The sequence below is a fragment of the Oenanthe melanoleuca genome, chromosome 10 (genome assembly GCF_029582105.1).
Source record: "Oenanthe melanoleuca isolate GR-GAL-2019-014 chromosome 10, OMel1.0, whole genome shotgun sequence".
Taxonomy (NCBI): domain Eukaryota; kingdom Metazoa; phylum Chordata; class Aves; order Passeriformes; family Muscicapidae; genus Oenanthe; species Oenanthe melanoleuca.
Window position 1 is genome coordinate 7,648,854 of NC_079344.1, and position 121,255 is coordinate 7,770,108.

Consider the following 121,255-nt stretch of genomic DNA (forward strand, 5'->3'; position numbering starts at 1 on the left):
AAATACACCTCATGATCTCTAATGGCTACAGCACACTCTTCTCCACAGTATGTAACAGATCCACGTTTCACATATCCGTCAGAGAGGCACTAAGCAGACTACGAATCCACCAAACTGCAGAAGAGATTTGAAAGCACAGAGATAAGCATGTGAGTACAAAAGAGAGGAGGAATTTTTTAAGGACAGAAAAATACTGACCCAAACCAGAGCACAGAAACACTAACTAGCATGTGAAGCAATTCTATCCCTGCAGCACAAAATATACGTTTTTAGAAAGAAGATTCTTGGAGATTTAAAGCATAAACCATGTACATAGCTCCCTCTGATGACCATTGGACACGATACAATGCAAGTCTCCTTTTACTTTTGTTCGTGCATTCAACTGACAGCTGACTGGTTAAATTCTAATTGCTTCCAAGTGAGGTCAGCAAAGGTATTTATCGAAAAGGACTGAACAGGCTCAACACACACATGCACGCGCACGCATAAGCACATACACACCATCTCTCCAGCCTGTTGATTTATGGAAACAATTATAATTCTGGTGGAGTCTTTCTGAGCTGAGAAAGTTTGCAGCTACAGTAGAGTGTCTCATGTTGCAAAAAGGAGACAAGAGAAATGGAGTACTTGGGTATCCAGCTCTTATCAACAGGAACAAGTAAGTTATCTGTCCTTTACATGATCATTCAACAGTTTCTAACAGCTAATAACTTATCGTTATTTCTGTATGCTAGATGCTAATAAAAAGAATTAAGAAAACTATTTCTACTAATAATCTGAAAAGGATAGGAATAAAAGCACAGGGCTAAAACCATGAGGTCTGTTTTGAAACCTGAATTAGAGAAAAGTTATATGATAGATTGTGCTAATAGTAAATATATAGGCATGAAGTAATCAGGAGAATTTTATCATGCATGAGAGTTGAAATAAATCAATAGGAGGTTTTAGAAAGGAATTAAAACTGAAGAGAGAACTGTGTTTACAATCAATGTAAATGTCTGGTTATGTAAAAACTTGTATGAGATATATCTATCATATATGCATTAGTATATTTTTAAAAATGAGCTCAGCATGTCATGCATTTCTGTGTAGTACTTTTCATTAGCATAATGTATCCTTGCACATTTGTAACAATTGAGTATAACGACTTACACATGCACCTTTTCTCACAGATCTTTTACTTTCAGTGCAAGCAGCAAATTCAAGTAGTAAAGAAGGTCACAACAACAAAGGTTTTTATAACTTGTGTCTTTAAAGGATATTCTGACTGAAGAGATATTTTAAGAAGCTCTTCTATTTCGCCATTAACTATTAAGGAATAACGATCAGAATTCTAGAAGAGGGAGCAATCTCACTTAAATGAATCTGTAACTCGTAAAGACAGAAGGCAGGTCGGTGACCTAAGAGCAACAGTCTACTTGAGATTTAATTTTCATTATGTTGTTCATGAACACCCAGAACACTGCACTATAATGCACAAATGGATACTGACATGGATCCTGCCAATTTTGCTCTACAGATCATACTTTTACATTATCTTTCTAATGGGCACTATATCTTTAGCTTGCAATGACATGACTCCAGAGCAAATGGCTACAAATGTGAACTGTTCCAGCCCTGAGAGACACACCAGAAGCTATGATTATATGGAAGGGGGGGATGTAAGAGTGAGAAGACTTTTCTGTCGAACTCAGTGGTATATGAGGATTGATAAGCGAGGCAAAGTGAAAGGGACAAGAGAAGCAAACAACAACTACAGTAAGTAATATTTTTGCTTTTCCTAAGTTTTTAGAAATTTACAGATCATTTTTTCCTATTCCTCGATTTACCATAATTCCAAAAGAGTTTTGTGCTGTGTACTGACCATTGTGTAAAACAAGTTTTCCAATTAATCGTACGGCAGGACATTTGCTATTGATTTTGAAATGCGTCATTTTAAATACTACATTGTAGATCTGCTAATGTATTAGTTACAGCTGGGAACTATTATCAAACAGAGAGCCTATTCTAACAAGTGAACTAAGCTTGTATGTACGAAAATATACAACCACCAACTCTCCTCATAAAATAGTCCTGAAATATTAAACCACCTTTATATAGTGCACAAACTACCTAAAAGTTTAGTGTGTTTGAGTTAACAATTAAAACACAGCAATACTAGAAAGTTCAATGGAAAGAATTATGTAAACTCTCTTGCAAAATCTTTTAGATAGTTTGCCAAGCCAGGGACAAAATCCATTATAGTTTCTGCAGTTCATTATTACAATGATCATGATACTGAAAAATTATTCTCCCCCCCCTTTCTTCCAAAACCATGACTCATCTAGAGAGAATGGACATACAATATTTTATGAAGTTCTGTATCAAATACAAATTCTGAACTGGAAAAAGAATTGTTGTACTAACATGTATTTTCCACACAAATACCCATATAATCTTTGATTTATATTTGAAGACATCAATTTTTACAGTCACTATTTTTGCCACTTTGTCTTTTGTGTTGTTACAAATGTATTGCTTATTTAGAGAAACATGACATCTCCTTGAAAAGACTACTTTATTAAGATGCAACAGGAAAATACATAGGAGTATACTGCACATTTCAAAACAAAATTACAATGAAAAGGGGCCAGGGACATGCTGGTCTAGTGTTTAGAGACAAATAAAAGAACAAATATATTTCCAAGAATACTGTGTAAAAAAAGTTTTAATTTGTTGTATTATAATAGCGTGCTTTTTATAACAGCAGCAGCCAAAGAATCCATAAATCAAACTTCAAGAACTGTTAGTGTGTTTGAGGCTTCAGCTGAAGCTGAGTGCTTGTTTTCTATCAGAGCAGCACTTTGGCATTGTGGGCTTCATCATTTATTTCTTTATTTCATGACTACATTAAGTGCTTGGCAACTTGTGTGGCTAAAACTGCATTGACTAATGTTACTGTTTCTTTTAAAATTTGTTTCCATATGTCTCCTTTCTTCCTACACTATTACATAGTGAATAACCATATTCCTCTGAAAGACAACACATGGCCAGCAGCCAACTAAATTATTTGGTCCATATTCAAGAAGACTCCCTTTGAGTTTCAGGAGGGCATTGCTACAATAGAGGTCCACAGGACTAGTTTTGAAGTGAAAAAATGTTACTGACTGTTGAAACTAATTCTTCTGAATTAATGCAGATAAGTGAATATTCACAGCACCCAATTTTTTTTTGTTGTTATTACTTACAAACATATTATTACAGCATCTAGAGCTGAGTAATTAATTATACAGAGTTGCTTTCTTAGTTCCATGATGCTCAAGTAAAACTTTGTTAGCAATTTAGCATTATTTCAAATCCAAGCAGAGGCTCTCAGTTCTCTGAAGGATCCCATTTGCTTAAGCACATTAATGACACCTTTAAACATTCTGTAGTGAGCCCATTAGAGAACACCACATGGTGCTCTTATGCCAATGATGTAGTCTCTTGCAGTTGTCTGAACACTTCATGATAATTTAGTGATGATAACTATCACAAATTACAGAAAGGCAAACTTGAGTCACCAAACCCTTACATTTATATTGCAGAGGGGGAAAAAAAAACAACAACCCCAATCTTTTTTCTGGTAAATGCAATGAGTATGAGGAGAAAAACAAAATGAATTTGTAATGGTTATCTGGTAACTGATGTGAACTGTGATGAACCATCTTTAAATTGGCTGAAGTATGTAGGAAGTTTCTACCATCTTAAGTCTAATACTCTAATTTATCTATTGTATCCTAAGGAATAACTCCCAAATATTTTTGTTGGACCAGCAGAATAGGCAAATATAGACAAAGAGGACTAGAAAAATGCAAGCACTGATAATCTAGATTTTCTGAGAAACTAAAGAAATTAGTATTGTAGCACTATTATAGGAACACTTTTTGTCACACCCTTTGTTCACCAAAAGGTGTAAATAGCCTTTCTGAAGATGTCCTTATGGCTCTCTACTAAAAATCAATAACCATAAAGAAAATAATATTATATGAGGGGACAAAAAGCAAAACAAACAAAAAACCCAGAAAAAATAATGCCCACCTGGACTAGTACACCTTCCCTAAGGAAAAAAAAAAACAAACCCAAAAACCAAAAAACCATTAGAAGTTTAAACAGGCTATTTTTATCCAGGTTCTCTGAAAAGCATATTTTTAAAACCATACAGATGAAAAGGATGTATTTATGTGTGTGTTCAAACATTCCTGTTCCATGATTTCCAGTCCTGAAAGATAGTAAAAGGTAAATCAAATCTGTTTCTTAGGATGGAATGCCAGAACTGCTGCAGTCAAACTAATCAATGGACATGAAAAGTGTTGCTCCAAGAGGTTTCTTCTCATTTTATCCTAATTTTCCACTTACATAATAAATAAAATAAATTCTTTTCCCTCTTGAATTCACTAACCTGCGTTACTGAAATAAAATAAGAAAAAAACCCATATTTTTACCTAAAATAACTTAGCTTCATAAAGGAAGCTGCCCTGACAGTTTTGTCGATAAAATCAACTATTTCTTTTCAGCCCATGAGGTGTGAAGCATGAATATTGTGAAGAACAATCTTCACATTGAGAAATGTCTGTAGAAAGATAACTTCATCACAGCTTGGGCAAGTGCCAAAATTCATAGAGGTTCTCTTAACAACTGGGACTATAAGAATGCCAAGATGTTGAAGAATTAGGGTCTTTGTATCTCAAACTTCTCAATTATAAAAAAAAAATATATATACATGCACATACTATGAAAGTAACAGCACAAATAGTGAAAGTTTCAAAATTTCTCAGGTTTTTAGTTAACAGTCGCTGTATTAAATGTGTGTGGATTCAAATTTCATGACATAACTTAATGCTGAACCAAATCCTCACTAACCAATCGTAAATAATCTGTATTTATCATTCAATTGCTTCAAAAAACATTAGAATTTAATTGCTTAGTTAAAGAAAAATGTGTGGGCTGTCCTAGTGCAAGCAAATTGCCAAATCCTGTTTACAACACTGCTGACCTTGTTAGGTACCCAAAGAATATGGTTCTGTGCACATTTCAGTAAGCAGTAGAGCCTTCTGGTGGATATAAAGGTGATAACTCAAGAGTGAACTAATCAAATCAGAGGACAGTGATCTCCTCTAAGCAGGGGAAATCACTTTGCACCTGACAGCCTTGCTTTCAATCTGAAAACTAAATGACAGAGTGAGAACTGAGAGTCACCCACTGAAAAACTAAAGCAAGAATTAGGCAGCATCCAAGAGGTTAGGTCACCCAGAAAAATCTGTCATTATTCATAAAAAAATTTCTCTTTGACAAAAACTTACCATAACTTGCCAAATCCTGAACCTTTTTAGCAAAAAAATAAATTCTGCATCTTGTTCAAGGAAAAGAATCTAAGTGGGCACACAAAACACACTTTTTGAATTCATGATGGTAAAACGTGGGACTGACTGAACAAATCTTGGAGATAACAAGGTGATTTGCTAGCTCCTAATCTTTGATAGAAAAAAAAAAAATCACTCCTTATCACTGTTTACTCCTTCCTTCATTTCAGTTTGTGTTTCAGAATTTTGCCTGATTTACTTAATTTTGTTCAGAAAAAAGGCAGCAAAAATCAGAGGTTGTTTTGACTCTATCCAAGAGGATTTTTAACTATGACTGGATGATGCTTTAGGACTTTCCATGCTCTGTTGCCTTTGGAATCTCATTTTAAAGACTTCAAAGGGTCTCTTAGTTACCAGAAAAGCCTTCCCGGAACCTGAATCCTAAGATGTCTGATCCTATCATATTCCATGTGCGCTCTAAATCCAGAAAGTGCCTATTTCCTCTTTTTTTCAGTGAGTAAAGCCAAAAAAAAAAAAAAAAAAAAAAAAAAAAAAAAAAAAAAAATTAGAGAAAGTAGTTTAGTGAGATCTTGACATAAAATGGTTGAAATCTTGATTACCATTTTATCTTGGAAAACTACTTATATTTTGACCAAAATCTAACACGTTTTCAGCAATATTAAATGAATTTCAACTCAGTTTTGCTCAAATACAAAAATACACTTTATACACATCTTAGTGTTTAAATATTCCAACTTGTTTAGAAATCAGAATTACTTCCACTAGCATTTTATATATGCTTCTTAGCATAAAACAAACATCTATATGCTGTATAAAGTATAATATATGTATAATTTTATTTCTGTTGCTTAAATACATATTACATAGAGAGTCAAGAAGATTCAGCTTCTGAAAAATCAGGTATTTCAAGGCAGGTATTGATGGACTAGATTAAGTTAAGGATTATGTGTGTTCTAGACAGACAAAGTCTGTCTCTGCAACTGTATTCTTGGTTTTTCAAGAGGTTGTTGGTTCAACCAACACTTTGGTGCCAGAAGAGGACAAACCCTCACTAATACGAAAGTAGTTTTGCTTCTCATTAGTACTCTGCTAATCTTTTCAATTATAACAGAAAGATCTAATTCAAATGGAAATATATGCATATCCTCTCAAAACCTAGCCCACAGCAGCAAGGATGGCATTCTCTCCCACAATTAATCAATTAATCTCTCCCAGTAATTAATCAAACCTAATATATCAGATTCCCCTGATGCCTCTGCAGTTCTTTATGGTGCACTGGGGGTACCCTCAAGTGTCAGCCGGCAGAGAGATCTATTCCTGTCCCTCAGCCTACACCTTACCACAAATCTCAGGTTTTCACCCTCAACTGCTGATGAAGACAGGTTTTAGCAAAGCTGCAGATAACAGAAGCAGCTGAGTTGTACCTGTCTTACAGCTTCTATTGACTTTTTCGGTGAGTGTAGCCTTTGGGGAGGTGAGAAGAAAGCAGGGTGTGAAGCCCTGAACAACTGCAGCAAGATTCTTCAGTCTCACATATCAACATCCAGATCACTGCTCAACTGATGCGGTATAAGAGGGGTGCCACAAACACAATTAAAACTGTTTACAACTTCTCAATTCACCTCCTGAATCTTCATCACCTTGTCTATTCTAAGGCATTTGCCAGCTGAAAAATATGTGTAAAGCCAGACAGTAGCAGTTTACACTCACTTTCTTCTCATTCTCATGAACAAAAATGATTGCTTAAGCTCTGTGGGGGAAAACTCAAACCTCTGGGCTCAGGCCCAGGCAGCAGCTCCACAAGTTAACATACACCAGCAGGGCTACGCCTGCATGGGGGAGCTTCAAAACTGAGCTAACATCAGTCTGAGCAGTGAAAAAATCTGAGTCTACACACATGGTACTGATTCCTTCAACCTTGATACACTCTCGTAGTTCAGCTGTGACTTGGCAGTTTTTCTGAATCTCTCAATACTGAAATTTATCAGAAATGAGAAATAATGCATTTTTTTAGAATGATCAATCAAATTTAGCAGCCAATTGCAGAAGTAGTTACAGGATATATATAAAGATAAATTGCAGCTCCTTTTCCCCCACAGCTTTCCCCCCCACATTGTTTACAATTTCTGAATCTTCAAAAAATTCAGTGTTGTATCATTAAGTATATTATTGCTCCATCATGAAGAAAATGTGGCCCTGACCTGAGACTCAAGAGACCTGAGGCTAATCCAAACTTCTAAGCAATTTGCTTACAGATTTTGGGAAAATTCTTCAACCTCTTTGTGCCTCTATGAAAAAGAATTACTCACCTCTCTTTAAAGAGCTTTAAAAAGTATTAGTGAAAAAACTTCCAAACCACAAAAGAATTGTGTGTTAATATTACAAATACTAAATAATCTGGTAATAGAACATTAATTGACTAATAGAAAATTAACTAGAAGTCCTGAAGTCAGTAGCTAGACAGAAAAACACAGAGCTCAAATGAATCTTAAAGAAGCAATTTCCATACAGGCAAATAGAATTTGGTATCAAATTCAATTCCTTATACAGTCAGTCTTGTAAAACAAAGCCTAAACCCAGATATTCCCCTTCACAGCTTCCAACTTTCTGTACTGTTTGAGTATCTGAAAGTGATTGTTTCAGATTTCTAGGATCCTGGAATACAAAACAGTTGGCTTTCCTCTCTATCTTCCTTAAAGCCTAGGAAGACCAAGACATCCTAAACCATATAATTACACTGTTCCACACTACAAGACCTATCAACTAGCAGTATATTTTGGAACACATTTCTCATCAAAACAGATTAAGTCTATGCAAATGTAGGCTGTTACCCTTCATGGGTGGCACACTGCTTTCATTGCATAATTGACTGCCTATGACTATATTTGGCAACTGCATTTCAATTGTCTTGTTTGACCTTTGACATTATTTTTAATTCTGGATATGAAAGAAGAATCAAGTTAGCCTTCTGGTGTATGCAATTTAGAAACATTATTAAAAAAAAGTTAATAGTGAAAATTTTTATGGCAGTAACATAATAGAGGTCAACAATCATAGCACTGAATTGTCACACTTTAAAACTTTCATAACACATGACATCATTTACACAAATGAAAAAAAGTCTTTGTAACAATTGGCGTTGAAAAGTTAGAAGTGCATATTCAAGATGTGGCCCATAATTTCATGAAAACACACCAAAGAAGCAATAAAAATACCAATGAAATCAATAGGCTCTATTATTTTGCTTTTAAAACAAAGAAAAAAACCAGGATGAAGTTATGAAAGATACTCTGTTCAAAACACTGAAATCTTCCTTCTGCATCCTGTTTTTCAAAATTAAGCCCAGTCAGAGTACAGACAGATCAACTCAAAACTATAAATGAAAACAGCAAACATGACCATTCTATGGCATTAATAACCACAGCGACTTCAACAGGAATCAACACACAACATCATCTCCATTTCTTCAATAATGACACTTTTTGAATACCCCCATAACTTGGGGAATTTTATTTTTTTTAAGGCGGTTCCTAGCACTCGTACTTCCATTTTTGGTAAGCTTGCTTCCTTTTAAATGTGTCAACAGACACTGGGAGGTGCTATAGACTATAAAAAGAAGGTGATCAGACTTGTCCTTGGCTATTTTGATACTTTGGAATGTTAACATTTGTCTAACTAGAATATGACGTATTCAAAAATTTTTGTATCTTTTCAAAGAAAAAATAGCCCAAACAAAATAGCCCCAACTGTTAAAAAGAAGCAAATTTTCCTTAATAACCTGTGCTAATTTTATATGTTTTATTATGACCTTTAAATGTCACATGGGATTTGATATTTCAATCAAAAGCAAATGTTTATAGAAAAAAATAACCAACCCAAAAAACTTTATGACTGTTAAACACAGAAATCTTTTTAGATGAACATGCATATTATCTAGAGGTGAAAAATATTAGAGGGAAAAAATAACCATAACCAACATCAGATTTGGAAGAGGTTCTATGTGAATCTGTGCTGCAGTCCCTGAGCTGCTCAGGTGAACTGATGCTATTGTTCAGTGGCTGTTTGTGTGCACAGCTGGAATGCAGTGGCAGGTGTGGAGTTTTACATGCCAGGTGTGTGGAAATGCTCACTGCAAGAGCTGCTGGCTTCTTGTATAACATATTCACAACATTATATGGTGATGATAGACTTGCCCTTTGAGTGGTCTACATGATCTCTAAGGGTGGTAATGTTCAGGAACTCTAGTTAGTCACTAAGCAGATGGATTTGGGAGAAAATGCTGATCTAGTCAAGGGAAGAAGGCAGCAAATAGTGTTTGTGTATCTCTTGTGAAAACAAGAGTTGTACTCCTTGATAGAAACTCTGAAGTAAACCAGAAAGGATAACTGAATCCTGGAGAGTGCAGTCAGTACTAACACAATAGGAAACTGCAACTTTCACCATCTTTCAAAGCAAGTTCAACTCCACTATGCTAATTTATTTCCTTTGGAATAGCCCAGGCAGCTTGGGGACTGCACATAATGTGCAAGATGATACGCAGAAATCCAAGTAGTTTTTGAATGCTTATTGGTGACACTTTACAAGGATTTAGGGAACTAACTATATAAATCCAGCACAGAGTGATTCAAATAATGCAACTTGCTTGAGAGAGCTGCCTTACAACAACAGCTGTAGGAAAGGCCAGCACAAGATCTCCCTCAGCAGCAGCCATTTAAATTTGCTTTTGGGAAAATGCACCTGAGAAGTCCTGAAGTCATCACAGCCATGTTGCTTCCCAATGCTACAGTAAAAAAACTGTCATACTACCTTTACATAAGGACAGGGACAAATATCTGGACTCAGAGGGAGATTCATCACAACTGAATTCCACACACAGCAGTAATGCCTCCATCAGTTCAGCACCATCTTAGCAATACCATACTTGAACATTGCACAAAAAGAATTCTCTGCTATGTACTAAGCACATCTCTGACCACATCTGAACCACAAGTGTGACAGAACTCACACAGCGCTCTGCCTACAAACATTGCTGCTAATCAAAAGTGAAATTGTATACAAGTACTTTCAAACTAATGGTGACAAAAAGCTATTCTTCCCATTTAAGTAAGTTCCACTCTTCTTCCAAGTTCCAAACTTCTTACATTATTTACTGAACATGGAGATTCTGTTCAGTATTTTCAGCAAAGACTAAAAACCAAAACCAAAACAAAATAAAAAGGTACGTAATTCCCAGGGCAAGCAAGTTCTTTAGAGCTCTAAAACACTGCATGCCCGTCAGGGAAAAAAAAAAGAAACTTCTCCATGCTCCTATTATGATCCCAAAAAGACAATCCATCCACTCAGGAAACAAAATACTACCTACCATACCAGGTAAGGGCCAACATAAGAGCTGTGGAGAAAACCCCAGCAGAAAACAGATGGAGAGCCTCCTCCCAGTAAGGAATCCTCCTCTCCTAACTGCTGGCCAACTACAAGGGCCTAGCTCTGCCCTCCTTCCTCCCATGAGTATGTAATCAGATACACAGGTGCTTTGAGCCTCTTGCTCTATTTTGCATCATGCCATCCCACCAGTGCTGCCACTGTTTCACAGAGATGAGCCATTCTCTCTAAGCATCTCTTCAGCAGCCAGGAAAGTTTTCTTATTGAGGCTGTGACAGCCAGTCTGGCATGTTCTTCTGTTGTAAGGTGTTCTTCACCTTACAACAATGCAACACCACATATTTGGGTGAATTTGTGTTGGACTTGTAGTGGATATTTATTAGTTCAAAGGAAATAAAATGTTACATCAATTTTGAGAGTAGTCTTAGAAGAGTCTGCTCAAATTATAAAGTAAATAGCAAGACTCCTAGGCCACTTATACTTGTCCCTTTAAATGCCTTTTAAGTTGAGCAATATAAATAACACAGTTACTAATAAAACCAAGTTTTTAGATTATTATACACCAATTTCAATAAGAATGTTTATATTAGCAAACTGTCGCTCAGCCTCCTTTACCAAATATCAAACAAATTACTTAGCATGCCTTCATTTCTGATTGCACCCTTATGTGACTTGGGAAATTCAGCCTATGTTACTGAAGAGAATCATCATGCAACCAAACTAAAGGAGAAAAAATTACCACATCTTTCTAGGAAACTATTACCACATATTTCACAGAAATCATGTGACGCAATTACACTGTGTCTTTTTCCTAATTACTAAAGATCAGACAAAGTATCGCATCACGGATGGAGAAGGATACAAAGAGGCTCTTTCAATCTCAGTTTATTTCAGGGCGATGGCGTGGCTAGAAAGAGGGCGAGTTTCTCCCCGCACCAGGTATTCAGGAGAAGGGAATGGGAGTGGCTTTGGCTAGCTGCCAATGGGATGAGGACACAGAGGGACTAGGATCAGCATGCCCGACCCCCGGTGGGTACAAGGACACAGGGGAAGGTCACAGGACCGGAAAGGAAGACATGAACTGGGGTTTGCAGGAAGGAAGTTACAGGGTATCCTGATACAATTTCCTATACCTCAAATACTGAATTACAACAATCATGTTCTGTGGATTTTTTAGCTAAGTAATCCAATGTTTTGAATTTGAATTCCTCTAATTAAGTCACATTATTCTAGGACACATTCTAATGAAAACTTCTGAAATGGCACTTTTATCCAGAGGGAATATTGGAAGCAAAACCAGTCTATACCAAAACCATAAAATTATCATTAGACCAAATGCAGAATTTTCAAATTATTCATAACATATAAGGCAAACCCTCCAATTCAGTTTGGTGATCAACACCCTAACTCTGATCCAGGCAGTTTTTAATAGAAATTGATGAGTAACAATGGCTATATCATTTAAACAGAAAATTATCTAGTAAAAAAAGATATATTATTATAATTATAGTGAGAAATTACTGGAGAATTATTCAGAACTGTTCAACATTTGAAATGGAATACACTTCTATGTTTGTCAAAAAAAGACCTTTTCTTCTTAGTTAGAAAAATATTCCATAAACACAAGTAGGTATCTGTTCACTGTCCTTTTCACATAGGATCTGAAGACAACCCAGAGACAGTTCTCTAAAAAGGCTGACAGCTACTCAGAGGACACTCCAAACTACCTTTAAAAAGGGCAATACTTAAGCCTAAATCCCACAGCATATATATGGTGCTTATATTTCTACATGACTTTAAGTAGTATCTGCAAAAATGTGCGAGTTGCCACTGTTATGCAACTGTGTGAGACAAAAATTACAGAATCCATGTTTTTTGACTTTGTCCTAGTCACTTGCAAGTGATAATCTTGCATACATATGATAAAGACACTTTTCTCCTGCTAGGGCTCAATTAAAATCACAATTGCCATTTTTTCCCTTTCTTCCTCTTCACATCACTGTTCACTGTTTTCTGAATGTGATATAACTTTTTTTAGGGCACCCTGATTAATCTATAAGAAAATTGAATAAATATTATAAAAATAATAAATACAATAAATACTAGTTTTGTACAAATTATTTCCCCAATAGACTACCCAGATTCCACAATTAGAATATAGGTGATCACCGCTTTTAAGGTGATGTAGCAAAACAAAGAATATTTCTGCCTGTATACAGCACTGTAAACATTGAAGATTTTGGATCTCAATTTATTGTATTGTCTTATTCATACTTCAACAATGCATTTCTGGGTGTTTTCAGCTGAATTAAGCTTAGCAGGGAGAATTGTTTGTTATAGTGCTCGTTTCCAGTTACTCTCTGACACCAGACCCATCACAGCAAGATGGTTCCTTTCTGTGTTTGCCTCTTAAGAGCTATCTGGCAGCTGCACCCAAACTAACCTGTCAGTGCATTCCTAAGAAGTCTATATCATCTCTTGTAATCATGCGTGCTGCAATCTACATCACAGGTGGTATTGTACAAAAAAGTCAGATTTGACGTCAGACCATGCCATATTTGTTTCATTAACATCAATTTCTATGTGAAAAAAAACAATTCCCTCTCTGTGTGCATGGTATTTGATTGAAATAAATTCTCAACAACCAACACAGAGATGTAATCAACATGAGAAAGTAATTGCCAAGAAGTACAGCATTAGCTCTTTTCCAACAAAAAGTCAAAATATGACTTTTCTATTCATACTGACTTAGGGATGAACTATGGAAAACTATCACTGATGGTCTAAATAGCTGCTGTTGAAAGTAAAGAATATTGCACAGCTGTGGAGGAGTTAAGTTACTGACTAGTGGAAAAGCTATCTAACCCTGTGATTCATTAGGAAAAGTTTGCTCAAGAGCTGAAAGACCCATATTAGGAAAGAGACAAATACATGCCATTTGTAAAAGTCTGGCTCTACTGAAATCAGTAAAAGTTTTGTTACTGATGCCTATCCACGGCTGAGGAGTTTATTTTAAAATACAGCAAATAATAACTATTGCTTCTGCAAATCCATGTGGTTTTACTTTAAGATACCATTTCATAACATTGATAATAAATACTGGGCATAAGGAAAAATGAAATTCCTGTTCCACTATTAATCTCTTCCTGACTTTCAAGTCAGAATGACTTCTCTGTCTTAACAATATCTATGTAAGAGTAATGATGCTATCGCTGTTTATTCTACTTAAAATATGGTCTGAAAACTACAGTACATCAGAATGTACTCAATTTAGGACATTCAACGTGTAAATAGTTAGCTATCACTTTTCAAATATATGTACATATTTATATTTATATATGAAAGATATTACTGGAAGTTTATTCTAGGTTTTTCTGACCTATATTAAAACCAAAGATTCACATTTCTATACTGACTAAAAACTGATAGCATTATTCATAGTGAATACATATTCAACAGTAGAAGTATAATTTTGTTTTGTAAGATTTTTTCCTACCGTAGAACATTTACATATGAATCAAGAACATATTGATACTCATGGGGGAATTAAAGTGGCACAAAAAGATGAAGTTAAGAGCGGCAGAATTACTTTGCTTCATTTTGTGCGGAAAAAAACAATCACATCTCAGTAAACTTGGGTAGTGTTTCCCCAGCTCTTTGCTGCAATACAGCTGAGATCACAAATATTTTATGCAAAGAAAAAAAAGGTTTCTTCACCACTTTAAGTGCTTGGAATAGCTGTAATTGTTTCAGTCAGAGCAAAAAGCATAGCAAATCCTTTACTAAGAACAGGTTTTCTTCATACATTTTAGAACATACCATTACAGGCACAGCCAAGCCCTCTTCTCTTTTAACTGTACACTCTTCAAGGCAGTTCAAAAATTTCCTCCTATGTTTCATGTTATGGAGTCACTATTCTTTTATGTTGCAAACACTAGGAGAGAATAGTACCATAAGGAGTAGAAATTATCATAAATACAATGCAGACTCAAAAAATACTGTCGAACTGAGTCTGCCAATCACAGAATTATACAAGCTTAATGCAAATCCACCACAAAATAAAAATATAAGAGCTGCAAACCCTTTATTTGCAAATGCAGCGTCTATTAACCAGTCCAGATTCTTATATTAAAACCCACTAACCATTACTTGAGTCGTCTAACTTTATAAACCTATGGAGGAAATCTCATTTTACTGTTTCCTTAAAATGAACATTTTATTCTTCCCTGCTCGAACAAGGTCCTTGTTCAAGTCCATTATTGAAATGCAAGTTTTCAAATACCTACTGCTCACAGAGAGCTGTTTCCCAGATTTTAAAGAGGTCCATACATTCTGCTACAGGTTGCTTATGTAGTACTTCTATGGAGTTCATCAAAATTTCATGACACCACTACATATAAGAACAAACTGTAGCAAAAGAAATTGAAAAGTGGAACATTCTCAAAGGCCCCTGACTGAAACTGTTCTCTAATGCTTGAGTGGTATGAAATCTGCCATTTGTTTCAAGGTCAAGAGAAAATATGTCTTTACACTTATGCCAATGCACTGCACTGTTGTCTATCAAACAGGTTGGTTGATTATTGTCAGAGATGGAAATTTGGAATTCTACCAATATAGCAATATGGATGCCAGAATGGATCTGAATTTAAGTTATTAAATCCTTTACCAGACTGGTCACAGATATCTTTATTACAAACAGTCACTGTATAGTGAGAGAGCAGTATCCATGTGCTTCAAGAGCTGAGAAAATGAAAATTAGGTACAAAAGAGCTCACATCCTTCCTTAGACAGCTCAGGGCCACAAGAAACTTTCCACAGTTAAATGGAAAGGTAAAGGTAAGGTAAAGGTAAAGAAAGTGAAGTGGGTTCTACTATATTTTACATACTCTCCTTTGGTTAATTGAGAAAATACTTTTTGTGAGGTTCTTGGTAAGAACGCAAAGGAGCAATGGGCAAGAAAACAAGGCAGCTTTCTAACTTCATAGTTGTCATTTTTATGTTCCCTCAATATATCTTTAGCTAATGTAAACTGATAATTTAATCAAAATAAATATAACTGCGCTGATTCACACATGTGGATATAAAAATTAGAAAAAAAGCAATAGGAAACTGGATTACGCACAACCAACAATATATTAAAAATGTGTTAAAGTTAATTAAAACATAAAGAAATATCACATAATTTGGCTAATCCTATGCTCCATTAATTGTTCAATACTTATTGCTTATTCCATTCCTTTTTTACAGTAGCTATGACTGATAACTACTTTTCATAATATAACATCATACTATTTTGTCACAACACACTGGAATGCAAGTTTTAGAGCTCTGGTTTCTACTTTCAGGGTACAACTGCCACTGAAAAGCGAGACCACTACTCCTATTTAATGCAAAAATAGCAAAGCACAGAAAGGCTTCTATTTCTAAAAAATAGAAAATGTTTACATTATTCTAGTTGAAATAATTTTCTCACTGACTTCCTGATATTATGCACATGGACAAAAGTAAGAGTGTGCATGGATACTTTTTCTCACCAGATTCAAGATGGTTAACACCTGATTTCTTCTACATCCTGGCATTTGCAGTCAAAACTGAAAAGAAGTCCAGATTTTCCAACTGCTCAATTGAGCTGAATTTTAAAAGGCAGATTAAAAATCACACAAATAAATACAGAACAAAAGAGAAGTTTGCCTGCAGCCCCCACAGTTTATTTGCTCTGGTAATGGCAACTAGTCCTGTAGCACAGGAACAATTTTCCCTGCTGATGCTGTTGTTCTCAGTTTTGCTATAGAATTGTACACTGAGATAACAACTAAAGATAACACCGGATGACAGTGACATTTACAGATATCTGGTCATGTAAACAGAGAGGTTCCAAAGTGCTGCCTGTGTGCAATGGCAAACTTTCTACTGACTTCCCTAAAATCAGGCTTCCAGTCAGGTTTAAATTTTAGACTGGTAAAAACAGTGTGTCATTAGAAGGAAATTAATTACTTTTGGCAAAACTAACACCAGGAATGACCTAAGCTATTTGAAAAAACAATGGGAGGATAAGCGATACACATTTTGATCCATATACTGAGCGAGACAGGAGAAACATCTGCTACAAAATCCTAATTTATTTATCAGAATTGAGTTAGATTATTAGATTGGTTTTGATTTTGAGGGGGTTTTAATTTTCTCATTCTATTAGTTTATAATATAGTCTCTGGTCTTATATAGATTTTGAAAGTTCAATTAAATCTTAATTATTTGTCAGCAGCAAACGAGAACAATTTGAGAGGCCTCTCAAATGGCCTCTCAAATATATGTCCAGTAGTGTTTTGAAGGCAGGAGTGAGCCAGCTGGTTTCTATCAATTCCCACTCTGAGAGGCAGCAAGGGGTTAGTAAGATTTTCTCAGCAGCTTCTTGCATTTTTACCTTGGAATTAATTACGTAGTGCCTGCTCATGCTCTTCTAAACACTGTAATTGATAAATTTAGATACCCAGCTTCAGCTGTTCCTGCACAAAATAACAGATATGATCTAGAAATGGAACTAAAATCTATTCACAGTTGGGTAGTACTTGCCCTACATTTTACATAACTACTGAGAGTGGGAGATGTCTCTCTTCAATATGGATTGCAGTGTTTATGACTGAAACCGGCTCTTAACTATGTGAAACCAAATTTTAGTGTCTAAAATTTCAAACCATTTAAAACTATTTGCTTCTATGCCATTGGCCCCTCAGCACATCCTCAAGCTCTGGAATGCTGCAGCCACCTTCTTTCGTATGCAACCACTTTCTGAATTTTACTTATTTTAAATTATTTTGGTTATTAGCTATTTCTGGACCATTTTCACCATTAAAACGTTTTGTACTATATATTTTAACTGATAACACATTGCAGAATGTTATTACCATCAATCTACAGGCATTTAATATTTGCTTTTAGTGATTTGTCTCAAGGATGTATAATTTTAAGTTACCCTCAAAGAACACATGAAGGCAGTTGTTAGATTCAGTTTGTTTCCAGAACATGGCCCTGCTCTTCCTCTTGTCAAGCCTGTTTCAGGAACCAGAAAAGCTGCCACAGGAACAGCTGGAGAGAGGACAATACACAGAACAAAACAGCAAGGTCTTGAACTCAGGGAATATTTCATATAACAAGAATAGATTCTACGCTGGATTTACTTTGTCCCATTTAGCTGAATAAATCCAGCACCCCTTGCCACGTTATATTTAGGCTGATTTTGTGACTGCCTGCAGCCAGTTTCATACAGGTGATATACAGGACATGCACCTGGATTTAATGTTCCTCAGAACACAATTCAGAGAATGAAATACTTGTATGTGGAAAAGGCACATTAACATGCACTCCTTTTCTCCTCAGAAAAACAGAAGAAAAAATGTTCCATAGAAATGACATGACTAATGCTGTGTCAACTGTGATCATAATTAAGGAAAGGGGAAAGAGCAAACACAGCTAATTACCAGATGAAAACACAAACTAGCATAGTAACAAACCTCTTTTAAAAAGACAAAGTAATCTATTTAAAGTCTTTTGCATTATGGAAGAATTTGAAAATCAGGAGGCTGTGGTCTTAGAGGGAATTTTCCAAGTTCAGGTAATCAAAATAGCTCTAGACACTGGGAAGTTTTGCACCTCTAGTTGGATATATCTTACTTTACTGTGAAAAGGTTAATAAGCAACATTTTACATTTACTTTTGGTATTTTTAGGCTACATTCTGAAAGTCTGCAGAGCCTGAAAACATAATTTATTCTAGTAAAATTGGCACAAAATATTTAAATACTAGAAATATCCTTCATCTGAGCTGTAGGGAAAGCATTTGTTGTACAAGTTCAGCTCTAAACTATTAAATCATTAATTTTATTACTGCTTGGAAACAATTACATTTTGTAAACAGTCATTCCACTCTTTTTTTTCCATTTTTCATATCAGTAAATTATTAACGCTGTAATAAGAGAGCACTTTTTCAGACTGAGGATTAAGACTTGGATTTTACATGACAGTATTAATTCTAAAAAATAATATTATTCTTCATTATAACCATATGTTTAGCTTCAGGGCAATTTTTATTGGAGGGAAATGTAGTTTCCTGCAAAAATGAGAAATGACTACATGCTGTCTAAGAGGCTGATCAAGAAAATATTTATATAAAGCAGTGGAGATCAGTGAAGTAAAGGCTTCTAATAAGTTTTATGAGACATTCCCAAGAGAAGGACTGCCTGGGGCAGCATGTTATTCAGTTGTTACTATGTACTGCTATTCACAAGTCACACCTCTAGATTGAAAAGCTCCATAATTCTGCAATCTACTTCAGTGAAAAATGTCACACCCTTTGGTTCTCAAATCAAGAGAAATATTGGAAATAGAGTTCTCTGAATAGTTAATGTTCAAAAGAGACATGCACAGTAGGGAGCAATTTAGAGTCAGAACATTCTACACCAATTCTTACTATGCCACTATTTTCAATGAAAAATGAAGCATTTGATTTATAAAACTAACTCCTACTCACCAAAATTAACAGAGAGTTAATACAAAACTGAGGCAAAACAGGTTGTACAATACGGAAAACTACTTGAAAATTTTAAGGTATTTCTCTTTAGCAATTATTAATTGCAATAGAGTTAGTGAAATTCTCACTACAGTAATTAGGGGAGGTAAACTTTATGAAGTGTTGTAAATTGATGAGCACTGCATTACATTTATTCATTTTGAAAAATTACTAAAAATAGGTATTATGGCTTTTAATATTTCCCACTGCAGAACAAATGTGTAAAGTTTAAAGTAAAAAGGAAGGTGTATTTCCAAATATCCGTCTGAAAGCTCAAACAACACTCTTCACACTGTAGTATCAGCCATACACGGTTGGAAAGTCAGATTATACATTTGATGATGCATAAGAAACTTTGTAAATACTTTGAACAATGCAGACTTAAGAGTGGAACTTGGCTTACCCCTCCCTTTTTTGTCATAAAGGTAAACACCCACAAGTGCAAGTACACATGCAAAGAACAGATCTTGTAAGTAAAATAACAGCATTTCTAAACAATGATTTTAGTTCCCTGTTGTATCTTCCCTCTTATGTTTGGTTTTTACCTTGCTTTTTTAATACTGTTTTCACAGAGTTATCAAGTTAGCAGTTTCTTTTAAACCTTGACATGGCTCATACTCCTTAACCAACCTATCTGTCAGCTGTTGAGTATCACAACAATGATATAATGGACAATAGTTTATCATAAAGTTGTTGCATCTAGCAATGCATGTATCAATTATTTTGTATGACTGGAAAACAGTGGAGGAATTTATGGATAAGGTAATGTCAGATAAAGAAAATTTTAAATTAAAATCTAATGGAGTACCAAAAATACTTTGATAGATTTTTTTAGCAATTAGGTGATTTTAATACAGTATGCCTCCTGTTTTTGTGCCCAATGAATTGCAAAAGGGTAATTAAACATCAGCTACTTATGCTTAATCAAATGTTCTCTACACAGACTAAATCTTGTAAGCTAATTCTGCTGTTCAAGCAATGTGAGCAATGTGCTGCATCCAGTCCTCAAGGAATACCTCTCCATGGTTAATCATGTTTCCTCAGACAACTACAATTTTTCTTGCTTGAAAATTGCACACAGGACAAACAAGGAGTTTTGAGTGCTTTGGGTATTTCTCCATGATATCCAGATGTCTGGCACCTCACTGAAGCAGTAGCTTCAACTGTTCTCTTGAAAATCCTTGACAGATCAATTATTTCTGAGCAGATCATTTTTACAGCCATATTCATATTTAAAGCACTTCAGAGAGTCTACACATGCTCAGCAATGCACACACAGATATGGCAAAAAGTCCCTCCCCTGAAGAACTTTTTGTTAGCCTTCTATGCTGTAAATAACAACATATATGTGTTTATGACATAAATCAGAATTCTGAGTATCACAAGAAGAAGACAGAAGAATGTGATAGTGAATGTATGTACCAACTTGTTTTCTGTTAATTAATTGTTCATTAAAATCATACACACAGACAGAATATTCCTGGGGTGGAGAAACCTGCTTTGAAAGGTGCTACAATATACACCTGTACACTTATTTCTACTTAAAAAGCTTTTGAACAGAAGTTCTATGAGGTACCATCTAGGACATTCCTTCATTCTCTTTCTAAGGAAAGTACTCAATACAAATGCAAATTCTACTTTCTATCAATTTTGATTTAATAATAGGGAAAGGTAAAAATTAAGTCATATTACAAAATATCTTAAATCAATACCTTTATTTGCAGCAATATTTTTGTACTGTTAGTTTTTATATTTGAGAGAGAATGAGCACACAAATTGTTTTACCTAAAAATGACTTCAAGATCCATTTTAAAAAATTAAGATTCAAAATTACTTAAACTGCACAAATACTTTACAATATTTACTATATTAAAAAAAAAAAAGAAAAGATGGAAAAATATTTCCTGAAAAAAATTACTTTAAAAACTATCCAATAAAAGTACTCATTTCACTGATAAGACTCTTCTGGAAAAACATTTAAGTGTAATACACCATCTAACAAAGGTATTTACTATGTTGGTTTACCAAATGCACACACGTACCTATAACCAGTAACATCATGGAAGTTTTCCAAGACTGACCATCATGGATCGTATTTTCTGGCTTTAACAGGCACAAACATTAACTTATTAAATGCCAGAACAAAAGAACAATTTACATTACATATCATTAAACAGTGTCTTCTAAGCAAAGAGATCATTTTTCCTCGGCCTTGAATCATTTGCAAAGGTCATTTGAATTCATAAATATGTGCTCCAAATTCAATTAATGAGAAACATAAGTCAGTGAAATTTAGAAGTTACATTTTGTTTTGACTCATTTTCCATCCAAGTATTTTCTGCCCCTCTGTCCCTATTTAAGATTTCACATACTTTATTTTTAAAGACAATTCTGCTGAGGAAAGAGTGTTTCACAAACACATTCCTCACAAGTGCTGAACTATCAGTGCCAGCCTCCCTACCCCTAAAAATCAGCAACAGACTGTTTTTTTTCAACTTCACTGCACAGAGAGCCACAAGAAATAAAGTGCTGTACATATCATAGGTCTCTCACAACAAATGTACCTGGCAGACCAGAAAAGTACTGGGATGAAATTGCTATCAGCTTTCTGAAAAATGTAACAGATGTCAAAATATCTCTTTGAATGAATGTCTACAGACACCATGACTGGCAAACTGAGGAGCAGCAACCAGAAACCTTATGTGATACACAATGAGGAGATACCTGCACCATATAAAATGTCTGGAAATAGAGCCAGCTGATGAGGGACTGAACAATGTGTGCTTCACAGAATCTTCCTGAACAATCCTGCCATACTGGGGCAGTTCCCTAGAACGTGAAAAGAGATCTCCCTCTGTGGTTCTGCTGCCCCTCCTCTTCCAAAAGCCTCCTGCCAGGTTATCCCTGCCCATGGGATCTTCAGGCATGAGCAGCAGTTTCTGGATTCCATACAGATTTCAGGAGCCAGAGTTGCTCTGCTCTTTCAGCTGACAGATGAGTAAAGAGAAATGCCCTGGCTAAATCACAAGGCTCTTGCTACTTTTTATAGACAAGATATTGTTATCGAAGGATATTATGGGCAAACACAAAGAAACTGCCTATTCAACTATGCCTGCATACTGATATAAATTAATTTAATATAGTCTGCAAACAGATTGTGTAGCAATAAAAGCAAAGATTTGTTTTAACAATTACAACACCAGTGTGTTGTAAAAGCAAAAAGAAATCTAACAAATAAAAGGAAGATGAAAATACTGATTTGAAGATATTCATTGAATGAGAAAAAAATCCTAAATATCAGGTGATAAAATCATCAAATACTACTTGCCAGGAAAGAATCATCTCACATGACAATGCTCAATTTTATATCAGTGATATAACTAAATGCCCATTTTTCTGCATAAATTTCCAGCCTGAGGTAATGTCCTGTCATTCAGGCTACAGCCGTGGAATAAGTCTAGACATAAAAGTGTCTGCTTGTAAAGTACTGAGCAACTGTCATCCTAGACCAGAATGCCAGGAAACTCACCTCATTTATGGCATAAATTTTCTCCAAAACCTGATATTTCACCCACTGAAACTGTTGTGCTGGCCTAAAGGCTTGTTTTGTTTATTTTCTTTTTACTTTTTTAATTTTTTTTCTACTGGATATCAACTGCGTGTTATTTAATTGGCACCAAGTGGTTCCAAAGACTGCTGCCACCATCCATAGGCATTTATTCCAAAGACAAACTATAGCCCATCTCTGCTAAGTGCCTTTTACATACACCAAAGGAATTTCAGCTCTGTAGGAAAGTTCATTCACTACAGGAATTTTAAGCTACATTTGATACACTGACCATACAACCATATAAAATTGTTTGGAATTTCATGATGATTTCATGATGATAGAAAGTACAGTTGTTTTCAATTTTGGATGCCCATCTCTAAGTTGTTTTTTTTTTTTCCCTGTTCCTGGCTATAATCTGATTTCTTTCCCAGTTGCTTTGTGGTATATTCAAGTCTTCTCTTAAACCTCTTCCAAAATTTTCTGGGGATGCTTTAGATAAAGCAATTGAAGAGCAGAGTTTACTATTTAAGACCTTATGGAAGCTTCGCCTTCTGAATTTCTTATTAATTTAAGCATGCCTTTAATTTTGGTTACTGGAGTATGAAAAGAGTATTTCAATGAAACAATTTATGTATAAGAATTTTCTCTTTCCCATCCTAGCTTGGTGACGTTTTTCTTTTCATGAATAGATATTGAAAGGATCAAAAAATTTTACTTAGGAAGCGCGTAAGAATAGAGCTTTCATTTAAGACAAGGAAGGACATTGAAAGTAGAAAAACAAAGTACCCCAAACCAAAATAAAGTAACTCCAACAAGTCAGTCACAATCTACTTCAGGTAAAAAAGAAAGAACTAAACAAATAATGTAAAAATTGTAACAATAATAATATTGCTTCGGACAAAACCTTTTGGTATTTCCTTTTTTAAAACAGTAGGATTTCTTACTACTGTAACTTCAGCCAACATCAGCTTACTCAAGGAAATCTCAATTCCTATTAGCATGACCTGTTTTAAAAAATAATTTTAAATCTTTCATTTTTAAAAATTCTGTATAAATAGAAAACTCAGACATAGAATTTTTAAAAAAAAAAACGCTCCCCTCAAGTTAATGGCCAGCAGAGGCAAAAGAACAAATGGATATAAGCTGTCACTGAAGAAATGCAGATTGCAAATTACTAAGAAGTCTCTAGCCATTAAAATAAATCAAACTCTGGAACAGCCTTCGGCAGAAACACTGGGGGCAAAGAAATAACAACTCCAATTTAGTATTGGCAAAGTTTATGAAAAGAGAATTATCTGATGCAATTCCCAGGAGAGCAGAGCACTGGACTTGATGACCCAGAGATCCCTTCCACTGTTATGTTCTTTGTTAGGCTAAATGCAGATGTTCATCTGTTTTTTAGCCTCACTGTGGTTTTTCTAAAGTGAAATTTAAATGATAGTTAATATAATTTTTGTAAGTTTCGGTTACAAATTGCCCTTTGTTAGAACTATTGCTAGGCCTGCAGCAGAGTGGAACTTGTCAAAGAATTCTAAAAGCTTTACTTAAAAAAAGCTGGCTTAGCATTATAGGGAAGTAGACAAGTAAAAATGCTCCAAGCTGAATGCCCAGCAGTGCACGCACCATGGGAAGAGGGAACTGATCTGCTAAAGAAAATAGGAAGAAAAAAATACTCATATATTCTAGGACTGTACATCAGTAATATAAAGGAGAAAAGCGAAATAGAACACAAAGGAAAGCAAAGGATAAGAGGATAGAAAAATGTATAGGGAAGGAGAAATACCGAAGACATTTAATGCTTTTCTTAAAAACTAATTAATGAAAAACTCTTACTGTGTGGCTGTGAAAAGTCAATGCCAACTTGAAAGGGAAAAAAAGGAAATATTTTGTTAAAGAGGAAATTCGGGTGATAATCTAACACATGCCTCTCTCCCACCTCCCTCACTTGTCTCCCCCAAGCTTAGCTCTTGCAATATGCCTCGAGTTGGCTGCCTTTGAAAGACCCCATTTTGGAGAAGGAGTCACAGGGCAGTTGCTATGGCAGAGTTCTGTCAGTGACTCAATATTGAAAGAAATAACTTGAACTCAGATGTATAACTCCAAACTATTGTTGAAGATGACATTAAAAATATTTAAGCTTGAAAACAACCTGGTGTTCCTTAATAACTTGCATAATCCCCCTGCCTTCACTTTTTTTTTTTAAATATTAACAAAATAATATTTTTAATGTTGCAGGTAACTTAAATTTGTCACAGTGATTATAGAAAGTATTGTTAATAAGCATCAGTGTGATGAATATAAAGCAGTTTATAGAAAACAACACAAAATGTTTTCTGGTTTTGAATAAATAAGCTCTCAGGGCAGCCTTTAATGATTTTCAAATACACATATCTTTACAGCTCCGATCAGTCATAAAAGCACACAAAGGTCAAGCAAATACTTTATCTTATTTAAGACACTGTGGTCTGTTTTCTATCACTCGCAAGTTCTAAGGTTTACACTCTTTCAAGGGGATGATACTGCTACACAAGACTTCAAAACAAAGGCTTTACCAAATTCTGTGAACCTTGATGGCTAACTACATATTCCAAATGAAATCCTGATCCTGGTAAATTCTAATCTACACTGAATCTCTGGAAAATAGAGAAATTACTTATACTGACATCACAACTTCAGTATATACTTTAAAATTTCCACCAGACAATTTTAAAGTGCCTCTATGCAGACATGATCACACAGAATTTTTAAAGTCCTGCCCTTTCTTCACATGAATACACATAATTTTTCTGTATTCCAAGAATGATTGTGTCAGATTTTCAATAAACATGGAAATATTGCAGAATATTAGTTCAACTAAACCTGCTAAGTTAACTGGAGAACAACCAACCATTTTACAGCCCTTACCATGTACCTTTGCAGGTATTCTAGAAATCCGAACAGTGGCAGTTGGAATAGTGGCAATCAAAGGAGTGGAAAGTGAATATTTTCTGGCAATGAACAAGTCAGGACGGCTCTATGGAAAGGTATGGATGCAAACTTCTCTTATGTGTACATCCCTACAATCTCAAGAGGTATTTTGAGATGTAGAATTTGTATGATTTTTTTTTTTTAATAAAACAGATTCCTAAGTAAAATGTATTCTGGACTTATACCATGTATCCCATATTAGACTTTTATGTCCATTTAATAAATTCAATTATTAGGTCTTATATACCTCTTCAAAATGTCAAATACTGAGGGGGAATATAGAAAGCTAAAATATTTAATACTCAGATTTCAGAGGTCAAATTTATTTATTAAAATATTCCTAATATGAAGGTTCTATAACAACTATTTTTCTCCCATCTTCCCTAATCTAAGTATTTAAAAAGACACGTGGACTTGCCTTACCATATTTTGTTATTTACTCTCAACAGAAAGTATGCAACGAGGACTGCAACTTCATTGAACTGATTGAAGAAAACCATTACAATACGTATGCTTCTGCAAAATGGACACACAAAGGAAAGGAGATGTTTGTTACACTAAACCACAAAGGGGTCCCCATGAAAGGTAAAAAAACAAAGAAAGAACACAAAGCATCCCACTTTCTTCCTCTGGCAATATCCTAATCACAAATAATCTATAAAGAACTAGTTCCAGCAGGAAGATTAATTTTAAGAAGACTTTTTGACAAGATACCAAGAGAGGCTGGAATACTACTGAGAAACTGAACAAGCTGGACTTGCGCATTTATGTTTATTTTTAAGAGACTACATGAAAAAGATTTGAAAATATACACAAAACCAGATTTACTAACTAAAAGTTGTAAAAAATTCTAAAGAGTTGTACAATCATTATCTTAGTCATTGTAACTGGGTAGTTTCTTAAATTAATTTACCCTGAAGAATAAGTCATTACTTGATTATCTGATAATATTTTATTTAAAAAACTATCTGCTTCTTAAATATGGCTGCTATAATAATAATAAGCAGATGATAATGTTGTGTAAAATATGTCAGACTTTAAGGCTGCTGGAATGAGTTGTCAGATTATCAAGTCAATAGAAAATGTGGAGGCTGAGCAGTATTTTAAATACTTCCCCCAAGAAACTGATATCTTATACATAAACTATATGATCAAAAAAATATAATCTTGTAAATGTTTATTGTTGTATTCAGATAAGAGAGTTAGTTTGGAAAAATTAAGTTTACTCTAACACAAAATGTTCCTATCTATTAATGAAGCAAATACCTAATGCTGCTCTAAAAGATGTTTCAAATAGTGTATGTAAAATAAAAATAGGAATAAATAATGTACTTCATCTCACTTTTCACAAATTAACATTTTATATAACAATGAAGCAAAAATTCAGACATATTAAGGTTTTTTATGTAACATATCCTATCTTTTGTGTAATTCCTGTTAGGGCATACAGCTTTCAATATTGTTTTTCCATTCTTATACATGCTTTTTCTGTTGTTACAGCATTAAACTTTATTTTAAGTTGTATTTGAACTTTATTGTTTTAAGTTATTTAAATGTTATTTATAAAAAAAGATACTTATTAAGCTGCATCTGTTTCATATGCTTTTAATTCTAAAGGAAAAACAAAATGGTTTGGCTGAGATGCATGAATTTTTTTCTGTGACCAGACACAAAGCCTAGTACACAACCCTCCTGCCAACATACATTGGATGGCAGACAAAAATGACAGCCTGCAGCAAATCACACAATGGACATCTCAAAAGAAACAATGCAAAAATTTTAAAAATCTATGCCACATACTCTTGATAATTGAATTACTGGCATGCTTAGTTATGCCAGGTAAAAGAAGGTTACAGCTCCAGCAGGCACTGGAAATAATGCTCAGATAGTAGAACCTTCACTCACAGATTCAGAAATACGTGCAAGCCTGCATGACTAGTTTGAAACTACAGCTAAAATCACTGTGACCTGATGATGAAAATCATAATTTTCCAGCTATGAAAATGCTCAACTAAGCCCTACCTGACTTATGCTTTATATAATTTAATTCAGTTTCCCTAACTTTTTCTTGGGTTTGTGATAATTGCACTTAAATAAAGATCACCAACAACAAGCTAAAGCAGCAGACATGACTGAGATAGAGTCAAGTTAATTAAAATGGTCTTAAATGCTTCAATGTTAAGCATTGAATAACAAGTGTCTAAAATCAACCATTTTCTCCTACGTGAAATACTTGCATTTTAAGAGCACTCACAGCAAATGGCAACAATTTCCTTTGACAAATATTTATTTTTTAAAAAGCTCTTGTTTAACAAGTAGCGCCATTTTAAAATCAATTATGATTTCAACAAGCCAAAAATCAATGAAGACATTAAGAGATCCATGCATAAAAATTTGTCAATACAGCTCTATCAGTAAACATTCACTGTGCTTTTGCTAGTTTATTTATTACTTTTTCACTGAACACAACAGACTGTACTATAAAAGAAGCTTTTTTGCTGGTACCTCTCTGCACTACTTTCTGTGAATATTTAAACAGTGAAACAAAGCTCACACTTACGATCAACATTTAAATACTAGCAGAAGTTCTATATCTAAACTAGGTTAGTGGAAACTTTGAAATAAAAATGAAAATAACAAAACTCCATTAGGATGGTTTGTGCTTAAAAGCTTTACTGAAGTTTTAACTAAAATGTATGTATGAATATGTTAATATATAAATATATATGTAAAAAAAATCTTACAACCAGATGCAGACAGGCTCTTTTAAACAATCTTTTGATAATGTAATTCAGGAATACAGAAATACAGTCGACCAAATCCTGAATCCAAATTGTAATTAGCCCTTACTCCTAAATCCTTTATATAATGAATCACTATGTTACCATTTTCAGGTAAGCCAAGGCTGCTATGTTTTACAGCTGTCAGAACTGAAATGTGTTCTGTGAGGGAATTGTTCCCAGAAAGACACCTGACTGCAAATGCTGCAATTCGTCAGTACCACACTCATATGTCCTTACAACTGAGCAATTTTCAATGTATCTTCATCTTAGAAAATCTATTGTCAAATACTGACTGAAAAAAATCATTTTAGTGCTCAAACCAGAGAATAATAATCAGAAAATTTACAGTTATGATCTCCAGTAGCAAACTATTAAAAGACAAGGATAATAAGAATCTATTAGATTTGAATAGGAATTCAAAAAGATGTCAGAAATCTTCACAAAAGCCTCCTACATCAATTACATCACAACCCAATGCACTCTTAACACCAACATACAAAACCCCATGTAGGAGGAAAATATGTTTATACATAAAGAAACTGATACACCTGTCTGGAAATGGCTCATTACTAACATGTAGAATACTAAAAGTTCAAGAAAACCCAAGCAAAGAGGGTTATAAAAGCCAACCTCAAGTGTAATTTCTTTGCTTTCCCTTCAGAGGCATTTGCTTTCCTGGAGTTTTTTTCATGGTATCCCACACTACACAGTGTGTCCAGACTGGGGTTCAGAAGGGAAATACAACTCTGTGGTCAAAGCAGCCACCTACAACAGCCACTCACATCTCACAGAAACTTCTCCATTACACAGGATCTGTAATTAGAAAGGTTTTACTTATTTATTTTGTATTACTGCTGATAAACACTCTGGGACACAAATGAGCAAATCTCATCTGAGGCATCTCAGAGAAGACTGCAGTCTCCATTCTTGGAGGATTTTAAGACCTGACTGGACAAAGCCCAGTACAAGCAGTGTGGGCCCTAATTTGAGCAGGAGATAGGACAAGAGACCTGCAGTACTCTTCCTACTTTAATGAGTCTAGGATTCCATAAGAAAGTTATTTTCTTGAAACAATACCTTCAAACAACTACACAAAAGACACTTTCCTTTTTAGAATTTTTCGAATAACTTGTGGGTCTTTAGATGTATGCAAAATGGTGTAAATACATTTCATAACAATAAAAATGACAATTGGACAATATCCATGACCATTAAAATATATGATACAGTACAATAGAGTCTCACTTTTAGTTCTGTTGCAGGTACATTAAAACATGGCTCTGCATAGCATCTGTAATAATCACATTACTAAATGGTTGATCAATTAACTATTAAAATACACTTGTCTGTGTTTTAAATTACTTTTTGAAGAAAATATGTATATTCTCTCTTAATAAGCTGAAGCAAGATGTAAGTTGACATTGAATCAATAAAGTAATGAAAACATCAGTATTTCATTGCACTCAGTGACCAGTATCGGAGTAGTCTAAATATTTCATAAGTCTGTGAAATCTATCTCCTCACTACTAATTTTTCAAATACCATGATGATTTCATAACATTTAACATGTAGAAAAGGGATGTGACAAGTTAGATGATTTTCCACAAGTTAGGAAAATTCATCATCAGAGGTGAGATCCATACGTAGAAATATTTTTAACCAACATTTAATAACAAAAAAAAATTAAGTACAATTTTTTACATCACTGGATGAATTTTAAAAGGTAATATTTAAATGACACGTTTAGTTATTACAGTGGAGAAGGGGAATTTACTAACAGAAAAAGATGCTAAATTCTCTTTGCTGATGATTTTGAAGATTAGGACTGTATTCAAAACAGAAACTAGACGGGAAAAATATTCAAAGAGTTGCACAAGGTTTTTAACATGACATTTGTACTAACTTTATATATATTGCCCCAACAAGATTTCTAAAAAAGCTTTTTAACACCATAGATTGAAATTCATAAAACAGCAAAATTTAATTTTAAATAGTTGGGGCGGTGGGGGGCTTTATATATTAAAACTACCAAGTGTTAAGTCTTGAGCTCTGTAAATAACTTCACAATACCTGTCTGAGGAAAGCTAGCTTGTAAATCTAAAGCATTCCAGACACTGAAATTCCATAACTGCTTACATTCCACGCCTAAAAAGGGAGATTTTCTTCAATGCTGCCTGGAAGGCCAATCCTAGCTTACCGAGTTTGGTTGTTTCATTAGGGAAACTCTTTTATTTAGGGGCCTGGCACTTGAAAATATCGACCCAATACAGAAGGAAAAACAAAATTACTCACTTCAGATGAAATTACTTTCTCATGAAAATAATTCTTCTACTTCAGTGCCAACCAGAAAAGCAGAGGAGTTAGAATGAAGATGTAGAAATTTGTCACCCCTCCCTTCAGGACCTTATACACATTACCACGTTTCCCCCAAGCCTTCTTGTCCCCAGACTAAAGAGACCCAGCTCCCCATCCTTCCTCACGGCAGAGATGCACCAGTGCCTAATCACCTTTATGCCACTTCCCTGGGCTCTCTTCTGTCCAGGTCTCTCCTGTACCAAGAGCCCAGAACCGAACACAGTACTGTGGTATGGTGCCACTAGCACTGAGTAGAACGTAAGATTCACTTCCTATTTCTTCCAGCTAATCCAGTAATATCTTTACTGCCCCTAGAAATGTTTTTTATAATGTTATATCATATAATGAGAATTCAGGACCTATTCCCTTTACAATTACAACTGGCTGTCCAAACATAAACACAATTCACTATTACCTTGGACAGCACCAGTGTCTTGATGGACAAGAATCCAGTCCTCAGTTAGTGACTGCTGAGTTTTCAGGGTTTGTCTACTGGCCTTCAAAACCTGGCTCTCTTACAGATTTCTTACATAACTTTCAGCAAGCCACTTTCAATGTCCTATTGGTAAGTAAGACAAACAAGTCTGGTATACACTGCTAAAACATCAAACATACATGAATTACCTGACTAATCACACCAGGGCAGCAGAGCAGCTGCAGCTGTCTGTACCCACATTCACAGTGACTTCTGTGACATCCCTGTGCCACAGGGGCAGGCAGATCAGTGTCTTTGCTCACCCCAGCAAATACAGTGAGCCTGTTTATCTCTTCTTGAGTTGCTCTGATGTTTCTGCTTGTTAGAGGAAAGAAAACAGTTAAAAATCATGGACACTCAATTTTTGTGTAAGATACATTAATAGTTCAGCTAACTTGCCTATGCACCCTTTTCCTATTGATTTCACCAAAAGCCAGGCACAAAAGTGGATCTGAACAAGTAACTAACTTCTCAGTGGCCATGAAAGAAAGCAAGTGATTATTAAAACTGAAGCCTAGAAAGCCTAAAGCAATAAGCAGATCACTACTGGAAAGACTAAAATAGTAATGTTTCTCCCTTTTATTTTATTGCCATAGGAAAAAAGGTCTTTGTATCTTGGCAAAACACATCAAGATAACAGCTGCAGTGATTTCAAAATTATTGGCATCAAAACAGACTCCCTGAGGTCAGAAGTGTTAATGAACAGCTGAGGTGATTTATTGAACCTACTTAACAAAAAATCACTTTCTACTTGCTTTCATATTCTTGTTTCTATATACTAGTAAAGTACCAAGCTCTAAAAGGAAATATGATTATACTGGAATGAAACCACTGGATTTTATAAAAATCAGGCAAATATTTCCAGTGGGTTTAGATTTTTGGGTTTAAAAAAATACCCAAATGTTCCTGTGTTCAAAAACACAGATACATTTCTGTTTCTAAATACTGTACTGCAAACTGAGCAACACATAAAAAATGGATTCTGTAAACAAGAATTTCCTTTCAAGACTGTAACTTGATGAGAGTAACACAGACTTTCAATTTTAAAGAAACCACATTAATTGTACTTATAAAGAAACACTAAAGTAAAAAAGGAAATTTATTCAGGAAAGCTTACAGGCAATAAATGACAGTAAGGCAGTTCACTTTATTAAGTCACAACCATGCATAGCCAATCTATACAAAGATTCTATAAAGCCATATCCACTTGCAGACACTAAATCCCTCAGCTAAGTCTCAAGAGGAACTCTCCTCTCTTGGATAGCCTCACATAGCTCTTTTACATCCACATTACAAGAGAAAGCTTTGTGGAAATCATGGCACATGACAGAACACTTCTCGATCCTCTGGCATGTCTGCAGTCCCTCATTAATTCAGGATTTCTGAGAACAGCATGTTCTCCTCTCCTTAACGTTAAAAGACACAAGAGACAGTCCTCCACCTTTTCCTAAGCATTTCCCCTAATTGTAGAGAAAACATATCAGAGTGGTGTCATTGAAAACAATAGGGACTGGGGACTGGGAATGAAAACTTACAAGTTTTCGCTCAGATATTTTCCTCTGAATTATTTCGCAACAAAAATAAGGATTTCTTACCTTGATGAATGGGGAATGATCTAAATTCAGAAAAAGCAAATGAGCCCATGAGAACAAAACAAATGAGGGGGAAAAAGACAAGGATAGAAAAAGTTATGGTTATGGTTGGTGAAGACTGACAAAAAGGATTAAGAGAACATTGGTTGCATAATTTTGTGGCTGTAAATGCTCGAAGGAAAACAGTAATTTCAGGAAGAGGAAGAGAGAAGAAACTGGTTACCCTGAAGAAACAAAAATGCTGGAGAACATTCAGAAAGGGAGCAAGTTAGAAGCAACATCAGCACAAGAAGGTTGAAAAAAAGAAGTAAAAATCGTGACCATGAGAAAGAACAAGGCTAGACTGAAAGAATAAAAATCAAGCTCTGATCAATTGGGACACTGAAAACAAGGGGGTAAAAGAGACTACAACGCAAGACATACTGAAAATGGAATGCAGATACCAGACAAAGAAGCAGAAAAAAGACTGGCTGTCATTAGTATAAGAAAAGTGACAAATCAAACCAAGATGGATTATCAGCAGTTTCTTTAAATGCTTTGCAATATTGTTCACAGCTTAATCAAATTGACTTAGCAATATATTGGCAGGATATATGCTTAGAGCTGATCAAAATTCACATTTAATTTTGAATTGCTTTAACATTTTGGTTTTGTGCAAAATAAACTGAAAATATTAGTAACAATTTATGTTGACAATTAAGATTTTGCAGTGTACCATAAGTTTCATTCCAAAGTCTATGGCCACATACATTACATGTTTAAAATATTTACAAGACTGACTGGCTGCTGCAGAACTGGCAGATGCACCAGCTTGCATTTTAACAGTAGCATCTTTAGTAGTATGATTTACTGTGGCAACCTTAAGGCTTTTGAGATTCCATTTCTTCCACATGCATTTCCTTGGTTTTAGACCGAAAATTTAAAAAAATTTAATTTAGAAAAATGTTTATGTGAATTTTGAAAATCATGAATATCCCCAAATGAAATTAAAATTGCTTTATTTCCTGTCTCCAATGTGCAAATTTTTATGGCGCTGTCAACTTTAGGCATGAGATCCAAGCCTGTTAGCTGAAATAATTATATTCACATATTTAAAGTCAACCAGAACATTTTTTGCTATCTCCCTTCTGCTTCTGCTTGGGTTTGCACATGGGTGAATATCCTTACTTTGTGGTTGCTCCAGTCCTGGTAATTTAATACATTTGCATATGTTTTGTTGAAGTTGTGAATTATTCTCGCAGCAATACTTAATTTACTTTATTCTGTGGTTTTCAGTCTTCATTCCGCTAGAATTTTACACAGCTCCCACACCATAAGTTTCATGTAGACACAGAATCTGTGCCATAGCAGTGGTCTCCTAGAGTTCTGGGATTTTTTCTGGTCTGACTAAATTTCACTTAAATCCACTCATTATCTGTTTATAGTGGTTACACATTACAGAAAACGCTGTGGGCTTATCCAGCTCTTCCAAGTTAAAGGCTCTTTAGGAGTTTGGAACATGTATAACTTTGATGTATATAAACCTTCTCTAAATTAAATTTTTCAGGGTGATCTTTTTCTACATACAATTTTCTCTGTCTGTAACTAAAAAGAAAATTCTGCCCAACAAACAGTGACTGACACAGGGAAAGGTTTTGAGAAAATATTTCTATATTTTACATCTACTTCAAAAACATATTTCTATTCCATTTGTCAACCGGTTTCAACATACAAGATAATGAAATCCACATTGTCATGAAATCTAAATAAATGAGCACTAAAGATAGAAATCTGCTCTAAATCTAAATTTTGGAATGGATATCAAATAACATATGCAATCTAAAAATTATAAACTTTTACTGTCAAAACATGCAGATATTTAATGTTAATATAATACTACTTCCTTTAATGCTAATATAATACTACTTCCAACAGAAATTTCTAGGACAGGTATAGTCTGAATTCTGTAAGAATATTTGTAAATAGTGGCTTTTTTTTATAGAGTGATACCTTCAAGGCTACTTACAAACAGCTGCTTTTGCAAAAAATATTTTGAGATGTTTGATCCAGTTTTGTTTTTCTTAAGGAGAAATAATGCTCTGGATATTTAGTTCAGATTCCTTCCCAGGGTACTGTTTTAAAATATTCATTTTTATATACCTAAAACCAGTATTAAGAATCATCATAATCATTAGAAAAAGCCAGCTTTGACACCAGTATTTCTAGTACTGCATTTTCTATGTATGTATACATGTATGGCATTACACACATAAGGCAACAGGCAATAAAAGCAATAGATTCTCACTGAAATGCACAGCTGGTAGTCAGGACAGAATATGCCTCAGGGAAAGGAAAAAAACTACCAGTACCTGATATATACTAAGTTTATACTAAGTTTAATGCTAAGTTTACCAATCCCTCCTTAAAGTCATCATAAAAAATTTTTACAGATTTAGGAAATACTTCCCAGAAAGTGACATAATGACTTGTGACAACCAATCAGGATACACCTGACAAAATAACACCATATCTAAAAAGTCTATGAATGAAAGTCTATTCTTTCAGCTTGCAGAAATACTGAAGGGAAAAACTTGCAGGGGGAATGTTTAGCTTTTACCGAGAGGAACAAAAGCAGCTTCTTTGGGTATCTCAACATTAGGCTGTCAAAATACAGGGACTGATCTGCATTTGCCAGATACCTGCAACTCTCTTAGCCCGTTAATGATTTTTTTTTCAATTTTCAGTAAACCTAAAACTAAAAGGCTAAACGCTAACAGTACAAATGACAAAAATGTTTTTGTTTGATACAAAATTAGTAAGGCATCCGGTCACACCAGCTGTATTAAATTGATAACATAATTTAAAAATATGTAAGAACAGAAATATTTTAAATAACCACAATTAAAAAGTAGATGAAGACACTGGACTAACAGGCAAGCATTGATCCTAAGCTGTGCCAAAACTGCATGAAGAAGTGCTAACATGATTCCCACATTCCTTGCATCTTGCTTATCTGGGTGTATTTGCACATCTTTAAGCACAAATAAACAAAGAATTTTATCAGTCCACCAAAGGAGGCTTCTGTCAGTGTATTACAAATGTCTCTAACAAGAATAGCTGCAGATTATAAACTCATATAAGATTTTTACCCAGTGCAAACAGTAAGATCTATGGCCATTTTTTGGATGCCAAGATATTAGGTTTTATGAGGAGAAAAAAAAAAGACATTTAATATTTTGTAGGACTAGTGATTACTCCTGTACATTGTCAACTTTAACCAGCATACTTCTCTAGGTGTGTTTTTAACACTTTTCATCAAAAATGCTGCATTTGCCCACACATGCTTTGTGGCAATTGCTATCAACAGTTCAGTGTTCAGACACAGAGTTTATCAAGGCTGCTCAACCACCTGAATTTTAAATATACCCTTCACTCTGCACAACTTGTTTTTATCAGCTTGACAGTATTTGGACTTGGATAAATGACAGGAATTAGGTTTTCTTCATTTATAAATGTGAAGCAGTCAAAATTTACTCAGAATATTTACAATATTCTTATCAGATAGTAACTATTTCAACACAGATTGTGAAATTCAATCACAGTAATACTACTTGATGTTAGGTTAATTTGCAAAAAATAATAAAATTATTTAAATTAATAACAGCAACTTAATATGCAACAAAAGGTCAAAAGTCAGAATTTCAGAGAGATTGTTGGTGATAACAACAAGCTGGTGAATATTAGGGATCTGTTCTTCTTTATATAGATTCCTGTACCAAGATAATGCTACTGATCCTACAGCACAAAGGAAATATTTTTGATAGCTAATTAGGAAATTTAAAAATATTTTTATAGTGAGAATTCAAATTTTTTTGTAAAATAAATAAATAAATTATGGTTTAATTTATACTCTAGGTAGGTATACTTACCAAGTCTGTATTTTATACATCAAGCATTTACATGTTAAAGACAAATATTAAAGAAAGAATACACATTTCCAATTCAAGTTGAAATTATAAAGCAATGTAGGCCTTTCACAGAGCCTTGAATTCTGACTCTACCCCAAACTGACCTTCCCAAGGAGAAAGCTCTCCTGACCTATCAGTCACCAACTTGTTCAGGAACAGGGATCACTGCCTGAAGCAGATCACAAAGGCAGCAGAGACATGGCTCAAAATCAGCCCTGGTTCTTTCAACTGTTATTTAAAATCCTGAATTCACAGGAAAAGATTGTGACTTCTCACTTACCTTTTCTATAGTATTTAAAGCCATAATTAAATTCCACTGAAGCTGAGTTAGAAACCCCCAGAACTTAGACTTTTTATGGTGAAGTCAGTCATCATATTTAGAATTTCTATTACCCAATACACCTGAATTCATGCAATCTCAGAAAAATTGTCTTAGTTTACTGTCAGAGGTATTTTTTTGACTTCCAAGTCAAACCATATCCATAGGACAGAACGCTGTGTACTTTTTAAAATGCAAGCTAAAGAAACTCACCTCTACATTTCTACCATTTGACTCCTCAACCATGAATTTGGGAACCTGAAAAATTTATTAAAACTTATTTCATAATTAATTCTATTTCACTCAGTGAAATAAATAGTATTTTCAGCTAAGACAATTCACAGTATGAACTGTGAAAATATTTCAGATAAGGAACAAACTAAAACTGATACTTTAGGTGACTACAAGATACCCTTAGAAATATAAAGAAACCAATGCAGGTTTTTTTTCCCCCTAAAACATGCAGAGATAGGTGTAATTACACTTCCGTATCCAAAGGAAAAACATTTGATCTTTATTGTCTTATCCATAAAAAGAATTAAAAATATTTAATACTCCTTTGCTTTCCACATGTCACTTGTCTGAGTCAGAGCTTCTTCTGCAGCAATTTGATTAGTAACAATGTCTTTAAAAATCAGCTAGGTTTAGCAAAAAACAGGGGGCTGGATTGATGATTTTATTGATTAAAACAGGCAAAGACCTCACATATACCTGGATCTACACCTAAATGTGTCTACACACAAAATTTAACACACTGTACAGGCCCCCTGCATCACTGGAAGGATTGGAAGGTTTAAAATTTATCATTTTAGGCTCATCTTTCCTTTATTAACACCACAATCTGTGGAGAACATGCTTGCATAGACTTTTGCCTGCACTTTGCTTAGGCCTACACAAAGTGCTCCTAAAACCCAGGCAAAACTGGGACTTTGGTTTATTAAGCTTTCTCAAATTAAAAACTTGACACCTCACACTCACAGATACATATCTGGGCCAATGCCTGTCTGGTGTTCTGTTCAAAGGCAGGAAGATGTTCTTTCAGATACACTGGGCCACACTGGCATGAGAACATTTTTGAGCATGTTTCTGTGATTCAGTGACATGTGTTTATTCTCTTCTCCAAGTCTGAGAGTAGTCTGATGTTCATACAGATATTTACATAATACTAAAGGAATAATCTTTTTGCAACTTACCCATCAAAAACTAAAGTCCATCAAGAGAGATATGACTCAGCCACTCTTCTGCAATCAGTACATTGTAAAAACAGATTTTTCTGAAAATTTTACAAATGCAAAGATTAAATTAAGTAATCTGAGAACTTTATCTTGCATAAAGAATTGCAATACAAGTATAAATGCATTTTACATCTAAGAATCTCTAATTCTGGCAACACTGCAATGCAGACTGTGCTTTCCTCCTCTCTCATGTACTGCATTCAGAGAGGATTACATCATCTCAAAGAGCCAGAAAAACAGAAATAGACCAGGGAGGCCCATTACAGCAGACACAGAGTAATTAAAAAGACTATAACTTTTTAGTTAGAGAAGGAGATAACTCAAGAAAAGAGGGTCATTATGTTTCTAAAGAGACAAATAAAATCATGTGCAATTTAAGTTCTCGGAAAGGCCAGTAATGCCTTCCATCTGTTCAGAACAGCCTTGGAAGCACAGGAGGAAACTGTTCCTTGATCTAGCAAAGAATTTAAACTAGCAGCTTAAATGTTTGAGCAAATTGTTGGAACCAAAGGTAGTTTGAACTTGATCATCAAATTGATCACTTTCCTGAAATTACTTAGTAAGCATTAAAACAGAGTAATCAGTGTGTTTTTAAGCACTCTGGTATTGCTCAAGGACACTGACATGCCCTATTTTAATAGCAGAGTAGCAAGACAAATTATCTCTTTAAAAAAGTAAATCAGTGAAATGTTATTGACTCCACTGAAACTATTAATACACACATGCTCATTCAGGGATTTCAGGGTAAAATGGTTACCAAAAATTTAAAAAATTAAAAATTTAAACAATTCAATACTTTGTTTTTATATTATCCTAAATTAAAGTGTTTCCATTTTTATGTCAGGTTTCTCCTCTTAGATATATAGTATTAAAAAAAAATTATAATGAAATGTTCCACATATTTTCAAACCTTTTTTGTTTTTTTTGTTCCAGTGGGGGAAAAAGTTCTGGTTCAAAGCTCAAAAGAGCTGATTTTCTGGTTTAAAAGATTTGAGTGAATCAATACTTCCTAATAAAGTAGGCAGGTCTAAAGGAATGTCCTGCTTCGTCCAAAAAGAATGTCATTCTGACAAATCATTGGTAACCACATTATATGAATTCTTCAACAAACCAAAAAGGCATATATAGTCAAATATTTCCCCAGCAGTCTTACTAGTGCAAGAAAAGAGAAAAAGGTAAAATCAGAAACAACTATTCCCCCTTCATCCTCATCAGAACCTTTTGCCTCATGGTTCAGGACTTTCTCTTATCTTAGTAACGGCATGGCCTGATCAAATCTTTCAAACAAAGCTTGATTCAGTATCATCACTCAAGCACAGTTCCAACCACAGAAAATTGCTGTACAGCAGGCAGGCATTTTCCTCCATGGTATAGTTTTAAGAAAAAAGAAAGTTAACAGCAGAGAAGCTGCTCTCTTAAAAGTTTGCCATTTCTACAAAGCTCTTCTGCAGTGCCCAAGGGTCTTGGAAATACAATCTACACTCAAACTAAATTCCAATATTTACATTCATAGGGTTTTACTCAGGACCTGACTCCTACATGTTCACTTCCCCATGCACACGGGTAGTTAAAACAATAGCCAATTGGACTCACCAAATCTTGAGACTCTAATAATTCTTCAAAAATAAAAGAAGGCTTTTGTATTTTCTGCTGACAGACATTAAGAATTGCTCTCACTCAAATGTATTAAAAAAACTCCCAAAATAACATGCAAATGTTTAAACTATAGACAACTAAAACTGACAGTCAAAGCTATTACTCCAGCATACAGACAGCATGCTCACTCTAGGTTCTTCCAATACACAAAATGCTACTACACATCCTTAGATATTAAGAAACATACTAAATATGTGAAAGATATGTAAAGGCACTTAATCACAAAGACAGAACTTTCATTTCCTTCTCACCACCTCCACAATATTATACTATTACTATTCATGTACTTCTAAAATGCACACTGAAGAAAAAGTGACAAATCTGCCACTATTCCCATGTATTCAGTATTTAGTTTCCGAGCTGGAAGTTCTATGAAGGTTGCAGATTAGCTGAAGTTGATCCTAAAGGCTGAATATTGAGCAAGTGTTACTATGGAGCAGCACTCTCAACCAGGCCAAGGAACCTCACAGAAGAGATCCCATGTTCCCTTCAGAGAGATGCAAAACAAGCAGAGAGGAATGCAGCAGCACAATTCTTCCAGTGAATAAATATGCTCTAGGGATACTACTGGGCATGAGGGAAAATACAGGGTAAAAAAAAAAATCTATATCTTCTGGAATTCTACAGGTCACAGGGCAGGAAACACCTGGGAAGGCCCAGCTAGGAATGGGAGGATTTCCTCCCTGCCCAGGTAGCTGGAACATTGGAATTTTGGAAACACGGAAATTTGAATTTTTTGTGCTGTTAGGCACAGACTTTTAAAAGAGTACCCTTTTTGACTTGAGGTTTTGGAGAAGGTTTCCAAAATTAAATGATAGAACTAGAATCACTGGCGTGTAGTTTGAATAGAAGTGTGTAATGTCATATGGTGAAGGGTTTGGAATTTGGGAGTTTAGAATATAGCAATAGGTAAGGGACAAGATGGAGGTTTTAGGGCAGTGGTTTCTTCTTGCCCCACTTCTTCTTGGGTAGAGGTAGTACTTGTTAATTGGATAAAAAATGCCACACTGCGGGTCACAGGTGTTTGGTCATTGGGTCAAAAGTAAAAATAATGTCGGTGTTAGTTTTTAATTGGACTGTTTGGCTTTAAAAGACCTTGTAACAAGGAACATACATTGCCATTTCTTCATTTTTAGCTTATGAGCTACAAGTGCTCTAGCACTCACTGTACTGTAGATAAGAATCAATAACCAACTAAGTCCGAACACGAAATTCCATCTCTTATGCATTCAATCCCCACTCTGACTGAAAAAAGAAGATAAAATGTAATATAGTGGTGATCCCGTGTGAGGACGGCACCTGCTAGAGTCAGGGTCGGGACCTCCCTGAATAAAGAGAGATAACGAAAGCAGCTGGAAGCTGGAGAAGTCCCCGGGGTGAAAAAAAGAAGAAAAAGGAGCTCGGAAATCCCTAGAAGCTGGTGAAAGGTGACCCAGAAACCCGTGGTGCTGGCCATTCGTGGAAACGGGGGAGCTGAGGAGGAGAAACTGACGGCAAAAAGGTACGCCGCAGGGTTAATCTATTACAATTATGTGAAATGCAATGTCCAGATTGGAGAGAGAATACCTGTAATCCCAAATATAACTTAAAATAATAAGAATAGTAATAATAATAATGATAATGATAATGATAATGATAATGATGATGATGATAATAATAATAATAATAATAATAATAATAATAATAATAATAATAATAATAATAATAATAATAATAATAACAATAGTACTGGAAATGGTTTTTGGCCAGGTTTTTGTGACACAAAACACGGAACAGCCCACGCGAGGCGTGAGGCGCCCTCACCAACACAAACCCCTCAGCCAGGGGCGGCCCGCGGCAGCCGCGCTCAGCCCCGGGGCTGCTTCCGCTCCCGCCTCCCGCGGCGGCCGAGCCCGGCACTTTCGTTCCGGGGCCTGCGAGGGCCGCGCCGGAGCGACGGCGGGCGGCGGGTGAGGAGCGGGCGGTGCGGGGGGCCCGGAGCCGGGCGAGGAGCGGCCGAGGAGCTCCCGCCCCGCCGCGGCGAAGGCGGCGGGACAGAGGAGGCAGCGGGCTCGGAGTGTCCGGGGGCCGCGCTGTGCGCGGGGCGAGCTCCGCGGCCCGCGGTAGGAAGCGGCTCTGCACCCGCAGGGGCCCCGATGGCGCTGCGGCGGCGGGACGGGCCCGTGCGGACACGCCCGAGCCGCAGGACCGCGCTGTTTCTGCCGTGGCCGCGGCCGCGGCTGCGAGCGCCGCTCCGGACCCGGGCTGCGCCCCCTCGCTCGGCTGATCGCAGCGAGCGGCGGCACAGGGAGAGCTTACGGCACCCCATGAGCCTCACACACCCCGACATGCACCTACGTTTTCCTGGAATTGCAGTGTGGAGGCAATGATTTACCAGATGATTTTGGAGATGAGGTGTTGTTATTTAGCCGTAAAAATATGTCTAAAATGAGATTTGGCTCCTAGAATTCTGATCTGTCATTTTCTGAAGTGTACTGTATGTATAGCGCTGCAGCCTGGGCACAGCTATTATTCTGAGGCCACAGCGTGTCCCTTGTCAGTATCGATAACAAAAGTGCTCCAGGGGGTCACCGTGTAAGCATTTACATTACACTGAGAAGAATCAGTTTGCAGCCGGGGAATGCATGTCCAATTCCAGGGCCTCTCGCCCTCGGCTTCTTGGGGAAACTCGATAGTAGCGCAGGTTACTCTGAGATGTAAAGTATACTGGCTTTATCTCAGAGAAACTTGAAAGCGAATTGCACTAGAAAATTCATATGCATATTAGATTTTGTGTTTGAGTGGACATCCCTGACCTTTCAAAAGTTAGACTTTGGCAGAGGGAGAGAGGAAGGCATGCATGAGTATTTAATTTTACCAGAAAATAACAGTTTTTTCTGGGATTGATTTTAATTTTGTGTTGGAAACGTAGCTGAGTTTTTTCGTTTTATTACTTTCCAATTTTATTACACTTGATTTTATTTAAAGGCTTAATTTTGGATTAGATTTCAGGACTTACTGTTAATTTGTTTTTGTTAAACGTGACTTTGCTACATCATTTCATAAGTGTGATCCTTGCATGAAAAAAAGTAAACCTAAATTAGCTGAAAGTAAGTACTGAGAATAACTTCTTTCATTGCAAGTGATGCAGCACAAAGTGCCAAAGGCAGTTTATAACTAGTGCAGGCTCCTGGCTGAGGGCTGCTGTGAGGATGAGAGCACCCAAGTGATCAGTCAGAATCTACAGCAGCACTAATTCTTTCTGCCCTGGGGTGGGCACATGCCTTGCTCACAGTGCATGGTGAAAATTCTCTGCCAGCTGCAGAAGTGAGATGACAGCTGTCCTGAAGAAAGCCTGAAAAAAGTCCAGCAGGGGTACTAAATAAACACAAACTTGCAGAAGTCTAGACTGGGTCAGCACTTACTATCTGGTACATGGGGCACCAAAGCCCTCTTCTAGCTGTTACTTTTCAGCCTCATGCTTTTCTGGAAAATTTCTTCTATTTCACAGAGTTCTATCCAAGGGGGATTTCATTCAGATTATTTGGTTGGCCCACGCTCAGTAAATTTTAGGATGGAGATCTAAGTTTGCACAATTAGCTTTTGTCTTACAAATTTCTGTCCTGTAGGAATATTATTCCTTGTCAGTATTCATGCTGGAGACTAATGGGATTGCTCATCTAGGTAAACACTTCTTACCAGTGTTTTCATAAACTTTTAAGCACAGGTCTTAACAACAGAGAAATAATAGACTTCTGCAGGAGTTAAGTGAGTGGGATAATAAATGTACATCTGTGAATTAAGGATACAGATCTCAGGCTCTCCTGAAATCTCTTGAATGAGATGATCTTATTATTCTTTTGGTTGTAGGAAATACCTTCTATGATGAGATGTTTTTATTAAATGGGATAATTGATAGTAATTGGATTTTTATTTAACAACATTTTGTCTGTTTCAGCTAACCATGTCTTTAAATTCACCTATACTTTTAAATGAAGAAAACACTCAAGGAGCAAAAAGAAATAATGGGTGTTTGGAAAGCGTACTGCAGACTCCATCATCGTTTCAAGATAATCCACTGCAACAATTACAGTTAGCATCCCAGGAAGTACTGAAGAAGGCAAAAAAGAGTGGGAGATCAAAATGCCCCCGATGCAATAGTTCAAGAATGTTTTATTGTTACACATGCTTTGTTCCTGTTGAAACTGTCCCTACCACAGAAATTCCAACTGTGAAGGTTAATATTTTCTAACTATTTTTTATAACATCTTTTAGTTTTTCGTTACTGTGGGCAGAGAATAATTTGTCTGCAGCCATTTCTGTTCTGACTAATTCTTTATAGACATTCATCTTGAACACAGCTATAAGTATGAATAAACTACAGTTAGATAAAATTACTGTTCTTACTTGAGGAATTACATGTACAAACACTGAAAATGTTCCAATCCTCACATAAACATTTGTGTATCTTCTAGATGAGAATATAGGCTGAAGTCACTCAGCTTCTCATGCAACTATGTTTTCACAGTTGTTGAAAGTTTAGTTTCTAATAACTCTGGCCAGAGCACATTATATTGTGAATAAAACGTTTGTGCATAGCCAAAGGTCAGTTTTACATAAAATGTGACCTAAAAGACATTCCTATATGTCATGGTTCTGTAATTCAGATAACTACTCTTCAAATACAAAAAGTGTAATGCCTTTCAGCTAAGATACTTAGGGAAACTGTCAGAGGACTGAGACATTTTGCAAAATCAGTTAGGATCCAAGTTGCATTTTGAAGATGCTGGAGTTTGAAAGCATCATAAAAATACTTTAGAAGTACTTTGGAAATTTTACCTAGGAAACTTAGGTGTATTTTCATTGAAATAGCCATTTTCACATTTGGGTGAATACCTAATAGAGATAAGTATTCATATTTAGAACCATTATATTGCTCAAATTAAGACCACATCCAGCTTACCTTATTGATTCTATTCCTGGAGATTTTGCCACGCTACTGCTGGCAGCATTCCGTCATTGCTTACTTAGGGTTTGCATAAAGTGAAAAAGTACTTCTTCTGATTTGTCTCTAGTTTAGTTGTAAAACTATCAAAAAATATCAGATATGTTTTAATTACACACCCATAGGAATTTCTTCCAAATTTTGAGTAACTTTCTGTGCATGTATGTAAATGTGATTATAAATACTGCTTTTCTCTTCTTTTACTCTAGTTACCTTTGAAGATTGACATTATTAAACACCCAAATGAAACTGATGGCAAAAGTACTGCTGTGCATGCTAAGCTGCTGGCGCCTGATGATGTTACAATTTATAAATACCCATGCATTCCAGAATATGGAGAGAAGAGACATGAAGTAAGAGATTCTCTAGAGACAGCCAGACTTTATGCTGGGGAGGTGCAGCTTCCTCCTGCAGTGGTACTGCCCTGCTGAGAGGAAGCTGCTGTTCCATTAGTGCAGTCCATCCTCAAAGCTTAGCTCTGGAAACACAGAGTTCTGGACTGAGCCCTTTTCTCCAAAGCTGAGAACAACTGCAGCACTGAAGAAAACTGTTCTTTAATATAACAATTCCTGTTGTTTTATTAGATTTTATTGACACTTGGATCTCTTTTGTTTTCGTCTTTCAGATAGGACTTGTATTTCCTGGCCCCAATTCAGTTTCAGTAAAAGATATTGCTTTCCATCTCCGAAAGTACACCAAGAAAGGTGTCTCTGCTAGTGACGATGACTGTTCCAGAGAGCCACTACTTAAACAAGCAAAAATAGAACTTGAAGAAGAAGAAAATCCAAATGAATGCATCTCAAACAGCAGGAGTGAAGGCACTAGACTGAAGAAAATAATATTTATCGACAGTACCTGGAATCAAACTAACAAGATAATAACTGATGAACGACTTCAAGGTAAAAAAAATACAAGTTGATACTGAGATGTTATTGCTGCAGAAATAATTATATCTGTATATATATATCTCTAACAGACCTGAGCACATGTAAGCTTGTATGTACCTCCATATCTGAGTGTATATGAAGGATTCAGCAGCCTGTTCCAGGGCTGTGGAATGCTTCCTGAGCCAAAGACTCCATTACATTTCATGTCATATAATTTATTTTGAAAAAGCAGAATACTAGTACTAAGAGAGCATTCACATTCATTTGTCTCACTTCTCCATTGGAGCAAATTTCCTCACTCTGTCACTCTGTCACGGGAGCTGTCACATTAGACAGTAGAACAGTAGTTGGAATGGCCTCAGAAGGAAGCCAGAAAGATTTCCTTTTCAGGTAGCTGCCTGCTTTCCAGGGACCCACGGGACCAGTTGTGTACATGTACAGGCCTCAGGAAGGAAAATGAGGGATTTTAGGAGGTTCAGCACAGGTTTGTCATGGCTTGGGTTCTCTTTCTCTTGATGTTTATAATGAACATTTCCATGATCTCACTATTTCAGACACAAAGGGAATGGCTGCTTGCCCTCCACACCCTTCCAGCTCTGAAAGCAGAAACTGGTAATTCTGCAAAAAGTTTTTGTCTTAGGTTCTTTACAAGAAGTTTACATTTAAGCATTCTAATTAAAACCACAGAAGACAAAACAATTTAGCAATAGCATTCCATTTCCTTTGAGATGCATAGGAGTTTGAAAATACTTTCATTAGTGCAAGAAGTGCACTTAGCTGGGAGGCAGGTTGTTGTTTATATGCTATATATATATATATATATATACATACATATATATATACATACATACATACATACATGTATACTGCTACTGCTTTGCACTATCCTACAAGGATTGTACAAGGAATTTCACAAACTTTCTTATATAGAAGATAAAAGTTGCCTTGCTGTCTAGTCAGTGTATTAAAGAATCCCACATGTTATTATGATGTATTGGCTAATTAAAATCCTGTTATAAGTACTTAGTTTAACACAAAAGATACTCTATCAGCTACACTGAAGTATTACCGTATAGATTAGAGGAACTGCATGTTGCAAATTAATGTAAAGCATTTGAAACTTACTTTAAGAGGATGAATTAAAGGAAAGTAACAGGCAGACGGGGGAGCTGAAAATTTTCATGGAAGCCTATGCATATATTAGTCAAAAAGCCTTAATTTGTCTTATTTTGGAGCTCTTCAGTGTTTTTCAGTTTCCCCATGACAATGCTGGTTTGGTGGGCTACTCTCTCATTTCTAGAACATCTCAGTTCCAGCTGTTTTGCAGCCCCCTGGGTTCCTGATCACCTTGCAGGATTGCTGTGAGGTTTCATATGTCGTGCATAGTGTCACGTCAGTTTCTAGTGTGGGAGAACTTCACCAATCCACATACTGGATGTAACAGTGCACGCAGCCCATGTGTGCATTGCTTTCCTTAGTACTTGTCATAAAGAACATAAATTGCATTAATACCCCTTTTAGAGATTGCAGTTTTCACTTCCAAGATGAATGGGGCAGTTTCCCTAGGCATAAACTGATGACATTTTTATGTTGTACATATATGAAAAATAGAGAACTGTTTTCATTTTTCAGTTCAATTGCAAATGAAGTCATCATCCAACAAAATATTCATCATATGCTAAAGTTCAAAAAGGAGTGTTCATAATTCCAAATAAAAAGTAATTGCCATACTTACTAAGATTAAGTTACAAGAAATACTGAATGAAAACATTAATGAAGCCAAGAAAATGTAAAGAAAAGCCTTGTGTGTTGTAAGCCTATATTTATATAGACAGTAAGTCTAGTAAATTGTGTTACAACAGAAAGCAAATGAGTACATCAGTCTTAAAATAAGCTGAGAGAACTTGGACAAAAAATAATTATGTATCTTGGAAAATATGCTTAATATATCTTTAGAAAACAAAACTAAATCAGTTAAAGACAAGGAATAGATGAGAGTTGGTAATGTCTAGGATTGATTACTTCATTAAAAGTGATCACTAGATGAGAAAACAAACAGTTGAATCTAATGTTCATGATGACTTTATGAGTGATGGAGCTTATTGGCAATATCACCTTGATTGTTAAAGAAACTGATTGCTTTGGGTTTTCTTCCTGTAAATTTGAACTGCTTTGTATTAGCCAAACATTTTATTAGCTTATACATTAGTATTGCAGGGTTTAATATGAATGGTGCATCTCTGTAAGCAAACATTGCCTTTGGCTGTATGCATACAGTACAGATGAAACATGCTCAGTAAACTTTTATCCTTAACTCCCTCTGGTTCCATTTTTTTTTATGAAAGGCCCTAAAAGATTTTTTTTTTTAACGTGACTGATAACTGCGTTTGTGGTAAGCGTAGTAGTGTCCGTGGTCTTGCTTTCAGTGAATTTTGTTTGTATTCAAACCACAACTGCATGGAAGTTTATGTTGGAGGAATCATCCCTGAGATTTATTTTTATTTTACTGCTTTTGGGTTAAAGCATTGCTGGATTTGATGGAAGTTTTCATTTTGGTTGGGGCTGAGAATTCAAGTGTTGAAAACTCTTCAGGGCAACAAGCTTACAGTTTCCTACTGCTATTTTAAGTTTTACATGTGTAGGATTATTAGAGATAATAATTAGACTATGCTATTTTGAGATTTTGGTTCTGAAATGCCAATAATAAATTTAAATTTAGGGAGCATCTCTCCTGTTCAGGTTTTTTTTTAAATGCTGTAATTGAGATTTCTTCTACAATACAGAATACCATACATTACCAACTGCAAAGCAAACAACTAAATCCCTCTTGCAAATCTGAAAACAATTAAACACCATTTGTAGGTTAAAAATGTAGTAATTCTACATGTAGTGGTAGGCTCTAACATGAATTTGGACCTTACTGAAACTTCCCTTTTCATAACTTCCAAGCAATTCTTAGACCATATTGGTTTTTGTACTGTTATCTGTGTTAAATGTCCTATCAGACAGAGTATCAGATTGTGATAGAAAAAGATAACTTTACAATCTGTTTCTGATTTTGTTGACAAGTGTGTACCCTGTTATTCATGATCCAACTGCCCATCCTGTTTACAAAGTGATAACATATTAAAGTGGTTTCAGTTTTGAATAGTTTGTGTATCCTAGGAAACATAAAAACCAAGATGCATGTTTAAAATTCATCTGAATAATAGAACAGTTATAGAGACTATAAATAGATTAAAGACTTCTTGTGCCATATAGGCACCAAATTCCCTCTTTCATCTTAAGTGGGAATGCTTTTAGTATCTAATAAAGCTAATTATGAGATGCTGTCATACTTACTCCTGAGTAATTTCGGTGAGATTTCAGTTTCAGCATAAATGAAAAGTTCCTGGCTCTTGCAAATAGTTTTCACTTCAGCAACACTAACAGTCTGAGATACTCTGTTTTACACTTGAAAAGCATTAACTTTGCAAAAGATGAAATAATAATTTTATGATCATTGATGAGTCTTGGTAAGTGTGGGTTTCCATCTTGCTGTGTGAAGTGACTCTGCAGTTTACTGAGGGCTGTGTGAAAGCATAGCCTATAATTCACTGCAGGTATGAAGATTGTAACCTAGGACTTACAGCACTTCATCAAATTCCAAAGTGGTCCAAAAAAGAGGATAAAATTATTGCCTTAGTTGTACAGATGAAAAATGGAGGTACAGGAAGATAAATTATTTTCATGCAGGCACTGAGCAGGCTAGCAGCAAAGTCAGATAACAAAACCAAAGTCTTCTTTGACATTCTGGCCACTAATCCACATTGACTAATCTAGTTCCATCTTTTTTCCTTTACAGGGTTACTGCAAATTGAGTTGAAGACAAGGAAAACTTGCTTTTGGCGTCATCAGAAGGGAAAACCAGATACATACCTTTCCACAATAGAAGCAATTTATTATTTCCTTGTGGACTATCATCAGGAGATTTTGAAGGAGAGCTACAAAGGACAATATGATAATCTGCTTTTTTTCTTTTCATTTATGTATTCATTGATTAAAGATGCCAAGTGTTGTGCAGGAAAAGAGTAAACTGTCTGTTGGTGCATGACACTACTTTTTTTTGTAATTATAAACTGCACAAACATAACTGGGATTTATTTTTTAGAAATAGATTGTACTCTATATAACGTCCAAAAGGGAGCTGCAGACTTCATCCTGCACACTTGAGGTTGTAGAAGTGCTCAGATAACCAGTCTGATGAGAGTTACTTATTTGAGAACAGTTACATTTTGCTAAATATTGCTGTAGCTCAACTTGCAGACCTTATGTGCTCACTCTGATGAGCACATTTCCAGAGATGGGAGGGGAGGACTTGACCCCTCTTACCATAAGGAGTGATCTCTTTTGACTGTAAGAAGGAAGTAGCATGCTGGCTTTTCATTGTTACGAATACTTAGGTCAGATGTTTTCTTTGTGGTTTGTACAGCAATACTGATTTCACCTTCATGGTGTAAAGGCTTACTGAAATGAGCAGATGGTGTTTAGTTGCCAGGGAGAGTGGCAGTAATACAGTATGAAAGAGGACATTAACTGAAGATGAATTATATACTTTCAAGATTGATTCTGGAAAATTCTTCTAGTAAAAAAAAAATGGTCTCTTTAAACACTGTTACACAGTGTATAATTTCTGTAGTACCATTCATGTACTGTTATGATTATTCTCCACTTCTTGGATAATTTTAGACTACTTCAAACAAATTTGGTTAAGTGTTTATTACTGTTATGTAATATCATTATTTGGGGGACTGCTAATGTAACAAGTGTCACTATGGCGTATTGTAGGCTCCAAAAATAAAAGGTGGTGGTTCTGACCACAGCATTTCTGACAAGGCTTCCTTCAGGCTGTGAATCTGCTGTTTTTTCTTTCACAGTAATGGGGCACATTAGAACAGTATAAGTAAACTTTGTGCTGATGGGAGTTTTGTCATAGATGTAGTGCTGCTGTCAGTCATCACATGTCAATGTAGTTTTACCTATACCAGCACAGCCAGTGCTGGCAGAGATAGACCTGAGCTACAACATTAGAGTAGAGTTATATTAATTTATTTTAGATCATACATTGATAAAAATTACATTCCTAAGGTAGAAAAAACGTTTCATTAGAGGTACAATATAAGATGTATAAATATTCCTGAATATTCTCAGAAATGTGTTACTTAAGACAAAATATATCTTATCAAAGTGACAGGCTGAAAAATTACAATAGATTATTTTTAAAATAAATATCCAAGTGTTTTTTATCACTTGTAGCATACTCTCTAGGAGGGCACTCAGACACCCTGGTGAACTACAGAAATGTGTATAGAAATAGTGTCTTGGAAAATACTTCAAGAAAATGTTTTTATGCTTACACAGCAATCCATACAGGCTCCAACAGCTGGTTTGTACTGTGTTTTTAATTCTTCAAGTTACTGAAATCTTAGTATTGCTTCAAACACAGGATACAAATACACTCTCTTACATCATATTCCATATTTGTATGCTTCTCTGCAAAAGTGCATATAAAAATGCATTTCAGTGGACAACAAAAACGTATCCCCATTTGCAGAACAAAATGCTAGTTATGTTATGTGAGTGCACATGAAATGTGCGTGAACTATAACAGCACCACAGGACACACAGGCTTGAAGTCAGAATGAGAAAGATAATTTTTATATCTACCTATATATTGAGTTAATGTGCCAAGCAATGAGAAAAATCAGCAGTCTTGTCTCAGTGCTATTGAAACAACACTGCCTACTCATTTGGTTCTTATTGCTATTGAGAGGTTATTTTGGCATTTTGAAATGATTAATGTTATTTCTTTTGGTATGAATTTTGATAGTCTTTTGACATTTCCATCTGTTCTTGTATTTCTTAAACAAAGATTGTTGTAATTTTTTTTTAAATGACACAAGTATAATAGCTTGAGAAGGAAACTTTCACCCACTTTAAGCAAACAAAAATAAAATTAACCCACTGACCTCATGTTTTACAAGAGCCAGAGAGAAAAATCTGGGGGGAGAGGGGCAGTTACTTCCAAGACACATTTCCCTGAAAACATGTTTTTTATTTAAGAAGCAGAGGTCAGATAAAAGCTTGTATAAGCTGTTCTTTGTTACTTTTGGAAAACAGTTTCATAAGGTGAAAAATTGTTTCCAAATTTAAGTTTTGTGTACCTCACTTTATTTGAACAATGGGAATTAAGAACCTTTTCCAAAAGAAAATTAGTTTCAACTCTCAGATGAAATTAATGTACAGAAAGGATTTTAAATCTGGCACGCTGTGTCCAGGAATTGGGTTCAGATTCCTTTTCTTCCAGTGCAACCTCAGTGTAATGCAAGGGTGATTTGTTATACCGAGGGACAGAGGCACACCTAATATCTGTAATTCGTTATGGTCTGTTGCTGTTCCTCTGATAACCTTTTATGGGGGCAGGAAGGAGTGTTTTGTCACTTCTGCTGCAAATATGTCCTGTCTGAGCAGCAGATGTAGTTGCCCTTTCTCTCATATACATAAAAATATTTACATTCTCTATTTAGTTTTGATGTTGCTATAAGAAGCCAAACTGAGTCATCCATCTCACACTGAAAACATCTTAGCATGACTGATACATTTCCCCAGCTTTGAGACTAAAGAAAAATTTTGTTCCACTAAATGGAAGCAATCAAGTGGTTAATCCTTTCAAGTGCAATTAGCAGCACTAACCTCCCTGTTCTTTAAATTGAGGGTCATGGGGAGGTAAAGGCCAGTTCTGGGCCTTTTCTTTCATATCAGAATACCCCTTCACTATCTCCTCTGTTTCCAAAAACATCAGAGACCAAGAGGGAAAAACAGGCTTCTGCTTCCATTAGCAGTAACTTAAACAGCCATAAGTTAAAGGGGGAGGAAAAGGAAGAGCATCTCTATCTCCTCTCACAACAGAAGACATCTGGCCTCCTGTGGGGAGGCCCCAGATAACAAAGAACCTGTCAGTGCAAACCTCGGCGATGTGTTCAGAGAACCATTTTACCTGCAGTCTGGCTCATTCATTTCCTGCCACTGAAGCCATCTGCTTTTGCTTATTGTGGGTATTTTTGTTCTTTGTTTGGCCAGGAGCATGAAGTGGCTTCAGTTTAGCATGCTTGTAAGCTTGGTCAGAGGGAGTATTTAATCCTTTTCTCAAAATGAATAAGAGGGAGCTGCTACAAAAAACAATTCCTTTCCTGGAAGGTAGCAGAAATGTCATCCAAGTGGAGGTTGAATAAAGGGTCATGTCAGTGCATGGGGTAAAGATACATTGAGATTGAAAAGAGATGCCAACTTGGAATCTACAGCACAACCTCCCAAAGCACTTGTAATCTTACCTGATTTAAATCCTTTGCTACTGCTTCTTGCAATTTTTGAGTCCATCTGGTTTTCCACATAGTCTTCTTCAGGCCCAACTGCAGAGTAATGCAAGTATCTGTTCTTATCTTTCCCTCACACTGTGTTTCAGTGCCTGAATGCTTTAGAAATCAATCAACAGGAATGATGGTTGTAGCATACTTGTATAAAATATAATGTGATATGAAAATCCATCCTACCTACTTGTACTACCTTCAAAAGTGCAAAAAGAAGGGAGGGAGGGAGACTTCCTATTAATTTCCTATAATTTACTATAATGCAGTTAATACACCCCCAGGTGCCATTAACTTGTCTCTCAGAGTATTATGGAACACAAAATTGAATGGTGATTGCAGCACAATTACAACAGGAATGCTTTCCCACTAAGATCAGAATATGTGGTAGTTAAACTCCTGATCTACTGATACCAGAATATGAGGTCACCTGCTACTGAAGGTACTGAAGGAGTCAACATAGTTCCTAAACTCTTACTCCTTGTCTTGAGGGACACCACTTTAGTAAAATTCTGATGCTGTCATTAAGAATGTTAATTGTGACTGGTCAAATGTAGTAATACCAACATTTAAAGGAAGTGTTTATATGAAAAATCTACCACATTCTTCCTGTTAGCTTGTTGGGAAAGACAACACATAGCTGCCTTTTACATATTCAGAAAAGAAATGAGATGCTGTCAAATTTTGAAAGTAGTACATCACATTAAAGTAAAACTACCCATGGTGGTGTGACTTCTTCACCCCTATCTGCCAGAAATAAATTCAAATAATTCTGAAGTTCCAGAGTAAGAGGTGGGAACTAGTTTTCTAATGCAAAACAGACAGCAGACTGTATTTTCACCTCATGGAAAGTGGAAATTTTTGCCTAACTTTAGCAATACTGGTGTGGTTGCCACATGATTTTACTGCTGACTTCTCAGACCACTGGTGTTGCAATAGGATGTTTAGAAACATACCACAGGAGAGGGAACAGAAGAGAATGTCCTCCACCAACATATCCCAGACTGAGTCCTGCTCCTTCTCTGATCCTGTGCACCGTGCTTTCCTTACCTATAAAAGAAATTTCTGCTTCTGAATAAAAGTGTCTGTCTATGAAGCTGGGCCCATAAGTCAGTTTAACTGGCATGAAATCTAAAAGCTTTAGTACAATTTCTGAAATTGTGTGCTTTGGAGATGGATATTAATGAACTGAAGAGAATCAAACTTCTTTAAATTTAAAAAAGCATCCTTTTGTCTTTTCTACAGAATACTTCAAAACTTCAGGTTCCAGTAAAAGAAGCTTGTTCAAGCTGAAACAGCCTTCATTTCATTGCCTAATTTTAAATAAAAATTCTGTACTTCAAGACTAAATTGTTTGCCAAATGCATGAATTTCAGCTGACCTGAAACTGCATTTTCTAGTTATTAGTCTATGCAGCTGAAACATGCAAAATATTTTTTCTGTTTGCAGGTTTCCTTTGGGCAGAATCAATGGTACAATAGTTTTCATGTTTACAGCAGACAAGAAAGCAACTTGATACAGCTTCAATTGTCAGAAGCATCACGTAATGGACCTCAGTCTACTTGAAGCAGCTGGATCATGTTACTTCTTTTAACCTCCTGTTAACCACACGTGTCTGAGTGTGGTTACGATGTTGGTTTTGATCTGCATACCTGTGTTGGTTAAGAATACAAAAGTACTTGCATCATATTCTATCATGACTGTGTTGGCAAAAAAATATAACATAGAAACTTTTACATCACCAAAAGCTTCCTCTTTTCTTTGAATCTGGCTTACTTTTTCTGGGAAACTGGTTTAAAACCAATGCCTGAAGCAGCTGCCAAGGAATTTGCCAACAAAATTATAGTGTCAAACTCTTGAATGCAGAGTGCTCTCTAAGGTAGGCATGACTGAGCTGATTTTGCTCATTTTAAAAGAATTCATTGAAAAAAGAATGGAGTAAGAAACAAAAAAAATGCTTGAATTTTTTGAAGCCCATGAAAACTAGTGCAGTAGATTCAAGCAATCAAGGTAACGTGCAATACTTAAGCTGTTCCAACACATGGATGGTCTGATGGCAATGGCCAGGATTTGGTTTTCTTGGCCTCTGCTAAGTTCTTCTCTCTCTGTATAGGCAGTGGTCATTTTCAGCTAAACATGTGCCTTTGTATATTCATCTTTGAGGCATTGATTTAGAAAGACATTTCTTGTTTGTATTTCTATATGTTGGCACTTTTCTTGTAAGAAATTAATATATAATAACTAACTCTGTACTAAACTCTGTCACTGTCTTTCAGTACCTTGTCTTGATTTCCAGAGTTCCAGTATTGGCATGCTACTGATAACAGAATTGGGATCTTCCTGTGCTGCTGAGTTTACTGTGTCATTTGCACCAGTGACCAGAGCCAAGTCTGTATCTCAGACAAAAAGGAAATATATTAACAAATGTGTTATTATGAAAGGAAAAGCCACTGCTTCAAGTTATCAAGACAACACCAAAGCACATTAATCAAGCATACAATAAATGATGACAGTTTGTTGTTTCATCTGAATGAAAAAATTAAATCCATCTGTTGGTGTTTAAACCTAGAATCCAATCTTGGCAGTTCCATGTGCTAATGAAAACTATTAAAAAAATTTCATGCATTCTCTATGCAAGATATCATAAAAATAAATACTCCTAAGACTTAAGAGGCAGTGTTACGCAAGGCTGCAGTGAGGTCACTGAATAGAGCACATGTGTGGGATCTGAGGATGACGTGCATTATTATGTTATACCACACAGAGTATTTCAGCTCTGCTCACTTACAGGCCAAACCTCCAGAATCTGTTCTGATCAACTTCTCAGTTCCATGGCTCTGCATGCAAGAAGCACTCCATTTCTACCTAATCCACTGTAGCACTAACATTTTAGTAATTCAAGAGATTCCATCACTTCAGATAGTAGAACACAGCTCTAAAAATTGCTTATAACTCCTAAAACCTCTAGCCATGCTGGTCATGAAAGGTATATTTCTAGAGCAACACTACTGATAAAAATACAGGATTTGGTTTAGAGCTTTAGCACCAGCAGTATCAAATAGATTTCCCTTGTCCTCCTCACGCTCATTGAATCCTTCAAGGAACTCTCAATAGGCTTGTGAAATATCTGCACAAGTAGCACTAATCCCTCTGCCCAACATACCCACATGCCTACCAATCTTTCTTTGTTTTTCAAAGTTGTTCAGTTTGCCCAGTAAAGTCAAGCTTAATGGTCTGTACGTGTGTCCAGTCTTCTAGAGTCCGTATGAAAATTAGCACCATGTTAGAGCTTTCATTTCTCTTTACCTTTCTAACTCCCAGGAGCCTGGCAACCAGAGAAGAATGTTTGGCTGTACCATTTTTCTATCTTGTGCAACAGCAATCCAAGTGACTGAGGGGCATGAGCCAAAGGAATTTAGTGTACTGTTACATGGAGAGCATCCAGGTCTAGGGCAACCATAAATCTGCTTTGAGCATAGAAGGGAAGAAAAGCATTTGTAATATAGAAAGTCTGATTTCCCTACTCTAAGCTCCTAAAGTGGATGCAAATGTAATATCAAAAAACTTACATCACCAAATACATCATGGCAAGCAGATTATCCTAATTGACAGAAATGAAGATACATCTATTTCAGATGTTTATGAAACACAGATACATAATCCTGTTTTTCCAATCTGAGTTTATAGGACAAAGAGTGACTCAAACATCTTAAGATTGTCAGCTGAAAACATTTAACAATGAGTCTTCTAGAAGCAGTAAATTCAAGATCCCATGGTACTAAACTTAGCTTGTAGATCTTCCTTTCTGAGCTATCTCCTGCATAGTTGCTTAGAACAAAAATCATCTAGTTTGATTACCATCCATTAAAGCTGGGTCCAGTAAAACAAAGCAGCTCTAAACCAGATAAAGCAGTGAAGAATTCTTCTGTGAAGGAAATATGGCCAGTAAAAGGTGATACAAAGATCTGAAAAGGTGCTGTTGAAATTACCAGATCCCCACCTGTCAGTGGCCTACACAGCCTCTAGTTTAATAATTGGCAGCCTCAGAAGGAAGTGAAAGCAGAGGTAGTACAGAGCCATCTTTGCCTTTCCTCCTAATGCTGCAGCTCATATGCATCTCCAGAGAAATTATCACAGCTCTTACAGCCTTCCTTACTTATGCAGTGTTGAATATAACAGAAAATATTTGCCATCCTTACAAACTTACAACTTATACCAAAAAAACATTTAAAAGAGACCATTAAGCAAGAGAAAATTAAAAACATAAATCATTAACACCCTAAACATTGAATTTTTTATGTGCATGTTTTTAACAATGCAGGATTCTACTCGGAATTCACTATTTTATTACAAGTAAAGCCTCTGACCCTTTTAAAAATAATTTCTTTAATCTTCAGGGGAAGTGTATATCAACATCTTGACTAATAACAAATTTCTAGGACTTCGAGTGTTTTCTGTTGGATATTTTTTTAATGTGACTATACCAAATGAACTGCACTTGACATTACTTTCTACAGCAGCCTGCTTTGCTGGGGGAGGCACTTTGGCAATTCTCTTCCTTTTTTTCCATATCCCTCTCCTCTCAGAGGCCCCTCATCATGATGACCATTCATTTGGCTACGGGCTGCATGCAGCTGCCTCTGAAAGAAGCCAACTGTATTCTTGGGTCAGCTGGAGAAGTCAGCTTCATTCCAGCTGCAGGGATGTACAGCACCTCCAACGCCTGGGACTCAGGGCACACAAGACCCAGGCTTCCCCTCGGCATTCAGTAGAGGTACAGAACACTTCAGCTGGCTACATAGCAAGTGCTCAATTGCTTCAGGCAATCCAGTGTACAAAAGCTATTATATTTAAGGATTTTCTGCTACATATTTGGAACCATTGTCTTTTGTTCACATGCCTTCATAGACGTTTGCAATTTTTTAAAATGAAAGGGGAATGATTAGCTGGAACATTGCAACTTACTGGCTTATACTGTACTGTAGATGGGATGCATGAAAACTGAATGTTTCCTGATTTCCATTAATATTTTCCATGTATATTTATGCTACAGAAATTAAACTGTGCTGAAACACCATAACACAAATTTTTTTTGTTATTGTTGCAATTGAAAATGAATGCTGGCCAAAGCTTGCCATTCTTAGAGAAATCTCAGACTGAATAGTTGATTGCCCTGCATAAATCTTGGTAGTGCTGGGTTACCCATTTTTAGGAAAAGCAAGTTTGGGAGGGTTTTTAATGAGAATTAACACAATGAAGGAGGCCCAGTAAAGTAACTTCAATGACTTCATCTCACATTTCTTTTCTATAAACCAGTACTATTCAAAGGGTAAAAAAAACAAAACCTCTTCAGTGGCCAATTCTTCGTACTTCCATATCCCCAGTCCTGTACTGTAGGCCTTCATTACTTTTTAAGATGACAAAAACTCCTAGAAGAGTTTACAGACATTGAGTCATTATTCATTAAGGTCTAATCGTAAAGAACAGGACTGACTTACATGGGAGGTGGAATATACATCAACTGCAAAACCTCAAAATTTCACAATATGACAAATTGTGTAAACCTGATGAAATTACTCTTAGGGCCTTGATTAAACCTTCTGTCTTATGCTGTATCATTACAGAACAATGAGCATTGTAGTACAACCAAGATGTATGCTTTAAAGCTGACTAGTAATTGTAAAGATCTGCATTTATGGGCAAAACCAAGTAAGGAATGACTGATAACATCAGATGAGATACAGGTGGCATGCAAGGAGAGAAGAGGTATTTAAAAATTTTAGTATTTGGATTAGAAGGGTGAATTGGACAGATCCAAAGGAAGCAGGAACAAGATTTTGACATGATTAATGTGAACAGTGAAATATTCAGCGTTACTCAAGATGTGAGGTAGCTTGGAAAGCCTGCTGTTGAGTAATTTGAACAGCAAATGTCTGAACTCCCACCCAGGGTAATGATAGAATCAGACTCCTTTATCTCTTCAATAACTTGGTCTAATTCCAGCTTCAGTACAAGTTCCAACAATTTCCATAGGTTTCCTTCCTGCTGTAGATGCTGTGCCATATCTATCCAAAAGTGACATTTGGCAAAGACCAAGCCTAAATGTGAATATATTCAATGAGTATATTGGTCAAAACAACAGTTCCAAGTCCATTAAAAGAATCCCAAAATAAATAGTTCATTTGTTCATTTGCTGTAAGTTCCCATGTAATTTGTTTGGGAAGTCAGACTGCATTATTTTTCAGCTCATTAAAGTTTACTTTAACAAGCTGTGAAGCTGATACAGAAATGGTTCAACAGTTCAATATTGCATTGCCTTTTTTTTTTTTTTTTTTAAAGCTTCAGGATCCCACTTGGCATAAAACTTACATTTCAAATCAATCTTCAGATATGCTTTGGAGAAAACTTTGTTTTTCAGACATTTTAAAATTATTTCTCTTCTCCTCCCTAAACTACCTTAACATTTTTTGCTAGTGAAACAAAGATGTTCTTTGTTTAAATAACATTTCCCATCTTGCATGTTATGAAACAGCACATTTCACACTTCCTTAAAGCCAGTTGCTGGGTGAGATCTTTCAGTGAAGGCTATTCAGTGCTTTATAAAATATTAACTTTACATGGCTGTTATTGTTTTTTCTAGATGTTTTTAAAGTTCAGTTGCCAGATTTAGTGTACTAGGAACTGTTTACATACAGCTAGGCTAGAACTTGTGTAAAACTGTGCAAGTTATCTTATGGCATAAGATCATAATTTTAATCAGAAGGAATCAGCTGTCTCAAGGCCACGGGTTGTACTCCATGCCAATGTGTGAATGCCAGCCATGACCCAGGGTGTGACCAGCCAGAACTCAACTGATGGCACATTCTCACTGTTCAGTGAAGTGCCACATGGAAGTGCTTGAGCCCTGTGTAAAGGAGCTTCTAAAAAGCAGGATAAAAATAAGGAAGAGCTCTCCTAGCACATATATATTGCTTGCAATCCTTCAGTTGGCTAGCTATCTCTGCCTGATATGTTACACATCATGCAACCCAGACGTATTTTGATTTCTTTGCTGTCATTGGCATTTTAGGAGTTTTCTTGCCAAATTTCAATTCTGGAAAACTCCCCAGACATCTATATCCAGTTGTCATAACTTCATTTTTTATACTACCAATATGAGCAAAATTCTGTCACAGAGCCATTCCAGTGGCTGCAAGATCTCCTACAACATCTTATTTGTAAAAGTTTCATAAGTAAATGCCTTTGTCTTTTTTCACACAGAAAAGAGGACAAACTAGTGGAATTTCCTCACTGCACACACAATGCACAATAGGATAGCTCCATCCAGAGGAACCTATTAAGACACCCAGAATTGTCAAGACTTTTGTCAAGAAAACCTTCTGCACGCAAGGCTCAGCCAGAGTGACTGGTTAGCATTTGAGTAATGGGCATAGCTGCTCCACCTACAGCTGTCAGCCCCTGCAATCTAGTATGCACCACATAAGGGAAATAAAAATTGAATTAATATTTCAAGAAATGATATCATTCCTAAAATATTTATGAAGTGAAATAAAAGCAAATGAAAATTCATTTAATCACCCAGTTAGCAGAAGATTGTTACCTATGACCTCTATTGGGTTTGGTCACGTAAATATAAAAAATATGCCTTTGGAATTTTTGCTCAAGGATCATACAAGCATAATAAGAGCTGAAATAATTTTTTACTTTGCAGGACAAGACTCATACTCACTTATTTCTTTCCAAAACCAGTCCACAGTTACAGCAATGGCTAGGATTACATATACATCTGACTAGATAAACATCCATTGCTTATTTTACAGCACTGCTGCTGGCTAGAAAGTTTTGGATCTCTGCAGTGTGGTTTGTGGGATCCTACAAGGCCTTGCAGACTTGTTAAGGAATTTCAATAGGGCTAGATAAACATTCTGCAGAGTGCTTTGTTGATTCCTCATAGTTTATGCCAATTTTTTCCATTGACATGCAAGACTCCCTTGTGGAGAGTACTCAGCAAGTGCTGGATTTGTGTGCAAAGAACTTATATTTGCAATGAAACGGTTTGAGAATTGCTCTCTGGAGACTTTTTCCATAATTGAGGAGAATCCTGTAACATCAGGAGTACATACTAATCCAGGGGTGCAGCTTGGACCCAATGTAAAAATTGATCATACTAGCCATGGATGCTGTCAGCAAGCCAGCTAGTGGTGCCCAAGGAAGAAATGGTGCTGAGTTCAGCACACCTGGGAGTGTGGCTGCTCTAATGCTGTATTGCCTTCAGCACTAAAAGCTTTAATGCTAAAGCACTAGAAATTAGGACAGGGTATGGTACAGAATAAAAATACCAAATATACTGGTCTTCTTGGTGATTAGTTTAGCTAAAGGAAAGGTCCACCATTTTTAGATAGAAGACAAAAAGTTAGGAATTTTTTTGGAAGGAATTCTCAGAAATGGAAGTGCTCCAGCTCCTTTTCTTGTCACAGTCTGTGACTATCAGCCTTGTTAATTATGAGAAAACAAAAGCACTTTGATATGATTGCATTGTAATACCGAATAGGACAGCGATTATGCAAAACATGAAGTTTGAATAGCTGTATGACTTCACAGTAAGAAACAATTGCTACTTAGAGACCTAAAAGATCTCTTACTACAATTCCTCTAGCCAACAGTTGTTCACATGAGTCTCTTAGGAATAAAGCTCTATGGAATCTAAGACAAATTCTCAGTTAAACAAACACTGTTTAGCAAATCCAGGAAAAAAAAAAAAAAAAAAAAATCTTGAGACCAACACCAGCATCTCTCCTAATGAACACAAAAGCCAAAGTACTAACCTCCTTTTCCTTGTGTTCCAGTCCTACCAAATTTGTTAAACTAAATTGTGTAAGACTGCTTCCCTTGTAAAGGGCCTAAGATAATTATGCCCTGGCTCCTCCTAGGAGCCAACTGAATTTTGAGGAAAACAAAAAAGGGCCTCTAGTGAACTGCATTCTAAATTTCATATGACAGACTACAGTAGAGTACCCAGCAATTTTACAAAAGTTACTAAGGAAGCACTGAAACTACACCCCAGTACAGTGCCCAGATATGCCACAATTTTGAGAAGGCTGGCAGAAGGGTGAACATCAAGGTGTGGATATTCAATTCCATACTTGGCAATTCATGTAAGAGTTGCTGCTGCCAAACCAACCAGACTGTTAAATGCAGCTACAGGCTGAGGAAGGTCAGAGGTTTCAATTCATTTTGCAATGGTAAGACCTGCAAAATTAAATTATTTAGATCCAAAATGAAATATTACATTGTGTTTCATACTCAAAACATAAACAGACCATTGAGCAAGAAAGGACTGTTTACTTATGTTGTTTTCTTCTTCATACAATGAATTAGAAATATAATAGTTATAGGAAATTTTAACCTAATTTAAGTCTTTTCCAAAAATACATTGCTAGAACATTTTGGGATGACAGCTTGTAAGAAACAGAGCCAGAACAACTCCTATGAAGCCACTCTTTCTCATGTACTGGAGAGAGTTGTGTGGATGTACCCGCCAGTTTCCAAACACTTTTTGCCTACAGAGAATCAAGGCAGGCAAAACAGCTCTGGATGCTTTAGAAGACTGCCACAATCTAAGTGACAAACTGGCAGAGTAGTGCCTTCCCCTCTTCTCTCTTACCAAGTTTCAGGCTCAACTTTTGAGAATTTCTATTGGCCTCCATATTATTGGATACAAAATCCTCCTAAACAAATCATCATTGAAACTAACTTAAAATTCACTAACATTTCCTTTCCCATAAGTTTATTGTAATTTAGATCACCTGAGGCAGTTAGTAAATTCATTACAAAAAAAAAACTGTTTTATGTAAGAAACAAATGGGAAGTTCCAAAAACATCTAACTAGATCAATGCTATTTTAAACACCAATTTTTTTATTTCAGAACAAAATTTGATTTAAACAAAATAAACTTTTATCAGCAATTAAGATCTTTCATCCCTTAGATAGAAGTGCCACCTTTAGGAATTTATGTCTTCATACTATATATTTTCCTATCCTCTCAAAGAACAGTAAATTAATCAATAAGAAGGATGCTGTGGATTGAGCACATTTACCTTACAAAAAGTGCACATTCCCATTGTGCCACACAGAGTCATGCCCAGAATTTCTGCTGAAGACTTCAGTGCTTCTACTGCTGCTTGCTCCTGGTGCTTTGACACCTCAATCCTATCAGGGCTATTCCCAGATCCAGAGTGTTCTGAGTAGACAGTCCTGCCATCCCTCCTGCACAGCACACAACTGAGCTGAAATACATTAGATGAAAAAAAAAAAAAAAAAAAAAAAAAAAAAAGAAAAAAGAAAAATCAACCACGTAGTATTGCTATACTTCACACTATTTTAAAAATGGCAGGAGGCAATTATTAAAAAAAAGAATTCTCTTTAAAGATGAAAGATTTCTTCTTTGTTTGTTATTGCGAGTGAATATCCGTTTTTGATTATTAGACTTCTGCACATTCCTCTCTTAAGATTTTCTGGTTTCTGTATTTTTTTTATGACACCAATTCAACGAGCAACTATGAAACCAATTAGCATCCCAGCAATTCAGCTCCAGGATCTGTTGACATATATTCGAGTACATGTTTTCAATTATAATCAACACTGATGTATTGTTTTCTAATATTAGTTTAAAGTGCCTCTATTACTGCCTTAGTCTTTATGGTTTTCAGGCTTATTTCTTAATGCTCTGCCCTTATAGAAAAATACTTAGCACATTAGTTCAAGCTGAAAGATGAAAAAAATACCTTTGCTAGATTAGTCCTGCCCTCCACTGTGCACATTTAAAAATGTTTTGGCCATTATATTCTTCATGGGTAACATTTTTATATTTTATAAAGGTAAATGTGAAGTTATGATTCTCTCACATTTTGATTTTAGATATTTTGGTGTTAAAAATGCTCTAAAATTCCTACATGACCTCATTTAGTAAACATGCAGTCATCCATCTGATATTTGAAGAGCACATGGTGACAATTTTAAATAATAAACTGTCTTTTAACCTACATCTCTGAATGAGTTTTAAGTATGATCCAAAACAATATGGTCAGAAAAATCCATGATGCTCAAATCATAACCATTCAACAACATTCTTGGAACATTTGCAAAGGCCAAAGACCATGTGTTGGCTGGTATCTGCAAGAAATATTTATGGGCTTTTCAGGAGTCTAAGCCCAAATGCTTCAAGCTGAGAGAAGGGAAACTGTCACATAAGGATACAAACAATCCTGAGATGGAGTAAGTTTATAGATATTGTACCCTGAGGAAATGTGGGGTTAAACAGAATATGACTGTATCACTGTGGCTTTTACTATGGCCTGTGGAAATGGTGCAACACAAGAAGCAACACAAATTTCCCAGAACACCTCTCAAGTACTGATTTGTAAGACAACTGAAAAAAGTTAGCTTCAGTGATTTTTACACCTTGTGTAACCTTCTCACAAGTTCCAGGACATCCATTAGATTTCTTTTTTCCCCAGTGATGATACCATTTGAAAAACTTTAAAGAATTAATGAAATTCAACACCTCATTTCTTCCAGAGAAAGTGCTGAACAATTTTCTAGGATGTTGGAAGCCTTAAGGGCAGGTAAAAAACAGTTCAGGTCTAATTACTATCAGATTGTTGTCTTCCCAAAATACTTTCTTTCTCTGTCTTTACTAAAGATGAATGCCAATCATGTTCTGCCTCTAATAAGAAATATCTCAGTTTTAATGAGTTTTGAACAAGACATGTATCTGGATGTGGATTAAAAAATAGCAAAGAAATGCATCTCAGAGTGGATTTTAAAATAGCAAATAAAGGTAAATATGGTTTCCTGATAAACTCTAAGCTACCTAGAGATTGGTACCTGAGCACATGAATTAAGTTCTAATGAATACTGCTACTTTTGTAACTGACTGAACATTATAGAACTGGAAATGCCAAGCTGGTTTCTCTTGAATGAAACACAGCACAATCAAAGGAATATGCTCAAATAAGGACAGTAGGAAACAAAAGGGCTATAAAATTGTTTCCCTGGCCCTAGGGATAACAGATTCCATGATCTAATGAAGAAGGATGACAAATATTTGCCCATATAAGTGAATGGCTTTCCTAGAAGGCTGTTTTTCAAGAGGGCCTGATTCTGCACATACTCCTTGTTCCTCACTGCTTGTAGCACTAATATTTCACACAAGATCCAGCTCTTTATACACATTTTGCTAGCCAAGACCACCCTCCTAGCTTTGGGTTACTTAGCTATTGAACAAATTCTACCTTTGTTTTACTTTGAGTGCTATAGAACTTTGTGCTAGATTATGTTATCTAATTTATCTGCTTTTCCCAGTCTTGTGTTTTGAAAACTATCCCATAATCTCTTTAATGTGTCAGTAGCCTTTCATACTCCAATAAGCAGAACCCTTCCTGCTGCTGTAAGCTCTATATATTCCATAGATTTCCCAGCTCTTTTTTTTCTGTGGTTGCAGACTTAGTCTGTACATGCAGTTTTGGAGAGTGTTTTAGAGAAATTTTAGAATTTAGAATTTTATTATCTTTAATCTGAAAATATTAAATTGTGATTCAGGGTCTCTTTTTTCACCACAAATTATGACTCAGAAACCAGGTAGATAGCTTATAAAAATCTGCTACATCTGCTCAAATAACAGACAGATAAATGTGGAGTGCTAATCAGCATGACAAACCCATCCCCAGATGTGAGACTTAACCCAGTAGCTTCATTAACTCCTTATTTGGGAGATGTATTCCTTTTTGGACTAATCAGGCAGAAAGGAGCTGGTCCTATGCAGAGGAAAAAGCAAAGGATACAGACAGACATACCTGAAGCTGTATAAAAATTTATCATCACTTCTTACAACTACATTAACTCTGATAAACTTTTCTTCTTTCGTCATCTCACCACTCACAAAATTATGTATATTTCCTGTAGAGACAATGGGTATAAACATGAAGTTGATGTTTATGTTGGCATTCCTATATAATGATTATACAATCGTTTGGTGACCAGTAGATCTTTGTGGATGAATATGCATCATGAATTTAAAGTAAGTATGAAAAAGACATTATTTAATGTCAGGAGTAAATTTTTGAGGCAGGAACTAAAATTGTAATTTCATTTGTAATTAATTTTGGATAAGACATTAACCTTGTTTTGCTTTCTTATAGGAAAATGCCCCTTCTAATGAAATTGAACTCTAATGTATCCTACTGAAACCTATGAGAGAAGAAGGCAGCAGACAATACAGTTGGGAATAATAAAGACAATTTCTGGTATGAGAGGGAAAGGAAGTCCAGGTGTGACTTCCTGGATAGTGTGATAACCACTAATCCAAGCAAGAATAAATCTGCTCACTCTTTGATTAAAAAAGGGATTGGGAGAAATAAGCATCAGTCTTAAAATACCTGCCAAACCTATAAAGAAAAAACTATGCAGGCAGAAGAGTACAAAAGCACTTTTCATTATTAATCATAAAATAAAAACAGGCACAGAACCCAAACCCTTCTTCCACAGGAGTTGTCACAGACACCCATGATAGCAGAAGGCATTTCCTGCTCATGCTTTCGCATGCATGACTTGTGTACATTGTTTTTGCCAGAAAACTAATTTTGGAATAATAGACTCTTGGCCAACGTGAGAACAAAGTGTGTACCCCAGGATTCAGCAGATGAACATGGGACTGCCAAACTAAATTTATGAAATAAAAAATATTCCACTTGGGCAAATATGGAGAAATTGTTCACCAAAAAACTCCAAAATCAAATATGTCATAAATTCCCCAGTGGCTTTTCACAACCTTTACTGCATTAGTAGAAATACAGACCACAGTGTAGCATCTGAACATTGTTAAAAGATGCAGACCACACAAAGAGCTCAACAATACTTTCTTGGGAGAAAATATTATTGCTTCCAGTACTAGTCTCTTTGACCATATGTGTTAGTGGTTTAAGGAAATGTTTTTCCCTCTTTAGGAAAAGACCAGATCATTTCATTAATCCAAGATAATATGATATTCTACTTGGAGACATATTTTGTCATCACTTGCACAAGGTTTTGTTAAATATACCCAAGTAAGCTCTGAGCAAATCAATGTACAGAATTAATTTCTCTGATCAAGACAAAGCCTAAAATAGTAAGATATTCCAAACTCACTCTTAGAAACAACAGTTTAATTTTCAGTTGTACTGTCATTTAAGAAAGTTTTTGTTAAAACTTTAAAAAGTATATACAAAATTGTCCACTGTTAATCAAGAAGAGTAGATCTTCAAACAAGATTGATACTTTGGACAAAACATGGCAAATCCATGACCCTGGGAGAAGACAATAAGGAAGGACTTTCAGTTGCTGTACAAAGTCTGGTTAAGGAATGAGTGAAGCAGACTTCCTTCTCTGCTTCCCTCCTTTAAAATCAACTTTTCATACTGCCAGAATTTGCTTTCCTTGAACTAAAAGTTATTTCTACTGTTACTCATTCAACTTGAACAGGAGTCTTGAAGGTAGTAAACCCTCAAAAAGCTGTGTTATATGTATCCTTTACTGTTATCATTTGCATTATTTTTTCATTCCATCATTATTTTTAATGTAAAGTGCATAACAATCTTGTTTATGAGAGGAATATTCTTGAACATAATCAAAACCTTGCTATATGATTCATTTTCCCAATCCACACATATATTTCAACACAGATAATGACATCTGGAGTTATGCAGTATAGACAGGCCCTGATCCAAAAGCTTTTGAGAACAGCCTATGTCCATTTCAATTGGCCCTTGGTTGGGTTCCTAACCTATACTATACTGGCTCTTTATTTCAGACATAATTAATATCAGAGGAAATTTATTGGTAACAAAAGGCATATGGTGATTCACCAAAGACCCTGAAAAGTGAATTTTTAGCCTTTCATTTAATTGGAAAGCAACAGGACACATTAGTGAACCTGACTTAGCACTGTCTGTGGCTTTTCAAGGTTAGCCCACAAAGAAGCTCACTTTATTTTTATGTATTATTCCTAGCATGGCTCATTATCAAAAATACCAACTGGTAACAAGAAATACAGATAAATTCTCTTGCACCTCATATAAATTCCAATTGTGATAATAATTTTCCTAGATTATAAGGATATGACTCTTCCTGATCTTGTACTAATGTTGGGGTTTTTTTAATAAAAAAGGGCGCTGTCCCTAGCAAATGTTATTGAAATAATGCTTTACAGCTTCCAGTTCCGGAAAAAAAAAATCATTATGATGGATTCTTACTGTATCTTACCTTTCTTTATATTATGGACTGGCTGTTTCAGCAAAGTTTTGTCATGATGATTTATTTGTACTTCTGAAATTAGTAGGATTAATCACATGAGTAAACAGAATGGGATTTGGCCTTCACTTTATACTGATTACTATAACCCTTGATCTGCAAAATAGCACCAACCACTAAATGCAGTGAGTTTGTGTTCCTACTAAACCAGTTTTGGCCTGATATATTTCAGGTGTAATACACTTACCACTGAAGAGGGAAGAACAAAAACCAAACCAAAAAAAAAAAAAAAAAATCAAGAAAAGTACAAAGCAAGCACAAAAGAAAGCACAGGAAAAAAACTTTTAAAAATATAACATACCTAAATCCTACACTGTGTTCCTTAAAAGCCTAACATAAATATGCTTCTCTTTCCATTTTCTTAGCTGAAAAGTAATTCCAGTCTGTCAATATGTAAATGTTTTTGCATGACTGTATTTTGGTTTAATGCTACCTGCAGGCAAATATGGATTCCTGTCAATCTTCAATTCATCATGACTACAGAAATTAATTTTTCTTCTTAACTACATCCAAAATAAACTTGACTGAAAAAGAATCAGTTTATCACAAGAAACATCTTGTGTACAGAAAAATCACAGTCAGCACACAAGTAATATCAGTTTTCACAGATATTTAAGGCTGTCTCCTAATTTAACTATATATCTAATTCCTTTTCTCCTCCAAAAGAAGGGGCTGAAGGATATAGGGAGGCATGAGGGCTGCTGCTATTACAGTGGAGACTACATTAAAGGTTATAGCTTAATGATACAACATCAGGGTTGAAATATGTTTCATATTCTCAGGCTAAACTTCTGGGTGTTTTAACAGAAAACCACTGTATCTTTAGCAATGCTCCACCTCTCCTGATCTTGGGGCAAAGATGCACTAAGTGTCACCAGACCAACTGGCCTTTGAAGTACTGGCACTACTTGAAGTCCTTTTGTGTATCATACAGAGCTCACCTATTCCTGCTTACTGACTCCTATGTTCAATATGTGCTCATTTGAGTCCATAAACTCCAGTCCTTGAAGTTCTATTGCTAAGGCAGAGCTCAGTAGCTCAGGAGATGGGCTGATTCTCAAAACACATCCTTTAAAATCATGAGTTTAAAAGGACAGCAGTAATTTTAGAGTATCGACATTTTTATAAGACTTTTTGCCCCGTATTTTAGTGCTTGCAACAAGCAAGAAATTCCCCTCCCAGAATTATCATGTAGACATTGAATGATAACATTTCCTCAGAATGACTAAACTCCCTAACAAAATCACTGCTTTCAGACAACACATTTCATGTTTTTTATCAAAAATGTTTTAGTTGAAACTCACCTTTATTACCCAAATTCCTCTAATGACATGACCAACAGCCCTATAATCTAAATCATCCTTTTGTTCAAAGTGAAAATATTCTTTCTCAGGAGAAACAGCTTTAATAATTTCAAGATGTCGTTGGAAAAAAAGGCTACTGGCTTGAGTAGCCATTCTTCTTGGCAAGTCCTTGTAACCAGTGTTCACCACACCCTGATGAGAAAGCAAAATAAATAGTTGTCAAAATTTTCATGTGTTGGAAACTTTTCACATGTTCTCCACAGATCTGATGCTTGCTTTATACATGTTAGTAAATCAAATTTGCATATTACTACAGACATGAGTTACTAAAGCTTTCTTTTACAAGTTAAGGTTTCTGTGTAAAACTAATAGCTTACTCTGATGCATGACCGAAGAAATTCAGCAATTTTGTCAGGAAGCCAGAGATTAAATGAGCTGGGAGGCCAGTCAGGGAACTGGTTACAAAACCATATGGTGCTTATTTTTGAGAATAAGAAATCAAGTACTTCTTCAAATGAAAAAACACCTCATGATTGTCTGATAAGAATCACATTGCACAATGTGTTTCACAGATTAACTGCACTCCAGACAATCCCAAGGAAGAAGATAGTGATACCTTCAAAACTTAAATTCCTTGCAAGTGCATCTGGATTAATACCACATCTCTAACGTCCCTCAGTGTTATTATGAAAGCAGAACATAAAAAAAAAAAAACCCAAACAAATTCTAATGCCATGCTCTTAAAATAATTTACATTTAATTCTGACCTTGAACATTGTACCCTAAGTTTTTGTTCCTTTCTTTCATTACACCATTCCAGAATAGCCATCTGGACATTAAACTCGCCAGTTTATCTCATATGAAGTCACACATGTTGGCTTCCATACACGTCCTGGAGTAAATCACAACATAATAATGAAGTATGGCAGCCCCAGAAGTCATCAATGCAAGGTAAAATTGAAATACTGTACCTGGACACTTCACCTGCCTCTCCAGAAGAGGCCACAGCAGCAATCTGCTCCCTGGGGGACAGTGGCAGCAAGCATTCTGCTCCACAGCCCACTGCCCAGGTTGGTTCCTGATGAGGCTTATCCTTCTTGGGTAAATTCACAAATACTGAAACAAAAGCAATTTAAACTGCTCCAACTAATAGGTCTTTACAAATACACAGTTGCACCTTTATATCATCTTACCATTATACACTGCACAGCTTTGCTTTTCCACATCACACTGGAATTTAGTAATCAAAAAATTATAATAGTTTTAATGGTAATCCCATAAAATCTGCCATTCATATTAAAAACTGTTTTATACCTCTACTTTAAAATTGTGAAAATAGGAATTTTCTTTTCCTGTATCTGGAATTGAACACACAAAATTCTTGTTACTGAAGGGATTATTTTAAAAGCATTTATGGAGGTCATTGTTTAAAAGGATGTTCCCAGGCTTATAAAAGTCACAGTGCATAAAAAAGACAGAATTATCTCTGACTAATATTCGAGTTTGTGGTTTTATTACTTATGAAAGACTTTGCTTTATTACCCCATAACACTTTTGTAAGGACTCCATGACAGACTTGCAGTGACTTCAAGGAAAGACAATCTTTATTACTGTAATATTGATTAATTTTTCATTTGTTAGAGCAACACTGATGTTATTTGTGTTCTCCCTGCACATCAGTTATTTCTAAAGGCTGGTGTATAATCTACACCGGAAAAATGTCAAATTCTGCAGGATTATTTCTACTTGACTGCCAGCCTCAGCTCTGTATAATTACTGATCATTCTCTCATAGACTCCATCATACTCCTAGTGCTTAGAATTGAAGATTTCTTCCCCTATTTCACATTTAAGAAAGCAAACTAAACAAGTTTAATAACTCTTAGTAGAAATGGTAACTCTTACTACAGAGGGTAAATAGGGAGGTATGTCATACACATGGATGCTTTCAGAAGTAAATATAACATTAATTACTTTGAGCCTGAATTGAAAATTACTAGGAAATCATTAGCAAAGCAAATACTCTAAATCACTGATTAAAAACAGGTAAAAGGTAATCATGAAGCCATTACTCACAAATAGATTTTAGTAAATACCTAGATACGTGAATATTTCACTAAGTATTTTATGATAATAGGGACATATGTTTGAGCTCTCCAATGCCATAATCAGAATCTTACCTGGAACAAGACCTGAACTAATACAAGTACCACTTTTAAACACTGTCCCAGACAAATCATACCTGGTACACAAGGACTAATCTGTGCCTGTGCCATGCAGTTCCAGCTGGCTCCAAAACCCACACAAACAGCTTCTCACCCCACAAAAGCTGCCAGCCCAGCATAGGGCACCCCTGCTCACACATATCAGCTCCTAAGGCAGGAGATGGGAAGAGACACAGGAGACACACGTGGAGTGCTGGGGAGACAGGCAGCTGGGGAGGCACTCCTGGAAGCAGGCACTGCTTACCAACAGGAATTCTTTGTCTGAAGAACAACCCAGGGATGACCCAAGATGGGGAAGGGACAGCCATGACGGGTGGGGGTCACACAGTTTCACACAACTCCACATTCAAAGGGACTAGGATGGACTGGGTATAAAATGAAGGGAAAACGGAGGATAGTTGAGTCTAGAAAGGAAGAAGGAAGATGATGTTTTTCTTAAGTTGGACCTGGTAACTAAGGAGACAGCATTTTAAATGATGTTCTCTTTTTCTGGATATTGAAATCAGTATTTTTAATTTTGTGTTAATTAGCAATGAATTAACTAGAAATTCTGGTAGTCCCATGACAGAAAGAAACCTTACAGATTGTTTTGAATGACAATGTTTTGCTTCAGTGCAAAGCAAAGCAGAACTTTAACCAGAATGTTTTATAAAGTGTTAACAGTGTTCTAGATTCTAAGCCATATTTTCTTACTCCACCTGGTATCAAATCCCCTGACAGAAATTCCCATTGCTTTGGCAGCTACTGCTGCAGTCAGCCCAGCAACGCCACCACCAATTATCAGCATCTAGAGAGATCAAACAGAGAGTAAAGTGCATTCTATGTTCACTTATTCCATCACATGCTGTGTCTGCAATATGCCTTATCTTCAAAAGCACTTGAACTTTAAAGATCAGAGGCTAAAAATCATTAAGTACTTCAGAGAAATAATAAAAAAAAAAAAAGTTTTATCTCAACAATACAACATTGTTAAACAGCTGGTTTGGTCTATAAGAGCAGGTGGTCACCTGTACAAAAGGTACCAAATGTAGAAAATAAGAGAAAAAAAATAGAAAAAATAAGTTAAGCAAGACATGACTAGAGGCGCTTTTTCTGTTCCACACAGACCTTAACTCAAATTTTGATAGCAAAGGATGCTGACATTATTTGCCAGTTATGCAAATGCTTTCTTTTACTGCAGCTCTTTTCAGCTATGAATTCTGACAGGTATGCTGCAAAATAAAACACAGGGCAGGGCTCAGTCTTAAAATGAAGGAATAGCCTGGCATAAGGTCTTTTTAAAAACAGTAAACATCCCTCTGAAGCAGGATGCTACAATGCTTTTTTTTTTTTTAACACTGAAAATAATTGATCAAGCATTTGCCAAAATAAATGAAAAACGCAAGGCTGAACTTGGATGTACATAATACATTCACTGTAAATTTCAATCACCCTTGGCTGCACTGTATTAAGGCAGGTGAGAGCAAATTTGATGTTAGTGTCCTGCCCAAGCAGAAGCAGGTCTAGTAAAACATCTTTTTTGGGACCATCCTGAGAAGACTTTAATCCTGAGCCCTTGAAAAAGTCTTAAAAGTTTCTGATCAAGTAAATTCTGTATTCAGAAATGCTCAAATGCAGTTAAATCAACTTTAAGAGGATGGCTTAAATATCTAAAGACAGCAAAGCCAAAGAAAATCCCAAGGAACCAAATGCTATTAGGTATGTCTTGGAAAGGTCATGTAGGAGAGCTGAACTGCCTTGTTACATTACAAGTCTATCCTTATAGTACAAAATTTTATTTTTTAAATGCAATTGTACTTTCACAGGAGAAACTTGTTCTGCTGTCACTATCTGACCAGTAAAATCCCTGCCAAAATTATTAGATGCCAGCACTACTGATTTGCAGTAAAAGTAAGTAAAAGCAAACATATATCATTGTAGATAAGTTGTGACACCATCAGGTAAAGTAACATGGTGGATGACACTCCCTAGGTTTCAGATGCCAGGACACAACTTACAGAAGCAGAGCCAACTCCATTAACCAAATCAATCACATAATTAACAGAAGTCTCTTAACAATAGCAAAATTAACATCTTAAAGTAATAAATTTTCAAACAATACATTCAAAAGTAATTAAAACTTATACCAGTGGCTTGAATCTTAAATGTTTGCTGGAGGAAAAATGCTGGAAAAAATGTATATCAGAAGTAGTAATTCATAGCATATGTTGCTGCTTGCAACTGCAGTATTTGAATTATTTATTTTTTACCTCTGTGGATCAGCTGACAAGCCTATAGTTGACTGCCAGCCCACTTGCATATAACATGGACAGTGCAGAGGGCTGCTCATAGCTATTCCAGGAATTTACAACACAGATCCCTCCCCTTGGTAACACAGGGCATTGATGGGCATATACTTTACATGAATGGAAAATAGGTCCAGCATATCAGCTCTCTTTAAAAGGAAACATGTTTGAAACACAGAGGCTGCCTGCATTGTTAAATTATACAAGAATGCTTAAGTAGCATGCATCTCTCCCACTAAGTTACTGCTCAAAAATATTTTCAATTTATTGTTCCTCATTCAAAGAAATGAAGACAGCCCCAGAAGTATTCACTAAAATGATGCCTTGTGTGAATATTGTGTAGCTGTATGAACCCCAATAGGTATGTTACAGTCTTTTTTGTTTCCAACATCTAATACTTGTAGGATGCTTTCTTTGCAGTTTTTGTTGGGTTTTTTTAATTCATTGGGGAATTAAAAAAATAATTACTGATTCCTTTTAGGAGTTATGTAGGAATGTAGTAATTTGAACAAGAGCTGCAGTTGTTTTGTGCTCGTTTTGTCAACAAAAGATTTTCAAGCCAGATAACTATGGGTTTCTCAGTCCTGCATAGTATTTGGCCTAAAGGCCAAGCAGCTTCAATATTTCACTTAACAAAATGGAACAATTTGAAGAACTGGTTATCTTTAAACTATTATTACTTTAAGCCTTTTTCTCATTTCAAAGCTTGAAAATAGAACTAAACTGGGCAAGGGAGTAAAATCCTCTTTATCCCAAAGAAGTAACAGATACAAAACCAATTTAATATCAATGATCTAAAAGCTGAAGCAAGGTGCATCCAGGGCAACTCTCCTGACTCCTTGGTTACACATAGCAGAGAACTTAGTCCACGGTCAGTACTGCAGGAGAAGATAGGCAGTCATTCCAGGAATTCCTATACAACTCTAGGAAATTAATATTTTTGTAGCTAAAGGTACATAATAATTTTCCCTTACTGAGCTTAATAATGAAATTTTTACTAGCTTTACTGAAGTAACATTTCACACAGTGGAAGGAAATGAAAGACTGGCAAAAACAAGAGTTAGTAATACCCAAGTTGAGCCAGAGCAAGACAGCCATTGTATACACATGCTTTCTGTACTAGAGAAAAAAACTGTTTTTCTTTTGTGGGTTCCATCTGATTCAGTGTCATAGCCATATAACTGAGGTAATAATTTATTTTGGTACACAGGCAAATAAAAGGATAAATGTTAAAACCAAATATTTTAAGAAAAGTTGGTATTAAAAAAAAAAAAATCAACATTGTTCAAGGCCTTGTGTTAGAACATTGGAGGGAAATCAGAGAGTTTGACACAAGGTTAATTAGATTTAAATAGTTTCAGGGAGAGAGAGAAAATGTGCGACAGGAAAATACTATTCATCTTTGTAGCCAGATTGCTTAAATTTACCAAAGCTGTCATCGAGACCTTTTAGAGACTAGTTGCATGATTTTGTTTATGGTTCTGTAAAGAGAAACAATATTGACTGCTGACATTTATCATAGCTTGTAATTTTTCCTCCCCTTAACTTCACTGTGGTTGACTACATGAAAAGTGATTTGTTTTGCTTCATCTTCTTCATCAAGAAAAAAGAACACCCCTTTTAATAAGGAAAGAAGATGCAACTGAAGGCCCTAACCTAAATCATGAGGCTCTTTCAATTGCAAACACCTCACAATCTCCCTCTAAGATGGAAAAAATAATGGTAGATTGCTTCCTATGATTTACTGAAAGAAAGGAAGGCCAAACCAGGGAGAATATATAATAGAGACCCCCTTCCATCCATTTGCAAGCAAATGGGTCACAGAAAACTGCTTTTCACCATTGTGCTGATCTGGCCAGGATCAAAGTTAGTATTTAGACAAAGGGGTCGCTGCCACCATTTGCACAGAGCTGGCTCCATCTGAACCTGAGTGAGGCTTCTTATTGGGATAATGTGAGAAATCTTGTCACAAGAAAACCAAAAACATTAGAGCAAACATAACTTAAAGATCATCAAAATTTAAGGAAAGTTTTTCATAGGTGTACAATTTACCACTAAAAATTAAACTCATTACCACTTCAGGTATCTAAATCCTGGACAGTTTTTGTATAAATAAGAATCCTGGGAAACAGTTGTTGTTCATTTACATATACACATAACACTTACAGTGGCCCAGAGATGGGCTAGAACAGGCTCCTTGCTATGAAAGGGCACTTAAATTTTTCCTTTATCCACAGAGCAGCGGAGAAAAGCATAGAATTACTTTGCTACAGCCTGTTATGCATGATGTGGAGCACAGAGGACTATATTCACTCTTACCTCCACAATGGAATGCTAGATCATACACAGTGATATGAAAAGCTCTTTTCAGAAGATTTATGGATACTACAATGGTAAGACATCAAGTGGCAGGGAAAATGCCTTGTTTAATGAAGCAGTTATGTGTTTGATACCTTTACCAAATTGATTCTGCTTCAGATGAACTGATTCAAATTTAAAACCATTTCAATATGCAGCCTATGTACATAAATAATTGATTCAGCATTCAAACTAGTTGTTTGTGTTTGGCAAGTTTTTTTAATGAATTCCTTATAGAAATCTAAGTGGCTTTGAAATCAGCTCCAAATCTGAATTGTTTCAAAATGTGTCTGATATTAAATGACAACTGCTCTTGACTGTAGTTTGGCCACTAATGCAATGTGATACTATGTGGGGAGCCAAAACTCAGAACCAGCAGGGAGAATTTTGCACCTTTAGTTGTCAGAGGCTGCAGTTTTGGGAAGGTAACAAATTCTTTTACCAAATTCATACTGTCCCCAGGGCAAGACCTCAAAATAAACACAGTAGCTTCAAAGACAGTTTTATGGGTTACAATCCAGGCTGCAGACAGTCCTGTTTGCATGTTGTGATCAGTTCACACTTCCCATTACAAACAATCTTAGATTACAGCCCTACTTATGTGAGAGATTATTATGGAAAAATAATAAAAAGTGGTATGTTAAACCTATGCCAAATATAAGACACATTTATCATGCTGTCAATGGAATTTTTGACCATATGTCTCAATGGATTTAGTAAAATTAGTTTTGTTTTATATCTATAATAGCTATAGGTCTTAGGCCATGTATAACGTGTTTCACAAAAAGAAAGACTGTTGTTCAAGCAGCAGGAAAAAACCCAAACACATGACACATGTGCGCTAAATCAACTTTTTGGGAAAGAAGTCAAAACCACTTCTCCAGATCTGCTTGTGTAAAGGTGAAGCTAGAAAATAGGAGAGTATCCCTAAAGTTCAAATTGCTATTGTTTCTAAACTGATGATCATATCCAGTTGACATAAATTAGTCTTCAGAATAAATATGACATTATTCACAAATTAAAAACTTACCTTTAATTATAGTTTTCAAACATGAATTTACATTAAAAATGTAGGCTACTCCGACTTGCCTATGTTGTTCCGCAGAGAATTTTGCTTTTTGTCAACTTTGTGTTCCACTTTTAATTTTAGTTGATGTTTTACCAAAAACTAGATAGCAGGAGGACAGTGCAACCCACTTCTCACCCTGACATTTCTTTGGTAAATCCCATACTATAGCTGTTCACTATTAAGTTTTTATTGTGAACACCTCTGAAACAGAAGATGTTCTATTTACTCTCAAAGGCACGAATTTCACATCCAATGGATGCCAACAGACACTGTTTCTCTGAAGTTTGAGAATTCCATCCATATATCCAATCCAGTAAAGTTTCATGCACATATATTATTCTTAGAGGTATAATCACTGGTTGACCTTAGTGGGATGGTTAGCGTGAGAGAAGGTGGCAGGATTGGGCCCCAAGTTTTCATAAATAATACAGAACATCTCCAGATGAACATTCCACTGTTAGTTTTTATAGTGCCTTCCACAGCCAGCCCACATGGTCTCTCACACACATTCCTACATGCCAGAACAATAACAAATTAGAGTTTGGTTTATAAAAGGGCCTTGGCTCAGATGCTGCTTATACAAGTTTGCATGCTGTTTACTCTGAAAAAGGTGTGGAACTGACCACAATGAGGTGACAACCTCAATTCCACTCACACACGAGGTGAGAAAACCAATAACAAAACGGCAGGATTAGGAAAGGACACTTTGTTTCTCCTGGCTTGAATGTGAATAAAGTGCATTTTATTAAAAGAAGTGAAGCCTCTTTGTGAAGCAGATTAAGGAACGTCTCTCTTCCTCCTCAGTACATATATGCATACAAACATTACAGATAGATTGATATGTGTCTGATTGTAAACACAGACACACATTTTACACATGATGATCCACAGAAGGAGGAGTCCTAGATTATTATTGCCCTACCTTAACATCCCTTGCAGTCAGTGAAGATTGTCACTGACTTCAGGGAAACTGAAGGGATTTCTGAGCATTGCACTCCCCCTGAGCTGAGTACTGGTTCAAGGACATGATTACACCAAAACCCTGCCTGTGCTTTCAAAACAGATGCTGAATGATTGAAGGGTTACCTTCCACTCCCCTGAACTATATTGATTTACCTTCATGGCTTGATACTCCAGAAGGCCCTTAAAATCCAACGTTGTCTGCTAACATAGTAGGCACAGAGAATAAGGGAAATACCTTGGAAGCTGATTCAGTTTCATCTAAGTACTATTTCTGTCCAATTCAACATGAATGTCCTCACAAACATCAAGTGGACTTGACATTTAGCCCCAAATTAGAACAATTTTAAAAAGGGAAAAAAATGTTTCACCTCACCCACAAAATTTCAAAAGTTTTTCTGTATTTTTTTTAATATTATAAATAACCAAATGCCTGATTGCAGACATTTCCATAAAACTAGGTTGTCCCCATAATTAACTGGGGACACCCTAAGCTACATTAATTACTAACAGAGATGCAAAAACTGAAGTATGTTTGCTTAAACATACAGTCAGTTCAATGCCAGAAAACATTCTACAAGAGATTACACAGACCAAGCAGATACATGTGGCAGGGACATTTCTATTAGAAACACTCTAAACAAAGCCATTTAGTACAGAGTACATTTTGCTTAAAAGATATACACATGGCATTAGAGCAAAGCCGGGAACGACTATAAGAACTTCAATTGACCGAAAAAATAACTGCCAGTATTTATAATTCTACAAAGAAAAGTGTCAGAATGAGTTCATTAGGAAAAAATAAAAAAAATCCCAGTTCTATCCTGCATGTGTGCACATAATATTTGCAGGATATCAAGGCAGCAAAAACTAGGAGAAAATACTCTACTTTTTTTAAAGCAAAAATGAAAACCTTTATTTGTTAAGTACCACAGAAAAATTGAAGGTTTTTGTTATAATTCTAAAACGAGACACAATAACTTTGTTAAAGAAATAAATGTGCTTCAGATACACTCCCCAAATTATTTGTTTTCTGCTGTCTTTGGGGAGAAAGGCAGTAATTCCTCACTATCAGCAATTACTATGCATAAGGCATTTGCAGAATCTCAGCTGCTTGGTTAATGAGTAGCAGGTAAAGTAAAGCAAAATCTCCCTCTCTAATCCCTGCCCATTTGCTGTAGGAAGGAAAGAAATAAACACAGAATACCTCCAATGTGAGTTCTAAGTAACCCAAAAGAGAAACAAAAATAGATTCTGGAAATGCTTAACCTATATCCTGTTCTACCCCATATAGCTAATGGAATTATACAAGTCTGAGAAACAAGAGATTTAACCCACAGTAATTTTTGTATTCTAGATTCTTCTAAGGTCAGACAGAAAGGCACTGCTCTCATTTTATTTCTTAGTCCAAAAGAACATTCTAGTATTTTGCACACTGGTTGCACAACATAGGAAGACGTGGTTTTCAGCACTAGCCTTCATTCTGTAGTCACTCCTATACTTCATCTATATCAACTTCCATTCTTTGATGTTATGACAGTATTAGAGATCAGCATCTGGTCTTTGAATTTACATTCCAGTTTTATATTGGAAATGGTATTTTTATTTATATACCAAATTTTAAAAGGCTTAATCCTCAGATCTCTTGCACGACCTCTGTCTATTTCAATACCACGCAAGGCACAAACACTGGCACACAAAAGTGAAATATTATTGTAGAAATTTGTGCAGAATAGACCACATTGATAAAAAGCACTTTAAACCTATTATTTCTGTTAACACAATTCTTTCCATAGCCAGTTTTGGGGGAAAGAAAAGGTAATTTTTTTATTATCTCTATATATGCAAAAGCAGTAAAAGTTCTGGCAGGCCTAGAATCAACAGGATCAAAATCCCCATAAGACATTTTTAAAATTGGCAGACTTGAGCTTGAGAGCAAGCCTATTTTCAAACTCATACTTCTCCACTCTAGTAAATTTGTCATTGTAACACCTATATTTTCAGCCTAAACCTGTGTACGTTTCTAAGCTCACCAAGTAGCTGCCTCCAAAAGAAGAAGAAGAAAAAAAAAAAAAAAAAAAAAAAAATTCTTCAGAATCATGAATCAACAACTTAAAACCCAAACAAGCCATTCTAAGCCCAAAGACAGGCTGTAATCAAGCCAGAATGTGATCTGAAGCTGAACATTTCTGCTTTCTCTTATGTTTTTTGTGTCCTTTACAAAGCTGGAGATTATTTCAAGCTTCTGCTAATGAGAAACAGCACTGTCTAAATCTGGAGCTTCATGAGCCCCCATGAGTACCTTTCACTTGCAAACTTACCTATTTTAGGCCTGACACTCCTTTGAGCACAGTTACCAGATGTCCAAGCTACATTTGGGTATTATTACCTACAATACAATAGACTACAGTCACTACATCAAGTAAGTCAGCTGATGAAAAAATTACACCTGAATTTTGCATGCTTGCCTAAGAAAATTAATATTAGCACAGGGTAAATTCAAGTCCTTCATTTGTAGAGCAGAAAGAATAATTACAGAAAACTTTGTTACAGCATTTGAAGAATTCAGACACATTTCTTCATTCTAACTAGGATGTGAAATAGGTTAATTGATTACATTTTTCAGGTGCCATAAGCAAAACCACTGAATACTTCTGAATTTCATAGTCCTGGAATGTTCTAGTTAAGTAAATAGTTTTGAATAATCATGCTGTATATCTTAAAAGAAATTTAAGTCATTAAGAATATGATCCAGTAAACACTTTATTGTACATGTACAAGATTAGTCACAATCATGTTCCTTCCTGCAGGTCAGTAAACTCATTATTTACATATATTTTCTGAACACACGTGTTATCTCGTTCAATTAAGAAAAGATAACTAAATTGCTGAAAATAATTTGTACAATTCTTTTGTTTCAAAATCTTTACCTGTCTCACATGTAGCATGCATACCATATAACAGCATACTGCTGAACTTGGACATTTGGTTTTAGTAGATTTTGCTTTCCACACCTACATTCATTCTTCTAGTAATAACAGCACTAGTTTTATTGTTTCATTCCACACGGATTATAGACTGTGCATTCAATCTAATAATTTATAGTGCTTCCTTTCTGACACAGTATCTGTTGGATACTTAAACGTTTAAAATCTCCTTGCAGCTAGCATTTGGTGCATCCAAGTCTAACCATCTCCAGAAAATTAAGATTTTCCACAGCTCTTCTCAGTCTCAATATAGTTGGCAGCAATTTAAACTATATCCTTATGTCTTCTTATATTCTACAGGAACTCCAACAGCTTAGTTTGGGACAAAAAATATTTATAAAATCCACACGTAGCCCACTCCACGTTGAAGTTCTCTGGATAAAGCAATACATTTTGCAATAAGACATAAGATCTTTTTAAAAATAGCAGCTATTCAGTTGTTAACACAACTCTTGTTATGTTATTTGTCAATAGCTGTCCACAGAATATACTGACAATTTCCCAGGCATTCAGGAGAAGATAGCCCTTCATTGAGGAGCTAATAGCAAAAACCAGGAAAGCACAAAAATATCTGTGAGGGAAGGTGGGGGCAAGGCATTTTTAAAGCATAGTTCCTTAATAGCTGAAGAGTGGCATTCAGCAATTTAGCAAGATAATCTTCAGGGGTTTGCCATTGTTCTCAAGGGAAAGGCAAATGTATTTGAGGAATATAATGAGGCACAGAACATTTGAAAGTTGTTTCCATAGAGGTGGAATGTACAGCAAGAAAAGGCACCATCTTTTCAATCATGACAATCCATGAAGTCTATTCTAAACATGGAAGCATTACTAGTATGAAATGCTCTTGCAGTCTGCTTTAGAGAAGGGTTGACATCTCTTCCTGTTGGTTGGTTTTTGGGTTTCTTTAAACTTGTTTGCACGGGTGTCACTATTTACAAAGCAAGGGATTCAAAGGCCTCGTTTAGGAGTAGAAATGATTGTGATAGACTTATGAAAAATGTTTAGACTTACAGGTACTCATGCAATTGGCTTTCTAGTAACTACCTCAAAACCAGTAGTGTATATCTACAGCTGCAGCAAGCCTGGCTGCAGGTCATTGTTTGTGCATTTGCTCTGCCTTTCAGAAGTCTAATATGGATTACAGTGAAGAATGCTGATAATCTTGTTAAATTATGCCTATCGTAGTCTGAATTAAAAAAGTAGCACACACACACACAAAAGTATGCAGACTTAACATCAGTTCTGTAGAAGTCTAACTCGTTCAGTTCTAAGAACAGGAACTGCACTTGAACCATATTCCTCACATGATCCATTAAACTTTTGCCTGAAAGGCATCCTGCCATAGGAAATTTTTAGTTTTTCCTTTTATTTAATTCCTAAACATTCCCTAAGCACTTCCGATGAAATTAAGTGCTCCAATACGCCTTTGTGGCAACACAATTCCCATAGTCTATTGATTTCTCTAAGTTTTCATTGAAATCTTCAAAGAATGTCCCTAAGGAAGCAATAGCATATTAATTATTGTTTGGTTTATTCTTACAAGAACAGTAATTTAGATTATTTTATTATGATCCAGACAATGATTGCCTAACCAGATAATGTAAGCAAAGTAAAGTAAACTGGAAACTGAGTTTAATTACAAAAACAATTGCTTGTATTACATTTGTGGTTGAGAAATGCAAATTAATTCAGTTCACAGTGCAGGGATGATTATTGCAATATCACAGTGATAAACAAGTAATGTAGAAAAAAGCTTTAATCAAGAAGTAAATGATGCAATTGAAACAAGTTTTTAAATAGGTGCTTTAGCATCTCTGCAGAAACTCCTAATCTTGGTTTTATTTGCCACAATACTGTGTCCCAGATAAAAATATTATGGTGGCCAAATAAGTGTTATTACTTATAGCAGATACACTATTCACCAGGAAACAGTACAACATTTGGAAAAAGACAGATATACATACACTTATCTTGTTCTTACTCCAAAGAGGATGCAGAATCTGAGCACACTAACAGTGTTGTGAAAGCAACTTCTTTTGGGAATAATCTCTCCAGAAGGACTACCCAAAACACATGGGTAGCATTCAACTTTACACAAGATTATTCAGCCACTTTAAAATGAAGTCTACTGCAATCATTCTGCTTCACAGAAAATAATGGAACTCAAACTATGAAAGAATAGGTTTGGGGCTTGGGGGTTTTTGGTTGTCCAGGGTTTTTGAAAAATAATTGTTATATTGGGCAAGATTTGTTCTCAAATTTTCCCAAGACAAATGAATAATACCTTCTTACAACATCACCACATCCTGTATATTATTGTAAAACCTAACTTCTGAGTTGTCATTGATGTATTTAATGAAAAATAGTTATAGAAAGGTAATTTTTATTTATTCCACAAATAATCTAGCATTTTTAAACAGTCTAAGTCTAGAGATTCCATGGACAATGACTACAGATTTCATAGCTTGTGGTAAAGTTACTGTCACTTTTCTGTTGGTATTGGAATGAAATTATGCTAAAACAACAACAAAAAAAAAACTCACTGTCTTCCTCCTTATAAATTCAATGGAAAGTTTTAACAGAAAGCAAAATAGGAGATGGAATTAGTTTTCTTCCAATGCACTCTTTTATTCAGGGTGCACAGATTACATAGTTTTTGAAGTAATTTACCTTGTTGAAAACACCCTTTGGCTAAAGGAGTTGACACCCAGAAGCAGATATAGGAAGATTACAGAATTATGAATAATAAAACATCAAGAAGCTCTACTTTCTCCCCATGTTCCTATAAGTAATAATGTTTTCTCAAGTCTCAATTTGCACTACTTCCATCTTTTAGTGTAAATATTTTACTTTCTGGAAGTAATGATCAATGTGATAGTTCACCTTTATTTAATGTTAGCAGGGACCCCAGATCTTATCTGGGTTACACTAATACATTGCTCCAATTTAAATGTACTTTCACTGACCTGGTGAGCTAATTTGCTTATAAATCATCATTAGTACAGGTGTTCCTTTCCCCAAGATATGTAAGAACCAAACATCTCATATGAAACAGCCTTTCCAACAAAAATCACACAAGATTGAAACCAGCTGTTAACCAATAACATCAGTAAGTAAATAAAGTCCATGAAGTCTTAGGACTGCACTCAAAACAATCTAGACCATTTTCTGCCACAAGACAGTATCCAGTCTATGTATGAAATTGCTGGAAATGTCAAGAACTACTGACACTACTCTATCTTAGGAAATGTGTTCCATTTCCCTCTATCCTAATTTACCCAGTATCTACTTTAATTTATCTGCATTTATACATCATCTTCACAAGACATCCATCTATTTTGGGCTTGCAGCAGCCTTTTACATACCAAACAAGTGACACAAAAGTTTCAGTGAAGAAAGCCCAGTTCCACTTGTCTTTCCTCACAAGTCATACTTCCTAAGCACTCAGTCATTCTTATCCTTCACCTTGGTGAATAATTCTCTTCATCTGGTTCACACTTTCCCTTAGATATGACACACAAGCCTGGTCATACTGAAGTATAACACCATAAGGTGACTCCCCTGTAACTTGGCAGCACTGTCAAGTCACATTGAATCTTAGTGTAACAAAGATCTTGTTCTATAAAACTGCTACTTACTAATTTGTTGCTATCAGGGTGTTTAGGCAGCAGATCTCTCCTAAATTCTTTGTGTGGGAGCTTGCCATGTTACTTGTATTCTTTTTCCCTTCTCAGAGCACCTCACAACTTGCAAAGGTAACTTTCAATTTAAATATTATCCTAGTATAAGACCTCTGTGCTCTTCAGCTTCATGTCAGATGCAAGTTCAGTGAGTCTTTACTCCATCACCCAGATCACTAATGAAAATACTAAGTAGCACCTAACCCAGGACTGACTCCTGCCAATCCTCATTCAGTATTTAACTTTCCTATTAAAGAAGCATTGACACTTACCTCCAAATCCTCCTACGAAACACACCAGCACCCGCCTGACAGAACATGCATCAAGACTAAGTTTTACCAATTGCTTATATGAACCTCAGAGTTGAGATATCACACTGTTCCTCCTCTAGTCACAGAGGAAAACGGCTAATGCCCTGGCAGACAAATTAAACCAGTGTGATATAATTTCCCCATGAAAAATTTATTCTATTAATCACCTTGGTTTGGTTTGGGTTTTTTTTTTAGTATTTCTTTTTATGAGAACTGAGCTAAAGTTCACTTATCTATAATATTGTACCTGCTTTCTCTCCCTTCCCAAAGACAGGAACTGACATTTTCTCCTATTCTTTCATGTCATGACTGGCCTTCAAAAAAAATTCCAATTCCATGAATATGAATATTCCAATTAAATGACTATTCCATTAACTAGCAAAAATAAAACTCCACTATAGACACATTAAGCATGTTAATGTCTCTTGTATATGGCAACATGGAGTCAGAAAACAGCATCAATGAGCCAGATTAGATGTCAGAAAGTGCTTAGCATGTAAAGCAGATCATGATCAATCCTTGCTATTGCAATCAGTTCCTAATCAGTTAATGCTAATGTGCCATTAAGAGAACACAGTTTTAGCAATAGGGTGTTCAAGCCATATTGGTTTTGTTCTCCACCTAACCTGACAGTTGTTTTGATCACTTGCAAAAGTCTTCTGCTGTAAAAATAAAGAGCTCACTGACATTTGAGGTTTAGCTTTACTCATCCATGCTCTTCCTGCAGACTGAGACGTTGACGTGACATTAATCCTGAGCAGCTGCTTTATACAACAAAAGGAATTTGTTTGGAGTTATTTTAAAAGTGCAAGTAGCCAATTAATAACTAAATGTATAAATTCAGAAAAACTTTACCAAACACTTGAATTCTTTCCTTATATAGTCACATTAATTTTGATGAAAATTTTAACCTGCAGAAAGGACCAAATGAATTATCTATTTCTTACATGTGAAGACACTTTACAAAATAAACAGCTGAAACATGGAAAAAAAAGTGGGGTTTTTTTCCTGTCAGACTCAATGTTTCAAGTTTCTATCACTATGAGAACAACTCAGTATCTATTGTTCCCTTAAGTAAATTATCCATACACTAGTGGTGTTCTACATGGTCCTCAATAACCCTGAGGATAAATGTGACTTACTGACATATGTTACTTCCAGAAGTTGTGTGTCCCATAGTACTCTTGATAAGAAAAAGCATAAGCAGATCTTACTCAGCTGGGTTATACTAGTCACTGTCTTTAAATATGAACAAAACAAAGAAAAAAATCCTTAACTATGTTTTCTTTGCAGTTGTGTTTAACACTAGCAGATAGGATGTACACCCTCTATATCTCATACACACCAAAAATGTCTCCAGTAATGTCTGTACTGTATCCATTCATCACAGAACAGGAGAAACCCAGGGCAATAAAATTATACTATCATCAAAAATTTTGATGACAATTGTCCATAACTGAATTAAGTCAAAGCAAGGAGATCCTAACACAAGCAGCAGTTTCTTCTCTTGCATAGACCTTCAGAAAAATGTGAAGCTACAATCACCACCTAGAAATACAGCTTACAAAATAGAGTATTCAGTGACCCCATTTAGTCATTCATGGGGGCTCTCTCTCACTCCATTTGATATTTTAGAGTCTTGTCTACAACAGTTCTCTAAGTCTCTGCAAAGAGCCCTAGTCTAAGCTAGCTGTGTAATGTGAAATATTCTGAATCAAAGATGCAAAACTAACTCCCCAACTGCCAAAGCTGATGTAGCAACATATTTGCTGGCCTCAAATACTCAAATAAAAGTTACAGGTTTTCATGGATTCAAAGTCCAGAAAGGTTTTAATATCAACAGTTTCTCAAAGTTTGAATCTGCATTTCCTAGGAATTCTAGTAACTTATCCTAGTTTTTGTTCACATAGTCCATGAAAGTAGATATGGATCTGTTCATAAACTAAGCTGAAAAGTTATGAATAATGCCATACTTTATAGGGTGCTGCTTCTTTATAGAAGTTTCAATCAAGCTGATTTTTTGGAATATCAGAAATATCAGGGAATATCAGAACAGAGCAAGAATATTGCATTGCATTCTTCCTGAATGCAAGTCATACAAGGTGATTTTATGTTTGCAATACAAGTTATTCTTAATATACCTAGTAAGGTATTTTATACTTATTATATAGGTGAATCCATACTATACACTCCTAAAATAATCACAGTTTAAATTAGAATAGGTAAAAATAGCTTAAGAATTGTTTTACCAATGAATGTCAGGTAAATAATGACACTGATGCACTATAACCTCAGTTGCCCTACTGTCAGTATTTAGCATCATACAGACAAGTTTTCAGGTATACATCACCATCAGGAGATGACACTCCAGAAAGTTTTCAGAAAATGTCATTTGGTTTATGCAGCACACCAACCCCGGGATTTTGTTTGGGACAGAAAGAAGCACATAATCAGACACCAGTAATAATCAAGTAGTGTGAAACTGCAATTTCCTGAGGATGACCTATGCACACCAGTCCCCTGAAAACAAAAGCTTAAGCACTAGACTTTTTGTAACAACACTGAAGCATCTTGAGTATGCTGGCACTTAATTATTTTATGCGCTAATTAGGTTTTTTTATGTTGCGGACTTCATTTTCTGAATGAGCACATATAAAAATACCCACAGCACTTCTACAGTCCATCTAAACCTATACCTTAGCCTAAAAGCAAAGCCCTTTCATTTTCAACAGTCTTCTTTAATGTTACACTGAGTGTGGCTCATTGATAAGGATACAAAAGAAACTAGAAAGGAAATAAACAAAACATGTCTGAAATATCTCTTTAAATCTGGATCAAACAAAACTCTGGATAACACTCTAGCAAAAAAACGGAATAATATAGATTAAAAAAAAAAACCCAACCCACCCAAATGCTGTATTTAAGAAGAAAAACAAAAAACCCCAAAGAATAAAAATGTGTACTACATTTGCTAAGGTGAGTCAATGCAGAAAAAACCAAAGCATATATTTGTTGTTCTAATGTTCAGCAGAAGCTTTGCAGTACTGTAATTCTAGAAATTGTAATTGAATGTTCAATTGCTGCAGTTGTTGAAAAAAGACCCTCTACAGACATAGAAAGGCTGTTTCCCAAGGCTAAGAACACTAACATTTTCACAATTATGCATGCTTACATGCAATCAGTGAGTCTCTCTTTTCTGAAATAATACCCGTAGCATTAGGGGTGGTTTCCTCTTCTAAATTCACCTCTGTATAACTTTTGAGACCTGCATTGCAACTGCAGTTCAGAATTTTTCCCCAATTCATCTGTGTGGTTTCAAGAATTAAACACAGACAAAAAACCCACCACAAACAATTCAAGGACTTACTTTTTCATTCTTTGACCCTACCGGATCAACCCATCTTAAAAACAAAGTTACTTAAGTCTAATTAGTCTATACTAATTGGTTATTGGTATGTCACAAAAGGGTATTCCAATTACCATTTAAATAATTAGACACCAGATAGACACAGATTTTTCAGCAGGAAGAGAGGTAAGCAAGTACAGCAGAAAGTTGCATATCAAATAATTATTAATTATTTGGTGGCAAGGGCTACAGGGCATTAATTAAATTAGTAGGCAGCAGGTACAACAAATTAATATTGCACTGTAGAACTCACTGACATATGTAGCAAATGTTCAAAGAAAATATTCACATTCAGTAAACAAAGCACCGCTTTTGGTTCAGTGAGTCTTTAGACGCAGATTGTTGGAAGCAGAAAAATAACATGAGAAAGTATCATTACATATTTGTGTCAGTTTTATACTCTTTAGTCTTTGCTTTTAGACAGTTGAAAGGAGTATTTTGAAATACAAGGCTATTGGACTGGCTAGTATGGCCATTAAGGGCTACTGAAAGCTCCTAAACAGAGGTGAAAGATTTTGAACAGCAAATATTTGAGGGACAGATCAAAACCCCTATTTGTTTAGAGTATAGGCACATCTCACCTACAAATTTTAAAATTAGGGGGTTTTCTTAATTAATTAAATATTGATTTATTTTTTTGTCTTTCTGATATTAAATATCACTAAGTGAAGAAATTTAAAAATGGGAAGGTTAGGTTTTCATTCCCATAAAATACCTTTTAAATGCTCAGGAGATAAAGTTTGGGACTCTGATTATACATTTCCCATAGGTCTCCCATGAAAGTCTTCCAGTTCAACATACTACGAATTTTACTAATTTGAAATTATATTTACCTTGCAAGGATTTCACTCTTGGAATCCTTCAATATTTCTTAAGTCACTACCTTAATGTTCCCTGAATAAAAAGTAAGAAACCTAGGTAATCTCTAAAAAAGCATGAGATAAAGGCAGCTCTTTAGTTGAATTACAGAATTACTTACTGGATATCTTCTATGGTAGATGTAGTTTAGATAGGGGCAGTAATTTTGTCATGGCTTATCTACACACCCCTTACAACCACACAGACAATCCCTGGGATTTACCATTAAAGCACAACATATGGTTCTCTTTTCTTTCTAAGTATGAGGCACAAGTGTATAATACATGAAAACAGTATGTCTCAACAAACTGGAGAAATGGAGATCATTAAGTGTAGTAACAGCAGTCACATACATTTATGTATTCAAAGCAGAAAAAGAACCAATTATTTTATTTAACTTCCAAAACACTCGTACTCAAATATTTAGATTGCCTAACTCATTCTTCTGACTTCCAGTAACTTATAGATATCTAAAGAGTACAAATCACTGTTTTACTCACTTAAAAACCAGAAACAAACCTGAGTAGAGAAGCCACAGATGACAGAGCAGAAACACAGCAGTGTAAAAGCAAAGTTTTTCTGGAAGAAAACATAAGCACTTGCACATTTTCAAACAGGAATGCCTGCCAGGAATCTCCAAGAGCCTCTGGAGGTATTTGAACTGGTCTGTCACTGGCCAAGGCTGCTTCCATTCCTTTCTAGCCACTGATGCCAGTTCCTATGTGTACACCTGCAAGCCAAGAGAGGAAACTTACTTCTACTGAACAGCTGAAAAACAGATGTCAGGTTATTAAGCTACTGCATAGACAGTTTCAGACAATAGATACAATTACTGTCAATAGAAAACATTATCTTAGATTACAGGAAATTTGAAATAAGCACCAGAAGTGTTCAAAGTTCACATCAATGCTTGTCTTCACGGCTCAGTTTGTACAGTCCCTCTCATCCCACAAGAGACAGAAGCAACCTATACGAAGTAATTTATTGCTATGATTATTTTTTATCTAAGTCAGTTTCTCTTCCTTTCCTTACACATCCTGTTCAAATCCCCTTTGCATTGTTTCTTCTTCCCACCAAAACAGATAAGAAAATGTAACCTAACTGGATAGTGATTATAACCATTTCCAGACCTAGGTGGCCATAGCAAAACAAAATACAACTATTACAGAACAATCCATTTCTTGACTATTTTCTGGAGGCCTATTTTGCCATTTCTCTTACTTCAATAATATGCTGCTGGAATTTGAGGTTCTGACAAATTTAAAGGGCAAAGCTAGTAGAAGAAGTAAGATAAAATAATGTAAGCAAACAACTCAGGCCATTTGTCATCATGAAGTCATCTTATATCATTTTAAGAATACCCATCAATTAATCAGAAAGTTACATATTACTGTGTAGTCTCTTGTACCTATTGTTCTATAAAAAGAATTTTCCACATATCTGACAGTAAAATAAACAGCCGTTACAAATATTAACTAAGCATAAATCATTTCTATGCTTAATAGTGTCTGATATTCTAATCCCACCAGACTCTGTTCTTAATACGAACATCAGTCAGCCGGGAAACTTTACAGGCTATCAAAACATGACTAATACAATAGTCCTCTACTTTCTTGAAGCATTAATTCTGAGATGCTTACATGCAACTAAGTGAGCCCTAATATAGATGCATTCTGCATTCTGAGGCTTATGTGGCCCCTGAACAGTAGAAGTTCCATCAGGTCCAGCATTTGAGTGTTCAGCTCACAGTTGGTAAAATAACTACATCTTTATGCAACAAGCCTGGATTATCTTTTTATTCCTAAAACACAGGCATGAGTAAAATAAAGCCATGAACGAAATTTCAGCTAATAGCAAAAGATGCACCATTTTCAACCAAGAAAAGCTAAACTTTTAGGATGGCATTTGAAAGGACTCAATGCAGTATTCAGTACTGCCTTGAATGAAAAGGATATCCAGGACAGCAGGCAGAGAATAAGAACTCTGCTTATATCTCTGTTGCTACATGGGCTGTATCCTACACTTCAACAATGGGTGGTGAATAAAATGGACAATAGTAACAGCTGTCAGCGCTCCCATTTGAGAAACACAGCAACATGTTCAAGTCCATCAGTCATAGTCCATTATCTGTGTTTAATGCAAACATTTGTAACAGTAACATTACACTTTAGGAAAAATAATGACTATTTGGAAGTTTTCCTAGGAGATGTAATTTACCGTGTTTTTAAAACGTGACCAAAATTATAGGACAGAAACATCCCATAAAGAGCTAGTAAACAAAGAAAAAACACATCTTTGAGATGCAGAGAGCAGAGGAATATACACAAGGAACTTGGAATTGTTCTCCTCTTCCTTTGTCCTTTCCTAAGCATCTGCTCTTGGTCACTGCTAAAGATAGGACCTTGGATTAGACAGTGATCTGACTCAGTTTAAGTCCACCCCACACAAACTAATTTTTTTCTTTGTCATAGCCCCTTTCAAGCGCCAAATATAAAGATTGATCTAAGTAAGTCTTATTTTTTCCATAAAAGGAAAAGTAAAGTAATGGGCCTGCTATAAACATGAATTCATTAATAAGCCATAATTTGTATTGACATTTTAAATTCTAAATTTGCCCTTACTTTTGATCATGCTGATGTCATTAGCTCTATGTGGAAGTCCCAAAGTAACTGCCTTCCTGTTTCCTAATCATCTGTGAAACTCATACATTTTTTTAAAGGACTGACTCAACAGCCAGCACACTTTTACACAGACAGTCAAGTTCAAAGAATTTTTTCCAAATCAGCCTCAACAGCAAGAGCCTGCAAACTTTTGGTAAGTCAGTTGGTTTCATAACTATTACAAAACAATATGATGTTGATCACTCCTGGAATTTAATGTGTAGGATATCTTCTTTTGTAGCCAATTCAAATTTTAAGCAATGGAACCCTATTCAATATTATAAAATGTCCTCGTGTGTACACAGACATATATAGCATATATTAGCTCAACATAAACAAGATTATAAGGCACATTTTATTGCAAAACTGATTTCACTTTTACCTACTAAATGCTAAAAAGAAAACAACTCCCTTAACTTGGCTACTAGAGAAAAACATTCCGTTTTCCAGCTGACACTGTGAGGATTAAAGAGTAAACAAAGACTTACTAAATTGAACTATCAACTCAATAGGCATTTAGTACAGGAATGTGTTTCTCTGACTCAGTACTTGGAACAATGTCCCATTGTAAGTTTTGAAGTTATCATTACATAACCTCCAGCAATCCTCTTCAGCATTTGTATCTAATGCTAAGGCTAAACACGGAGAACACGGCCAGGAACAAGAATTCTGTAGCCCTGCATAGATATCACATGATTCAGTTTATCCTAAAAAATATTAAATTAAAGAGTAAATTTTTTGAAAGGAAAAAAAAAAACAGGAAGATCAGAAGTCTTGGAATGCTGTAAATGACAGGAAATGGCAGTGAAACTTGAAGAAAAATGCTCAGAAATGAGGAAGGCATGAATTGCAGAGTCCAGAAGAATCAGAACAGGCCAAGAGTAGAACTACCTGTATCTCCTAATGCAGCTACATCCTCACGAATGAAGCCCAGAGCCCTATCAAATTATTTTTTTAATTTAAATTTAGGTTTTTTTGTTAAAGAGTTCAAATCCTAAGTACACAAAATAAACGCAGTTCTTACAAGAGGAACCAGATTTTCTAATCAAATCAAATTGCTTTGGCTCTCTCCTAAAATGATGGTGTTCAGAAAATCCACTAAGGAGGTAACAGTGACAATTTGACATAGTAATTTTTAAGCACAAGATCTGGTCCTAAGAAAAATTAGGAAAAAAGTTGTACTCTATCTGCTTACTTAAACTTCAGTTAATTGGCATTGGTCCTGTACGGCTACTCCTACACCAGCACTGAATAGCAGCAATGGCAGATTTTAATAAGGAATGGAGAAGACTGTGCGAAACATTTTTTACTATTAGACACCTAAAATTTATTTTAAAAAGCAGTACATAATATTACTTTTGTTTCTTTTCATTATTTTTTTTTTTTTTAAAGATTGAAGCAGTTCTAAGAAAAAAAAACAAACACTGTCCTTCCTGAAACAGAAGGCATACAATTGCAGTGGGAATGGAGGTACATGGCAGGATATACCTCCTTACCAGACCATAATCATTAACTGCTAAGGGATCAATTAAATACCAATGACAGACTTGTAACAAAAGGAGACCTTATTTCCCTTTTGCACTGTTTCCACAGAGTGACTGAGAATTGAAGTTCATAATTTTGTCCAAATGGGTATTTTGTTTTCTTGAAAGGAAGCAATAGAAGAAGGTAAGGATGGAACCTGGCCACTTGACAATAACAATGAGGTGTCACTAGAAAGCCTGTCAGCAGATTCTTCTTGCTTTTAACTTTTTTCCTTAAATTTTGGTATTAGAACTTTTTGGCCTGGAATGTCTTTGGTTTTGCTTTCTAAATGTTTTGTGCAAGTTTAAATTTGCGTCTGAGATACAGTTGCTCAGAAATTTATTAAAACTGTTAATTTCATTGTTAGATTTTTTTGAATATCCTATAATGCTCTCTAAGTAGGAAAGGAGAAAATTAGAAGTAGAAATAAGGTCTGTAAAACAAGCACTGTGTTACATGAGCTTATTTAACAACTTTGGAGCCTACTGGACTCATTTTTGCCCAGGAAATTCTCTCTCAACACCAAGGAAATACTGCTGAGTTGTTCTAGGGGAGAAAAAAAAAAACCAAAAAACACCAAACAAAACCAAACCAAACAAACCACCAAAACAAAAACAAAAAACCTACCCACCAAAATCATACTGGCACCACTACAAATTAAAGTGCTACTTAGAAGCTCTTCTTGGATGGATCACTACTACAGACAGGACACACAAAGAGGGTTTTTAAATAAGTGGTTTCTACGTGTCTTAATTCCTATGGCATAGCAGTAACATGTTTAGCATGTAATGTTTACATGTTTAACATGTAATATGTTTTGGCATAGCACCTTAGCCAACCTACTCTGTAGGCATTACTGTAGGTTATGACTGTAGGGCACATCTGAGTGTGCTCATGTATCTCACCCGAGGGACATAATCAAATTAAATTGGTAGCTTTTTACCCCACTTTTGCACTTTTGGTAACTGTAATACTGAAATAATTAACAGGTTTTACCAATATCTATAACTTCATTTTAGCTCTTTTTATTCGGGAAATTATTTCAGCTTACTAAAGAAAACTAGTCCCAGTATAGCCAACTTCTAAAATGGTCACAACACATGGCAGACGCTGTCTTCACGGATGATTTTTTGATGCTTTGTTCCAAAAATTTATACACGTTTCAGAAGGCCGTTTAGCCAACAGTGCGAAGAATAAGCTTGCAAGCAGCAGCAGCAGCGGCAGGAGCCCCCGGAGGAGCAGGGTCCGCGCTTCCTTTCCCGGGCGCCGCTCCCCGCACGCTCGGGGACCCCGCAGAGCCAGGACCGGCGCTGCCGCTCCCGCGCGCCCCCTGCGGGCCGAGCCGGGCACAGGGACAGCCCTGCGTGAGAAGGACAATCTCGCGCCCTAGGAAGATGTACATTCACTATTAACAAGTTTGAGATGGATATTTCAGCATATAGAGCCAATCTTTGTGCTAACTCTTAACAGTGGAATATATTTTCAAGAGAAAAGAGTTTTGAAAGCATGTTCTTTCAAGTCCTGATCTCCCATGATTAGTACTCATGTTAGGTTTTCCTCCTGTATTTTAAATCTGTTCACAAAATTTCAAATAAGTTATGAAACAGTATAATTGATTCAGAAAAACTGATTTTCACAGGCTAAACGATGCATTTTGATATAACAATGCTGTCAATACCATGTGCATATCACATGCAGAAACAAAAAAGTAACTATTGCAAGTATGTATTTTCTAGTTGCCGATTTATAGTTTATTACTATAAATCCTATAATCCTTAGTTCAGTACAAAAATCTTTGTAAATTGTGTGCAGTAAGGAACTGGTTATGCTCGGAGGGTTACAAGCTCTGGAGAGTGTTCTGATGATTCCTGAGCCTTACAGCTCTGACAACAGGCCATCCAAAGGCACTCAGGAATCTATTATCAATAGATTATTTTCCTTACTTTAGAAGCACAGAGGTTTTTTGTGCATGCACAGGCAGGCTGTTAAAAGGCTGCTGGACTGTTATGCCTGACAAAGCTGAATATCACAATGTCTACAAATCTTTGTTGTTTGTGGTACTCATCGCTTTTCAGATGTCATCTGCATTCACAAGAACACTCACAACCATTTCCAACAAGCAAATGAGCATGCCATCATTTTCAAAGGTGTTAAAATAGTTCAAAAGCTCCTCAGCAGCCAATAGCAAGTACTTAACATCCAGACAGAATCTCCTGTAGATTCTGCAGCACCTGTCTGCTCTCCTGCACCCACAGACTGGCTGGCACCAGGGCAGCAACCCGGGCAGCACCCAGGGCATGAGGAGACAGCCACAGCAACCACACAGGGTGAGTGCTCCCACCACTGATTGATACAGCACCTCAGCACCGGGTTAGGGAAGCTATATTCACACTAACCCCAAAGTAAGACTTGATCACTCCTCACATTCAGATTTGCTTTTGCAGTAAATGAGGTGCACTCCTAGAAATACAAGCTCATATGAAAAAGCTACAATTCACTTGTGGAATTGTCCTATCCTTCAGAATTAATACTTCAGGCCTATTGCAAATAAAACTTGTATACAAGTAATTAAGTACTGTATTCAGAAAGAAGAATGCAAACTTCATTTAAGCAATGGCAAACACTTGCAGAATAAATCTGCAATTACAACACTTCCACATTGCTATTTCATGGCCAAGTCAATTATATTTTCCTTGCCCTAAGCCTCTGAGATAATTTTGAGCTTTAGTTAACACCTAAAAAAATAAGGATATAATTAGATAAAAATTGGCCAGTACACATATACATATAATTTACTGCCAAATTGCAAGACTTCCAAGCATATTAAGAAACAGATGCGATTGTAATTTTTATCCTTCACGATATCCTAAAGACCTATACCGCTTTCAGTTGCATTGGGTAAAGTCCTAAGAAAGACCATGGGACTCAAAAACTTCAGGTAACTTATTTATTGAATATCAATCAGTATAGTATATCTGTGGTGACATTCAAATTCAGTGCTTTTACTGTACTCTACTACATAAGGCATTAAGAAAAATATACTGTGTATTTATAATTTGAAATTTAAGTGAGTAAATGCCTTTGAAGTGCAAAGATCACGAGAAGTTTCATTGCTAAAAGGGAAGAAATGCTTTTGTAGAAATGTTTTTCATCCTAATCACATATCAACAAAACCAGCTCCTGTATGCTTTACCAGTAACAATGTATCTTAATTATTCCACAATTCTGGTATAAGTAAGATATGACAATGAAAATAAGAACATTAAAAATCAAAAATTAATGAACTACAAAAAGTTTTTACCTGTATAAATGAAGCATTAAGGAAAAACTCTACTTGCTCGGAAAAAGATGTGCAGAAGTGTGAGGAGGAAAAGAAGAAGGAAGGGAGAAAAAGGAAAGACACTGACTCTGAAGTCACAGGTGCAAGCTGACAGAAAGAGGCTAAAGGAACACAACTTGCCAGCATCATCACCTAATTCAGTTTGTTTGTGCTGCACAACACACTGGGGATTCAGCTATACCAATGCCTTGTTCCCTTAGCAGCTGGCCACACACAAAAACTTAACCTCACAGAGGAAGAATGAAAAGTCAAGGTTTTATCATCTAAGGAGAAATTAAAAAAAAAAAAAAAAAAAAAATCAGATGCTTATGATTCCAACTTTGTTTTCATATAAAACATGTTTGCCTTCTGGAAAAGATTAAAAGAAAGCAAAGAAAGCTCTATAATAGAGAGGAAAACAATAGTTATGTTTGTAACCCAGATTAAATATATGCTATGATGGTTTTGTTATGTGAGATGTATTTTTAAAATCATGGAATGGTTTCTATTAGGCATGGACACTTACAGAGAACATGAATTCTTAAAGCAAGAAAGGAAAATTAGGTAAAATTCATATTTAAGTTCACATTAGGGTAGATCCCTGAAAACAAGCAAAGAGCATACTTTTTAAAATAACATGAAACTAGATTATTTGTATTCACATTCATAGACTTGCACAGATTTCAAGCTAGGAATTCTGAGATATGGATTACTTGCACAATGTAGATATTCTAAGGATTTAAAATACTAGCAAAAAAACTCAGAACCCATATTATTTCATATTTAGCTCTCTAATCAGAATGTGGATTTGCCTAACTTCACAGTAAAACATTCTAGTTCTGATTCAAGAAGTCCTCCTATATTTGTGTATACCTTTACATTAAGAAGAATACTCAAGCCACGTGCTATTTTAAACTTCTACTTTAAGTTGAATATATTGACTGGTTAATGAGTTTTTGAATCAGTATCCCCAGTAGAAGCACTTACACCAAAACAGTTGGATACCAAAGACACTGATACCTCACTGCTAGATGAAGCTGTTCAAACACAGTGCTATCTGTCCCATTACAACAAAGCTTTATCATCAGGATTTCTAAACGAAAAAGACAACAAGAATTTAAAATAAAACCCCCTGTTTGTTAGCTGCTGGTTAGTTGTTGGGGTTTAAGGTTTTTTGATCTCCCAGGTCTAATTGCATTTCTTAATATACATATCAATTTTAAAAACAGCCATTATACAGAAATAGCCCATGCATATTTTTTGACTCCACTGACTTTGGGGATTCCTAGCTCAGTTTTAAATGATTACATCAGGTACCAAATTTGACTCTTGAAAGTACCTCTTAGACTCCTTGCATTGGTTGGCTCAGAGAGGGCAGTCCTAGGCACCACAAAAAGAACTCTAATTAAATGCATAAAGATTAATAAACAGAAAATGTTAATCAAGATTAAACACTAAGTCCCATTCTTTACAGCTCAGTTTCCAGAATCACCTGATGATGCTTTAGCCCCTAAGAGAAACACCACCGTTCATCAAATCTGCAGTTCTAAAAACCTGCTGCTTCAGCTGTTCTTGGGATCAAATGAACACTGAGACTGAAACGATACTAGCAGTCCTTTGAGATGTCTACCAATCAAACATTTCCCTAAAACCTTTTCAGAGTAAAATATTTTTATTTTCAAGAAAATAGAAGGGAAGAAATTTTTTACAATTCACATTTCTAGTATTTTGCTTGTGATAAAGCTCTGAATTCTCTTGTGTTACAAAGTCAGGCTGCATTTTCAGAGTCTTTCTAGTAGAACACTTCTTATTTCTCTAAATGTTTTGGCAAAAATAGATATCATCCCCTAGATAAATGCTGTATACTGCAGACAGAAAACTAAGGCTCAAAACAAGTACAGTGCATGAAACAGCTTGTATTTATTTAAAGAGTATTGGAATGCCAGTGATTCTTTTCAGCTGTCCCATTACTTTTCCCGCCTCAATTTTTGTTTAATTTTTTCCATGGTCCTAATTAGTTAATGCTCAAATTTGGAAAAACCAGCAAATGTATAGTCCTGTGCAGCAGATGGCAAGATATTCTAAAGACATGCCACTAACAGTAACTTGAACAGCTTTTGAAAAAAGACAAAAGCAAACACTTGTAGCAGCCAACGGGAATCAATTCTTTACAGTGACAGAGATGGCTTCCTACAGCTTGCAGGAGAAACAGAACTGAGTGTGAAATCACTGCCCACCCACATATATAGAGGTGACAAATTAAGTACCTCAAGCTTAGCCACTGGTTCCAAATTAACAAAACATTTGTCCTTAATTCACATAAACTAAATTTTAAGTGTGTAAGGCAATATAAAGCATCAAGAGTCAACTGTACTGGTTAACACCAGTTAACCCATTGCTAACATTCATAGGTCAATCTATTCGCCTGTTACACAATCTGAAGCACATTTGGTTTCACATACCCCTCAAAGTATGTGCTAAGTTGGAAGTGACATACAAGGACCATCAAGTCCAACTCCTGGCCCTGCACAGCACTATCCCCAAGAATCACACCATGTGCCCAGAAGTATTGTTCAAACACTTCTTGAACTCTGTCAGGCTTGATGCTGTTTATTTTTCTCGTTTTCCACTTCATAAATTGTCAAAATGAGCACATGGTATTAGGATATTTTCTTGTAAAGGACTCCTAAACCTTTTGCTAGTATAGAATTTAGTATTAACAGTCATGAAAATATGTAAACTTGCCATAAGTTACATAAAACAGATCACAACAGTCCAAAATCCGACTGCTAGGCAAGACTGTATTAAATGCACAATGGCATATACTGTACTTCCACACAGAAATAATACCCAAGTATGTGAAGCTTCTGATATTTTTAGATTTCCCTTACTTGGTAAATTGTAATGCCTATAAAATTCTGGTAGAGCTAAAACCATTCCAAAATTGAGTAATAAATACTACTTGTATTAAATATTATTATAGTAAAAGGTCACCAAGCATTCCAGAAAGTTTCAAGAAGACAAATATAACACTATCACTTAGACTTCTGAAACCTTCCAAAAGTTTAAACTTCAGTAAGAATTAAGTATTTCTTGTTTGCATTGTTTCTCTGCAAAATATTAGGAGATAATATGAGTGAGAAAAGAAGACAAAGGATTACCAACAATATTGCTTTAACATTTGAAATTATAATAACAAAATTGTATGTGTTGACAGAGCAGTAAGTCATATTTCAAAATGTACTTGTGCTTTTTGGGGTCTCTTTAGAGCAGTGAAAGCTGAACAGTTTGCTTTCTATTCCCTTCAGAGCCAGAGAGTTAAAGCTCAAGATTGTTTTGAGTCAGGGAAAGGTTGCTTTAGATCCTTAATGGAAAACAAATGGGAGGATTAAGGCAGAGAAGAATGGAAGGAATAAAATGTGTAAAACTCCTCATTTTTATTATCCTCCTGTGTTAATGTTGAAAATAATCCCTTCTTTGGGTGAACCTAATTGAGACTATTGCCCAAAAGCTTATTGCATTTTAAAAAATTATTTTGTAAATATTTCATGTCAAGCTATCAAACTAAAACAAAATACAATACCCTAGGATGCAAGTTTTTACGAATTATTATTTGAGAACTGGTAAAGCATCATGTTAAGTGAAAATAAAAGGAGCTTTTAATACTTCAAATCATTTATTCCTTCACTCAGAGCTATTAAAAAAAAAAAAAAAAAAAAAAAAACAGAAGGAAAACCAAAAGGAAAGCAAAGAAAAATAAGGTGAAAATGCTGTCAGTCAACAAATACTTGCCTAGCATAAAGATGTGGCCAAAACCTGTCATCAATAATACCAAGTTATCAAGACACCCTGATTTTGTGACAAATAGGACTGCTATGTTTTAGAGCAGACCTGCAGTCTTTCTAACCTGTTTGTGGTAGATCTGCACAAAATCACAAGTTCTCTACGCATTTATCTAAGACTTTCAAGATTTTAAATTATCTAGATCATATTGGTGTTTCATCTTTTTTTTGTGACAAGCACTACTATATATACACACAGGTGTTTAATTACATCCTTACTTAATGATGTCCTTACTTTCCTCCTTTTTCATTCTGTAATCTATGTAAAAGAAAACACTTTCAATCACTAACGTTTAAGTTACAGATAGTTATTTAAACTTACAGTAGTACAAAAATCTAGTGTGAAAGTACTAAATGGGTGCTTAAGATCCTCTACTGACATCAACACTGTGCTCATTTATTAACAGCCTTCTTTAAAAGAAGGTATGAAATTTCATGTTCTTTTATTGGTGACATAAGTGTTTAACATCTTCCACAAGATTCTTTGGTGATTCATACAGACTAAGCCAGTCTTTGACAAACCACTGCATGCATGAGCACAGAGCAAAAATAGCAGTTGACAGAGAAAGGAAATTAAAACAAGCAAAGCAATGTGAAAGATGTAGATAAATGAAATGAAAGCAGAAATGAGACAACAGTCTTTCACATCCTTGAAAAATATTTCCTGTTGCCAGTATTAACAATGATCATGTTATTGGCGTTCATTATAATGGAGGAAAGACCCATTCATTGCTAAATATTACTTTAAGAACTGAAATAAAGTGGAAGCCTATTAACATTTTTACCTAAAGGCACAGTGAGTATAATGACGCAGCTTTGAGGGGCTCCTTAATGTCAAATAGAGGAACGTGTCACATATCTTGTTTCCTGGAACCATTAAGTTAGTAGCATGCTTCTCTCTAACAATATGGTAGCTACTGCAGTCAATTTCAGAACAAAAATACTTAAGGCAGACAGTTTCCCTTTACTTTTAGCCTAAATCCTAATTTACTTGTTTTATAGACTGGAAAAAAAAACAAAACAGTTTAGGTATTTATATAACTGTGAAGTATGCTCTGCACTATCAATGCACGAGGTCACTTGGCTTAGACATGCACAATACTTCCCTTTAATACTGATCCAAGTACATGTTGTTCTGGAAACAGTTCAATAGCAGCATTTTCATCAAGAGCCAGAATGCACTCGTTTTCCATTTCTATTGTCTTTTGCACTTTATCTTAAGTGGGGAAGTGTGTATTAGCTGCAGCACATTTAACTTAATTTTATTTGGTTTTACAGGTGCACTAATGCATTTGGATAATCTTTAAAGAAACAACCATAGGAAATGTAATTATCTTCAGTAGTATTTCTTCAGATAATTTGCAGAACAAAGTCCAGTCAAGATAGAAGTTTCAAGATGGAAGATTTAATCTTTACTAGAAATCTAAATGGGATCTCAGATCTACAGTCTTCAGTTTTATATTCAAACAAATGCTATATATCATAGTTCACTCTGATCTAGCAGACACTGCCTCAACTATTCATCTATTAAGTATGAAATCAACATTTAAAGCAAGCATTTGGCTACCAAATTGTGCTCAGTACAGAAATTAATCACAACCCTGTTGCAGTCCCCTATGGAGACACTGAATTGTGGATTGTCTTCCTTGGAAGAAATAAGCCACCACGAAACCTGATAGACAACATTCAAAAAGAACCAATGAGCACAATTAAAACGCCCAGCTTCTCACTAGCAACAGGTACCTATGAGCTCCTGTAAAACAGAGCCAGATAACTCAGTCACAGATCCCGATTTGGTATTGAAATTATTTTCTTAGAGATGGAAAAGGAAAGAGCTCTTAAGACATGAAACAGTGCCTGGCTTCACAAGAATGACTTGCAAACAGTAACATCACTGTGGTTCACAAAGCCTTTCACTTGTTTTCTAAAGAATCTAGCTTGAGGAAGATTTAAAAAAAAAAAAAAAGTACTAGCAAACCAGACTCTTCTGCAAATAGACACAGCGCTAAAACTTCTTACTCTGACTTGCTCTCTGTGAAGGAGTTTTTTCCTTCAAAGCTTTTTACACTAACAAGAGTGGAAGGAATCAACACAAAGCCTTTAAATGCACAGGTTCAGTTTAACAACTCTAAGAGGCAAATGTTCATGCTCACTCAAAAAGCAAGAAAACTCCTCTCATGGTATGGAAATTATGCCCTTTGAATACACAAGTTACAAAACTTAAAACTCACTTCCATAAAACAACCATCTTTATATGAACTATTATTGTATGTGGCTCCAACACAAAAAGTCCAAGTTTGCATTTTACTATGAAAAATATTTCATAACATCTTATTTGTCCTTTTTAACATAAAATTCCACAGGAGAGTAAGGCTGGAAATCACTGCACCACTGAAACATCCACATTCACTGAGAACAGTTAGACACAGAAGCTTAAGTAAGCAGAAAATCAGTAGGCCTATTTGTGAAATACCAAATATTTTGAGTTTTTCCACACAGGAAATTATTAGGCTCCTGAATAAGAAATTCATAGCTCAACACAATCCCTCCATTCCTTTTCATGAGAGGCAGAACAACAGTGCCAGGTAGAAAGATCTTAATGATTTGCTTCTGTACTGATCCATATTTAGAAACAGTAAAGTTTAATTTCTGCAATGTCCTGCACAGGCTGCTTAGCCTATCCACAGTGCTGTATACAGGTACCCCTCATCACAGCATGTGAAGTTTTATTTTCCTCATCTGGTATGATGTTCAAAGTTTCAAAAGCTGCATTATACCTCCCATCCCTGGAAACACTTTCTAAGCAAGTTGGTGTTCAGTAAGCATTTTTTAGACCATGTTCCTTTAAATCATTACAAAATATGTTATATATGCTGAACATCGACAAACAGAGGAATTATAAACAAATTTATCTTCAGAAATTCACCTAAACATTGGCAAACCTATTGATAACCTTTTGCAACACAATACTTGGACTGCTTTGTACCTGTGATCCTGTGGCACTAACTATATCCAAAAGACTTTCTGTCATTCTGCTCTGTTCCTAAGTGGAATGGACTCACAACTAAAAGTTCTTCTTCATCCAAAGAACTTAGAGAATATGTTCAAATAAGTTCTATAAAATCTAATTCATTTCAATAGTTTTATAGCTTTCCACTAGCTGTATACCTATTAAATATATTCAGCAGACTACTTCTTAAATCTTTGATCTGTTTATAGCCCAAATAACACTACTGTTTATTCAAGCCAAACTTCTACCAGAAAGTAACAATAAGCAAAATAGAGCTTCATGAATGCTCATAAAATTATAATGTTCCATCATGTAAAAGAAAATTAAAAGTATGCAAAAACATCTTTCATTCCTTTTCTGGTAAAAATTATAAAAAGGCTCCATGCACTTTAAATAAGTCAGTTTTAATTTATGTTACAAATGCAATTCCTCCTATAGCTCTGAGCAAGCCTACTTTAGTACAGCAAGAGCGAAGGATTCAAATTTACAAGAGAAGGCATCCCTTTCATACAATAAAACAGCTTTCTCCTAAGTTTCCAAGACGGGCTATATTTTCTGTGTTTTATTATTAATTCCCCAAAGATATCTGGGGCCCATCAACCTCCTACAAACCATTGAAATAGGTCCTCCATTCCAAAAGAAACAGGAAAAGCAGTAGGAGACAGTACCAGTGATATTCTGTCCATGATAAAGCTGTTATTTTCATTCCTCCTATAGCATAACCAGACAGTCTAAAGCTGTCAAGGAGTTGGAGTGAAAACATAACAGTTGATGTGAAAATGAAAAATAAGTGTTGATGTCTCATGAGCTAAGAATTTGGATCAAAGAAAACCCAAAAGTATCAGCAAAGTTGTCTGTATATCATCAAGATTCCAATGAGCAAATTCTCAGCTGGAGATCTGCCCCCTACACTTCATCCTGTATACCAAGCACATTTGGACAAGGATTCTGTCTCTCCCCAAATCAGTCTTCCCCCTACAGTCACAGAGGAGAAAAAAAGCAATGAACTGACCCACACAAACCCAACCAAACTTTGGTCACATTAAATGCCTTGCTAAGTTAATGACAGACAAAACAGCACGGGCGCTATCAGGCATCCCAGTCCTAAGAAAAAAGAGCAAGGAATTGAATGCTTTTGTAGAATGGGAATACTTAAACACAGCTGAACTTGGACTTTTAGTAAGAAACAGGACCAGAAAGGTGTTGGTATCTGGTATTAGTATGAGAGAACCTATCCTGGGCACACAGAGTCCAGCACTCTAGAGGTCTGCAACCAGTCATGTCTGAGATATTAGAAAAAATCTACAGCAATTACAAAATAGGAGTGGAACACGATACTTCAGTTTTAAACACAATTAAAGTTTTACCAGTGCAGTATCCAATTACAAACTGAATCCTCTCACCCTTCCTCATTTCCCTTTGATGCCAGGTACCCTTTAACAGGCACAGTACAAAGTTTCTGGCTTTGAAACATCAACAGGACAGCACTTCAGCTTTCCTTTTTTGAGCTTACTTTAGGAGTCAGAAAAATAAGCTATAAATTTTGAATATTTGTGTTTACAGACAACTCCAAAATAAAATTATGAATAGTCTATCAGAAGAGCTATGGAAGATGATTACAGGATTATACTCAAAACAGTTAATATTACTTACCTTTTGGAGAAAAACTTTTAACCCATATACAAAGTCATCAAGGGTGGCAATTTTCAGTTATGCTGTGGTTGTAAAAGGACCTCTCTTCAAGGACAGAAAGGTATTCAAATACTTTTTTAGTGGTTTAATTCCTTATTGGAAAAAAAAAAAAAAAAAAAAAAAAAAGAACAAATATTTGAGGAAATTAATATGAATAACCCTTCATTCAACATATGCCCTCAGTATCAGGATTTTAGGCAAGTGCAAAGGAAACTTTGCCCAGTTGCTTGAGTGAATTCTTTCCCCATGTTGAGCATATTAGGGTGAAGTGAACCAGGCACTATCTCAGGTCACTCACCAAAGAAAATTTTGGAAACAAAAAGATCTGAGGAAGATTCTTAAAAACTCTCAAGAGAATAACACACATGTACAAAATCTTATAGTGAGACTAGGAGTTTAATTTTTATCTTTAAGTGGCTGTATACCACTGATAAGAAATAAATCCCACGTAGTCAAAATTATTTGAGGTGGTATTGAGTCCTCCATGTGAACAGAAACTGCTGAACCACTTTCCAAATACAAAACTGTTCCTGTGCATCTCTTTTATTATTATGCCTTATAAAAATGTGCATGACCTCCAGCAGGCTCTTCTTCAAATGGAAAGAATGCATAATCTTTGGTATTGCCAGTGAAGCAGTTTTATTTACTTGATTGTCTTCTGATTACCTAAGAGCTCAGTCTTACAACAGATATTGATATAAACATTGAATGAAACAGTACTGTACATACAACACTGCAGCAGGAGGACAGTTTCATGTGAAACCTAATGTCCAAGTGAACTGAACAAAGGATCCTGGTTCTCCAAATAAAGTATTTTGTTCTGGCACTATTTCCAGGAAATTGTAAAATTAATACTCCTAAGATACTTTGATTAAAAACTGAAGATGACATAAAAGCAGTAATAATGAACCATCAGAAATCAATCTTAAATCCATTCCCATTCTATAAAGAAAAGAATATATTATATTTTGAGTTTAGTTATGCAAATTGAAGTACTCTTTCTGTAAGTCCATGATACCTTGTTGGCATTACACAAAATATTCTAAGACATCAGCAATTCTGCTTTGGTTCTACCTTTCTGAATCCCACAGACTCCTTCACCAGTAAGGCCCTAAAAACATACTGCCATGTATAAAGTTGTTCAAACCCCATGGAAGAACACAGAGGACAACACAAAGAAATCTCATTGTAACAGCCAAACATGAGTCCAGCTTTCATACAGATCTCACAAGAGAAGGCTCACCAAAAAGGGAGCCAGTCTCAGATTATCACACATCTGTCATAATACTGAGATGGATGCCAAAATGATGAGAAGAGTTAAAATTAATAAAGTAAGAAAATATCATTATCTTCATGAATTCAATAAGAGGAGACTTAGAAAAAAAACTCTTGACTGGACAGATGCATTTACGCCACAAATGCGTGTGGACAGATGTTCAAATACATTAACATATAATATTGCTTTTGAAGACTGAGAACTACCCACTTCATTTGTTATATGAGGACAGTGGATCTAAGCCCTGTATTACTCAATTTTTAAACTATTTAATAAGAGAATCTGTTGCTAATGAAAAAGTGAATGTGTTGCTATTTCTGTCAAATCCGTTAAAAGAGATGTTTGAAGAACACTCAAAAAGAAAAGTACAGGAATAGAAACTGTCTATAATATCCATCCCAGTAAGGATCCTGTTTATTCCAATTTCACTTATATGATGCAAAGAATATAATTGCAATTATGACAGCATGCAAAATTCAAAATTGATAGGACTGCTTTTCATTACTGCTCAGCGTGTGACTTGCATGTGTCAATAATAACAGCAGCATGATTTTAATACAGTATGCTGGGCAAAATGTTTTAAGAGAAGATCTGAACAAGAACCACCAACATCTGTTTATAAGCAAAAGTTTTGCAAATAAAGTAGAGCTGAAGGCAGGAATTTTGATCTCACTTATCTGGTTATGACTAACTGCATTGATGGATGCTTTGTCTGCTGCATGTGGTGTACAAGTGGTGAAAGATTAAGGGCAAGACATCAGAGAGACAAGAAAAATTGCTGTGCATCAAGCATCCATCTGCTTTGGCCATACAACAGTTACTATCAAGTGACTAACAGGCCAAATTTTAGTCTGCTTCTGAAACTAGGCCATCTAAAAAACTGCTTCAAATTCTACTCACTAATACACACTTAAGACTTCTGTGAATTCTCTGTGGATACATTGTTTCACATAAATCACTGCAAGACAAAAGCAGTAATTTTAGTTTATGTTTAAACTCAGTCTTCTTAAATATCACTTGAGGTATGTTGTTTTATTTTTGTTTCTGACTTAAGAAATAAAAATAAAGACTTCAATTACTACAAATTTAATTCCGTGGACTGTAATGCTCTGTTAAGCTCCTCTATTTAAAAAAGTTTATTTATAAAACCCACACAAATATTATTCACTATTACACATGTAAGCTACTAAAAATCAAGGACAACTAGTGATACCTTTTCTCCCCTGTTTAAAGCACACTGAAATACCCTAGTTAAAAAAACTTTCCCAGATGTACATATAAAATGTTTGGTTAAACAAGGACTGTCACAAGAGCAGCAAGATGTGAATTATCTCATTTCTTTTTTACCATTGCATTTGCTAAGGTGGGCATTGTACCACACACATCTGTGTTTGTGACTCATTTTTGTAGGAATTCATTAACTGCCTTATAAATTCATATAAAATGAAAATTAAACAAGAAAAGCCAAGTACTACCAGCTACATAGTATATATTAAAAAAAAAAAACACTGGATGTTTTTATCTTTTGGAAGTGAATAAGGTAGGGTTATACACAACACAGAAAAATACAGCAGCTCCACAGGACCAAATCAATACACAATGATAATGAGAAACACCTTAAGCACTCTGTTCAAAAGTGGTAATGTCACAGAGACAACTGAATAAACTAAAAGACCTTGGATTTTAACTGCCCAAAATTAATTCTCGGCACAATTGTTTTCTAAACTTGTTCAAAATTAAAACTGCAAAAACACCACTTGAAATTTCAAGTGTATAACTCAACAGTATAAAATGCCAATAAACAGTTATCAGACCTGGTAAAATAAACAGTTTAAAATTAAGTCATTAATAGCTGCAATATTGTCACCAATAAACACTTCAGATTGTCAGCCGTTCACCTGGTTATCAATTTATGGCAAAATTGCAACACTAATGAAGATAAGTAAGCCCTAGCATAAGAAAAATATTTCAGGAATATGTAGCACTTCCACCAAAGACAAAATCCCATCCTGTGAGGTGAAGAGAATTAATTCTGAATGTAAGTCTAAGGACATTAAGTATTCTATAAGATTACTTAGTATTTTCTAGATCATCAAAAAGCACCTCTCGTTTAACTAACCTACAGCCAAGCGTTTGGAACACAACTTCAGTTTGCTATGAAAAACATACCAAATACCACATATTTTCCTAACTAGCTTACCACCATTACTTAAAAAAATCCTTGACATTTCTCAGAAACAGTTTTCCACTCATCATGCAGCCCAATTACAGGTTAAAGGGCTAAATCCTGTAATTATTCAGGCTATAAGCCTATTTTTGAATAAATATACTGCTCCATGTAAGTTGGAAGAACTTTGTCCAGCATTCTCTGAACTCTTTGGCTACAGTAGGCTTTTTCCATTTCTAACATTCATGTTGTCAATACTTTTTTTATTTTTAAATAATAATTCTCAGCCCAACATCCAATAACCATTACATTTTTATTACTTTCTTTGAAGCTGGCACACACAAACTTTTTTTGTGAGAAACCATTTTGTTTTAACAAGTCTTTGCTCCCAAAGTAATCTATTACTGTCAATTCCTCTACATTACCATTACACACTAACAAAATGGAAAGCAACCCATCTTTTCAAATCAGTTGTCTTCGTGAAAAACAAAAAGAAAATACAAAGAAAATTGCTTCCTCTAATTTATTGGGGTTTTTTCCAATTAAATATCTTTCTCAAAACCAATGGTTCAAATTCCCCATAAATACTTGAAATGTGATGTGTCAGAAAACTTGGTTTTGACATGATTCATACCATAGTGTTAGTTTTCAGTTCTCAGGTGGTAACATTTTACAGTAACTTGAAAAAAGGCCTGGACCTGGAAGCTTGCCAGCTGCAGTATTTCTTTCAGGACACAGCATTCAGAAACATGCTCTGTGATGGGATTGTCATTTGTGGTGCTTTGCAAATGTACACAGCATCTTCATAGATAGAGACAGAACCAATTTCAGTATTTCCGTGCATGTATTTACTGCCTCCTGCACAAGAAACAATGCTGCTCTTTGCACCTATCCATTGAAAGATCCGAAGGGAAATCTACATTATAAATTCAATAGTTAAGTTTTGCAGTGAAATAATCATGTTAGATATATTGAACTCTGTGATGGTGAGCTACATAATTCAAGATAAGTACACTAATAAGTGATCCCACAGCAACTGCAGCTGTAACAAAGGGAGTTTTAATTTCCTGGCAAATTAAGCGTTCTACCCAACAATTTTATTTCATAGGCACTGTTAGTGTAAAGCCCTGTTAATGTAGCTATGGGAGCTGAATTCCTAAAATGAACAACAAACTTTCAAAAATAAATTGTGGCTTTGGAGACTAGGTGGCTTCTCATGAAATTCATGTGCATCTACACTGCCTGTGTTTAGCAGCACAGAGAACTGTTTCTGGCTTTCATTTCATGCACTCTAGATGGCTCTATCCTGCCACAGCAAACCTGATACTTCTATATATTTTGTCTGAGATAAAACTCATTTGTGTTTGTTCACACCACACCTTTGAGACCCCAACTCCTAACTACCTGTCTTGCTGCCAAAAGCCATTACTTTGCCTCTGACCACGGGCACAACAGATTTGCCCACACTGAAGAGAAACCACAAATTCTCTATAAACAGGGAAGAATGGACAAAAGACTTTTTTCTTCCCTCAATATCTCAAGTGTTTGGTTTTTCTTACATCTTGCTGGGTGCTGTTATGTATTTTATTGGTTTTCAGAGGCATTCAAGAGAAAACATGGGGAAAATCAATCTCAGTTGTTAAAAATCTCAAGCATTTTTAAAAATTGGAGCAAGTCAGAGCTATCTGTTTATATAAAGTCCAGAAAGCTCCATTACGATCACGTAACGTAGACATGGCCAATTTGTGGTTCTTGAGCCACATGTAACCTTCAGGCAGTTCAAGTGAAGCTCTAATGGGGCTAAATCACGCAACAAACACATGTCTGCCCTGAGCTGCTGAGCAATCCAAACCTGCAGCTCTGGGCTATCACTCGTGGTTATGCTAGTCATCTCTTTCATCAGACAAAAAAATAGCTGCAAAGTTCCAACATTAGCAGCTAAAAGCAGGCACGTTCAAAGTATTTTCATAATGTTACCTCATTGCATTCATTCATAAACATCTTCTGCAGCACTTCCCCCTTTAAAGCACCCATTTCCACTATTTAAAATACCACCGTAATTTCACCAGGTTACTTGAGGACAGAGACCACTCAAATTCTTGCCTCCTTCTCCACACACTACCTGACTACCAAACATGGTATTTTTCACTTCTGAACTTCTCCTTAAAAAAAGAAAAAAGTCTCCTCTACTTCACTTTGATTTTTCCCTACTTCTCAAACCTATCTGGTGTTAAGTTGGCACAAGTACCACCACATAGCAGGACTCAATGTCTATTCACTCATCTATAAACTACCTTTGAATGCCCACTTATCCCCAAACATACAAGATTTTTGTTTAAAGCACTCTGTTAAAGCTACACAGATATGAAACAGATCAAAACTTGTTCATTAAGAAATATCAAAATATATTTTATTAAAAAATTGGGGTTATACCAACTGTAAATTTGGGAGGGAAGCATTGCTTAGAGACACACATCAGTATGGCAATTAAAATATTTTAATTAGTAAGATTAGTTTTATGGGCATTTTATAATTATTCCTTAATATGTCAAGAAATATATATGGCTGTTTATAAGAACACTGCCACTATAACTGATTTGACTTTCATTTAAAATCCAATATTGGAATGCTCCGTATTACTTACACCTCTTCATGATACCAGAGTCATGCATAGGGAAATATACACATGCTTGGAAAAACTATACTAACATTTTATTTCAGTTTAGCTTTCCTTCCAAACTGTTGTAATTACAATAAAGGTTTCCTGCTTTTCCCAGCAGATGTCACTGCAAGGTAGGTGCAAAGAATGGACATATGTTGAAAGAATTTAGAAGTGCAGCATAAACTGCACAGGTTTCCTTGCCCATACAAAAAGGCACTTTATGAATAATTTAAATTCATTATAACTTTTTTACAAGATAACTTTAGTTTAACTTCTACAACAGCTATAAATTCTGATTTTAAAGTTTAATTTTCAGCTGTCTCATCCTTTCTACTTCCTTTTAGGACACACATTTATGTTATGATTCTACTATGCATTATCCTCTAATTTCAGACTATTGTAATTTCATTACTTTAAGTGCTCTTTCAGCTATTCAACAGGAATCTGAAGCTGGGAGATTTGAATTCATTCCCTTCATCAAACCTGGGCAAAACAAAAGCATGGGCATATATCTGGGAAGGCAGTCTTGCAATAGCTTTTTACCAACAAGCTACCTACCCCTTCTCCTATATTCAGTGTCATTCTAGTGGACAGATGTCACATGATTGAGAAGGTCCTCAGCTCCTCTTTAAAAAAAAATGCATGAAAATACTTTAATCACTTCAACCTCCCTGTTTGCACTTTTTTTCTTTTTTATTTTGTAAGGCAAAAGCAATATTTCAGATAAAAAAATAAATCAAAGAATGAGAAATTTACAGAAATTGTAAAGGCAATTGTGATTACTAGTGACTTCATAAGCTGGAAGCATCCTAGCTTTCAAATCTCAGACTGGAACAGAGCCTTCAGCAGAGCAAATAATTAAAAATATATTCTTAAAGTAAAAAATAATTTGATCAGCGGAGATCTAGTTGAGGGAGAAATGCATATATTAATTTTTACACATTCTTCCACAGTAGAACTCCATAAGCTTCACACAAATATGCCTTGAACAGTTACATTCTATTCTGTGCAAAGTACAGTTTTTCCTAAATTGGCTGTCAGGGCTCCATCCAACTCCCACAATACTTAATGGGATTTTTCAAATTAATTCCATGGGAGATAACTGATCCCCTATTGAGCTACTTCTATGAAAAAGTTGTCCACACACAATGGAGCAAACATAATTCCACAAATTTGGACTTCAACTCTCAACCTCTTGCTAGCAGTGCTACAGGTAATACAGCCAAGGGCTGGTTCCAATCTACAAGCAAGCTATTACTGAGGCTCTTATTTTCATTAAACTTGTAGGAAACAACCATGGCTTATGTAGTTTTGGGCTTCAAGTAAGTGAATTTAGAGCTTTTTAAGAGATCCAGCCTGATCTCCAGCTTTAAGTGAAAATTAAGAAACGTGCTTAAAAATAGCACAACCTCTAACAGCTTTGAAAAGAGGCTGAGAAAGTAAAGTCCAAAAAAAGCTAAGAATCAAAGCACTGTGGGTAAAGCATGACTTGAGGAAAAGTGTTTCTACTGTGATGCTTAACTTCATAACAGGTTGGAAAAACCCAAATTAGAATCTTTAATTTTATGAAAGCATTTGTCCAAGAAGCAGATCTACATAGATCAGTCAGAAGGAAAGAATTAGTCTTCAGAGAATTCATCATCAGATATATTTAATCAGTAGTCACTTTCAGTCTTGTAGATCTATGGAAGAGAATCATCACATGTGTCTCATGAGTTAACATGCTTTAAGGAATCTTCCTGGACATTTGCACTAAAAATTACCAACAGTGTACTCAGCTATTAATGATTATATCATTTGCTTCATAAGATGACTCCTCTAAAATATGATTCATGCAAAAGTAAAGTACAATTTCTAATTTATTTTAGAAATTCTGATTTTGTAGAATCCCCAAAATGGGAAAAAACTTAAAAGTTTCCTTGGAGAATAACTGAGATATTGTATAGTTTCTTTCTTTGAATTGCAGGCCAACAAGAATTTCCTAACTAAAGAATCTAGCTTATTGAAGAAAGACAGCAAAGATGGTTTAATTGATGCAGTGACAATTTCATTAGTCCTGCTTGTCAAGTTACGCCTTTATGAAAAAGAACTAAATTTTATCCAACTGCATTTTAGAAAGGAAAATATCCATACTCTGCTAATCATCAAATACAACAAGGGCATTTGAAGTCATAATTCAATCTGCTGTGACTGGATGCAGCTCCACCAACCTCAACAGGTTAATTATTTCACTGATATTGCTTCACAGACCTACATTCACCACAATAACAAACAGCTGTTTCCCATTAACAAGATTCAATTCGACAAGCAGCTTTATTATTTTTTAGTTATTCACTTTAATCTTTCACAAATCTTAATCATCATTTTCAATTACAATAAAGTTATACTTGACAAGAACCTCCTTTGGGAAAGATTCTGGAAAAACAACATTTCCTTCAGGCTACTAATGTTCATGGTGCTTTTCAAGCTGCCCTATCAGTCTGGGGGCTTGATAGGCTGATACACAAAAAAATCCATCTCTATCTCTCTTTGCACAAGTAGTACAAGTTTTCACTGTCAATGACCCACATAACATGAATTTGGAAGAGCATTCTTAAGCTTCTGACGATATTTCAATGGGACTACTTATTGCACAGTTAAAAAGGTTTAAACCTTTACAGAACAAGGTATTGCTATTGCAAATACTTGTAGTCTTCCCCTTTTTCAATTCTGCTAACTCCATGCCTACCTGAATACACAGTTAGGTTGAAATTTTAAAACAACAAAGTAAGTATCTGAATCAAATCATCTTTTGCACATTTTTAGCCAGCCAGTTCCCTAAAGCACAAGGCAAGATCCCCAAACAGACACCATCAGTAGAATGTTGCTTAGTTACTTGAATGAAAAAAAGCTACTTGAGTTAAGATCAAAGTCTAATTACGACATCTGCATCACAGCACTAAGCTGATCATATAATAAACAGGATAAGTTTGCAATTCTTCCACCAGGAAAAATTAGAAGAAAATACTCCCTTATTAAGAAAAATAAATCCTCACTGCAATTTTTCAAAGTAATACATTCTATAGGTCTTACAAAAGAACAGGGGTGGCCCTTGGTAACACCAACACTTACATAAATTCAAAGTAATTGCAAATATCATGCCTTACAATCATCAATGCCTCCAAGTTATTCACACAGGCAGCAGATCATTTGTTCTTGAGAACATCCTTCTCCAGGTTCAGCTTTGCCTTCTTGAAGGGCAGAAAAACAAAGAAACAGAATCCATGTTATTCCCAATGCCTTAAATGCATTTTCTATATCCACTTACAACGTTGATTTATAAAGCTAAACATTTGTCTCCATTTCTTTGGTAAATAAGAAATTCAATTCAATGCCCACAATGCTTGCTAAAGTAGCGGAATTAATTTTATGCAACATAACCAAACTAGTGAGGAACTAGCATTCTTGCTACCCTTAGAAAGAGAAGATATGGGAAGAGACATTAAAAATGGAAGAGCATAGCAACCCTTTACCATTCAGACCCAGTCTAAGGAATTTTATATCACACCTAAGAATCTAGAAATATCACTTAGTCATTATTTCTGCATGACTCTGCAACCTTTGTTAAAAGAAAAAAAAAATAAAAATAAGCACCTTCCAGATTTCACAGTCAGAAGCCAAGAAAAATTCTTGCTATGGTTTTCTTCCATTTTTGTTCATGACAGCATTTGGGTGACATTACTTAACTACCAGCATCTGAAAGTCAGTATGTTACAAGAAGATCTCATTCTGTGAAATATTTTGCATTGGAATGTTTTCTGAGGTATGGAACACTTCTGACAATGTAGAAATCATTCCTATTCTCTTTATTTGGTTGCAACAGTCTCACATCAGTAAGATCAGTCATCAGAGATTAGAGAGGGAAGTACAAAGGACAACTCATTTCAGCAGCCTTAAATATCTTAAAACCTTAACAGACAAGGAGAGCTTCAAAATGGAAATGCAAGAACACAGACACTGAAGTGAAAATTCATACAAGTTTTGAATAATTAATTAAGGGACGATGCCAAGGGAAGACATGTCCGTATCTGGACATGACTATGTTCTAAGATATTTGTTTTAGGAAAGAAGAATGCTGAAGGCATAAAACCCCTCCCAAAGGCAAAGACTAAAATTATTCTCTTCCTCATAGACAATTCCTCTCACCAACAATTGGATTTACTGTCCCTCCAAAGTTTAAAAAACACCTATCCAGCTAAAGGATAAGAGATGTGCATAAATATGGATGAAACACACATTTATTCTGATTTACAACAGCTCAAAAATATCAGTAGAATCACATTTCCGTAAGGAATACATGCATCATTGTAAGGACAGAGCAATCACAGGTTCTAAGAATACCTGTTTCCCCTTTCATACTTGATACTACCCTCATGGCATCTATTCCCTAGCCCCTGACCTTTTTTTTGGTTAGTCCCTTTCTACTTTGTTATTTGCTCCTCTCAAAGAACACAAACGACTTCTCTAAATACTGAAGCGCATTTGATGCCTGAAAGACAATTTTTATAGCAGAAAAAACAAATTTATTGCACTTAGTTGAGAACACAATAGTTTAACTAACAGAATTCAAGATTTACCACCACATGGGGTATATCTGTATAAAATTACTGGTGCTAAGGTGAAGTCAAATTTCGCCAACTTAATCAGCATTTCTCAGATAACACCAAGACCTCAGAGGTCCCAGAAAACTGAATATGAGAGGTATTCATATACCTCTCTATAGAAAGAGAATTGACTAATAGGTAAAGAATAGTTCCATCCAGTTTAATCAAAATTATTACCTAGATGCAACAGCTAACTACAACCCTTAAATTAAAAAATTCTTCCCAGTGAAGAAGTATTATATGTTTCTTGTATTTTCCCTCAGCCTTTGTACAAAAGCATAAATGAAAGGCTGAAGAATTGCTATGACAAGTATTAAGATGTTTTGTAAGGACACTACACTAGGGAAATGACACAAGACTCAGAATACCTCCAAAAATAGTAATAATAACATTTAATCACAAGTACTTTTTAGAATGCCTTTGCTTCCTTAATTTTAAAATGGAATAAAATGCTCTGCATTCCATTAGATAATTAAACTATGAATAAAGGTATGCAAACAGGACTCCACAATACTCCAATAAGTCACAGGAGATGACAGTATGTGGTAGCTACTCAAAAACTCTAATGGTTTCAGAAACCCACACCAACTGACAGTGGTTTATTAAGAACTTGGACAGAATACAAGTAAAACATAAAACCTTACAAGGAAACAGTTCCCAAACAAGGAAGGCCGTATGTGTAAAGAAAAGCTCTAAGGTACACATTACTACATACTATTGATACATCAGCAATGCTACAAAGCAGCTCTGGAAGAGCTCAGAAACCAACAACCAAACTTGAGAAGAAGGATGGCAAGGCACAGCCTAAGCCCAAGCAATACAGGTTTAGGAACAATGCCAAGAGTCCAGGCCATCAGACAAACCTGTACCAACAGAAGCAGGTCCACAAACAAATCAGGAACTGCAGCAACAGCTGTGAAGGCACAAACCAACAGCCCAGACCATCCCAGAACAAAGACCCAGGCCTGAGCTTAAATAGAGCTTGGGGCTCTGGGCAGAGGTGTGAGTGGGGAGCCCAGGTAAATGTGGTCAGGGTGATTAAGGCCCATCAGTGCACTCCAGTCCTGAGAGGCCTTGGGAACAAAAGCAGTGAAACAAAAGGAAGCAAAAACAAGTGCACCAAAGGCTTTCTAATATAATTAAGAACTGAGCTCCCCTCTTAAGAGCTGATTGTTTCCCATGATAACACAAATGGATTAATTGCTAATTCATTTACCTAATTTTACAGTCTCCAAAGAGAAGGGATTTCAAATTTCACAAAAATACTTTAAATAAGGGCATTGAACCTAACCATAAGAAGCAATTATTAGGAGCCAAAGCCAAGTGAGGAGAGCAAAACAAGTACCTGAAAAAAATAATAACCTGAGTGCAGGTGATGCTGGCCAGGGTAATATATGTGTGTAGTATATCTCAGTCTTAATTACTCCAATTATCTGCTGATTTAGTACTTAGTTTTTGTGCTACCTCTATATTAAAATATTTGTTTGTAGATCAATGTCTTTTATTGACTCCTATCAATAAAAATTGTAAATAACTTGATCTTGCTGGAGTTTTTAAGCTAAGATTCAATGACATATACATTCCTCTAAAAATCAGTCTAAGTGATAGTGTAACATGAATACTCTGGGGGAGGAAGTGATAATAGTTGTTCTGAAGAAAGCAATATGGCCTATCACAAAACCTAAAAAGAAGCAAAACTAAAAACATAAAGAAGAAGATCTACCTATCTGAATTGGAGGAAAGGAGAGAAAAAAGTACAACACATAGCAGTAGTGTGGAGGAAGGGAAGAGTAAAAACAATTGTTAAACATTTTTCAAGCTAAGTTCTAGGCGGGAAAATAAGTCTACTGAACAACCCACTTCAGACCTAAGGCCTTAAAGTTCTGCTCATGCTCAAAAAGCAGGTACAGCAAGGATTCCTAGAGTGCCTGGGTAGGAGAGGAGGATCTCACTATTCCATATCCAAAAGAAGATTTAATGAACCACTGGATTATATATTTCACTGAAACCAATAACCAAGCATCCCTAAGCAGCAATCAAAAGGTGCTAAAGATAAATATTGATAAATTGAAAAATGTATCCTGTTAAATTATCTACAGCTGTCCATTGTCCATTCTTTGAAAAGCTTTTACCCCAAAGTTTCTAGAGAAGGGAATGTGCAGTTGGGACTCCAATCAATCCCAACGAAATTTAGAGTCTTAGCATAAAATCTTTTCCTTGGCAGCTTAAGACAAGTGGGTTTCCACTAGAAGGCTCCAGGTGCAGACACACATTTTTCCTGATGCATCTGCCATGATGGCAATGACTTCTGGTAGAGATGCAGCATCAATGGTCTCTACCTAAGCTGCAGTAATTTCACCAAAACTTCTGTCAGCAGGCAGAGATTTCCCACACTGTAAGGCCTGGGCCTTGCCCATCCAAAATTCCTAACTGCAGTGGGAACTTTTTCCATGTAAAGATACAAGACTGGATGCTCACAAGAAAATTAAGTAAACACATTGAGGGTGGCCCTCCTAGAAAGACATGCAGACATACAAAAGCTCTTTCCATTCCTTTTCTAAGCATGTCTTTACTATTAATTTATGAGGCTTTGTTATAATAAAGCCTGGTGTTTGAAATGTGCAATATCTGGCCTAAGTGTAATACAGCATTTATACTTAGTCAAAGAACTTCCAAAAATACTAAAATCCTGCTCTAAAGCACACATATGCCAGCTACTCACTTTGAGCTATCATTATTTGATCAATAAACAATCAGACCACATCTTCAAATCCAACCACCATGAGAAAAGACTATGTTAAAAACACAGTTAACTTGTCAATTTAAAATGAAAATGTCCATTCCAGTAATAGATAGGGTAAAACCTACTAAAAAAAGAATCAGCTTAATATTTTATTTACTTTGTATGCAGTGAATTATTGTATAACTAATAATAGTATTATTGTATTGTATATATATATATATATAGAGAGAGAGAGAGAGAGAGAAAGAGAGAGATTTATATATATAAAGAGAGAGTATATTATTGTATATTATTATAAGACAATTATTTTATTTCATGTGCTATAATAATTGGGAACTTTGAACATTAGTCCATCAAACCATATATTAAGAAAAAAAAGAACAAAGAAATACTGTTCTTTCTTTTTAGAACATTTAATAATTTATATTTTCCTTTAAAAGAAGTTAGTCTGGTGCACTAAATATGGGGGGAAAGGCAGGGGGAAAGGAACATTGTTCTCCAGAAATAGAGAGCAACAAGCCAACAAGAAAAAGAAATGAAGCTGAAAATTATCCAAACACTCACTGCGCTGGTTATTCAGTTTCATATTAGTCATGAAGACAATGCTGGACAATATTTGATTTCTCCAAGAACTGATGACTACTCCCTCCAAATTATCTCTGAATGGAGAAATCCAGCCATTCTTGAAGATCAGCTGCCATCTAGTGAATGGTGAGAGAACTGTTTAAAACATTATTTCAGTTTTTTGTTAATTTAAACTAGATTCTTGGTGGAATATTTTTTGCCACTTTGTCTCTGTAAATTTTGGGGTCTGTAAATTATTTCAGGGTATGGCTACTAAAAGGTATGCACTTGAAATGAGAGCAGTGTCACACAGCTCAGTTTTCTAAGAAAATATACAAATAATCTATATGTGATTCTACAATTTGTTAGAAATAAGCTAATCCTGCACTCTTCCAATAGGTCATATTGGTTTTTTGGGGGCTTCACTACACTATACTAAAAAGAACTGAACTGTCAGTGTCTTAAAATAATCAGTATTACAGCAATTAAATACAGTAAAAACTTAAAGAAGTTTAAGTTAAAATTTACTGAAATGTGCTCATTATGCAACAATAGCAGAGTTTTTATACTGGACACCAACTTTTGTTACTTTGTTACCTAAGATTAGATTTTCAGGTGTTTTCCTTCTCATAAGAAATCAGATTTTTCAGATGTTAGAGTAAGTCTGTCAGAAGGAACCACTATACATGAATATAAACCACAGAGCTCATTGCAAATATTCAATTTTCCATACTTTTTTTTCCTAAACACGACTTTCTAACACCAAGCAGAGGGTCTACCCTTTACAGTTTGAAACTCTGAAACACAAATCTGCCACTTTAAACAGAGTATGTTTTTTGTTTAATCGAGTATGTACTTGAGGGCACTCATGTTTATGAGAACCTTTGATGGTAAGAAATAAAACAGAGAACATGTTTATAAGAAATTGG

The 121,255-nt window shown here is 35.6% G+C and overlaps 3 protein-coding genes across 11 annotated transcripts; 2 read left to right on the forward strand and 1 right to left on the reverse strand.

The window, feature by feature from the left end:
• The first annotated feature begins 335 nt into the window (after positions 1-335).
• Positions 336-30,053, forward strand: FGF7 (fibroblast growth factor 7). Of its 4 annotated transcripts, none has more exons than XM_056500208.1 (4): positions 336-658; positions 1,564-1,758; positions 25,753-25,856; positions 26,250-30,053. In XM_056500208.1, the coding sequence occupies exons 1-4, from the start codon at positions 619-621 to the stop codon at positions 26,442-26,444; spliced, it is 534 nt and encodes a 177-aa protein (XP_056356183.1). In that variant the 5' UTR covers positions 336-618; the 3' UTR covers positions 26,445-30,053. The 4 variants fall into 4 exon arrangements, with proteins under 4 accessions (XP_056356183.1, XP_056356179.1, XP_056356182.1 ...); XM_056500204.1 differs by having other exon boundaries at positions 440-658; positions 1,520-1,758; XM_056500207.1 differs by having other exon boundaries at positions 569-658; positions 1,188-1,758.
• An 11,951-nt stretch (positions 30,054-42,004) lies between these two features.
• Positions 42,005-50,913, forward strand: DTWD1 (DTW domain containing 1). 2 transcript variants are annotated; one of them, XM_056499661.1, is made up of 5 exons: positions 42,005-42,111; positions 44,100-44,378; positions 45,356-45,499; positions 45,772-46,045; positions 49,878-50,913. In XM_056499661.1, the coding sequence occupies exons 2-5, from the start codon at positions 44,106-44,108 to the stop codon at positions 50,105-50,107; spliced, it is 921 nt and encodes a 306-aa protein (XP_056355636.1). In that variant the 5' UTR covers positions 42,005-42,111; positions 44,100-44,105; the 3' UTR covers positions 50,108-50,913. The 2 variants fall into 2 exon arrangements, with proteins under 2 accessions (XP_056355636.1, XP_056355635.1); XM_056499660.1 differs by lacking the exon at positions 42,005-42,111 and adding an exon at positions 42,468-42,556.
• On the reverse strand, positions 45,105-90,933 carry LOC130257296 (uncharacterized). Of its 5 annotated transcripts, XR_008841306.1 has the most exons (8): positions 90,744-90,933; positions 70,087-70,278; positions 66,292-66,394; positions 63,535-63,723; positions 55,716-55,826; positions 54,393-54,486; positions 53,404-53,544; positions 45,105-45,229 (listed from the first exon to the last, which is right to left on the reverse strand). XR_008841306.1 is itself a non-coding variant. In XM_056499663.1 (6 exons), the coding sequence occupies exons 2-6, from the start codon at positions 70,237-70,239 to the stop codon at positions 45,213-45,215; spliced, it is 531 nt and encodes a 176-aa protein (XP_056355638.1). In that variant the 5' UTR covers positions 70,240-70,278; positions 90,744-90,933; the 3' UTR covers positions 45,105-45,212. The 5 variants fall into 5 exon arrangements, 2 of the variants coding, with proteins under 2 accessions (XP_056355638.1, XP_056355637.1); XR_008841305.1 differs by lacking the exons at positions 55,716-55,826; positions 66,292-66,394 and adding an exon at positions 51,430-51,565 and having other exon boundaries at positions 53,404-53,481; XR_008841304.1 differs by lacking the exons at positions 55,716-55,826; positions 66,292-66,394 and having other exon boundaries at positions 51,430-53,481.
• Between the last annotated feature and the right edge of the window lie 30,322 nt (positions 90,934-121,255).

Excerpts from the sequence above, each read along its gene's own strand:
- DTWD1 (XM_056499661.1), top strand. The coding sequence starts at position 44,106 with ATGTCTTTAAATTCACCTATACTTTTAAATGAAGAAAACACTCAAGGA. Across the intron at positions 45,500-45,771 it reads ATGGAGAGAAGAGACATGAA|ATAGGACTTGTATTTCCTGG; the intron begins GTAAGAGATTCT and ends TTCGTCTTTCAG. Across the intron at positions 46,046-49,877 it reads AACTGATGAACGACTTCAAG|GGTTACTGCAAATTGAGTTG; the intron begins GTAAAAAAAATA and ends TTTCCTTTACAG.
- LOC130257296 (XM_056499662.1), bottom strand. The coding sequence starts at position 70,239 with ATGGCTACTCAAGCCAGTAGCCTTTTTTTCCAACGACATCTTGAAATT. Across the intron at positions 54,487-63,534 it reads GAATGTGCACTTTTTGTAAG|GTAAGGAAAGCACGGTGCAC; the intron begins GTAAATGTGCTC and ends TTTCTTTTATAG. Across the intron at positions 53,482-54,392 it reads CTTCTGTTCCCTCTCCTGTG|TTGGGCCTGAAGAAGACTAT; the intron begins GTATGTTTCTAA and ends ATTACTCTGCAG.
- FGF7 (XM_056500204.1), top strand. The coding sequence starts at position 594 with ATGTTGCAAAAAGGAGACAAGAGAAATGGAGTACTTGGGTATCCAGCT. Across the intron at positions 659-1,519 it reads GCTCTTATCAACAGGAACAA|ATCATACTTTTACATTATCT; the intron begins GTAAGTTATCTG and ends TTTGCTCTACAG. Across the intron at positions 1,759-25,752 it reads AGAAGCAAACAACAACTACA|GTATTCTAGAAATCCGAACA; the intron begins GTAAGTAATATT and ends GTACCTTTGCAG.